The 144,179-nt window shown below is 40.9% G+C and overlaps 3 protein-coding genes across 7 annotated transcripts in view; 2 read left to right on the top strand and 1 right to left on the bottom strand.

Moving 5' to 3' along the window:
- snta1.L (syntrophin, alpha 1 L homeolog) overlaps positions 1-17,073 on the top strand; it is a 24,574-nt gene extending 7,501 nt beyond the window's left edge. The window contains 6 exon segments of the mRNA NM_001095378.1: positions 4,790-4,973; positions 6,824-7,010; positions 7,147-7,277; positions 8,788-8,984; positions 15,120-15,307; positions 16,202-17,073. Of these exon segments, the coding sequence (NP_001088847.1) occupies positions 4,790-4,973; positions 6,824-7,010; positions 7,147-7,277; positions 8,788-8,984; positions 15,120-15,307; positions 16,202-16,294 (980 nt within the window). The 3' untranslated portion in view covers positions 16,295-17,073.
- Positions 17,074-20,318: 3,245 nt separating this feature from the next.
- Positions 20,319-26,810, top strand: LOC108701081 (tigger transposable element-derived protein 4-like). Of its 3 annotated transcripts, none has more exons than XM_018235268.2 (2): positions 20,319-20,691; positions 22,430-26,810. In XM_018235268.2, the coding sequence occupies exons 1-2, from the start codon at positions 20,658-20,660 to the stop codon at positions 24,202-24,204; spliced, it is 1,809 nt and encodes a 602-aa protein (XP_018090757.1). In that variant the 5' UTR covers positions 20,319-20,657; the 3' UTR covers positions 24,205-26,810. The 3 variants fall into 3 exon arrangements, with proteins under 3 accessions (XP_018090757.1, XP_018090759.1, XP_018090758.1); XM_018235270.2 differs by lacking the exon at positions 20,319-20,691 and adding an exon at positions 20,746-20,973 and having other exon boundaries at positions 22,433-26,810; XM_018235269.2 differs by lacking the exon at positions 20,319-20,691 and adding an exon at positions 20,747-20,973.
- A 14,569-nt stretch (positions 26,811-41,379) lies between these two features.
- On the bottom strand, positions 41,380-115,312 carry tox2.L (TOX high mobility group box family member 2 L homeolog). 3 transcript variants are annotated; one of them, XM_018234410.2, is made up of 9 exons: positions 114,766-115,312; positions 90,383-90,448; positions 69,042-69,287; positions 46,058-46,297; positions 45,605-45,832; positions 45,338-45,418; positions 43,934-44,329; positions 43,269-43,369; positions 41,380-42,404 (listed from the first exon to the last, which is right to left on the bottom strand). In XM_018234410.2, the coding sequence occupies exons 1-9, from the start codon at positions 114,862-114,864 to the stop codon at positions 42,368-42,370; spliced, it is 1,494 nt and encodes a 497-aa protein (XP_018089899.1). In that variant the 5' UTR covers positions 114,865-115,312; the 3' UTR covers positions 41,380-42,367.
- Between the last annotated feature and the right edge of the window lie 28,867 nt (positions 115,313-144,179).

Genomic DNA, 144,179 nt, shown 5'->3' with positions numbered 1-144,179 from the left:
GGTTTACCTCATGGTTACAATACAATTGCAGAGCTGCTGGCAAACCACTTTTCCTATAAATTATGTATTTTGTGTTCAGCCTCTTTTTAACAGCCCTTCATTTTACTTCACAGTGACAGTGGCTCCATTTTGTTACCCAGAATGCTGTGCTGCTCTGTGAGGCAGCCATCATTAGGGATTCAGGGCTGGTGGAACGAAGAGCGAGTAAAAGTGGGTGAGAGGGAAATGGCAGGGATTGGACTGAGAGAAGTAATATCACCTCAAGGCAGGGAAGGAGCTGGGACACAAAATGGGCCGGAATGTGAAACTGGACCTGTGACTTCATAGAACGAAGCAGGAAGTGTGGGCGGAGAAGGGAATCCCTTTGGTGAAATGAGCTCCTGGCCGTGTTACAGCAGTTGGGTCCTGTCCCAGATGCAGACTCAAAGGGCTGGGACGGTATGTTCTTTGTAAGCATACAGAGCAGGGGTATTATTGTTTCCATGGGCCCTGTGAATAGCAATACTTAAACTATAGCGTTACACTGACTCACATACTCGCTGCTGAGCTGGGGGCATGGCTGTGTTTTCCTATATCTTTAACCCTGTTATGAGCTAAGTGACCCTGATCCATATAGGAAAGCTTAGCAAAGGAAACAATACCACAGCAATATTAAATCGATCTGTTTCTGCAAACAGATATATAAATAGCAACAGAAAAATGGCAGGCACTAATTACAATACATTGATTTATATTGATATTAAAAAGGGAAATATTGGGGTGATAAAAGTTCAGACCAATGGGACGCATGGCATACTGATCTGTAGACTCAATGACAGATACACAGGTGCATGAACATACAGAGGGGGTACACAGGTTCCATACAGAACCCCCAGGGAACCAGACACACACACACACCCTCTCAGCGTGACTTTATAGTAATGGATCATTGCCAGCCTGTAGCTGGTGGTCTCTTGTATCCCCCTTGCAGGGCGGAACTAAAGGAACCACTGACAGCTGAGGGGCAGGATCTGACCGGCTGCTAGACCTGCTCACACCCAGCTAGTCAGTGGTAAAATATACCCTATTTATAAATAGGATTTATCTTACGTTTATTTCTCCTTACTTAGTAAAGCATGAGGAGACAGCTAAGCATGGGCCCACAACATTCCTTCTCTGTGTATCTGATTTTGTGTGTGAAAAGGAGCTGCCATACTGCTTACCCATCTGGTATAATTGCACTGGGCATGTCTGGCAACAGCTGTAGTTGCCATTGCAGATTATTTTGCTGTTACTATCTATGGAGAATGTATCTGACAAAAGATGAAATAAGACATATCCTCATCTGTATAAATGCAAATATACATACTTTTTCACATTCTCAGCTCTATATACAATTTTCTGTGGTGTGCTCACATTTGCCTTTCCGTGACCTTGCCTTTCAATTTTTTCAGGATACCATAAATAAATCATAAATATATCCATATGGTACCTGTTATCCAGAATTCTCGGGACCTGGGGTTTTCCAGATGATGGATCTTTCCGTAATTTGGATAATCATACTTTAAAGGTCAGGGCACACATGCAGATTAGGGGAGATTAGTCGCCCGGCGACAAATCTCTTCTTCGGGACGACTAATCTCCCAATAGGATTGTTTTGCTTCCAATAAGGATTAACTATATTTTTTCAGGATACCATAAATAAATCATAAATATATCCATATGGTACCTGTTATCCAGAATTCTCGGGACCTGGGGTTTTCCAGATGATGGATCTTTCCGTAATTTGGATAATCATACTTTAAAGGTCAGGGCACACATGCAGATTAGGGGAGATTAGTCGCCCGGCGACAAATCTCTTCTTCGGGACGACTAATCTCCCAATAGGATTGTTTTGCTTCCAATAAGGATTAACTATATTTTAGTTCAGATCAAGTAGAAGATACTGTTTTATTATAACAGAAAAAAAGGAAATCATTTTTTAAAATTCGGATAATTTGGATAAAATGGAGTCTATGGAAGACAGCCTTTTTGTAATTTAGAGCTTTCTGGATAACGGGTTTCTGGAAAATCGATCCCATACTTGTACTTTAAATAAAAAATAATGCATATTCTAAGAGTACAAAGTGCTGCACTTTGCCCCATCTTTCTTAAATGAGGCTGTACAGGCAAGGAATCCATTACCTGGAAACCTGTTATCCAGATTTTTTATTTATTTTTTTATTATTTGCTTTTTCTCTGTAATAATGAAACAGTACCTTGTACTTGATCCAGAGTAAGCTATAATTAATCCTTATTGGAGGCAAAAACAGTCTATTGGGTTTATTTAATGTTTACATGATTTTCTAGTAGACATAAGGTATGAAGATCCAAATTAGGTAAAGATCCCTTATCTGCAAAACCACAGGTCCCGAGCATTCTGGATAACAGGTCCCATACCTGAAGCATACAGCAGACCCCATAGTCTCTGAAATTACAAGACAACTGCACCTGCCATAAGTCACTGCAAAGATTTTGGGAGCTCTGCTAGGCACAAGCTGTTCAAGTTTGCACTGGCATCATTATCGCCTTCAAACGGGCAGGACATAGGCATAACTTTCATGCCCCTCAGTACAGGTATGGGATCTGTTATCCGGAAACCCTTTATCCAGAAAGCTCCAAATTACGGGATGGTTTCTTTTTTCTCTGTAATAATAAAACAGTACCAAATACTTGATCCGTATTGGAAACAAATCCAGCTTATTGGGTTTATTTAATGTTTACATGATTTTCTAGTAGACTTAAGGTATGAAGATCCAAATTACAGAAAGATCCGCTATCCAAAATACCCCAGGTCCCGAGTGTTATGCATAACAGGTCCCATACTTGTAGCACCCGATGCTTCAGGTTGTTGTTCTGTAATGTATCTGGAGACCCCTGCTTTTAAGATCATAGTCCCTAGCAGCAGAGCATCACATATTGCGTCATGCATTAAAGATGCCTATATGCAGCAACACATTTCCCAAATTACCCATGAAACCTAGTCTGTTGGCTCAGAAATAAGATAGGAATTTTTACAGGTTTGGCGCTTCCCAGAGAGAAGGCATGCCAGAAATCATCAGTCATGTAGAATCTAATGCTTTGGCCTAGATGCACAAGGCTCGGAGAGATTCTTCACTCGGCAGCAGTGAATACTGGAGAGCATTCCTCTCCCCCTGATTTAAATAGGCCATAGTGTTCAGGTATGAGGAGCAGTGATACCTGAGTTGTATAGACAGGACTAATTGTTGTGTTGTTGCTATTTGTGTTTTATAGGTAACATATACCCTGTTTCTGTGTAGGGTTCTTTTTTGTTAAGATGCGGGGTCCAGTATGCTAGTTAAGCCACTGTAATGTAAGGGTAAGGACACATGGGCAGATTCGGGGAAATTAGTTGCCCCAGCAACAAATTGCCTCTTCTTCGGGGCGACAGTCTCCCAGAAATGCCTTCCCCAACCTTCTCGCTGGCTATAATGAAAAATCGGCAGCGGGATGGCACTTGCGGCACTTCGTTTTCCGAAGCCTCCCGAAGTTGCCTCACAAGGAAACTTCGGGCAACTTATCTCCCCAAATCTGCCGTGTGTCCTTACCCCAAGACAGGAACCCATGACTGTTAGGCTGTTGGTTCCTCTGATGGTTCTTCTGTACTAACAATACTCATTTCTCATTGTGAATATAATCTGTAAGCAGCCATTGCAGTACTGCCTTTACACTAAATGTATTCTGTTTCTCCAGCTGTTGCTGTTTTTCTTGGAAATTCCCACACTGTAGGTTTATTCCTGTTCCTGGAGAATTTCAGAATTTTTTCCCAATGCTACTGCTCCACACCATTCAGCCCTGTATAGTTACATAGTAAGCTGGAACCAATAAACAAAGGCAATCAAGATTAATCTAATTGGAACAAACCCCATAGTTTGGAACCACAGCTCTACAAGCTGAACCAGGAAAGCAAATAATTCCCAGATAAGACCCAAAGTGTACTAATGACAGTGACATGTTTAAGGCTCAGTCCCTCCTAGGCCCAAAGTGTACTAATGACAGTGATGTGTTTAAGGCTCAGTCCCTCCTAGGCCCAAAGTGTACTAATGACAGTGACATGTTTAAGGCTCAGTCCATCCTAGGCCCAAAGTGTACTAATGACAGTGACATGTTTAAGGTTCAGTCCCTCCTAGACCCAAAGTGTACTAATGACAGTGACATGTTTAAGGTTCAGTCCATCCTAGGCCCAAAGTGTACTAATGACAGTGACATGTTTAAGGCTCAGTCCATCCTAGACCAAAAGTGTACTAATGACAGTGACATGTTTAAGGTTCAGTCCCTCCTAGGCCCAAAGTGTACTAATGACAGTGACATGTTTAAGGTTCAGTCCATCCTAGGCCCAAAGTGTACTAATGTCAGTGACATGTTTAAGGTTCAGTCCCTCCTAGACCCAAAGTGTACTAATGGCAGTGATATATTTCAAGAACACACACAGACAGTGCAGGGGTTAACCTTTTTCTCCCTACCCTTTTTGGAATGTATTTCCCTGTAGCCTCAGCCCCAGAGCTAATCCTGAGCAGGGAAGCACTTCTGCCTATTGAGCTGTGAATGGTTTAATGATCTGACTACACTTCACTGGGCTGACAGAATTGTTTTACCGTAAAACACCATGAGGGACAGTACCCTTTAAAATAATGCAGTGCTTTTCATGGTACATGTTTTGCCCTAGAATTATTGAGCCTACTCAGCTCTCTGACCTACTTAGAGCAGGTATCGGCAGCCTAATTAATTATACCCCTCTTTGTGTTTTTAGTAAAGTACATGAAGGAAATATCACCGTATTTTAAGGGCTCTCCTCCAAGTGGCTCACCTTCTGCCCCTTTACAGAAGACAGGCTCCCCCGCTCTCCCGCCCCGGGAATATAAAGATGGAAAGAGCATTCCGCTGAGGATGTGCTATGTATCCCGTAGATTTTTACCAACAGATGCGGAGCCCAGGTGAGAAATGGGGGGGGGGAGTTGTCATTATAAACTCTGCAAAAAGGGTGGGATTTTGCAATAAAGGAGACACTACGGCTAATCGCAAGAAATGTGTAAGTAGGTGTTTTCACGTGACTACCCAGGATTGCACCAATTCTAATGGTTCCTGATGGCAAGGCACTTTCAGGAATTTGTTGCCTGCAGGTAGAGCAAATTTACTGCGGGCGAGAAATCTCCTTCTTCATTGCCCTAAAGCAGTGCTCTGATTATGCTTGCCATGGGAGGGACAAACAAAATAGAGATAAGCGATTATGCTATTCAGCCTTATTCCAATAGGGAAGTAGGGCATAAGGGGACACACCAGTGTTTCAAAGGTAAAGGTAGAGCATAGAATATGAAACGGAGAGCAAGAGGAAAGATAAAAAGATGAAAGAGAATAGCAGAATGTTAATGGTTAAATATAAGATGGGAGAAAAGAAATGAAGAGAAAAAAGTAGAGATCATTTGGGAGAGAAAGGGGGATTACAATAGGATAGGAAGCATCGTTCCAGCACTGTGTCACTGTGGTAGGGCTCCATTCATTTAAGGCACCATGGGTTAATGCAGTGCAGTGATATTACTGACATATCTGGAGTTTATGGAGTTCTCCAAATTAATTTTCCGCAATGGCGTGTTTGGGGTTAATGCAATTCCCTTTATCAGTTTTCTGCAGTGATCTTACTGGTATGTCAGTGGTTAATGCATCGCTCTGACATGGTTTTCTGCAGAAATGTAACTGGCATGTGTGGGTTAATGCAATGCTGTGAATCTGTCCTCTGTAGTGATCTTTCTGGCATGTCTGGGGTTAATGCAGTGCACCTGTCCACTGCATAAATCATACTGGCATGTCTGGTGTTAATGTAGTGCTCTGAATGTGTTTCTGTTGTGATCTTACTCACTTGTCTGGGGTTAATGCAATTCTAATTCTTCCTTTTTATGCAGTGATATCAGTGATGTTACTGGCATGTCTGGAGTTTATTGAGTTCTCTGAATCTGTATTCTGCAGTGATCTTCCTGGCATGCATGAGGTTGATGCAATCCTCTGAGTCTTCTGCAGTAATCTTACTGGCATATCTGGGGTTAAAGAAAGGCTCAGGGTGGCTGAAACGCTGCGAAAACTAACAATTTGAACTTTATCTTGTTCAAATCAGCATCAGTAGCGGAACTACTGGGGGAGCAGGTGGTGCGAGCGGACCAGGGCCCGCACCCATACCTCCCAACTGTCCCTTTTTCGGAGGGACAGTCCCTCTTTTGACAGCTCAACCCGCAGTCCCTCATTTGTACTGAAAAGTCCCTCTTTTCTATGCACTGAACAGCCAGAAAAAGAAACAAATTTTCTCACTTAATTGGCTTTTAGCAGAGAGCCCAGAACAGCTAACAGGTGCAAATAAGGTACTTTGTAACAATTTTGAGACACAAAAACACAGTTTAGATAAGGAGAAATATTTTCAAACTTTCATAACCTGACAAATTTTGTAAAACAAACATGGTAATTAGGGGGTGTGGCACAGAAAGGGGTGTGGTCAAAAAAATTGCTGCGCTACGTGCGGGAATTTTTTTTTTATCCCTCTTTTTACTTCCAAAATGTTGGGAGGTATGCGGCCTGCACCCCTTCAGGGCCCCCCGGCAGCCCGCTCACCACTGAAATCCGGCGTGTGCGGAGGGGGGCGTCACGCACCAGGGCCCGCCCCCCTCTAGTTACGGCCCTGCCCAGCATGAGTGTGACAAAAGGAAATATCAGAGATAGGTTACAATATAAGGCAAAGGCAGTAAGTACTAGGTGTGTTTGACAGGGGGCATCATTTGATGCTATGTGGCTTTCTCTGTAGGTACCTTGAGATTTGCTCAGCAGACGGAAGGGACGTTCTGTTCTTTCGGGCAAAGGATGAAGGTACAGCCCAGTCCTGGTTTAATGCCATCCACACCAATGCCAGTGCTCTGACACCCCGCGTGCGTGAGGATGTGAAGCAGCTATTAGGCAAAGACATCAGACAGATGGGCTGGCTTACTGAGCAGGTATGAGGCTATGCCAGGGGTGGGCAGAGTGTGTGCCATCTATTATACAGCTGACATCTGCTTAAAGGGACAGCCTGAGTCCTGTGAATGGACACATATTGCTAACATTGTAACGCTATACTCTATTAACCCTCAGCTCACCCAGGATGGAAAGCGAAATCTGCTGGCCATTCTCACAGAGAAGGATCTCTTGCTGTACAACAGCCTCCCGCACTCCAGAGAGGGGTTTAGCAAACCTGCATTCTGCCACCCACTCATTGCCACTAGGTAAGAGTTAGTCAGGGATACAAGGGTTAAGTATGCCTAAGAGTGGACTTTTGGTATTGTGTTCATGTACTACACACAGCTGGCATGGCCACACCACAAGGGGAATCAATGTAAGTCTCAATAATATGGACACTTTTAGGTAACTTTTAGTATATTATAAAATGGCAAATTCCAAGCAACTTTTCAATTGGTCTTCTTTATTTATTTGTTATAGTTTTATAACTATTTGCCTCTTTCTTCTGACTCTTTGCAGCTTTCAAATGGGCGTCACTGACCCCTTCTAAAAAAACAAATGCTCTGTAAGGCTACACATGTATTGTTATTGTTACTTTTTAGTACTCCTCTTTCTATTCAGGCCCTCTCCTATTCATATTCCCGTCTCTTATTCCAATCAATGTATGGTTGCTAGGGTAATTTGGACCCTAGCAACCAGATTGCTGAAATTGCAAATTGAAGAGCTGCTGCTGAATAAAAAGCTAAACAACTCAAAAACCTTAATAAAAAATGAAAACCAATTGGAAATTGTGTCAGAATATCACTCTCTATATCATACTAAAAGTTATTTCAAAGGTGAACAACCCCTTTAAGACTTTAATCAATTATTCGGTAGTGAAAGAATACATTTATGTCTCTGTTCCCCTGTATTAAGCGAAATTCAGCAGGAACAGTCCCCAGTTTTTATGTGGCATTAGGGGTTTGTTTGCTCACATTGTATACTAGTATCTTAAATACAGGTAAATAATATATAAAAAAAACTATATATGCCTTGAGCTAGTCTATCAATCCACCCAATGTCAATACAACTTTCTGCTGGATTACACCTGTCCCCAGTTAGTTTAACTAGTCAGTTATTGCAGCAAAACAAATAAGAGACCGGTTAGAATAAGTGATCTGAGTCACTGAATAAGAACTGCACCTTCGAGCGACTGCGTCATTCTTGGGCTGGTCAAGGAAAGGCTGCAAATTCCTTTGCTCATCAGAAATACAGATTTTGCTTTCGAGGACTTATACTGTCATCTAGTGGTACAATCCAAGAACAGCAATAGTAGATTCTAATAGTAATCTTTTCAGCTTTGTGAAAACCACTGAGCAACTGTGCTGCCCCACAGCAGCTGCAGAACTTTGGGACTGGTCCCACTGCAACACATTCAGTTACATTGGGCATGAGAAACAACAGCCTGCCAGAAAGCAGCTGCATCCTAAAGTGCTGGTTCTTTCTGAAAGCACATGACCAGGCAAATTGACCTGAGATGGCTGCCTACATACCATTATTACAACTAAAATAAATACAATTGCTGGTCCAGGAATTACATTTTTTTATTGAAGAGTGAATTATTTGCAGTGTAAACAGTGTAATTTAGAAATAAAAACTACATCATAAAAATCATGACAGAATCCCTTTAAAAATCAGTTATTTGTACTTTTCGCCATGGGATAGCTTTGACTAGAACTCTTTGTGTTATTTATTATATAAACATTTATACATGACACCCCCCCCTCTCTCCTTCAGACTGGTACACTCTGGGCCCTCAAAAAGCTCCCCTCTCTATGACACTGAGCTGGCATTTGCTTTGCGTTCTGGTACCCAGAAAGGGGTGGAGACACACCTGTTCAGCGTGGAGACGCAGAGGGAGCTGGCAACCTGGACTCGGGCGCTGGTGGACGGCTGTCATAGTGCGGCTGAACTCATAAAGGAGGTGTCCACAGGTGAGAGTAAAGGGACTGGTAAGGAATGTACAAAGACGTGGGTAGATGCAATAGCAGTTGCACCAGGTATACTTGCCCATATTGACCAATCTCCTTGTTTGCATTTACTGGTTAAAGCTGGCCATAGACGCAACGATCCTATCGTACGAATCGTGGATTCGTGCGATTTTCGGACCATGTGTGGAGAGTCCGGCTACTTTATTTGATCGGAATGGTAAGACTTCGATCTGAATGGTTAGCGGCAGGTCGGGAGATGGGAAAGTACGATTGTACGTTGATTCATACGATCGGATCTTTGCGTCTATGGCCAGCTTAACTGTACGAAAGCAATTGTCTGATTGGTGGCTAAGGGTTATTGACCCACTGGAAAATGTAAGGCTGAAATATTAGGCTCATATTAAATCCACTTGCTGAATGTCTAATAAACAGTTAATGAAGATACATGCTGAAGACTGATGTTTATGCATCCCTGCAACATATGTCAGGCTTACCGGTATGATCCAGGCGGAGAAGGAGCTGGAGCTGAAGATCTTGAACTCACAAGCGCCTCACACAACCACTACCCACCTGGAGTGGAACAGGGAGCAGGGTTGTGGAGAGTAGCCAATGAGACTATCAAACGCGGTACAGAGGATGAGACAAGGCCGTAGTCAAGAAGTCCGAGGTCAGGGCAGGCAGCGAGGTTCGTAACGATAAGACAGGCAGAAGAGTCGAGGCAGGCAGCAGAAATCGTAGTCCAGGTTCAGGCAGGGTCACAACAGGCAATTCAAGAAGTAAGAGATGCTAGGGTTTCAGTAATAAACCTAATAACCAGGCAATGCATGTCAGTCTGGATCTGGTTTAAATGCATATCTTTTGGCGCCAAACTAGCGTCCTCACGCTGACGTCGCGGAACTGACGTCAGCGCGTCCGTCACAGGCGTTTCCGCCTACGTTCCTGCGCCCGCGACCGTCGCCTCCGCGACCGTTGCCGGCGTCCGCGTCACACGCCGGCGCGCATTACCGCGCCCGCGCCTGCGCCGAACGGAACGCATGCGTGTGTTCTTACATTGCCCCCCATCAAGGAGCGGCCTCAGGACGCGACAACCAGCAGGCTTACCAGGATATGTTCCATGAAATCTGTCCAACAACTCAGGAGCGTGGATGTTGGATGCCGGTTCCCAAGAATTTTCTTCCGGACCATAACCCTTCCACCTCACCAGGTACTGGAGCCGTTTGCCTCTTAATCTGGAATCCAGGATCTCTTCCACCTCGAATTCCTCTTGACCGTCAACGATCACAGGAAGAGGTGGGGGAGCTGAACGCCCAGGAAATCGGAACATCGAGACCGGTTTTAAAAGAGCAGCATGAAATACAGGATGTATTTTCCAGGACGCTGGAAGTTTAAGCTGGAAGGCCACAGGATTGACCACACACGGTCACCCACCTTGAACTCTGGGTCGCCTCTCCGCCTCCGATCAGCGTAAGTCTTGAAATTTTGTTGCGCCTTCCTCATATTTTCTTGGAGCCTTTGGAAATTATTCGATAGAAAAGTTAATCTGTCCTTGACAGCAGGAACTAAAATATCAAAAACAATGGCAGAGGGAAAAGTTACTGGGTGAAGACCATAATTTGCGAAAAAAGGGGACTGATTAATTGATGAGTGATGGGAATTATTATAAGCAAACTCCGCCAAAGGAAGAAGATTGACCCAATCGTCTTGGAGGTAAGAAGAATAACATCTCAGGTATTGCTCGAGAGTTTGATTCGTTCGCTCGGTCTGGCCATTGGACTGAGGATGGAACGCAGAAGAAAGAGACACCGAAATCTTGAGTGCTTTGCATAATGATTTCCAGAACTGTGATGTAAATTGTGGTCCCCGATCCGACACTACTTCATCTGGAAGGCCATGGAGTCTTACTACTTCTTTAATGAAGGTATCGGCAGTCTCGGAGGCGGAGGGAAGTTTTGGTAGAGATTTAAAATGTGCCATCTTGGTTAACCGATCAACAAAAACAACAATGGTGGAACAATCAGAGGACAATGGTAAATCGGAAATGAAGTCCATAGAAACTGATCCCCATGGACAGGAAGGCACTGGCAGAGGTTGAAGAAGACCAATAGGCCTAGAGTGAGAGTCCTTAGATCTGGAACATATTTCACATGAAGCAACAAATTTAAAACAGTCCTTAGCCATCCCAGGCCACCAGAATACTCTCTTAGCCAAGACAATAGTTTTCTTTATACCTGGATGACCTGCCAATTTAGAATCATGACTATTTTTAAGAACCTCCAGACGCATTGATTCTGGGACAAAAATTTTGCCTTGATGGAAAAGAAGACCTTCCTTAGGCAGTAACGATGGTTCAGAAATGTTTAAAGAAGCGTCCTTAATTCTATCCACCAGGGTTAGTTGAAGCAGAAGAAAGTTATTAGAATTTAGAATTGTCTCAGGGGCCAAGGAAACCTCGTTTTCAGAAGAAAACATTCGAGATAAAGCATCTGCTTTGACATTTTTTGATCCGGGTTGGTAAGTAAGATGAAAATTGAATCTCATAAAAAATAACGCCCATCTTGCTTGTCTGGGTCTAAGTCGTTTAGCTGAACGTAAATATTCCAGATTCCTGTGATCAGTAAAAATGAGAATCGGATGTTTAGACCCTTCGAGAAGGTACCTCCATTCTTCAAGTGCCAGCTTGATAGCGAGTAATTCACGGTCAGCCACATCGTAATTACACTCACTCTTGGCCAACTTACGAGAAAAGAAGGCAACAGGATGAAGATCCTCTTGAAACCCAGTTCTCTGAGACAACACAGCACCCACCGCAAGTTCCGAAGCATCTACCTCCAAAATGAAAGGAAGGGAAACGTCAGGATGGTGAAGAATTGGACCTGAAGTGAAGAGTGTTTTCAATTTCTCAAAAGCCTCCTGAGCCTGAGTAGACCAAACAAACTTTTGATTATTGCGCGTCAGTTCAGTGATTGGAAGAATGACTTGAGAAATTTTTTTTATAAATTTTCTATAGAAATTTGCAAAGCCAATAAAACGTTGAACGGCCTTCTTAGAAGATGGAATCGGCCAATTAAGAATTGCAGAAATCTTCTTCGAGTCCATCTGAATGCCCTGAGGAGAAATACAGAACCCCAAAAAATCTACAGATGATTGTTCGAACACACATTTCTCAACTTTGGCATATAACTGATGAGTGCGTAGACGGGCCAGAACCTTCTTCACATGAACTCTGTGTTCTTCCAAAGAATTAGAAAAAACAAGAATATCATCTAAATAAATGATGACAAATATATCGAGGAAGTCCCTGAAGACGTCATTAACAAAATGTTGAAAAGTTGCAGGAGCGTTGCAGAGGGCAAAGGGCATGACCAGGTATTCAAAATGCCCGTAACGAGTACGAAAGGCTGTCTTCCACTCATCGCCTTCTCTTATTCGGACCAAATTGTAAGCGCCCCGGAGATCCAATTTAGAAAAGATCTTAGCCTCCGCCAATCGTTGAAATAATTCAGGAATGAGAGGAAGTGGGTAACGATTCTTGACTGTGATCTTGTTCAAATCCCGGTAGTCTATACACGGCCTTAATGAATGGTCTTTCTTCTCGACAAAGAAAATCCCAGCTCCTGCTGGAGAAGAAGATTGTCTAATAAACCCTTTAGCCAAATTTTCATCTAAATAAGAACGAAGTTCCACAAGTTCTGACTCGGATAAAGGGTAAACTCGACCAAACGGAATCTGGGCCCCAGGAAGAAGATTAATAGGGCAATCATAAATGCGATGAGGGGGTAACTTGTCAGCCCCTTTCTTATTGAAAACGTCCAAAAACTCCCAATAAGCTTGAGGAAGAAGTTCATGAATTTCCGAAGTAGGGGATAAAAAACAGACCTTTTTTGAAGAAGAAATACAACGAGAAGAGCAGAAATTAGAAAGAAATTTTACTTCACCGGTAGCCCAATTGATGGATGGGTTGTGCTTCTGTAACCAAGGTAATCCCAGAATAACGGGGAACAAAGGAGAAGACACCACATCAAAGTTCATCATTTCAGCGTGCCCTTTATTCAACAAAACAAAAAGAAGGACGGTCTCTTGCACCACAGGGCCTGAGGTAATCAGAGACCCGACAGCCACCCGGAGAGCTACAGGATTCTTCTTGGCTTGGAGCGGAATCTGGAACCGTAGTGCTACTCTATTGTCCTGAAAGCATCCGCTGGCCCCAGAGTCAAGGATTGCTTGGAGTTCTACCCGTTGGTCTCCCCACTGTATAGACAAAGAGACTGTCAGGAGAGGCACAGGAACATGGCAGGAGGTAAAGTCTTTTTCAAGCAACTTCTTACCCGCTGGGCGGACTGGGCAACCCCGAAGCAGATGGCCTGCTTGACCACAGTAAAGACAGAGATTCAGTCTGCGGCGTCTGATGCGTTCCTCCGGAGATAAAGCAGACTTAATAGCACCGATCTGCATAGGCTCTGGGGCTGTACTGAAGACAGGCGGAGGCATGGCTGGAGAAAAGGTGGACGGCATCCGAACCGGAGGAGGAGCAGATGGTAACATCCAGGTCTGAGATGAAAGACCCGCTTTTTCCGCCTTTTCTTCCTCTCTACGCTCTCGGAGTCTCTGATCAAGTTGGATAGCGAGAAGGATAAGGTCTTCCAAACTGTCCGGAATGCCAGTACGGGCCAATTCGTTCTTCAACTCAGAAGAAAGTCCGAAGCGGTATTGGTTTTTTAGTGCGGCAGGGTTCCATTCTGTGTGATCTGCCCACTGCCGGAACTCCAACGTATAATCCTCAGCAGGACGGACCCCTTGCTTCAGGGCACGTAAGGCAGCCTCAGCAGTAGCGACTCTGTGGGGATCATCGAAAATGACCGCCATCGCGTCAAAAAAGGAATCCACCGAAGCCAAGACTGGACTGTGGCGGTCCATGAGACGAAAGGCCCAGGTCTGTGGTTCTCCCATGAGAAAAGAGATAATAACCCCAACCCGGGTTTGCTCAGTAGGATAAGTGTGAGGCTTTAAGGAGAACAGCAGCTTGCAGTTACTCCTGAAATTCCGAAATAGCTTCCGGTCTCCGGCAAACTTCTCTGGAAAAGCCACCTTGGGTTCAGAGATCTCCGACGTGATAACTTGAACCTCTGTTGGCGCAGGAGGAGTGGCAGCAGAAGTGGAAGGGAGAGCCGCTGGCGGATGAGATCTGATATGCTCCTGTAGCTGAGCATATCCGCTTTGCAGCTCCCGGACCGCTTGCGTCAGAGAGGACAGCTGCTGGGTTAGGACAGCAAACGGAGAGGCCCCTTCAGCTGGATCCATTTTTCGGCCTGGTTATACTGTCAGGCTTACCGGTATGATCCAGGCGGAGAAGGAGCTGGAGCTGAAGATCTTGAACTCACAAGCGCCTCACACAACCACTACCCACCTGGAGTCGAACAGGGAGCAGGGTTGTGGAGAGTAGCCAATGAGACTATCAAACGTGGTACAGAGGATGAGACAAGGCCGTAGTCAAGAAGTCCGAGGTCAGGGCAGGCAGCGAGGTTCGTAACGATAAGACAGGCAGAAGAGTCGAGGCAGGCAGCAGAAATCGTAGTCCAGGTTCAGGCAGGGTCACAACAGGCAATTCAAGAAGTAAGAGATGCTAGGGTTTCAGTAATAAACCTAATAACCAGGCAATGCATGTCAGTCTGGATCTGGTTTAAATGCATATCTTTTGGCGCCAAACTAGCGTCCTCACGCTGACGTCGCGGAACTGACGTCAGCGCGTCCGTCACAGGCGTTTCCGCCTACGTCCCTGCGCCCGCGACCGTCGCCGTCGCGTCCGCAACCGTCGCCCGCGTCACGCGCCGGCGCGCATTACCGCGCACGCGCCGAACGGAACGCATGCGTGTGTTCTTACAACATAGGTTCACTAAACAACAATTTATCAGTAGTGCACACAAAACATTTAGTGGTTACAAATATTTACATTTGAGGAGATGAGCTCCTCTGATGAAACACCTAAGGGTGGAGCAGGATGTATCTCTGGTAGTTTGGTATGGTATGCACTTTTTGTTACATAGAGCTATTCATCTATATAATATTTAACTACTGTATTTATTTATTATATGAAGGAGAAGTTATTTCCTGTCTAAACACATTTCTGTTTCCTCCACGCAGCATGTACATGGGGTGGGAATGAGTGTGCCCTCTCTATACACATTGATCAAGGTATCACCCTCTTTACCGAGGAACCCGGCCTTAACAAGGTGATACACTTCCACCAGCCATTTGAGAAGCTCCGTATGTCTTCTGATGATGGTGTCAGAATGCTGTATCTGGAATTCGGCAACCCAGAGGCAGAACTTGTAAGTACTAAATGGTCAAAATGGTCCTAAATATGGAAATGTGACTCTACCACCAACTGTCACCCGTCCACATTCATTTGAGGACTAGCCTTATTAATTGCGGGACCTAGTTTGGCTTTCACAACTTAAACTGACACTGTTATAGATTAATTACCTGCAGGGTGCTGGGGTACCCTGCCCCAACCCCTGCATGCAGCTCATCCTGTCAGTTGCCACAGACAGATAATTTCCATGTAGTTTAGCTTAAAGGACCCCTATCATAGTAAAATTGTTTCCCACACTAGAGGTAAAGGCTAATAGAATGACTAGAGTGCTGGGACTTATTATGTGCATGTGTGATGTTATATCATGACTGAGCCGGATGACATTATGGGCGTCCCCAAACATGGCTGGGTGCTTATTACGAACATTTTTTGGCCATAATAGTATTGTTTCCACCAACTGGAGCGTGGGCACTATTGACCCGGGATGCAATTTTCCTGTAATATAGTATATGCCCATTAACAGTGATGCCCCTAGATGCCCTTTAACTGCCTGGCTGGGTTGCCTGCCAGTAACAGTTGCTGCCCGCCAATGCTTGGAGGGAGAGCTGCAGTGGGGCAATGGGATCCTACAAAGGGAGTGGCCGTAGACCTGTGACAGATTAACGTGTAAGTCTGAATGTTGTAAGCCAAAAATTCACCAAATTCCCATTAAGGGCCCAGTAGGTAACATCGGCTTAAGGACTGCACTCGTCTATTAGCCAGCTTTGAAGTGGGCAGGGCTAGATCTTACCCTGCAGTTCACAATAAAATATCAACTGCCAGCCCAATATGAAAGGTGGCTTAATGTATGAGAGTGCCTCAATAAGTACGGTGGTAAATTTACTAACCGAGACTTCTACTTTTTTTCTAGCAACTCGATCTGCACTCCTGTCCAAAAACCATTGTCTTCATCATTCACTCCTTCCTGTCGGCCAAAGTGTCCCGCCTTGGCCTTTTCACCTAGAATACGGCAACTGGTGGCAATCTTGGAAAACTCCCTCGTGTCCATGGGCTAACCAAAATCAACCCCTAGGAGGTGCTGGAGATTTAGTCCAAAGTGAATAGCTCTCTGAAATGAAAATTAAAGTCACACACATGATATTTGTACTAGGTAAATGGCCATGGTAACCACTTCTTTTTAACTATGTCTGGATAAGGTTATTGCCAAGCAAATGTGAAACCTTTTGTCTTTATTTGGTTATGTTTGCAAATTTTTTTGTGAGCCAGGGTTCCACTAACCATGAATTATAGTGCCTTATATATTTTTAAATATACATATTTCTTTTTTAAAGGTTTAATGCCATGGCTTCAGGGAGAATCCAGGTCAGTCTCTCTGTAATACAGTGGGTTTTTGGGGGAAAATAAAAGTACTGTGCCTTTAAATGACCAATATCTGCTACACATAATATACAGCAGCACAAAATGCTCTCCAATCAATTAACAGTCTGCTTTCATTGTTCCCCATTATGAGCACAGGTTAGGGTGTTTGTAATAAAGATATTAATATATATTCATAAATGAGTAGAGGCAGAACTATATCTAGTTTTATTATTTAATATTAAATGAGTTATCCGACATGACTTTATAAGCTGCATTAGAACAAGGGCATTTGGGGTTTATTCTGGATTAATGTGTGAGGATATTTCAGTTTCGTGATCCTGAAAGGATTTGGAAAGGAACGGAAGAATTTACTTGCCCTTTGGAGTTGTACAATAAACAATAAAGTGTCTGAGCAAAAGGAAACCATGTTATATGATTTGTGCAACAATAAATATTCATATGGGATGAATCACAGTGATACATTTTGTTATAAATTTATATAAAATCTAATTTAACTGTGGGCAGTGCCAGGCCAGCACTATTGGCACCTAAGGCAATACTAATTTGACTGGCACCCTGCATGATCACCTGCTTCCCCCCACCATTTCAGCGCTCTCCCCTATGCAGACCTTCTCCATCTATCCCCCCTTGGTCCACATGGTTCTCTTCCTCCCTCACCATTCCCTTTTGTCCAATTGCACCCATTCCTCTTGCACCCAAGGCCCACACCTCTTTTGCCTACTCCTAGTTCCAGCCTTGGGGGCAAGTGTCCAGTATGGGCTGGAGGGCGCTGAAGAAAAGCACAGATTTTTTTTCTATATGAAACTACTGTGCATGCATGTGAGGACCACTAGTTGAAACTGCAGCTATGACTAGGCATATGACTAGGACAACAGCTTCAGGGGGCAAACTCTGTCACCTATATACTGGGTCACCATCAGGGGAAGGGAGGGGGACTGTTGAACCCCCCATATCCATAAATTTCAATCTTTTGTCCTAGCAAAACCTACTTTCCTGATAGTCGATAGCTGAAACCAGGAGCATGGCCAAACATATTGGTATTATGTGCTTGTGTTCATGAGGGGAGTCTAGACGAATAACTTGTTCTGGGCCCCAAAGTTTCTGATGGTTGCCCTGTCTATATAGAAAAAAGCCCACTTTTTTAACCCCAGCCCACCACTGGACACTTGCATCTAAATCCAGCAGCAGAGATTAACGGCATATGGGTAGCCCTCTCCTACCTGAATGGCGTATGTACTCTGACTGTAACAATGTCGGACTGGGGGCCATAAGGCCCACCAGGGCTGCTGCTTCATGGGCCCCCACCCCATTTGCAAAGCCCCATTCTGAGCCCCAGCCGCAATTCGCCTCCAACGCCCCAAGTGTACTTTTTTTCTTTATAGCAGTGACTTGGGCCGGGAGGGAGGTCGGTGGCTGTGGAATCTGTTTGAAGCAGGGAGCAGGTCTGGTTTTCTCTCCCGGTGTCCCGCCAGCCCAGTCCGACCCTGGACTGTAATGTGCATGCTCTAGGGGGGGAAGCAAGGACAAAACTATGGGGAGGTACCATAGGCATGTGCCTAGAGTGCAGCTTTTTACATGATACCCTCTGCTGCCACTGCACTGGGCCTGCCTGCTCCAATCCAACTAATTGTCTTATTTTTTGCTCCTGAAATGGAAAGAGGCAGATGGGCAACTGATGTCCTTTCCATCAGAGGCATAACTACAGAGGAAGCAGACCCTGCAGTTGCAGGATCATAGAGGGCCCCACAAAGGCCCTAAATCACAAGCAATTTCAATAATTTGCTTTGGGCCTAGAAACATCTAGTTACATCACTGCTTTCTGTACTTCTGGGACCTGCTCTGGGTGGATAAGGGTGTGCCCTCTGTAACTGTCTCTGATTTGTCATCAAAAACTATGACAATTACAGAAGCAATTAACAACCCCCCACCCATGTAATTGCTGCCATCAGCAGAGCTTTTACCTGCATTTGTCCCATTACAACTGTGTGAGTCAACTCTTAAGCATCCACACAGGGTTGGCCAGTTATTGTGCTGGTAATAGGCTGCCATCAGTCAGACCTGAAACTTGCACCCTGACTTGCTTTGGTAATGTTCAGCTCCCTCCATGTGTTCTGTAGGCATGATACATGGAGTTAGCACTGTATTTATCAGTGAGATGTATGACATTGGCAATATATTATATATATATATATATATATATATATATATATATATATATATATATATATCCTGCAAGGTGATTATTCATGAAATTGCCAATGCATTGGTCTTGGGGCACTATGAAAGAATCCGTTTAGAAAACGTCTTTTGTTACCTCCCCCGTCCTCCAAAAAAAATCTCCGCCATAAAACTGGGAAGATTAGCTATAAACATTGCTTGCTCGAACATTTACACACACTGAGCAGGTGATAATTATTTTCGGGTAATTCGGTTTAGGCTCTTCCTAAATGGAGTTTGCGACACAGAGACAGTTGGGTTAATATGTGTATTGAAGTAGCCCTTGCTCTATAGTGCCAGACCGGAAGAAGGAAAAAAGTCAGTATACAATTCAGAAACCATGGCAACATTAGCTACATGCAATTGGCCATTGTTATAATGGGTGTAGTATCTGCTAGTGACCTTTCCATAGGAGTCTTCACAGCACATTCTACTGTACATGGGGTACACAGGGCAAGAATCGTGTTACACGATCAGTTAACACATCAAATCCTCCAATAACATTCCTGCATGACAAAGAACCACATCAGATATAGTAGCCAAGTAGTACTTGCAAATTGGCCAGATTTTGGGGAGAGCCTGGTTTCCTAACCATGTAGGCAGTCCCATGGCAAGAATCCAGCTGATGGACACAGTGTAACCCTCATTGTGTAATGAAGAATAATGATAGGACTAGCAATGCATTCAGTCTTGCACTTGTACATGTATGTCTCTGTGGGTGTGCAGAAATATGTGTTTTTGTATGTCTGGGTAACGTTAACAGTAGGGAATAACAGGGTGCATGTGTCTGTCTCTATGTGTGTGTTTTTTCCTGTTAAAGTCTGTGTATAAGTTTGTGCATGTATAAGATGGTTGTGTGTGTCTGTGTGTAAGTCTATGTGTGTATAAGACAGTGTGTGTGTGTGTAAGTCTGTGTGTTCGTCTATGTGTAAGTCTATGTGTGTGTAAGACTGTGTGTGTGTAAGTCTATGTGAGTATAAGACTATGTGTAAGTCTATATGTGTGTAAGGCTATGTGTTTATAAGACAGTGTGTGTGTGTGTGTGTAAGTCTATGTTTGTATAAGACAGTGTGTGTGTGTAAGTCTATGTGTGTGTAAGACAGTACTCATTTATTAACACAGGGCAAATTTGCCCATCGGTAGTTACCTATAGCAACCAATCGGTGATTAGCTTTTTAAAGCCAACTGTAAGTAGAACAATGAATGCAGCAATTTGATTGGTTGCCATGGGTAACTGCCCATGGGCAAATTTGCCCAGTGTTGATAAATGACCCCAATGTGTCTATGTGTAAGTCTATGTGTTTATAAGACAGTGTGTATGTAAGTGTATGTGTGTGTAAGACAGTGTGTATGTAAGTGTATGTGTGTGTAAGACAGTGTGTATGTAAGTGTATGTGTGTGTAAGACTGTGTTTGTGTGTGTAAGTCTATGTGTGTGTGTGTGCAAGTGTATGTATATTGGTGTGCCAGCCAGGCCTAAAAGACTGTGTGTGGCAGTCCAATAGAAATGAATGGGATCAGATTACCAGACTGTAGGCAGAGAGAGGCGGATGGGGGTAACTTTAGGGGGTTCTCTGATTCCTATCTGAGCTCTATAACAGAGAGAATACAATGTGTAGGCGAATAGACTCCCTGTAGCTACAAACGCGCACCCCTTCGTATAGTTGCTTTTAGCTTCTCTAGTCGTTTCCCATGTGATGTTGGACAGCGCACCGTCCCGGCCGGGATATACCAACTATACCGCTCTTAAACGGGAGGGGGGGTGAATAAATGCCTCACGCCATGGACTGGCCGATTTCTGGGGGTACGTGATCATAAAATTGCGGGCCCGCCGCAGGAATAGTAGGTGGAAATTATTTTGGGATGAGGTGGGTTAAATTTCCCATGAGCCCCCAGCGATGATTCCCTTCCGGATCGTTGTTTGCAAAGGAAGGTTCATTCAACTCCTCGCCAAAAACAGGGGGAACAGCCCAGGGATGGGATTGTGAGCCGGGTGGGGGGCAGTACTATAGAAACAAGGGAGTCCCTGTGTATTTATGGTGTGCCCGGGGGAGAAGAGCAGGAAGCATGTCCAAGACTCAGACAGGTATGTGACTGCCGGGAGAGGGGCTGCCCTGGCCGGGTACAAACAATGGATCATCCCGTGGCGCCTATATAATGCACTGCTGCCTCATGGGACTCCTATGTAATGCACTGCTGCCTCATGGGACTCCTATTTAATGCACTGCTGCCTCATGGGACTCCTATTTAATGCACTGCTGCCTCATGGGACTCCCCACGCGTCATGTGAAGTGCAGTGAGGCCTCTGTGTTGTAAAGGAGCCATGTGCTCAATGCTCACTCAGCAGCTGTGTCTGTGCTGATACTCCCGTCTTTCTACACCTCCACCCGTGCATGTTTCCAGCCACAGACAGACGCCAAGATTTGGCTACAAATTGTCTCTTCTTCGGGCGACTGATCTCCCCGAACTGCCTTTCCACTGGCTACAATCTAAATTGCCGGCGGGATGGCAGTTGGATCGCTTTGTTTTCTTAAGTTGCGTCTCAAGGAAGCTTCGGGCGACTTCAGAAAGCCACAAGCGATACGACTGCCGTCCCGTCGGTGATTTAGATTGTAGCAGGTGGGAAGGCAGTTCGGGGAGACTAGTCACCCAAAGAAGAAGCAATTTATCGCTGGGTGACTACTCTCCTGAAATAGCATGCTAGATATGCTGAGTGGCACCATGCTTTGGGGCTGAGAAGTATCCAAAAATATTTTTTGGACTAATTTCCAAGTATGAGAGGCATTGTACAGAAAGCCATTATCCAGAAGCCTTATTATCCCTGGATTATTGCTTGGATGATTTTAAGTCATGTGATTTTTTTGGTTCAGCCAGGGACTTGTATTCGGCTGAACCTTGGCCAATTCCCGAGCCAAATCCTGGATTCGGTGCATCCCTATCTTTTATAATCACAGACCTTGTTCCCCTTTGGCCATCCTTGCTGAAAAATGCACTGGCTTGGGTATACTCCTCATGAGTAGTGTAGGTGCCTGGGATCATGGGCAGTATAGAAAGAATAAAATATTTTACCATAATCCCAGATTGCAGAAAAGGGCCATTGGGAAGCGTCCATAGATGGTGGTGTGCTGGGTTTGTTTCAGCGAAGCCGAGCACCGGGTCAGAAACTTTAATGAGGTGCCTGACAAATAGGCACCAATGAGTGATTTTGAACTTTAGACTTTAAGACTGCAGATATTTCAGACAGACCCTGTTAACAGTAAGCACAATGATGTTATTTATCATTTGGTTGTAACGTAAGTATAGATGTATAGAAATTTGAGGAAATTATAATCACTTTCTGGCCTGCAGTCCTGTCCTGCTTTATGGCTGAGATTCTAGCTATCTTTATAACAGAGCATTTTGTCACAGTGGCACAGATCCTATCCGATACCCATTTTAAGCAGCAGTCCTGCTCTGCTTTATGGCTCGTTGTCTAGCAGAACATTCAGGCCAATATGTTGTGATTAGGGCAGAATTTATATTTATCTTTGTATTTCTTTCAGAAGGAAATCCCAGTGCTTCCCAGCAGCCATTTAAAAAGAGAAGAGACTCAACACTTGCGGAAAAGGTTAAAATCTTGGAACTTCTTCAACAACCCAAGGCTTCCCAGTCATCTGTTGCAAGGAACTTGGGCCTGTCGCAATCAACGATCAGCCGGGTGATGAAAAACAGGGAAGAAATTTTGGAACGGTGGAACCAAAATGAAAACCCGGCTCGTAAACGGAACAGGCCTTTCAAACACGCCAAGGTGGACGAGGCTTTGCTGGAATGGCTTCTTTTCGCTAAAGCTAATAAACTTCCTATTTCAGGGCCTATACTCATGAGGCGAGCAGAGGCTATAGCCAAGGAGATTGGGTGTCCTCAGTTTAAGCCATCCAATGGGTGGCTGTGGAGGTGGAAAGAGCGATACCGACTGTTCTATAGAACAGAAGTCCTACCTTGTCAAAGAAGTGGAATGATGCAAGGGCAAGATGTACAGGGATCTAAAATAGATTATGACAAAGTGAAAGGAAAGGGCTATTGCCTCAGTGCAGATGAAAGGAGTGAGGTCCTCGCCCGATCAGAGTTCCATGAACGATCATCTCAAGGATGTCCTAGGAACAGGTCTCTGACCCTTGCCCAAGTGGCTAAGGAATACCATTCGCAAGACATATTCTGTGGCATTGAATCAGCCTTTCATTTTAGAGCTATGGCGGGTCAGGGTTTCATGTCCGAACACAAGAAGGAATCTCTCTGCATCTGGTTTTGTTGCAACATGAATGGAACAGAGAAACTCAAACTCTTGGTGACTCACAATCTCCCTGCCAAGTCAGTTGGGGCCCACTCATTAGCTCCAGTGTTCCTAAAGCTCAGTCACAATGGGGATCTGACAGAAGGCCTGTTCATTGAGTGGCTTCTGACCTGGGACTCAAAACTTGCCAGGCAAGATAGGAAGGTCCTCTTGTTTTTGACAGCGCACAGCACCATGCCAAAAGTTAAACTCCGGAATATCTCCCTTTGTCTCTTTCCTAAGAACAACACAACTATGCCTTCCTCCCACCAATTTGGGCAAGAACTGGTCAGTGAATTCAATGTGGTCTACAAAAAACTGCTGCTGGAAAGGTTCCAGGAGGACACCAATGTCAGCATAGTGTCTGGAGTGTCCTTCTTTAAGCAACTGTCTCATATGACACTTGTAGAGGCAAGTTATACAATGAACAAAGCTTGGTTAAGGATATCTTCCTGCACTATTAAAAATTGTTTCCAGAAGATATTAAGCACCCAGTCGTTTTGCTCTGCAAGACCACAGCCGACTAGCCTTCTGCCAAATAAAGACATTCCGGCCCTAATGCTGCAGGGGGCCACAGAGAATTTACACAATTATGGACCATTTACAGCAGGACTGGGAACATACCGGAAAGTAACCGTCAAGGAAGAGTGTATAGTTGAGCAGGAAGACGACGATGAGTTTGAAACTTCAAGCTCCTACTTATCATACCCCATACAGAAGGTGAAGGTGGGGGACAATAAGGACATGCCACATGGAGGCTGCGTTTTCAAATCTGAACGTGACGACTTCCATCCATGTGTAACAACCAAAGATAATGATATTACTTCTGCAGTTGGAATAAAGTCAGAGGTCCTTGAAGACTCCAGCAGTGTCCAAGAACTCAAAGGGGCTTGTGGTGTTATCCAACGGTTCCTATCTAGCCAGGGCCAAGATATGAGTATTTTCTGTGCGCTGCAGGGTCAGATAGAGAGATGCTTAGACAATCAGTGTAGGAAGAAACATGTTTAACCTGCAACACATACACATTTTAGTGCATTGTCACACACACACATTACAGTAAATGGCATTGTCTCTAGTCTTCTTTCTTAGCTGGAGAAGTAGGTCGTACATATGAAGTCCTAAACAGTCGAGGCACTTAATAACTGGCAAATTCTGACTAGTAGAGGAACAGACTAGGTGTGAACAGATCAGGTTAGACATTATACTGAAACAAACACAAGAACTGTGCAGATCAAGAGCTTTGTTGGCTCCGTTCAGTCTATAACCCTTGCTCCTTTAGTGATGGTCTCCTCATCATGCCCAACATTTGAAGGCACTTTCTAAAAATGCAAATGAGGAATTATGCAGCTCTGTAAAAGACTAGCCTGTAAAACCTCAAGCTATCCGCGCCTTCTACCTGGAGGAATGTTGGGAAAATCTTTCAATGGGCACCGCATATTCTGGACAAGACAGCATCAGTGCACTTCCTGCATTAGAACCCTGGAAAATAATGGCAGTAGGCCTCTGTTAGAGACCAATGGACCCATTGCTTCACTAGGTGCAGGTTTCTTAGGGAGTAACCACAGTTATGTGTGTTTCAGGGTGGCTTCCACTCTCCTTTCTGTAACGACAACAAGGTGCTACACAAAGATTCATCATTTGACCAGTGACAACCAAGTGATAATGTTGCCTTAAGGTCCCCATAGACGCAAAGATTTTTCTTTGCAGAACGACTGATTTTAGCGAAATGTGACCAATCCATCAAATTATCGTGAAGTTAGTGGTATTCGAACGATCGCACATCTTACGATTTTTCATCTGTCAGAAAATTGATCGGCCAGGTTAAAAAATCTTTATCGGTCCCTGTACATTCTGTCTATGTTTGCCGAGCCAAGCAGGCAGCTACCCTTCAGATTTGCTGGCAATATCGGCTGAAATGGTCTTTTTAGTTGATGGACACCGTACATGTAAACAATCGTGTTGAGATAATCGTGGTCTCACTTTAATGAATAATGGCCAGCTTTATTTTATACCATGGTCCATTGTCTAATCCACTTCTTGCATATACAGTATGGGAAGCTCCAGTCTATGAGATTATGAGCCCGGTGAATAATCAAGCTCTTTATCATGGTAGCAGTCTCCCCAGTGACTCCTTCCTTAAGGATTTAAATTAGTAACTCCATTTTACGTCATTCTGTATAAGCCTGATCATCTAACAAATGATTGCACACACAGTTTCTGCCTGCTCACCGCCCAAAACCAATCAATTTGGTACTGTTCCTTCCAGGCTGCTCATTAATTGGCATTAGAGATGTTTCCAGTGTAGCTGGACATCAAGGGAGCCCAGTTTAGGGCTTTCAGACAATACTGAGGAGTAAGTTGATTATACATAATATTGTGAGAATCATTTAGTGTACTGACCCTAGTTGCTGAACTGCACCGATGCAGCTACATATAGCAACCAATCAGCAGTCCTGGCTTATATTGTCACAGAACTACCCAGTGACTTCTAATATCCTTATATTTTACAGTGGGGTACATTATCCCTTATAAATCATTAATTACCTGTATAACTTGGCTTGTATCCTTGTGCCTTTCTTTATATGGTCACAGAACTAAGTGACTTCTAATATCCTTATAATTTACAGTAGGGGGGTACCTAATCCCTGTCTTGTATAACTGAAGACTGCAGTCTTGTGTGACAGTATAATGTTAGATGGCAGGTATGAACGGGTAGTGGCATGGCAACTTACCCCAGCCAATCATGGTGCAGTCATGCAAGTAGACAATATGTAATATAATACTTTACAGCAAATCTAAACCCAAGGAATGTATATTGGTCCACATTAAACACTGGATAAACTACACAGCACTTATTTTTTGATTTTGACGGCATTTCAATAAATACAATGAAAAAATGCATTTGGAAGGAATCTGTGCCCCAGTTAAACAGAAAGGGGTTCATCTTCCACTGCCAGGCACTAAAATGGGTGCACAATTGCATCCGATAAACTGCCACACGCAATGCTTCTACTCTATCTCTGTGCTTAGAAACAGGTGTTAAATACAGGGCAATTTACTAACCAAAAGGAATGCTGGGAAGGAATGTTGCATTTTGGACATTTTTTGCACTTTATAAATTGCACTTCTTTCGAAAGCGAGCCCTAAATTCTTCAGCATCAGTGCTAAAGTGAAAATATATGCCCCTTTTTTGCTCATTCAGTTGGCTTATGTAGAAAGATGCATAAACATTAGGGGGCATTTACTAAACCACACCTTTTTCAAGTCGGGCTTTGTTTCACCAAAAACCTGAAAAAAGCGCATTTTCGTGACACCGTGAGCCTAAAGGAGGTGGGGAGCTTGTTTGTCAGATAATCATGGTTTCCTTTAAATCTATGGAATGAGGTAGGTCAGTGTAAAAAGAAACACACTTGTATTTAATATAGGAAGATACCTTTTCTACATTAACCCCCAAATGAATGAGCTCATGTCAAAAGGCGGTGTGTATTTGCCTTTAAGAAGTAGGTGAGTGCAAGCTGCCCTGATCCTTCTGTGGGTAAATATGCAAGTGTTTGTGTCAGAATTTTCTCATTGTACCCTGTGAATAAACCATTAAAGATCTCTTGCTATTATTAGCTGAATTCTCTTCATTGCAGTCACTCTGGGTATCAGTGCCAGGCTGGTGGTCTCCGTCTTGAGAGGGGATTGGTTTGGTCTAATCTCTTGCCTCATTCTGCTTTTTATGGGAACAGAAGCAGGTGGGCACCAGTGTTGGGATAGCTGTTTGTATGTCTGTTTAGCTTGTTGCTGTCTCTCATGTGGCTGTTGATCTCATATAATGGATGTCACAATGGTCCCTAGCAGCACATGGTGAGCCCACAGTCACCTAGGCCAGTTTACTCTGCTTTGCTTACTGCTCCCACTACTATGGGTACTCTGGGGCTGGATCTTTCTTATGCCATTAACATACCTTGGCCACTAGGTACCTTGGCCACTAGGTCCAGATTTAATGGAGATAAAGAAGGGAGAGCCATTCAGTCAAACGCCAAGGCAGAAGTTTATTCAGGTTAATCCTGGCCCTCTCTCCCAGTTATTCACATTATTGGCAACGAACCATGCCGTTTCCTAGAGGTACCGGTTTTTCTTATTAAAGAAGAAGGGAAGCCTGGTTTGGTTATCCATAGCACTGATCTGTTGGCCCCAATGAGTGGATCAGAACTGAAGTGACGGAGAGTTGAGGACCTTCTTGCTTCCAGATTCCTCATCCACATACCAAGCAAAGATGTCAGCATTGATGGCATTCTCAGCATGTAATCCCAGAGGTACCCAGATGAGCAGACAGTCATCAGTCCAGAGACACCAGATGCATCACAAGCGGTTTTGAATTACTAACCCTGACACCTGGGTGCAGATCCAAAATAGTTCAGGTGACTTTTCAAAGGGTTGATTGAAAACCTATCTATGATAGCGACCCAAAGTTAAAATACTCTTCATTCCCTTCTGCTACTTTCATGGAAAATCAGTTGAGGGGCCTCTAAACCCCCTGCAACAAAATGCAGTTAGAATTGCGTATCTAGAAAAGATTATGGCGTTCAGAGATCCACAGAAATAGAAGGAACCAAACATGAAAGGCCGTTTTAGTGGGGAGATGCCCTGCCCATTTATTTAGTCACTTGTAACCAACACCGGGCATTCACTGTTTGGAGAGAACTGGGGAAATAGGAAGCCTTGCTTGTTCAGAGATGCACCACATGAGCCAGGACTGGATACGTCTGTATGAAAGTTTATTAGGAACCTTATTTGCTTTAGGCTCTTGATTTACCAATTACTTTACCCACAATGCAGTGTTCTTAGCTAGCATTCCAGTGGTACTTTGCCTTGAGTATTATTTACCAACTGTCAAATTGGCACCAGTATAAAGGAGTACATTCTGGAACAAGCAATTCTTATCTGATGGGCAGAGTTTTTTCGCCTTTCTTTAGCATTTACTGATTCTAAATAAGCCCTAATGTCCCAAAAATAAAGCTGGCCATAGACGCAAAGATCCGATCATTTGAATCCTCGAACGATCGGACTTCCCCATCTCCTGACCTGCCACTAACCTTCAGTTTAAATAAAGTAGTAACAGAACAGATCAGTCGATGTTCTGCCCCTAACAGCAATCGTACGAAAGTTATGTCCGACAAAGCTGGTAACAGTCTCCCATTGGAAATCGTCCGATCGGCAACACATGCAGAAATATTATCGGCAGCCGACAGAAATCTTCTAACCTGGCCGATCGTCCAAACGACTGATCTCCCTGGTATGAAAAATGTCGGGACTCTCCACACACGGTCTGAAAATCGCACGAATCGAGGATTCGTACGATCGGATTTTTGCGTCTATGGCCAGCTTAAGCCTTTCACTGGAATTGCAGTATCACAAGCAGACACCAGATGGCACCAGAACACCATAGCAAGATTGTTCAGCCTGTAACTTGCTTTTTAAGGGACAGGATAACTAATAGAGTTAATAATGGGGTTCACTAAGGTAAAATAAAAATTCAGAGTATCCTACCAAAAGCCTTAGGGAAGTTGCAGTTTAACAACAGCTGAAAAACCAGATGTCGCCCATTTCCCTGAGTCGTGGGCTAGTACCTAGCAGCATATTAATGTACAGGAGCGTGTGATGCTCTGCACTACAGATCCCCAAGCACAGGCAATTCTCTTTGATCTCCAATTGAAGGCCATAGCCGCAAGGACAGAAGGTGTCCCCCAGGATCAATAAGCCTCAGTAAATGCAGCCGGATCATTGAAAGCACCAGTTAAGGTGACAGAACAGATATAAATGTCACGTCGTTATCCATTTGATCTGGAAGAGATCATTTTTCCAAGTCTTTTGTCTGTTTCGCTGTAGGAAAATGCTGCGTTGGGAGTCAATCCACTTAGTTAACTGCCAGGTGTAATTACTGGGTCAGAATCCAGGGGGATGCGCAAGGGTGCCCAGAGCTTTTTGTTGTACAATGGCCATTTGCTTGGGAATGGGAAACTAGAGAAATCATACAAATGATTCTGTTTAATCAGCAAACTTGTGCCTCACAGGGGATGCCGGGAGTTCAATAACAAATAGTGGATCTCCTTGATAAAGAGCTGGAATTTATGGCAATATTTAATGTATTTGGAAAATAGTAACAAGCTGGCAAGCTGGGGGGGAGGCTGAATAAATGTTGGACCACAAAGGGGACTTATATACATATATTTTTTTATATGGGCATACATGATTTGGAGTTTGTGGTGTCTGACAAATTGTACTACACTCACACTACACAGGGTGCTGTAGTTAAATGGCATTCATTTAATGAACATGTAATACATACATGACCTGGACATTTTTATTAGTTACCCCCCACCCACCAGTTCACCTGCACTAACAGCCCAGTCTACTTGTAATTTGCACCCAAGTTAATTATTACCCTGCCACTGAACAGCATTAAAAAATACCCTAAAATCCACTGAGCAGAGAGTGTAGTCAGGGGGTGAGACCAAAATGCACCCACTATATGTAATGGGTTAGTGACTCGTCTGTGCACCCTTGGTGGGGGGAGAGTGCTTGGTGGGGAGAGCGGGGGAGTTGGGTGAGGCCAGGGTCAGAACAGGGTGCACACGCTCAGTGGCGTAACTAGATGTTAATGGGCCCCACAGCAAATAATTTTTCAGGCCCCCAAAATGTCTAGAGGTTGACATGTTTTATGAATATTTATTTAACTTCTATATGAATTATGGCCTCATGGGGCCCCTATACCTCCTTACCCCCTTCAGCTTAACTTCTATATTAATTAGGGCCTCATGTTGCCCCAATACCTCCTTACCCCCTTCAGCTTAACTTCTATATCAATTAGGGCCTCATGGCCCCCCTGCAGCCATAGGATCGGCTTCCTCTGTAGTTACCCCCCTTCAAACGCTACAGTGGAAGCAATAATAGACACAATTCTGCTGCTGTATCATCTCATTTATACTCAAATTCAGTGAGTGGGCCCTGGATGTCAAGCTAAATGATGGGCTCTGACACTAGGGGGCACTGTATATCAGGGCATTGGGTATATGGCTCTTTTTCAGCCCTGCTGATATTGACCAACAAAATATTATTCATAAAGAATTATTTCCAAAATATTTAAGGGTGATGACCAACCCTGAAATCCATGAAGCCTTATTATAGATCTTCAGTGGCTCTGTTAATAAGAAATTAATGTTATCAGTATTTATATTATTAGCAATTAGCCCATGAGACAATTTTGTGCATTATTCTATTTCTGCCGGGGAAAGGGTTAAACTCCCGAAGCCTTTTATATCCCCGTACCTTTCTACCGAGCCTCCCTCCCTCCCTTCTCTCCCCCCCATCACTCTATTCTGGTTTCCATGACAATGTTATTTTCCATTCTCTGTATAAAACAAAAGATAATATTTTTTCCAGACCTCGATCTTAATAGGGAAATAATAAGCAGATTTACTGCTCGGTCTGGCCAGGCTGGGGCCCCGCACAGGATGAGACATAGAGTTGGTGGGTGCTGCAATAATAACAAAGAGTGCATTAGGCGCAATAGCTACAGATGTTTATTGATAAACTCTTTCCAGCCCCAGAATGACCCTTTCTCATGGAATCACCCACTCCTGGTATGAATATTTTTTAAAGGGAAAATAAACTGTATAGGACTTGGCAACCTTTCAGACTAGCTATTTGTAGCTATAAGCTTGGCCAGAGCTGCTATCGCAATACTGGTACCAACTGCATTAGTGCCCAGTACTATTGTAACCTCTGGTACTTCTCATGGCTTCCCTGATCTTGGCATGGAACTGCCATATTGCTTATTCTGACATATGTAATACTCCGTACAAGGACCCTCTTAGGGAAAAAACTGGGCCCATTAGGAATATAGTGTAAGTGAGTTTAAAGGAATTCTGTCGTGATTTTTATGATGTAGTTTTTATTTCTAAATTACACTGTTTACACTGCAAATAATCCCTCTACAATATAAAATTTCATTCCTGAACCAGCAAGTGTATTTTTTTTTGTTGTTGTAATATTGGTGTGTAGGAGTAATCTCAGGTCATTTTGCCTCGTCATTAGCGATGGGTCATAACGCTTTGTCGAAAAATTTGCAAATTTCTTTGGAAATTCACAAAATGGCGAAAAATTTGCGAAGTGCGACAATTCCAATGCCGGCGACAATTAGTCGCGCATTAAAGTCAATGGGCACGTTTAATTTTAGCCGGCGTCAAAATTAACGCCAGTGTCAGTTTTCTGTAATTTATTCCCCGACGGCAAAATGTGGAAATTCGCCATCACTACTGGTCATGTGCTTTCAGAAAGAGCCAGTACTTTAGGATTGAACTTTCTGGCAAGCTGTTGTTTCTCTTACTCTCTTATGTAACTGAATGTGTTGCAGTGGGACCTGGATTTACTATTGAGTGCTGTTCTTAGATCTACCAGGCAGCTGTTATCTTGTGTTGTGTCTTGTGTTAGGGACAGGGGCGATTCTTGCCATTATGCCGCCTGAGGCAGCCTTCTTTTGCCGCCCCCACCCCTACCCACGGCACTAACCTTTACAGCGCCGGAGAGGGCAATTGCGCTCTCTGCACTAGAAGAGCCGAATTTCCGGGTTGAAAACCGGAAATTTGGCTCTTAGTTACCAGGAGCGGCATTTTTGCCGCCCCTGGCATCCAGGGGGGGCGCTGCTGCCTGAGGCGAGTGTCTCAACTCGCCTCATTGGTGGAGCACCCCTGGTTAGGGAGCTGCTATCTGGTTACCTTCCCATTGTTCTGTTGTTAGGCTGCTGGGGGGGGGGGGGAAGGGAGGGGTGATATCACTCCAACTTGCAGTACAGCAGTAATGAGTGACTGAAGTTTATCAGAGCACAAGGCACATAACTGGGGGCAGTTGGGAAACTGACAATATGTCTAGCCCCATGTCAGATTTCAAAGTTAAATATAAAAAAATCTGTTTGCTCGTTTGAGAAATGGATTTTAGTGCAGAATTCTGCTGGAGCAGCACTATGAACTGATGCATTTTGAAAAAAACATTTTTTCCCATGACAGTAACTTCCTACCAACATACAGTACAAAGCTCTGATTCTGTGTAGTCTCAGCTCCTGGCCTCATCTGCTACATTTTGTCATGAGTCAGTGCCAGCAGTGCAGAGAATATAATCAGCAAGGCCAATACTGCTTTTCATGTCACTTAACATTTAGAAATAATAGTATTTCCTGTGGTTTTACAGTTTTACAGTAAATGTCATTGCTATAGTCTGTCAATGTTTGTCTGTCACTTTCTGGTTCTGACTTTTGAATCAAGTCTGTTCTTTTCCAGGTCTGTCTACACTCTTTCAGGCGTCTGCACTGCAGAGAACATAAACAACCATACAGATGCTGCGTACAATGAATGTACATTAGAAAGTTGCTTAGAGTTACTTCTTTTTTCCGTTAGGCAAAAACAGCTTTTGGGTGAAGTTGAAGATGTTTCTATTAATGGATTCGTTAATATTCTAATCAGGGTTTCTTCACTAAATATGCCATATTGAAGAATGATATCCTACATGATCCTCCCCCCCCTATGTTCCCTTTATAATCGTAATTTCCATCTTCATTGTGTGTGTGTGTGACGTTGTCATAGTAACTCCTTGTTACGCCAAATTGTACAGATGTTGTGACTTCACGGAACATGGTAGTGAATGTGACTAATCTGGCGAGGAAATGGTTACTTTATCATTTCTTTATTTTAATGGTGGTGCTTCCATCTGATTAAATTCCCTGACCCTTGTTTCTGTCTCTATATATTAAGTACCTATCTAGTGCTGCCAGTTCCTATTTTCCGTAGGGAAATGAGAGCAGAGCAGGCAGTAACCCTTCCAACACTTCCCCTTGTCTCTGTCTCTATAAAATTAGTACCTATATAGTGCTACTTAATCCTTATTTTCTGTAGGGAAAATGAGAACAGAGAAGGCAGTAACCCTTCCAACACTTCCCCTTGTCTCTGTCTCTATATATTAGGTACCTATATAGTGCTACCAACCATAAGATAATATGACTAGGAATAACAGTTTGTTGTATGGTTGTTTATGTAATTTATACACTGTATTTTGCTTTATCCCCCTTTTTTATGTATGTTCTCTTTGTCATTTCTTCTTTTTTTTCTGTTTGTATGTAAACAGAGCAGGCAGTAACCCTTCCAACATTTCCCCTTACCAGCGCCGATTCAGACCTAAGCGCCGCCTGAGGCGGCTCCTGCAATGCCGCCCCCCCTCGCTGACTTACTTGTCGGGAGGGGAGGCAGGAACACTAATGCGGAGAGCGCAATTGCGCTCTCTCGCATTAGTAAAGCCGAATTTCCGGTTTAAAAACCGGAAATTCGGCTCTTAAAGGTGCAGGAGCGGCTTTTTGCCGCCCCTGGAAACCGCTTCGGCGTTGCCGCCTGAGGCGATCGTCTCAGCTCGCCTCATTGGCGGCGCGCCCCTGCCCCTTACCTCTGTTCATATATATTAGGCACCTATCTAGTACAACCAACCCCTATTGCAGCCTTTCAACAGGTGCTAATAATTCTTTCCACAGCCCGGTTCCTAGTTCGATACTGACAAAGGGCCTGGGATTCTCAGTTGCAGCAGTAGGGGGAGATGTGGGTCCGTGGCTCTGCTTAGTTCATTTGCAGTATTTTTCATATCTCCTGTTTATTTTTTTTATTTTTTTTTATATTGTACATTGAATTGTTTCTGCAGACTCAGAAATCCTTTCCATCAGTAGAAAACAAAAATGTAAAATGAGATGAATATAACTGTATTTCTGCGCCATGTTCCTCGCTGCACTTTAGCCACTCGGGGGGGGGAAAAAAAGCCAAACACAGAAGATAAGGGAAAGGCAAAAATATTTGTGGCTAATACATATTGAATATGGTGTGTGTATGTATGTATGTATATATATATATATATATATATATATATATATATATATATAGTTATTATATTATGATTAAATATATATATTTATATATACACACACTGCAGGCAACATAAGTGCACAGACCACGCCTTGCTCAATTCAACCCCCTTGCAACTGATTGCAATCTTGCTGTGGAGCCCTATGAGTAGTATAGCTCCATATTAACCACATCTCTAGATGGATACATACATAGGTAATAGAAACCACTAAGTTTGTCCAGGTTCAGTAACCCATAGTTAGTTTCTATACGTGACTATAAATTGTAAGCTCTTTTGAGCAATGCCCTGTTCACCTCTTAAACTGGTTATTACTTATTACTATATTTCTGTATGGTCAGAGTATGTATCCATTCATTGTACAACACTGCAGAATATGTTGGTGCTTTATACATATCTGTTAAAATATTATTAATTGACCTGTAAATGTTGTACCTTGTAGTTAGTAAATAATATTATGTGTAACTGGATTGGGGGGCACATGCTCATTTCATTTCATATAAAGAGATGATCCCTTACTTGTAACGGTCCACTGAGTCGCCCAGTGAGTAACCTACTTATTAACCTCACACCATTTCCTTCCTCTGCTTGTGCAGCATACAGTCGCCTCATGTGTCCTGGAAATGCTCATATCTGATCCCCATTGTAAGCAGCAGTCCTGTCCTGCTTTATGGCTGAGATTCTAGCTATCTTTATAACAGAGCATTCTGTCACAGTGACACAGTTCCTATATGATCCCCATTGTAAGCAGCAGTCCTGTCCTGCTTTATGGCTGAGATTGTAGCTATCTTTATAACAGAACATTCTGTCACAGTGGCACAGATCCTATCTGATACCCATTGTAAGCAGCAGTTCCGCCCGGCTTTATGGCTTAAAAAAGTCATAAATCTGCTGTGTAATGTTAATATGGATTTATTATTATTATTATTATTATTATTATTGTTATTATTAAAATAATAAAACTCATTAGTAACACTGGGACAAGGGGAATGTTTAAAACAAAGGGCTACAACAGGGCAACACAAGTTTCCAAATGACCCTGTCATTATCTATTAAGGGAAATTATTTCTAATTAACTTGCTAATTAAAATATCTCTATTTAACATATATACAAATGACTCTGCATTCCTTCCTTCCTTGAACTGTATATGGACGAATAGGAGCTTCCATACTGCTGTTCTGCAAACTGTGAAGTAATGTCATTATTGGGTCAGGGCTGGTAGTATTTGAAGCTGTTAATATAGTAGTATTTGAAGTTGTTAATATAGTACACAATCTATTATCCAGAATGCTCAGTATGTGTGGTTTTCCAGATGAGGGATATTTATATTAATTGGATGACCAACCATACCTTGTCTGGGCTAGGGGCTTTAACAACTTGTAATTCTGAGCTTTCTGAATAACAGGTTTCCGGATAAGGGATTCCATACCTGTACATCAATTAATCCTATCATGTTGTGACTTTGGATTCAGAACGTTCTTTTTCCCTTTCAGTGTAAATTAGAGACAAATAGAATCAAGTAGACGTTAGACAGGATTTATGAGAGATATGATTTGTACTTGACGGATGTGCCTTTTTTTAGTTTAATCAAATATGTGCACCCCCCCCCGATATACAGTGATATTTTATCTTTAACCCTTATAATTCCTCAGATTGCACAGATCATAGATGACACAAGAAGTTTGGGTGATGCACTTGTGCTCCACCCCTCCAAAGAATAAAAGTGGATATCAGAAGGCCCGCACTGGAAACTGAAGTCTGGAATCTCCATAAAACTATATACTTACATAGTTACATAGTTAAATTGGGTTGAAAAAAGACAAAGTCCATCAAGTCCAACCCCTCCAAATGAAACCCAGCATCCATACACACACCCCTCTCTAGTTTTAATTAAATTCTATATACCCATATCTATACTAACTATAGAGCTTAGTATCACAATAGCCTTTGATATTATGTCTGTCCAAGAAATCATCCAAGCCATTCTTAAAGGCATTAACTGAATCAGCCATCACAACATCACCCGGCAGTGCATTCCACAACCTCACTGTCCTGACTGTGAAGAACCCCCTACGTTGCTTCTAATGAAAGTTCTTTTCTTCTAGTCTAAAGGGGTGGCCTCTGGTACGGTGATCCACTTTATGGGTAAAAAGGTCCCCTGCTATTTGTCTATAATGTCCTCTAATGTACTTGTAAAGTGTAATCATGTCCCCTCACAAGAGCCTTTTTTGCCGGGAAAACAACCCCAACCTTGACAGTCTACCCTCATAATTTAAGTCTTTCATCCCTCTAACCAGTTTAGTTGCAGTCTCTGCACTCTCTCCAGCTCATTTATATCCCTCTTAAGGACTGGAGTCCAAAACTGCACTGCATACTCCAGATGAGGCCTTACCAGGGACCTATAAAGAGGCATAATTATGTTTTCATCCCTTGAGTTAAGGCCCTTTTTTATGCAAGACAGAACTTTATTTGCTTTAGTAGCCACAGAATGACACTGCCCAGAATTAGACAATGTGTTATCTACAAAAAACACAAAAGGGGGGTTGTGGGAGCATTACTAAGGCTAAGTAAAAAATATATTAAAGTATAATGGAAGTGCTGCTGACTTGGCCAAATTAATCAGTGCACATTCCCTGGGCCCCCGTAATTCAGTATATATGCAAGATTGCAAGTGCATGTGTTCACAAAGACAGGGGTTTTTAAGTTACAAAGTTATGTTCATAAAGTTGATAAGCCACCATACCACGTCAAGGTAAACCCCACACGGTGGTCCCATGCTGACACAAACTCATAGTATTATGATTTTCTATGAAGTCCAGTATCTTATCCTTTATTAACCCTTCAAAAGCATTCCTACCACTGACGTCAGACTAACTGGCCTATAGTTTTGAGGCTGAGAACGGGATCCCTTTTTGAATAGAGGCACCACATTAGCATTTTGCCAGTCTCTCTGCACTATGCCAAACCTCAATGAATCCTGAAAAATTAAGTAAAGAGGTTTGGCAGTCACAGATCTAAGCTCACTAAGTACCCTGGGATGAATACCATCTGGCCCCAGACCTTTTTTTATCTTAACATGTTCTAGTCTCTTTTGAATTTCTTCATGTGTGAACCATGTATCATTAGTTGCATTACTAGAATTGGAACTATTAAGAAGGAAACCTTCATTGACTGGTTCCTCATTTGTGTAGACAGACGAAAATCAGTTCAGAATCTCTGCTTTTTTGTTCTTATCAACCAGCTGACCCACCTCTGATATCAAAGGTCCCACCCCTTCCTGCTTCATTTTTTTACTATTAACATATTTAAAAAATAATTTTGGATTTGTTTTGCTGCCTGTACAATATCCTTTTCCATATCGATTTTAGCTTTTTTGCATGATTTCTTGGCCTCCTTGTACCTTATAAATTATTCGGCTGTCCCAGATAACTTGAAAGCCATAAAAGCATGTATTACCCACCTGACATGTATATTTATGTGATTCCATCACCCTGGTGGAATATGGGGCTTTCAAAATTGGTTGTAGTTATACACATCTACATAATACCATGGTGTACTCATTAGGCTTGATAAAGGGCCCGGTGGGGTCCGAAACGTTGCCTTGCTTGTGAAATGCATATGGGCTTTTTTCACGCAGCAATTGTTTTTTGGTGTGCTTCTGGATTTTGTCTATACTGACTTTCATCCCTGTGCAAGAAAGGGGATTTCTGGTCAAGTACCCACAACTTTCAACAAGTGGAATTCTTACAGGTTGAGCACTCCATTATCGTGCAACAATCTACATATAGCTTATGACAAAATTTGTTGTATTTTATTTAGTTACATATTTAAAGACATTTGTCTTGTTTCACAAAATGAATTGACTAAAAAAATCCAGGCAGATTTAGCAAGTTCATGTTGCCTTGGGGAACACAGAATATATTCTTTTCTAAGGAAAAGTGAAACTTCCCCCAGGAGATGCCTCTGGGGGGACAAAATAGTGACAGATCTACTGGCATTTATGAAAATGAGGGGTTAATGTATAAACATGGAAGGGTTTATTTCTTTTATATGGCAGTTGCAGTATTCTGCATTCGTCCCTAGCCCCCATCCTGTGGTTAATGACAGTTTCCACAGCCAACAAGACAAATGTATTTGCCGCCCTCTTAGTGCTCAAACCTCATCACTCAGGAGAATCTGACGAGTTCAATAATTATCCTGAGATTCAGTAGTTACTCAAGTGACAAATTGCTGGTGTAAATGGCACCTTGTTGTTCTAAGGTTAATATCAGCTGGAGTGTTAATCTACTGTTCCTTCCATCTTGGTATGTGAGAGAAGCTTGCGTTGATCTGTATAAAGCCCTTTAATAAGGGCCAAGTTTTGCTACTCTGCCTGCTTCCTATGAGGGAACATATTCCTATGGACAGGTTTCACTCTCTATGAGCCATGAATAGAGAGTCTGACTTGGCCCTACCAGGGCCAACAGACAACCTGACATTCAGGGCCCACTCTCTATGCAATCCGATGCAATTCTGGACTACCACCAACTCCATAATTGTAGCAGTTCCCCAGCGTCAATAGGAGAAATCGCACACCAGTCATCAGTCTAGGAAGGTTGGACTCAACAAGTACCTGAATGAGTTGCATTCATTTTAGAGCACACACACACTTGTAGGTTTGTTTGTAAACATATGTGATGGAGGCATCACCACCTAGGATGCTGCATTGGCCAGTTGAACATTATTAACTATTTAAAAAATATACCAAAACAAATGTTCGAAGTCAGTGAGGTCCTGATCACAACCATATTTAGTCACCTGTACAAGAAGCTCAATTCTGCAGGAGCAGCAGATAGTAACTGATAATAGGAATGATCTGATGATCCTGGTCTTAAGATACCCCTTGAATTATGGGCAGTTTGGAGAGATTAATCAACATCAGGGATAGTTGTGCAATTTCCTAAAGTAAATGTGAATAATGGAAGCTCCAACACAGGGGGTGGCAATGTACAAATGTATCAATATTATAGCACAACTGATCCAACTTCAGTATATCTTCATTTACAAATGGCACACACAAGTGCTCCCACAGCATTCCTTCTCAGAAGCCTCCAGTACCCCTGGTCTATGGATGAACAATACCAGAGTGCAATTAGGCATCCAGGGACCCTTCTTCTCTTACTTTCTAGACTTCCCCTTCTCTGTCATGTCCACATACCGTGTACAAGCATCACTGGCTGTCTCACTACAACTGTAGGTCCTCGCTAATTATATACTGAACGCTCAATTCCTACCTGGTGCAAAATCGGCCCAGGGTCCTAACCCCAATCATAACCTCCTCATCAGGGACAAAGGCTGTCCTTGCTACCTATAGCCATCTGACCACCTCTGAGATGATTCTCACACCAACCTCATACTCTCCCTAATCGTAGACCAAGTGCAGCTCCCTTTTACTTTGGACTGGCCCAGTCTTGTGTGCTATTTACACTGCAATATAAAATATATTTCACCTCCTTACATACTCACTGTCACGTGATCTAATAGGTCCTGCTCTTAAACTACATTTCCCAGTGGGTAATTAGAGGAGAAAGTGGGAAAAGTGGCAGCTCTTGCAGCATTTTCATTAAAGGGACTAAAACCTTCTCGTTTCATTTATTGTAATAAAACCAGAACAGCGCATTCACGTGATAACTGATAGACCTTCTTTGTAAAATCAACCCATTGATTTAGATGTCAGTGTCACTTTAAGCTGCCATCTGATTGGCGTCATCTCCCGTGAGGAGCCTTTGATGACAATGAATTCATTAGTAAAGTTTAATTACAGACCAGCTCAGAAGGGAAACACTGACTGATAAACAAATCATTATATAAGTCAACGGTCCCCAACCTTTTTTGCCCCAGGGACCGGTTTCAAGCAACCATTTCTCTGAGCACTTGTGAAGTGATGGATTCTGGAATTTGAAGTCCTTCTATTTTCCAGTCAATCTGTGACCCCTCTGCTATGGAAAGCAGAGGAATTTGAAGTCCCAGAATCCACCACTTCACAATGGAACACAACGGGGGCCCATTCACTAAGTTCGAGTGAAGGAATAGAGGACAACATTTTTTCGAATTTCAAAGTGTTTTTTGGGCTACTTCGACCATCGAATGGGCTACTTCGACCTTCGACTATGACTTCGAAACGAACGATTCGAACTAAAAATCGTTCTACTATTCGACCATTCAATAGTCGAAGTACTGTCTCTTTAAGAAAAAACTTCGACCCCCTAGTTCGCCACCTAAAAGCTACCGAAGTCAATGTTAGCCTATGGGGAAGGTCCCCATAGGCTTTCCAAGTTTTTTCTGATCGAAGGATAATCCTTTGATCGATGGATTAAAATCCTTCAAATCGTTCGATTCGAAGAATTTAATCGTTTGATCGAACGATTATTCCTTTGGTTGTTCGATCGAAAGAATTGCGCAAAATCCTTCGACTTCGATATTCGAAGTCGAAGGATTTTAATTCGCCAGTCGAATATCGAGGGTTAATTAACCCTCGATATTCGACCCTTAATACATCTGCCCCAACATGTTTGGGTTGTTTTAGCCATCAATTATTCTGCAGACAAATATGCGAATTCCCTCTGGCAACACATCTCCTATTTGAGGTTTTAATTTTTTGTATTTCGAGAGAGAGAGAGAGAGAGAGAGAGAGAGAGAGAGAGAGAGAGAGAGAGAGAGAGAGAGAGAGCGAGAGAGAGAGATCATCTAAATCCTGTTCATTTTCCTGTGTAAGAACCACAAATGATTGTTTTCTGGAGAGCTTATCTGTTGTGCCCTATAGCCCTTTTCAATTTAAATGACTGTCCCTATGGCTACAAAGCAGCTTATTTATATAAACTATAGTAGTGTTTCTGAACTAAAAATATAAATTGTTGACCCTCATCCAACGCTAACCCGCCACTTAAAATCCGCACCTGACCCGGCCCATGGGCCACTTTGATTTATATATCAGAGCCTGACGCTCCCATCTCTGATTGTGCTTTTCCATCTTGGGGCACCACTATGCCTCTTGATGGCAGCCCTGCATAGAAAACTTTTTTTTACCTTTTGGTGTTACTGGTCCTTTAAAAGAAACATTACATAAATAACAGAATAAAATATATTCTCTTATTCCCAAGAAGCAGTTACCTTCCAGGCAAACTGAGCGTTCCTGAGCAACATGGCACCTTGGTACAGTCTATAGTAAATCTAATACCGATGGGAAGAAACGACACATCTGGAAGTGTTTTTAATGCTTTTATTAAAAAGAAAAGTCAAATAAGCAGTTGTGAAACAAAATTAATATCCCAGCCTGGAGGCGACGGCGGCTGGCCACAAACAATTAAAAATTTTCATGAAATCAGAAATCTGTCTTTTTTTTTTCTCTCATAAATTAAATCATTGTCGACAATTTAGAATAAGGTGAGATTATATATGACTGAAAAATAAAATAAAATAGCTCCGTCCCTGCACGGAGAAAAAAAAAAATGCTTTTCTTGCGGAAAAAAAAATAATTACAAATAAAACCAGAAAATTTGGCAGTATTTTTTTTTTTTTACACATCCTATGTATAACTAAAAAAATGTGCTACAATTAATATAAAATGCTGTACTAGAAAGTAAGCTACTCGGTTCATTTCTATACACAAAAGGAAAAAAAATTGGAAAGATGTTTTTTTTTTCGCACAGTCCTAAACCACATGATAAATCTACTTACAACTATTCAACAAATTATATTTGTCATAATTTTATTTTTTTCACATTTTATTTTTCTGTGATTTTTTTTTGTATATTTGCACATTTTTATTTAAGTATTTTTTTTTATCTCCCACTTTTTTCTGTTATTATCCCCATTTTTTTTTAATGAGGATGAGGGGTGTTTTCAAATATACAGTATTAACAGACCTCTTTACATATTATATGTGCCTGGATGAACGTCAAAAGGCTAAAGCCCCCTCACTCAGTCAAAGTTCATCTTCAAGCTTCCGTGGCCAATATGGTGGCAAGAAGAGGCGTTACTTTTGTTCTTATAAAAAGGTTAAGGGGGGTGTGGCTTCTTATGTCTTCAAAGATGCTTTCTCAAGCAGAATTGGTTCTCTGAAGCTTCTCGGGAGCCAACAGCTGAAGCCTGTGTGTCTTGTGACCGTGCTTTTTCTTGGTCTTGGTATCCAGTGCTTTAGACTTTCTGAAATGTCCATTCGTTCAGCCTTCATTAGCAAATACATCTGTGGTTCTAGGTGAGGTAGAGAGACTTGTCCCTTTGGAGAGAACTGGATGGAAGGAAGAGAAGGAAACATTTTAGACATCCAGGCTATTTTGCAAAGGGAACTTTTAAAGTGTTTTCATATGTAAATTATATTCTATGGATCTTCAAAGTCTACAACTATTGTAATTCACCTGAATCCTGAAATAACCTCCAAGTCAAACTATTTTAATGCCTTCCCCTTTACAATTTGTAATTCATATGGGACATGGGGTAAAGTTGGGCACCTTGCGTCCTGTTTTCTTTAGTGCGCCCACTGAAACCATAGACTTTGCATGTCAATCATCTGCAAGTGATTTGGGGTGCCTCATTCTTGAGCTACTTAAAAACAAGGAGGGGAAAGTAAACGGTGTCATTGGTCTTACAGGGGGGGGGGGGCTCAGTTATAATCATAAGGGCTAATGTCACGAGCCACAGAAATCTGTGTACACCAAGACACAATGACCCACCACCACTTACATTGGAGTAAAAAAAGACTTAAAGGACTTGTATTAAACTTTTTGAGTTCTGGCTGGGTTAAGTCATGTGGCCCGTGGTTGACTAACAGCCTTATCAATTACAGTAGGGGGTACATTATAATACATGAGTGATACTCAGAGTTCCCTTTATAACTTAGCCTGCAGTCTTGTGCCTTTATATGGTCACAGAACCCCTATGTAACTTCTAATATCCTTAAAATTTACATTATCTCTTATAATACATAAGTGATGCTCAGAGTTCCCTGTATAACACAGCCTGCAGCCTTGTGTCTTTATATGGCCATAGACCCCCCCCCCCCCCAGTGACTTCTAATATCCTTATGATTTAGAGGAGGGGTGCATTAGTTAATTTGGTTATAATTATTGTTCTACAAAAAAAGATGGAGACTTACTTGCAGGGATTGATCCCACACTCTCTGTTGGGAAATTCATTCTCCCACTCCGGGTTCCCAGGTGGGTTAGAGGATGTTGGGGATCGAGGGCCTACGCTGCTCTGAAATTCAGATGGGAGATGGGAAAAATCCTGTGGGTCAATGAGAAAACTATTTGAGTCTGGAGAAAAACAAAAAAAAAAGGGAGAGAGGCTGGAAGGAAGGACTGAGGAAAAGGATGAAGCGAAAGGGCATTGTGTGGGATGACTTGTAAGGCATAGACCAAGGAATCCTGTATACATTGTCTAATTCTACTGGATATATGGTGCTTGTATTCACATACACTACAGAAGATATAAACTGGACACTTTACCAGAAATTCCCAACAGCCAAGTGGATTAAACCATTAACTGCCTCGTTTAAACAGGACAGGATAATGTGGCATTGTTTTTTATTCTTCCATTCTTCTTACACAGTCAAAGCAATTAGCTCTGCCATGTGTAATACTCACACAGAGTTCTAGCCCTTTCTTTTAACCATGTTTCTACCTATTGGTGTCAGGAGTACAGGTCTGTAGTTGCCTGAGCTTTATATTGGGGAGAATGGATGGAAGAGGGCTTATGTTTTATGGAAAGAAATAACAGACAGGGTTACAGGAGGAAAGGTCAGAAGACGGCAGCACTTACCTGTTGGCCTGTGGGAGAGGAGCTCATGGGCGAATGCAATGCCATGGAAGGTGACATGATGGGAGGTTGGGATACTTGCTGCATGTTGAGGGATTGGTTGAGAAGAGAGCTTGAAGGGTGACGCAGATGCTGGTGGAGGGGAGGGCTAATTTGGAAAGGGGGTGGTGGGGAGGCACTGATGCTGGGCAACATGGATTTGGCATTGAGAGTCCGGGAGAGACCAGAATGGGGGTGCGCACGGTAGCTCTGAAGGTCTTGGGGTGACAAGAATGAGGCAAGACCAGGGTAGGGGGAAGAGGACTGTGGGGGAAGATTGTACATGGATTGCTTTGGGAGAATCATTTTGGAGGCCTGGTTGGGCTGTGAGTTCTTTGTCTCTCCTTGTTCGCTGTAGCTCTGATCAAAGAAATAATATTATAAATGTGAGTGGTCTCTACACTACAGTATGAGCTCACTATAAATATATACACACATATACATATACAAAATAATTGGTGCTGATAATAGTTAACAGACATCTTCCTGCAGATATTCTGTTGCAGGATTTCTTGTTAGTAATGTGTGGACCAACCCACAAGCCGCAGATTGGGTGGGTTCAAGTGGGAAAAACAGATGTTTAGTAGGTCAGAGGTAGAAGGCGGGCTGAGCTCTGTCTTCTGATTAATAATAATTAATAGTAATGGCTTGCTGCATCGGTCTAAGTTAGGTGAGGGCGAGTTAGGGTCACTACTACGTGTAGCATTTATAAAGGTATAACTACACTTTTGTGTTTTAACGTGCCCCCTTTAATCAAAACTTCAACCTTTCTTCAATAACTCTTCTTACCATCTTCTCGTCTAAAACCCTCTTTAAAACACTGTTACAAAATGTAATATTAACCCAATGTTTATCCATAAATGTCTGGATTAATGGCTCTAAATGATCTTGGTTTATAATTTTTGCTTGGTATATCTATTAGTAGTAAGGCTAAATCAGCTGTATATATTAAGACCTGGATGGGTGGAAGCCTTCATTCCTACTAACAGAAAAATATTGTAATTTGTAAGTGCCTGTATATTCTACAATGAGCTTGGCCACTGTAATTAATGCAGGAACATCTGCATAGGATTCACCAAGGCAGGGGCCCCAATAATTGTATCTCTTCCCAGCACTCACTTTTATCGTACTCTGCGATTACTACCTTTCCTATCCTGTATGCTACTATATTAACCAATAGAAATTAGGATATACATGTCTTGTTTCTTTTCTTCTAAGCAGTCAGCAAAGAAAGAGGCAGACAGTCCTGTTTCTGGTTCTTTCCAATGTTCTGATAGAATGAGAGTTGTACCATGCCCTATAACATGCTGCTATTTACCAGTTTCTATCCCACGGGGAGGGCATGGATATGATTTTGGAATTAGTTACCTTGGAAACTAGGCTGGCTCTGTATGCTGCCAGGGCCTTCAGATATTCCTTCTTGGCTGCCTCAGTCTTCCTCTTATAGGCCTAAAGTAGACATGGAGGTATGGTCAGGTTGAGTATATTCTCAGTATACCAAGCAGACTTGAGTGTATGGTTGTATATGACAAATAGTAGAAAGGATATAGAGATTATAAACCCATATTAAATACAATTCAGCTGAATACAACCAGTGGCAACACAAATGGACACATAACAAAGATGGCTGCCCACCTGCTTCTGTTCTTCGCCTAGGCTATCCCACATGGACGCCACGATTTTGGAAACATCGCCAAACGTAGCATTTGGATTCTGTCCTTTAATGGCGGCCTGGGTGTCTCTAAAAAACAAGGCGTAGGCAGAAACAGGTTTCTGGGGCTCATTGGGGTCTTTCTTCTTCTTTTTCTTCTGATTTTTGGGTTTTTTACCTAGATCATTTGAAGGTCGTTTCTCTCCTGCACCCTGGAGGCAAAAATAACTTTTTTAAGGGAAGAATAGACACGGCTGTGTACATACTTATATATACTGATTCTGTTGATCCACTTAATTGGGCGTCCTGTAAAACTGAACACAATAATAGCCCAGAAGTAAATGATTAAATTGAATAATCAGAAAAGAGAACATACAGTTTAAGAGACTTAATACAGTATATTTATTTATCCCCAGTATTAGGCTCTGTGTACCTACCTTATAATGAGACTCTGTCTCCTCCTCCTGGGTGGAACTAGAAGGAGAGGGAGTAGCTGATTTGCTGCCCGGTGGAGAAGGGGATCCATGAGTGATTGCGCTCCTCATTCCCATTTGTGATACCAGCTGTGATTGGCTGAGGGCACTCATATGACTGGGCAACATTCCAGAGCGGTTTATCAGAGAAACCTGATGATTATGATCATATGATGATCCTTCTGAGTGCACCAGCTCCTGTATCTGAAAGGAGAAAATGCTGTGCATGAGATTTAGGGCATAGAGGTCGAAAAACATCAATATAACAGGTATATGTGTCCATCAAACCCAACCACTGCCTTTTGCATTCATGATGGAGCAAGTTTATATTCCCATTGTACCTTTACACCTTGTGTATGGAGGATGTATATAAAAGTCAATATAATCACTATAGGGCAGTAAACTACAAACTAGGGGGAGGGGGGTCTGAATCATTGGCATGGGCTGAAGCCTTAGGACCAGTGTGGGTGAGATTTCTGGAGAACACCTATTAGCTCTCTTAGATACACATGGAAGCCTATCTTTAAAGTAAATCATTACTTGAGGTGCGCTGCCCTATATGTGCTTGGCGCTATGGCTAAATTACTGCTACGCCAATGTTTTGCTATATCTGAAACCTAGTTTTAAACTAAGGAGGTCCCTGACCAAAGGTTGGAACTGCAAGGGAGGTTTGAACTGAAAGAAAGACTGACAACCACTACTATAGGGAGGTGTAATAATGTAATATAGAAGGCAGAAACCAGTGAAAGTTCAGTTCATCCCAACATTGCATTGGCCTGCAAAGTCATTCTATGGTTCTACCTCATCAGCTAAAGCCTAGATCAGAGGCCCATTTTACTGGAGCTCAACACATGTCAAAACCCTCTTCTGCAAGTCTCTCCCTTAAGCACCACATCCAAACCACTCCAGCATGGTCTTATGAGACCAAATCTTTTAGTCTGCCTTTTACTCAGTAGAGGAAAAACATTCGTGGCATCAAAAATGAATTGTGAAGCCCAGTATAAACATTAAATATCTTTTGGGGAAGGCCTAAAGTATAAGAAATTTGTATTCAAAAAACAAAATGTAAGCTCCCCCCTGTCAGGTTTACCGGTAGCTGAACATAATATATATATGCATTTTAGAATTCAGGCTTATTCCTATTTATTAATAAATATCGGAGCTGCTATATTGGTTTTTAAGGCCAGGGATGGTGGTCTATGGTGCATTTTCAAGGTTGACAAGCATCTGACAAAACTGACCCACTGGCCAAAAGTCTCACCTCTTCTTACCCCCCCCCCCCGAGACCAGGGCTACATACACACAAAGCTGGGACCTTTATTGGGCTTGTATTATAAGTTTAAACTATTATATTCATTTACTAAACTGATTTTGCTGTAGATGCTGTGTCTATTTCTCTATAAAACCAAGTGCTTTAATTAGCAATTAATGGCTCATTAGCAGCCTGACTGAACCAAGAAATGAGGTGATGTGACAGAAAGCAAGTGGCACATGCTTGATTAGAATCATTAATAGCAAGGGGTCCTGCAATATTATTGATTATTAAGCCTTGTAGATGGAGCTATGGGAGTGGGGTCCAACAGCAATAATGATGCAGGAGAAGTAATTATTATGGAGCAGGGATAATGGTCCTCTGGATAGTCTGCCTGAGGAAAGGCTTCAGGCCAACCAATCACAGCCAGTGATACTACAGTATTTTTATGTTAATGTTAGGCCTATAGAACATCAAACGCTTGCATAAACAGAAATATAAACAGATTTCTGGCAATTTGACCCCATTGTTTTCTCCATCTGGAGACAGTGGGGGTCAGAATGTCCCATATGCCATTAGATATAGTACTAGACAATGATAATTCCACAATAAGAATACCGTTGCCTATACTGTATACAGACACATCTGCCTGTTCAAACTAATATCTAATGAACAGACCCTTTGTCAGACTTGGTACACTTGCTGGTAGCCATATTGTTCAATACAGGGCCTGATCCAAGTGGTTGGTCCAAATTATTACATTTTGAATTTAAATTGTATACAGGGCTGGATTTAGAGAAGGGAGAATGGTTCAGTCAATAGCAGATGTCTGGAGTGAAAGACAGCAATGCACAAATCCCGGGGTGATCAAATCTACAACTCCCACTCCCTTCCATTCAACTTGTTTCATTTACCCTTGTGCTTATGGTTTTTGCTGTTCCTTTCCTCTTTTGTATTGGCATTATTTATCCTCTTGTTCTCCTGCTTCTCCAACCAGAGAGATCTTCCCATGCCTGAGGCTGATTTTATGAGGCTGATGTTACTTTAGGTTATGGAAGGTCCATAGGCTGGACATATTATTGACTCATGCCCAACCCTAACCCACTCCCTCAAACCTGGGTTCAACCCTGGCCCAACCTGTGCCACCATGAATTATAAACCTGCGCCATCTCTTACATCACCGTAGGGAGTGGGTTTCTTGCTTATAAATTGTAGACTGACAGCAGAGAGGGTTTGGATATGGGGATGAAGGCCAGAGAGGCCGGGGTGGGGGGTGTTAGGCCACCCACTTGCGACCCTCTGGAGGAATTTGGACAGGCCTGGCAACGTGCAGATTAGAATGGGGCCCAAGCCATAAAGCATCCCCTGGCGCAGAGATTCTTTTGCTTGGAATGGATGTGTCTCTCTCCGAGCAGAGTAATAGCTTCTCACACACAGGTGCCCAGCTGCTATTGTTAAACCAGCAAGAATTTAATTGAAACAAACGACCATAATAATGGTACATTATCTCCGTAGGCTGGAAGCCATAACAGTTTTAATTATTGAGTTAAGAGTCAAACTAATTTATTCGTTAAAATAACAGACGCAGCTTTAGTTGCTCTGATCGGCTTATTAGGAAAAGAAATATCAGGGGAACTGCGGGGCACGACTGCAAGACTTACTGATGTGGTGTTTGCTTTAGCTTGAAGTGCCGGTGTTTTAGGGTGGATTGTTTGCAGCATGGGGTAGGGTTATAGTGAGAACAAGACCACCAAGGGCTTTCTTAGTCACACGGTAGAAGTTATAGGGAGGGTTATATGGAGCAATAGAAGGAATTATAGGGAGGGTTATATGGAGCAATAGGAGGAGTTATAGGGAGGGTTATATGGAGCAATAGGAGGAGTTATAGGGAGGGTTATATGGAGCAATAGGAGAAGTTACAGGGAGGGTTATATGGAGCAGTAGTAGGAGTTTTAGGGAGTGTTATATGGAGCCATAGGAGGAGATATAGGGAGGGTTATATGGAGCAATAGGAGGAGTTACAGGGTGGGTTATATGGGGCCATAGGAGGAGATATAGGAAGGGTTACATAAACACAAAGCTGGAAACTTATTGGGCTTTTATTATAAGTTTATATAGATTATAGAGATCGGTGAGAAGAGTTGTTGAGGAATGAGAGGATGTAATGGAATGAGACATAGCTATGGGGAACATTGAGCAAAAACATTAACAATTTAAATGCTTGCATCTTATAGAAAAAAAAGTGATTTTAAAAGTGTTTAGAATGGAGTGAAGATTAAACGCACAAATACAAAATACTGTTAAAAAGTGCAAGTGACTGAAGGCTGTCTACAAACCATAGACAAGTAAATAAGGGGCTAAAGAGAGAACAGACAGGCTGACTTATATAGATATATAGAGAATGATATAGAGCTAGATGGAGACAGATAAATAGTTTACAGATAGAAAGTAAGATAGACAAATGCCTTGCCACAGACACCCCGTCTTACTGTCATACAGTAGCATTGGACAAAGGATATACAAACAGCCGGCCTAAAGTCACAGACAGCTCACAGGGTAATCCCAATGGCCAAGCCTTTGGTCAGGGTATTTATCAACTGCGTTACTCCAATTGTCAGTGATTAAAGTGAAGGAATTGCACCAGTGAAGAGCAGAGAAGGATCCCAAAGGACCTTATTAATTACAGTGACATCCCAACTTCTAGCGTGGAAATCAACAATGAATTTGCCAGTAACGATTGCTGCCAACTTTCCACTGGACAAACTGCAAATAAGAGGATTCTCTGACTGTGATGTGGAACTGTGCATGCTCAAAAGCTTCACACTAACAGGGCCTATTTGCTAAAATTCATATTTACTATTTTTTCAAAAATCGTATTTTTGGGTTTTTAAAAATTTCTCTAAAACTGTAAAAATGCAAGTGTAAAAACCACGAAAAACTCTAATACAGAACTTCTAAAAATAAAAGCATTCAAGCTCCCATAGAAGTCAGTGGGAGGTGCACAGATCTTATTGGACTTTTTTCTCAGCCATTCAGAATTTTAGAGGTTTTTTGATTTTTCTTTCGCTAGTAATTATCCAAAAAACTTTAATCTTTCGAGATTTTAGAGATATGAAGAAGATTGGCAAGCACTGCGGAAAACTCTCTTGTGGTAAAATTCAGCTTTTATTTCAACAAGTTAAAACCATTACATCCTGACGCGTTTCGTATCTAAGCGATACGTAATCATAGGCCTATGATTACGTATCGCTTAGATACGAAACGCGTCAGGATGTGCTTGCCGAAACGCGTCTGTGCAGCTTTAATTGTTTGTTATATTTAAGAGATATTCAAATTTTCTCTGTACTTTTTTCCATTCATACATTTTATATTCGGATCTTTTAATAACTTTCAGGGCATTCAGAATTTTAAAGAAATAGAGTTAAATTGTGGTTGTAAAACGTTCTAATACCACTAAGATTAGACCTTTAATAAAAAAAATATATATATTTATATATTTTAAGGACATATAAATTCCAAAAAAATAATGAGTGCCTGCTCATTTTTGCTGAAACGGTTTAATCTATTGCCTCCGGCAGCAGGTTTATGTCATGGCACGCAAACCCAATGCTTCTACCCTATGGGGTCTTTCTACACACACATATATATATACATATAAACTAAAGGCAATGGGCCGATACAAACCAATTAATTCAACACTATTCCATTGTTACAATTCCTCTTCTCCAATAGGCAGGAACAACGTGCCTTGGGATGAAGAAGAGTAACTTGCAATAAAAGCCAATCAGTGAATTTTTGTTTTGTGGTAATTGTGTCAAACTTTCGTTATACAAGCAATAAGGTACGCTAAGTAATAATGACACCCCACAGATAGAAGCCAGTGCCATCACCATTAGATTTAAACACAGCATTAGAGCTTGGGTTTTGGCTACTCATATGGTGTCAACTTGTGAGGCTTCACCTGATAAAGGTCAAGATAGAGGGTGTGATTAACAATTGCTGTATAAATGTACACATGTAATGGAAGGGGATATACATTGAATATTTACAAAAATACAACCAATAACCATTAGAACGGGTAAAGAGAGTCATGCTCAGTAGAGTTTTTTACTTGCCAGGGGGCATCTACCATGGCAAGTTGGCATAGGATACAGTAATCAGAGCTAAACCAAATTTAAGGGTGTCCAAGGCAAGAACTGGGCATAATCCGTTCCCTGCTCTCCACCCTCTCCTTTCTCACCACATCCCATTCACTTGCTTACTGATCCTGATGTGCAGGGCTGGAGTTAGAGAAGCAGCATAGCTATGTGCATAGGGTTTAAGCCAGTCTCCAAATGGGGAAACAGGGCCCACCAGAAGACCACAGGCCCACTCTTCAAACTTTTTTTTTTCACTCTCCACTAATTGCAATGATGATGAAAAGACCTGAAGGAATGTACTAGTCAAAAAGTAAGCAATACCCCTTAAATTGTACAGTTTAGAAGGGTCAGACAGGGCTGGTGGTTGGACTGGGCCCTGCCATCCCAAGGCCACAATAAGCTGGGGATTCGGTGTTCAAGATGGGACTGGGGGCCTCTGTGGCTTGGATTGTGGGACCTCGAGGTGGTGGACCCCTGACACCTTAGTCTGACACATTTACCATCAGCACAATAAGGCAAGCACCATTTGTCATTTTCATCTGGATTTTCTTGTCTTGTAACTTTAATTCTCAACTCTCAAGAAATATACAGTGGCGTAACTACCGGGGGAGCAGGGGGTGCAACTGGGCCAGGGCTCACACCCCCGCAGGGCCCCCCCAGCAGATCATGCACATTTTTCATAGCAATGCCATTCCTGTGCTATATGTAACTCTGTGCTGCTCTATGAATTTTGGATACATTTTTCCATGGATATTTCATGTCCTCCTGGCACCTGAGCTTGTACTTGTATTGTGTTCACTGCTACTCCACATTGAGGCCAGATTTCTGAAAGCTTAGCTTAAGTTGCTTTGCTAATTAAAATTTGCCTCGGCTTTACTCTTTACTATTGCTATCAGCAGTAGAACGGGATGAAACCGGATTTTGAAGGTTCCCAATTATTTATAGAAAGTAAAATTAAATTAGATGGTTTTGTCAGAATAGCATTGTCTCTTTATGAAGGAGCAAGAATTGTTCTGCCTGTATTGATGGAAATGAAATAAGACGTTGACATTGGAAAGGAAATTAAATGAAAACAGTTTAATGATGTTAAAATCCAGTTTTGTTCATTCTATTTCAATACCCTTTTCCCATTTGTACACGTAACTGGTGCTTATTGATAAGTTGTTTGCTCTTTGCCAAATATAAGCTTCTACTTAGCAACAGGCAGACTTTCCTATTGCCTATGGAGGTTATATATGTAGAGATATTGTCAATGAATACAGGTATGGGATCCGTTATCTGGAAACCTTTTCTTTTTCTCTGTAATAATAAAACAGTAGCTTGTACTTGTTCCAAACTAAGATATAATTAATCCTTATTGGAAGCAAAACCAGCCTATTGTGGTTATTTAATATTTACATGATTTTCCAATAGACCCTAATTGCGGAAAGATCCTTGACCTGGAAAACGGTTCTGATGCAGGCAGCTGTACTAATAAGGACCAACATTTTGGAATGTTGGATTCAAATTTTATTCCAATAATCAATAAAAATCTTCCAAACGAAGTTGAGGAAAAGAATGTTTTCCCTGTCGGTATGTGGCCTCTCAGACTGGCTGTTGTTATTATGTCCTTGATTGACAGTTTGTCCAGTGGACATATGGACCAACACACCGAGTGGACTGATTACAAGAGGGACTGTCAATCTTGAGATGCATTTTACAGCAACGACTGCTTGCATACATAACCAGAGCTGGGATTTTGACAGGAATGCATAATTTGATGGATTACTCTCCCCAGCATACATGTATATATGTTTAGAAGAAACAGAACCCGACCTGCATTAGTCATTGCACTTCTGTTGTTAAATTTCACAAAAACCAATGTAGTGGCAGCAACGTTTTCTTTGGGTGAATGTACAGGGTAAAAAAAAGTCCCGTCCTCTCCCTTCTCCAATTCTGCCTCTGTGATGTTCAGGTTTTGAAGAGAGAACAATTTGTATTCTCCGTAGGAAAGGTTTCAGCCTAATTACCTGACTCTGTAACAACTACAAATTTGGCAGCCTTTCAAACACACGCCAAGTGATATTTTAATTACCCTATTAATATATACACATACTGTTCTGTACAGTCAACCTCTCCACTGGCATTAGACAAATGCCTTATTTAATGAACTGACACGTGTGAGAAGGAAGCCACAATTGTTTTTACCCCGCTCTGGAATTCCGTGTGTCTCCAGGGCTCCACGTGGAGCATTTCAACGCCCTCGGCTTGCGAGGCCTCATGTTTATTTAGTAAGTGTAAGAACACAACATTAGCATGTGCCGTCTGAGTATTCTTGGTGTTTGTCGGAGCTCATTCAATTAATTAAGAACGAGAAGTCAATTGATTTGTAGTGTGTATGAGATATACAGATGTCAGTGTGGTCTGTGCAGAAAAGATGGCCACCAATTATGGGGCGCTTACAGGGTGTTTTTTTGCCCTGGGATTTGTTGTGTCACTGCACTCAAAAATGTATTCCATACACCATGGTGCAATTTATAAACAGGCAACTATTACTTGAAAATGTGGACTAGTACATTTTCAATTAACAATTGCCTGTCAAGGAAATGCGCCAACACTGCCATTCCAAGTGAACTGGGGTAATTTTTAGCCTTTTGTCATTGGCTCAAGGAGCTACAACACTCTAGCAGATAGCTAGATTAATAAATACATAGGGGCAGTGTTGGACTGGGATGCCAGGGGCCCACCAGAAAACCTTAGACCGCTGGCCCACTGGAAAACCTTAGACAGTGGGCCCACTTTCCAAACTATTATTCCTCCTCTCCTCTCTCAACCTCTTTATTCTTCTAGTCTTTTATATCTACTTACTATATTTTTTCCATTATTAAGCATTTTTCCCCATAAAGGAAAAGGTAAGGATCATGAAATATGAGGGCCCACTGAAACCTGGGCCCACCGGGAGTTTTCCTGGTATCCCGGTGGGCCAGTCCGACACTGAATAGGGGTTGCCTATTGGTCCCATAATGGCTGCTCTTAATTCACTAGAAAATCAGTGCACTTGGGCTGTTACCAACAAATTACCATTGGGATCCCTTGGCTTGACCCTTAAACCTATAACATCCTTAGACTTGTCAACTGTATCATCCATAGCCATAGGGCCATAGTGTAGATATAAAGAAAACGAACCACACATATAGACAAACACAAAGGCTAGAAGGCACAGAGAGAAACTATAAATATATGTTCTGGGCATGTCCATAACTATGTGGCCCTTTGCCTTGTTTAGCTTAGATCACAATGTTTATGTATAGCCAAAACACATACTAGTGAGTACAACATTGAGGAATATGATCAACAACTACTAGTTGAACTATCATAGTCACCTTAGGAAAAAGATCCAAGGCCGAATGGTAGGAAACAAGACTATTCATTGGGTGGTTTGGGAAGTTCCAAAACCAGCCAGACATGGGAAACTGTTACTTTGAATTTAGCCTATTCAGTCTAGATAGTTAATAAGTCATTTGCTGCATTACAAACTATGGGAGTCTCAGGTAATTTAGAGAAGGTTGTCCATATAGAAAATTGATGGCCTACTTTTAGCTCTTTCTTCACCAAATATTGATTATTTGGTGCCTGTGATTGTCATATTTGCAACAGTAATAAGTTCTTCTAGTTCTTCCAGTTTGCATAACCATTGTTTTTATGAAGAGGAGGTACCCTTAAATAATGACAGAAATCCCTTTTTATCTGGGATTCTACCAGAACATCCACCCTTTCAGCTATAAATATGTGTCTTGATATGGCACAGCAAGGGTTAAGCTTGTGGCATGTGAAACCTGTCACTGAGTAGAGAAGGAGGTTATAAATGACCCTCAGTGGAGAGGCTTGCTCATGCAAATCCAAACAAATGCAAATTCTCTCTGTAATGAAACATATTGTATAAATATTGTAATAGGATTCCTGCGCAAAATGCAAAATTTATGACAGAAATGTGATCCTCTCTGAGCAGAGTTAGTTCTGAGGCCTCCAGAGGAATCAACTCTCGTTTAACTCTCACGCTACTGGAAGGGAAATGAGAAGAGGAAGGCGAAGCATTGAGAAATTGCCCAATGGGAAGATGAATGAGAAGGAAGAAGAGAGAGATAGAATTGGTTAGAAGACATAGATGAATGGACAACATTGGCTGGATGAAATTATAAGATTGGATGGTTGGTTAGACAGATGGGGGATGCACGCAGGGACAAACAGGACTGGTTGGTTAGTAGGTTGGTTGGTTCCATGGATGAACAAAATTGGGTGATAAATTGATCGGATTGGATGGAATGTATGGATAAATTAAATTTAAAAGATGGACAAACTGAATGGATACATGGACAGTATTGGTTGGAAGAAGGGGCATGTCTGGTTGGTTAGGTTGTTTGCACAGTAAGAATTTGAATGAAAAGGAATGAGGGATGGCTCAATGTATGAGATTTAATATATATATATATATATATATATATATATATATATATATATATATATATATATATATATATATATATATATATATATATATATGGAAGGATAAACATGATTAGAAAAAATGTGGCAAAAGCAGATCTCTACAGAGCTTCTGCTGTTGAAAAAAACCCTTGGTCACAAGGTTCTGGAAGGAGTTGTTGGTAACAAGTCTTGATTTGTCTAGTGTTTATTACCCTCCATATGAGGGAAGCAGTCCTCTTATAGGGGCAAATTCACTAAGCGCCGAAGCGCCGAACGCTAGCGTTAATTCGCTAGCGTTTGGTATTTTCGTTACTGCGCAAATTCACTAACGAACGCTGGCGTAGTTTCGCTAGTGTTACTTCGCACCCTTATGCCAGGCGAATTTTCGCTAGCGATGTAACTACGCAAATTCACTAACTTGCGCAGTGTACTGAACGCTACCTTTTACGCTAGACTTCCTTCGCCACCTCAGACCTGGCGAAGCGCAATAGAGTAGATAGGGATTGTTTCAAAAAAAGTCAAAATTTTTTCTAAGTCCCAAAAAACGCTGGCGTGTTTTCTACATTATGGGTGATAGGCTGAAAAAGATCGAAATTTTTTTTGGGGCTCCCCTCCTTCCCCCTACATTTCCTGACTCATGGCAACTTACCTAGACAGTGGGCACATGTGTAGGGCAAAATAAAAATTTTTTTTGATTATTTGAAGGTTTTCTTGGCATTTGTAGTGCTGATACGTATTCCTCCATTGAAATTTGAATTTGGCGCCGTATGCAAATTAGCCTTCGCTAGCGTAACTTCGCTTAACATAGCGAATCAACGCTAGCGCAACTTCGCAACCTTACGCTACCCCTGAGCGCAACTTCGGATTTTAGTGAATTTGCGGAGCGCTGGCGAAACTACGCCTGGCGAAGTGCGGCGAAGTGCGGCCCCATAATGTTGTATACTGACTAAGTCTATCTATGTATATAATGCCAATTGTACAGTGCTATGCTATCTGCCTTGCACATTTAATTAAACCAGAACTGAAACTGGAAACCCAGGTTCAATCCCCACCACAACCTCATTTCTACTTTGGACATGCCACTAAATAGCACTGCATCCCAGTATACTTAACAGAAAGGAAGAGGGCTGCCATGACTGTTGTACAAAAAAATATGCTCTTGGCACTGCACCAGAGAACGGAGCTTTATAAATCTCTTATCGTGGAAGACATATAGAGTCACTGCATTTCCACTGAGTAATTTTAAGGTAAAAAGAAATAGGTTAAAATGTGTTGGGTACATTGATACATGATAGATACTTGAGGTAGATGGATAGGTACTGTATATAGATGACAGGTAGATAGATTCATATAGTATGACGAAAATATCACAAAAGCTTGTCAGTCACTAGGAGGAAATTGCCAGTTAAGTCAATGTCAAATATAGAATCTTTTTCAGCCATCAGTCAGCTACAGGTCTGCCCAAATATATGCAAAGAAAATCTGTCCATCACAGGAGAATGCAAAAAGTCAAGAAAATCTTCTGCTGCCTTACAGCATTGGGAACCCTGGTTCGATAACAGCTGGGGGGAACTATCTGCATGAGTTGTATGCTCTCCCTGTGGCTTCATTGGCTTCTTCCAGGTCTCCCACATTCCAAGAACATAAAGGAAGGTTAATTGGCTCCAGATTAAACTGACCATAATGTGATAAGGTCCTTAGATTGCAAGATCCACTGGGGCAGGGACTGATGGGAATGATGTATAATTTCTGGGAAGAGCTGCAGAATATGTGGGTGCGGCATAAAGACTTAAGCTCCCCATAGACGCGACGATTCTTCTTGCCGAATGACCAATTTTAGGGAAGCCCGACCGATCTTTAGAAATTATCGTGCGGTTAGTGGGATTCGAACGATCTTACATCTTACAATTTTTCGGCCGACATCTGTCAGGAAATTGATCGGGCAGGTCAAAAAATCTTTGTCGGTCCCAGTGCAATCTATCTATGTTTGCAGGGCCAGGCAGCTCCCCTTTGTTTTCCTGGCAAATTGGTCTTTTTAGTTGATGGTAAATTTGTACGATCATACGATCGCTCTGAGAAGATCGTGGTCTCACAATCAGGATCTGATCTTTTAAAAATCTCAACATCTATGGCCAGCTTAATACTGAGGTGGCTGTCTTGTGCTAAATATCTAAAGAGTGAATTTGTGGTGATTTTAATAAGCATTCCCACAGTTGCCCTGCCTATTCTGTGAGGCTAATTATGTATGGGGCCCAGATCAGTTGCCTGTGCTTGGGGCCAACATAGAGAGCTCTGAATAAAATATATATGTATATATATTTATATTTAATATATTTACTACTACACAGACCAGCGTATACCTCCATTCTAAAATGATTGCACATATAAAATACCCTGTAAATAAACATTAACAAAAAAACATAAATATCTATGTTTTTCTTCTCTCCTCGTGGCCACCCCCTCATTCATCATCATGTATATGTGAAACCTCTTTTCCCCAGAGATGATAAAAGAATTGAATTTTTTTTCACCCCCCCTCTTATCGGTCATCTATTTTCTGAGCTCAACCTATTACTCTCTCCCCCCGCCGTTGCCGAGCAACAAGAAATATTAATAGTTGCCTTTATTAGCTTAGCTGCAGCGGCCCCGGCTCCGGGACAAGAAAATTGGAAGCATAAACGTGTTACATAAATCTCTCAACCTTTCAGGCTGCGCGTTAGTCTCTGTTTTCATAATGATTTATGGAAGCGATGGTTCATTTATGAGAAAAAGAAGTGTGAAATAAGAAAATGGAACATTACCCCCAAAAGACTGTTTGGAAATAAATAACGTTGGGGTTGGGAAACAGAAGATGAGGAGGAACATTCCCAGTGTGTTTTTTCTTTTTTACATTTTGAAATTTTCAGAAAACTGGAACAGCCATATTTCTTTTGGGATATTAGCTATAAAAGTTTAAAAGGTCACCCCTTTGAGGAAACAAAATGGCCTCCCGGCACTGCAATATTTTCAGAACTAAAAGGGGAAGCCTGACATTGATGCGTGTAATGGGTTAAAACGTCAGTGCTGTTTAAAAGCAATCCACTGGCAGTTAGGCTTTTACTGAGTTAAAAAGTCAGTTCCATGATGGAATAAAATGACCTAAAGCATAGACTGGATAATTTTAATGGGGAGGCTGCTCAATGCCATTAAAAGGAACTAAACCTCCGAACACTATAGGTCTCTATAAAAATGAATCACATAAAACAGCTCATACAGTATGTAAAAAAGAAATTGTGAAAAATATACTTTTCTAGTAGTACTTAACAATCCCATATAGAAACATTGCCATTTTCAGAACTAAAGGGCACATATATAAGCATCAGCCAATGAATGGAAAGAGATGTATTTTTACTCCCACAGTTCTTCCTGTTACACTTAGGGACAGATTTATCAAGGGTCGAATTTCGAAGTGGAAAATACTTCGAAATTCGACCATCGAATTGGATTACTTCGACTTTGAATGTCGAAGTCGAATTTGGCCATTTTCGGTCGAAGTCAAATCGTTCGATCGTATGATGAAATCCTTCGATATCCTTCGAATTTCATCGATCGATCGAACAATTTTACTTTGACTTCTAAAAACGTAGCCAAATGTTGGCTATGGGTTCTAGGAGGTCCCCATAGGCTAACTCGGCAGTTTTAAGATGGCGAAGTGTCGAAGTCGAAGTTTTTTAAAGAGACAGTACTTCGATTATCGAATGATCGAATATTCTAAGTATTTTCAATTCGAGTCGAAGTCGAATTTAGGCCTATTCGATGGTCGAAGTACCCAAAAAATAGTTCGAAATTCTACAGTTTTAACTTCGAAAATTCACTTCAACCCTTAGTAAATCTGCCCCTTAGAATCTGCATTATTTCCTGTCAGGTGATCGTGAAGGAGCATCACAAAATAGTTGCTTAAAGTACATGATGTAAAATGGCAATATTTACTCATATGTATATGCCAATTTCGCGAGGTTCTTGAATTAGTCACTTATTAGGATGGGAATTATCTATTGGTATTTTCTCTGACAGTAGAGTTTTCCTTTAAGTAATAAAGTAGACTACTGACCATAGAACTGTTAAATGGCTAGATGAATATGGATGTGTTCTGAATGGCTGTACAGCAACCAGTGCAGTCTTCGACATGCATCTGAATTAAATGCAAATTAGTCATGCAGGAAGGGAGATTAGGGGGCAGATTTATTTAATGTCGAGTTGTTTTTTCCAAGAAAAATCCAGTTTTCCAGGATATTTTCAATTTTTCAGGTTAAAAAAACTTGCATTTTTTAAATTTTTATTCCCCGAAGCAGGAAATAGCTTGAATCTGAAAATTCTCCAGCTAAAACCTGTTGAAGTCATGTAGAAGTAATTGATTAATTTGAATTTTCAGCCAAATTCACTGATTAAAGTTGTTTCCATTGAAGTTTTTTCTTAAGTCGGAAAATATTCAACCTTTGATAAAGTGTGAGGTGCTTACCCTACTCTCAGTGCCAATTAATAAACACTCTAATAAATGATCAGCCATAATGTATATGGTATATATAGCTGTGTCTAAGGTGTGGGTAAACAGACAGAAGGCATTGGGTTACTAAATGGTTAATGTCGGATGACCCTGCTACTGGGACAGATTCCTTCGACCCAACCTAGTGAACAGATTGATTTTTTGAATTATATCAGCAGGAGTTTTTATTGATTAAGGTAAATGCAACAAGACAATACTAGTAGTATTTCCTTATCCATATGTTTTTTGGACTACAAACCCTACAAAAAGCCTAGTAACATTATTATATCAGTTTTGTGCCAACAGAATAATTCTGTCACTCCATTATATTTGCCTTCCATTTGTTATTATTTCTAACTCAAGCAGCGGAAGGACCAGAAAATGGACTCTAATTAAATATTGATTGTTATTAGTTAATAAATATGCTTGCTTTTTAATAGGGATGCACCGAATCCACTATTTTGGATTCGGACGAAACCCGAATCCTTAGTGAAAGATCCGGCCGAATACCAAACCAAATCCAAATCCTAATTTGCATATGCAAATTAGGGGTGGGAAGGGGAAAACATTTTTACTTCCTTGTTTTGTGACAAAAAGTCACACGATTTCCCTCCCTGCCCCTAACTGCATATGCAAATTAGGATTCGGATTCGGTTCGGCCAGGCAGAAGGATTAAGCCGAATCTGAATCCTGCTGAAAAAGGTCGAATCCCAAACCGAATCCTGGATTTGGTGCATCCCTACTTTTTAATGGTTCTGTCATTTTACATATTTTTTTACAGAATTGATTTTGTAGAAATGAAAACACTAGTTTTGTAGAACTAAGGGGCCAATTCATTAACTTTGAGTGAAGGAATAGAAGAAAAAATACTTAGAATTTCGAAGTGTTTTTTTGGCTACTTCGACCATCGAATGGGCTACTTCGACCTTCGACTACGACTTCGACTTCGAATCTAAGGATTCGAACTAAAAATCTTTGACTATTCGACCATTCGATAGTCGAAGTACTGTCTCTTTAAGAAAAGACTTCAACCCCCTAGTTCCCCACCTAAAAGCTACCGAACCCAATGTTAGCCTATGGGGAAGGTCCCCATAGGCTTGGCTAAATTTTTTTGGTCGAAGGATAATCCTTTGATTGTTGGATTAAAATCCTTTGAATCGTTCGATTCGAAGGATTTAATCGTTCGTTCGAATGATTATTCCTTCGATCGTTCGATCAAAGTATTTGTGCAAAATCCTTCGACTTCGATATTCGAAGTTGAAGGATTTTCATTCCCAGTTAATTAACCCTCGATATTCGACCCTTGATGAATTTGCCCCTAAGTGTTACTTTTGTTGACATAACAGATTCTGTGAAATCGAATCTGCCTTCTGTGACAAGCATCTAATTTATCATTTAAATCTAGAAAAAGTTAGATATCAATTGTTCTTTTACACCATTATATAATCTGTTCAAGTTTTTCTTTTCCAGAACTCATACTATAAGTAATATTACATACCTCTGGTTCTGCCACATAAATTGTGTACATTTGAAAGACAAAATAGATTTTAAAATATATTCTCTTCAAATTGAAAAAGAAAAGCCACAGCACTAATAAATCAGGCACACTAATACACTGTACCAGTTTATCTTACAGCAATCTGTATCTCCCACTTTATTACCTACACAACAAATATCATACAAAACATTGTTAAAATTATGGGGAGCATCCTCATCATAACAACATCTACAATAAGTAAACAAAGGACAGACTGGTTAACTGGTTAACTGCACACGCAGCCACAAATCATATATTCTTTGAAACACCACTTATTATTAGCCAATACTAGCAATTTAAATATAATGAATTCAGCAGGATTTTGTCCAATTGTTCAATAATTATTATCAAGAGCAATGTAGACCCTTGTGCCTGATACATTCCTATTGTGATTTTTCTTTTTGAATTGGAATATAATAACTTTTCTGGGATCAGTGCACCTCCTGTATAAATCAGGAACCTATTACCGGTGCAAACTGTTTGAAAATTTACAGAATTTGTGCACAAAGTTGATTGTTGACTAGAAATATATCTGTTGTATATTTTTTACAACTGTTTATGACCACAATTACATATGTACCCAATGAGAAATTAATTTTGTGTACTGGGTATATTCTTGCATACATAATCTTTTTTTTTGTAGACAAAATGTACTTGGGACAAATGTCCCAGGTAAGACAAGACAAGGCCTGGCATACTGAACAATAAAAATACTATAGTTAGTATAGGTATGGGTATATATATATAATTTATGTGAAAGTAGGGAGGGGTGTGTGTATGGATGCTGTGTTTTCATTTGGAGGGGTTGAACTTGATGGACGTTGTCTTTTTTCAACCCAATTTAACTATGTAACTATGTAACTATGCATATGGCTGCTGCATATGGAAGGCTGTGTAGTAGCTCCATGCATTGAAACAGAGATATATTTAAAATAAATTGTTCTTATGCCTTTATTCCCCTTTGGGGATTTGGAATTGGGCAGCTTCAATGTAAGACTAATACTGTAACATATTTTATTTACATTGACAGCATAAATACACAGATTAAGTGAGACTTTTGCAAACTGATAGAGACAATATTGTGAGGGCACCATATGGTACACTTGTACTTGCTATTAATCCTAATCTGTTTTTTTACTTTCTGTGAGTACAACTATCAGCCCTGTCCAGGGACCAGCATTTTACAGCGTTTGTCTATCGCCCCAGAAAGTGTGCACCGGGTCTAGTAATCCATGGCAATCAGTGTCACCTGTTTTAAAGCAAACATCTGATTGGTTCATATGGGTTACTAGACCTGATGTATGCAGTTCAGGGATGTAACTATAGAGAAAGCAGAGCCTGAAACTGCTGGGGAGCCTGTATGGGGGTAAGGGGTACAGACTGGGCCAAATGTATTCATGTATGTATGTATCTAGACCCAGTGTTAAGGTGGCCATAGACGAACAGATAATATCGTACGAAACAAATTTTCGAACAATATTCAGTGCGTGTATGGTGGGAAACAAGCTGAGCTTGGATAGACTTGGATATCATCGGCTCGTCGATCGGGCTGGACGGAAAATTTTGAACAGGTGCCCAAACATCGGCCACTGTTAGTGCTGAATCATCAGATACAGGTGGAATTCTATTGTTTCTATTGTGTATATCTGACGATTCAGCTCTACACGTGTACTCAAACAAACAATCTTTCTTGGAAAGATCTTTCCAAGAAAGATTGTAATTGTTACGTCTATGGCCACCTTTAGTGTGTTGCCTCCTTCTCTCCCCTACTTGCACCTCTGGCCCCTCTTCTTGTACCAACTCTCTCCCTGTGCATTTAGAGCAGCTCTGGGAAATTATGGAGCCCCCAAAATATTGCTACCCTAGACCAGGACCTTTGTGCACTTCACACAGACCCAGGCCTGGGTATAGGGCTAGTCAGTGGGGCACGGACTTATAAGCAGTTTCAATATATGTTCAGATTCCATAAGTTTATGGGGATCCCAAAATAACTTTGCTGTGGGGTGCAGTAATTTCTAGTTGTATCACTGAATTGTATGCTCTTTGTTTGGTTAATCAGCTGTGGGGGATTTTGGCAGTTGTTTTACAGCAGCAAAGTGGCTGTAGGTCACTTTTACGGTAATGTGGGCAGTATGTTTCTCTTGATGTGTGATAAATCTTGGCTCTATAGGAGGCTTGAATATCCTATAAAGTAAAGTGATTTTTATCCATTTTTTTTTGTTTATTCCTTTAACACTATTAAAGTTATTTGGCAACCTAAAGGTTAAATAGGAGGGCTCTGATTTTCTTTAAGTTGTGTCAAATCTATTTTCAGATACTCATCCTGAGGGTAAATATGTATGGGGGGAATAATAATTTTAGGATCAATTTCCAATGCAGATAAGAAACATTAAAAGTGCATTTCCTTACATTAAAGGAGAGAGAGAATGTGAAATTTAATTTTCCTTTCTGATAGGATGGGGTTTGATGTGAAACTAAGCGCTCTCATCCCCGCTAACTCTGATTTATAGTGGCCCAAGCTTCATTTGTAAACCCCAATCATAAAACAGAAAAATAGAACATTTTCCAAGGACTGCACAAAAAATAAATTATTTCCCAGTCCTAGAAACTGCTTAATAAATCCCAATCTCTCTCTCATTTCCCCCAACCTCCTCCCCTACTTCCAACTATTTAGTATTTTACAGACTGATTTATATATGTAATATCCTGGCTGGAGAATGAGGAGAGTAAATGATCATAATCTGAAAATAGGGTCAAATGCAGTAGTATCAGGCGGGGAATGACTTTAATGTGAAGCCCTAACAAGGATCCCACTGGCATATATATATATATAGTCTCTAACAGCAATGCACATAATAAACATTCACTAGAATCACTGCACGGAGGCAATACAACAACTGGATGTTATATGGAGCAATAGGAGCAGTTATAGATAAGATTAAATGGAACAATAGGAGGAGTTATAGGGAAGGTTAAATGGAGCAATGGGAGGAGTTATAGGGAGGGTTATATGGAGCAATGGGAGGAGTTATAGGGAGGGTTATAAGGAGTTATAGGAGGAGTTATGGGGAGGGTTATATGGAGCAATAGGAGGAGTTATAGGGAGGGTCATATGGAGCAATAGGAGGAGTTATAGGGAGGTTTAATGGAGCAATAGGAGGAATTATAGGGAGGGTTATATGGAGCTATAGGAGGAGTTAGAGGGAGAGTTATATGGAGCAATAGGAGGAGTTAGAGGGAGGGTTATATGGAGCTATAGGAGGAGTTAGAGGGAGGGTTATATGGAGCAATAGGAGGAGTTATAGGGAGGGTTATATAGAGAAATAGGAGGAGTTATATGAGGGTTATATGGAGCAATAGGAGAAGTTATAGGGAGGGTTATATGGAGCAATAGGAGGAGTTATAGGGAGGGTTATATGGAGCAATAAGAGGAGTTATAGGGAGGGTTATATGGAGCAATAGGAGGAGTTATATGGAGCAATAGGAGGAGTAATAGGGAGGGTTATATGGAGCAATAGGAGGAGTTATAGGGAGGGTTATATGGAGCAATAGGAGGAGTAATAGGGAGGGTTATATGGAGCAATAGGAGGCAGGGCTGGATTTACATAGTGGGCGCCCCTAGGCCCACTGCCGTTCGTCGCCCCTCTCCCCTCCAGGGGGACAGGAGCAATGGGGATTGGCGCATGGGAAATTTAAAAAATGGTTGTATCTCCAGTGCATCCCCAGTGTTTTTGAACCAATGTGGGTGTGGTTGGGCAGCATGCTGCCCCCCTAAAATCCTGCCACCCTAGGCCCGGGCCTAGGTGGCCTTTCCACAAATCCGGGCCTGATAGGAGGAGTTATAGGGGAGGGTTATATGGAGCAATAGGAGGCATTACAGGGAGGGTTATATAGAGCAATAGGAGTTTTAGAATGGTTATTAGCAATATAAGAAGGGTTTATAGCAATAAATGAACAATATCAATGCAGTTAGTATATAGATATATTTATATCAACACCTGTATAAATGAAAGACTTAAGGTGGCATAGACATGTATGATTTAACTTCCTATCGCACGAACAATGGTTTGGTGCCATCTCCCAACCTGCCACTAACCTTTCAGATCAAATAAAGTAGGTTGAGGAAGTAAAGCATATGGAATATTTATCCGCTTTGAGTAACAGAACAATGCTGAAATATGAGGAGGTCTGGGGTAATTGGATCCACTGCTTCCCCACAGGTTGACAGGGAAAACCAGCTGCCCAAGGCATACAATAGGGTATAGGCCATTTGAGTACCCAGATGAACATACATATAAAAAGCTTATTGTAGAACCCAATTCTGATCTACAGTGTTATGTTGTTATGTTTTTATGTTCTTTTTATTTCTGTCTCTTGACATGCAGTGTATGCATCAGTTGTTGCACATTATCAATACCAAATGTAATAACTGCATGTAATATATGTGTGAAAAATACAGAAAAATAAAAACAAAACAGATCAGATGTTCTGCCCCTGACAGCAATCGTATAACAGTTGTGTCTGAAAAAAGCTAGCGACAGTCTCCCACTGAAATTGTCAGCTCGGCAATACATGCAGAGATATTATCGGCAGCCGACAGAAATTTTCTAACCTGTCCGATCTTTATAGGCATATGTATGGGGCCTGCCAAACCAATATCAATGCAGGTTAAAATAAATTCCATTGAATGAGGGCCAGATTGGTTTATTGATGTGGTTCTCTTCTGACAGGTCTGTGTAGACTAGCATTATGCTCTCATCATTGACCCAGATGCCAGATTATCAGATAAGCAAGTGAGTAACCAAATATTGCAAAAATCCATTCATTTGACCATCCTGCTTAACGAGTGCTACTGGATCAGGAGATGTTATATGGTGTAGTGTATTTACTAAGTTATATAGCAACGCATTATGAATCTTGCATTATGATTGTCTAAGTGGATTCTCAGCCCTGCAGCTTTTCACAGCTAAATCATACATCCCTATCTAGTAAGAGAAGTAATTATAATATACAGTAACTCAGCCAATACATATAGAAATCTGATTGCTTTTGGAATTATTATAACCCACCTGAACGCAATACAACTGGGCATTGCTCCCATTATTACTTTTTGTCACTGTGCTCAAAAATACAAATCTGTGTATGCAGAGAGGTGGGTGGGTCTGTATAAGAGTCCAAATATGTGTATTCTCTGTGCCACAGCTTATCAAAGTAAAATGAAGAAATATTTAATTTGGGTTTTTGCTAGACATTGGATTTTTGAGAAACTGTACACAGATTTTGCGCAAATTTCTGTTTTTCCTTCTTACGTTTTCACTGAAAAATAAATCTATTTTTATCAAACAACCAATATTTATATTTTTTAATGTTACTGTAACATTCAAATACGCGAATGAGACCCTGATTCATCAAAATCCCCACTCCCATCATACTAGCTACTCTCAATATGATTGGTCCCCCGGCTCAGACCCAGCACCCGCCTGTATTATTTTTTTTCAATAATGGCAACCCTATAACCAAGTGGCCCTCCAGCACTAGCTCTTAACAAGGAATATGAATTCATTAATTGGTGGGCTTTGGATGATGAGATTCTTAATTTGGGGAAAAACTCAATCATGGAAAAAATGTGGTTGCAGGAAAAAACAACAGCAGAATAAAAAAAAAATCACAGCTGCAAAATAAAAAATATTATGATTGCGCCAAACCATGACAAAATGTGAAGTGAAAACAAATAAACCTACCCTTTAACAATACTACATTTTACTTTGATGAATTGAGTTATAAAATTACTTTGGGGGGGAGGGGTTGATTTTGGCCTTATTAGCTGCCCAAGAGATATTATCACTAATGGGTTATTATCTAACAAGAACCCAGTTTGATGCATCTAAAGGCACAGTAAGTGATGCCCCATACGTATCTGTGTCAGTATTGTATAGAAAAACATATGGCATTGTGCATATAAATTCATCCAGAAGGCCAGTGTGCAAATATCCAAGACATTGACATTGACTCCAGTGCTGAGATCTCCTGATACTCTGATATTTTGAAGAGCGTCTGAATCCAATTAAGCCAACGAGGGAAAAAAAATAAAATAAACATGCGCTTTCTAAATGGAAGCTTGAAATTCAAAAAGGCACTGGGAGAATCATGCAAATTCATAACATGCGTTCTGTCCTCCTAGGATTGATTTGTCAAACATGCCCCATCAGACATTAGGTCCATTCTCTCCTTCAATCACCAATCAGCAGAGAATGCTCATACATATTCATTGGCAGCAATTACTCTGGCTAAGGACACGGCAACGCATTGTAGCTCTGTTTTCCCTGTTCAGCATTCACTTTTGTTTTTCCTTTATTTGATTGTCTGCTTTTTCTTTTTACATCTTTTTAAAACTTCTACGTTTATTGGCATCATTTATTGATGCCTTGGTACAGTAAAGGTACAACCAATATCTCAGAAGCCTGAACCATAACATGTCATTGACGTTTCAGGGGTTATGTTTTATAGAAAAATAACTTAAAACCTTTTTGGAATAAAGGTTTGGTGATTATTACTTGCCATACCACTTCTTTCCAGAAAGCTATCCTCCATATTAATTTGCATCAGGGGTTGAGGATTCAGAGGGGTGTTAGAGCTCAGCTCTGAACTCTAACACCCCACAGAAGTGATTGCTGTTCAGTTGCTCAAAGCAAACACATTTATCAATTTGTTCAATGGGTTCTTAAAAAAATGTTAAAGTAAATGACGGTCGTAACTAGGGTTAGGCAGAAGAGGCACAGGCCTCTGCACAATTAGAGGGGGTGCGAGCAAATCCAGAAGTGTGGAGTTTTGGAGCACAATTGAAGGGCAAGTGGGAAGAGATACGCACTAGGGAGTGAGTGACAAGGAAGAGTTGTAAGCAAGCCAGTGGGGTTTACATGCAGGGCCAAGTATTATTGCCCAGGGTACTGATACTACTTGGCCAGGCACTCACTCAGTTGGCTACTACCTGGTTCAAGTTCCTCATATTCTTATGAAGGAAACAGTAAACTTACTGTTGGGAGCTGTGACGAGAGTAGATGTCCATCTTGGCTCAGCATGCTGGAGACCATTACTGCGGGAAAGTCCATGTTTTGGTAAGAGTATGCCGGAATCAGGCTGTTTGGAGGGAGGCTGTGACACAGTGAGTGGTATCCAGACTCATGGTCCACCAAGTGCAGTAAAGAAGGATCTGGCATGTTGGGTGGCGTTATAGGGGGGATCTCATAGTCTTCATTACTCTCACTTTGTCCATTGTATGTCTGAAAAATACAGGAAACAAAGGCTTTACATTTACCAGAACTAGTTAGGTGAATATAATAAGAACTGGCACTAAAACACTGCATCGTACGGAGCTTTTGCCCCTTTGGCTCAATTGAGACATTGGCACTGAGAAGCCGCCATTCTATCAATACAAATATCCCTTAACCCAATAAATACAACATATTATCTTCATTCTTATTATCTTATGATCTGCATCATCTTTGTCTTTGACTTTGGCAGCCCCCTCTCTTGTGTGCAGCCAAACTGTGTTATACTTATGGTGCCACTTTAATACGTGTCATTATTGCAGCCCGTATGTAGGGAAATGACTATTTCCTTAATGCATTATTCTATATTCAGGGAGTGAACAAGAACATTATTGCAGAGTATTGTAGGGATGCTCCTGCATTCATCCCCACAATAGAAATGCAAATAAGCTGTTATCAGCCAGACGTATGTGTTGTTGGAGGAACTCTGCATCACTATAGAAAAGGGAGGGGGTACTAATAATGTGGCTATTGTGTTGCTGGAACATTTATTCTTGGGAATAATTATCTTTGGGAAATCCCAGGACTTTCTGGTTTTCTTTATTTGTGTTAAAAAAAGACGTCCATGCTTTGGAGAATGCATTTTTTAATAGGCATGTAGCAATAAATCTATATATAAATGTGTGTGTGTGTGTATATAAAACAGTAAAGTACCCCTAAAATGATACTATGGACACTACTAAGAATGGGTTGAGTTCTAGAGGTCAGGGAACCCTGAGTACCCAAATGACTAAGGTATAATGTACCCCCTACTGTAAATTATAAGGATATTAGAAGTCACTGAGGAGTTCTGTGACCATATAAAGACACAAGGCTGCAGGCTGAGTTATACAGGGAACTCTGATTATCACTCAGGGATAATGTATTTTCCTTAAAATTATTATGGGCATATTAGAAACAGAGATTCACTAAATCCATAGGGTATTTTTTCGTTTCTACAGAATATTTGCCAAAATACCAAATGGAATCTGAACCTCCGTTTGCATCTGTGTACAAAAATAGTCACATTGAGATGTCTAGAGATTTGAAGTCACATGACATTAAGGGGGGGTTCATCTTTAAGTTAACTTTTAGTATGACTCTTCATTTGACCTTAATTTTGTATATTGTATAGTTTTTTCATTATTTGCCTTCTTCTTCTGACTCTTTCCAGTTTTCAAATGGGGGTCACTGATCCCATTTAAAAACAAATGCTCTGTAAGGCTACAAATGTATTGTTATTGCTACTTTTTATTACTCATCTTTCTATTCAGGCCTCTCCTATTCATATTCCAGTCTCTTATTCAAATCAGTGCATGGTTGCTAGGGTAAATTGGAACCTAGGAACCAGATTGGTGAAACTGCAAACAGGAAATCTGCAGAATAAAAAGCTAAATAACTCAAAAACCACAAATACTACAAAATCAAAATCAATTGCAAATGATCTCATAATATTGTTCTCTACGTCATACTGAAAGTTAATGAAAACAGGAACAACTGCTTCAAGTGTTCAGCCAAGCCAATTCTGAACCCTAGGGATTAGTCCAAATCCTACAATGGGTGAATTCCTAGTATAAATAAGTGGTTGGGTGGTCCGGTGACCATATAAGTGACTGAGGTGGCACTAAGGACATTATGTAGCGTGTTGGACAGGAAAGAATATTCTGTTAAAATGTGAGTCACTTGGTTATGGAACCTCTCATATACTGATAATTCTACTGGACTTCATTAAGAAATGCTTATTCCTGTATGTGCTTATTTGTCATGTCTTTTGTCTCAGTAAATGTATATATAAATGTTAAAAAGATGAACTGATACACTTAGGGGCAAATTTACTTATGGTCGAATATCGAGGGTTAATTAACCCTCGATATTCGACTGTCGAAGTTAAATCCTTCGACTTCGAATATCGAAGTCGAAGGATTTAGCGCTATTCGTTCAATCAAATGAAAAATCTTTCGATTGAGCGATTAAATCTTTCGAATCGTTCGATTCGAAGGATTTTAATCCATCGATTGAATGATTTTTGTTCGACCAAAAAAAGATAGCTAAGCCTATGGGGACCTTCCCCGTAGGCTAACATTGACTTCGGTAGCTTTTAGTTGACGAACTAGGGGGTCGAAGTTTTTTTTTAAAGAGACAGTACTTCGACTATCGAATGGTCGAATAGTCAAACGATTTTTAGTTCGAATCGAACGATTCGAAGTTAAGGTCGTAGTCGAAGGTCGAAGTAGCCCATTCGATGGTCGAAGTAGCCAAAAAAAAACATTCGAAAATCGAAGTTTTTTTTCCTCTATTCCTTCACTCGAGCTAAGTAAATGGGCCCCTCAATATATATATGAAATCAAAACCTACAATGTAATAAAATATGACTTTTGAGAATGGTTTGGTTTACAGCAACTTTGGCATGCAATATGGCAGCTCTTGCTAACATATATAACTATGTAGATAAGGACTGCTGTAATGTTGTTACGCCACTGCTCCTGATCCACATCTAACTCTACCCAAACCCCAGTATTGGGCAATGTTCTGGCCATCACAAATATTAGATGGGCATTAGTGGGGACAGACATGACACCTGCCAGGGGAACAGCCATAGCAGGGGACTAAATGCTGCCAAATGGGCTGGGCTTCCTGCCAAAGTGGTGGGCTTTAGATGGGAAAAGTTGAACAGATTAAGCATAACTATTCCCTACATTTTTGTTACTGTATATATGTTTGTCTATATCACTGTTGGTTCCTGCTGTCTGTACTGCTTATGTTTTCTACAAAGGTACAGTACAGTTATCACAAGTTGTGCTGTATATAAAGCTATCCATGCGTTCATCCCAAGATATGAAATAAGGCAGAGGAAGAGGATGGGAAACATACGTTAGCATTGATTTCAAATCTAGAATGTTCCAATAGAGCCCTGGCACAGTGCCTCCGTCTCATTCAACTGATAATTGCCTTTTATATTGTTGCCACACACCTGTTCTCAAAAAACCTAAAAATTAGATTGAAAAAATAATTGCCCTCCTCCTCCTCTTCCTCTGGATGAGCAGCCGCATCACGCACAAGTAAAATCACACCACACAATATCCAATCAACATAATGACGGCAGTGCAGTGAATTATGTAACCCGCCAGTGTAAGGAAGGAGCTGGGCGATTAGCCCAAATGTGGCTTGCTATATAACTGTTCAGTGCCCTAAATACATTGGGGAAGATTCACTAAAATTCGAAGTGGCTAACGCTAGTGACATTTCGGCAGAAATCCCATCTGCAGGGACATCGCCAATTTACAAGTGTAGGCGACAATTCGCTAGCGAACGGGACCATCACTAGCGTTTGTTCGCACTCTACCACCAGGCTACTAAGTGCTTCGCAAAATTACTAAGATGCGAATTTTACAAAACGTTACCTCTTTCATCAGAGTTTCCTTCGCCGCCTCAGACCAGGCGAACTAATAAAACAAAGCTACATCTTCCTCAATCTTATGTCAGTGACATCATATCCTGTATGCCGGAAATGCATTAAAGTTGTAAAAACGCTGGCGACTTGTCCTTTTTTAAGCGGGATTGCTTGCAAAAGTCCGAACTATTAAACTTTTTTGTGTTAACATTTTTCCCCAGACATTTGAGGGGCATGGAACATTCCTTTCATGTGTAGGGCATTAGATGATCTCTTTTGTCTTTATTCAGGTTCCTTGGACATTTGTAATAAAAAGTGGACACTTCAAGCATTTGCACCGACATCTCTAATAAAGACGTCCATACGACTTTAATGTACCCGCCCTATTCAAATTGACCTAAGCGTAAGAGGACTAACGAAGGTTCAATAGGCAGTAGTGTTCGCACTGCTGAAGTAACGGTAACGAAAAGTCACCAGCGTTTGGTTCCCAATACGCAACTTTGCATTTTAGTGAATTAGCGTAGTGGTAACAAATTTTCGCCTGGTGAAGTGGCACGACGTGTGGCGAAGCATTCGCTGGCAACAATTCGCCCTTTAGTAAATTTGGCCCATTGGCTCTGCTGGGAAAGTAGTAATGTCTGTTGGATTCTTGCTAAAATGATGATAATAAACTGCCCAGAACCCAGAAGAGAGAACCATTACATGGGCCCCTGCGATATTTACATATACTGAGATTTATTAATGACCGATCATTCAGCAGATACGCCTTCCTCCCTGAGGTCTTTGCCATTACATGTCGAGGAGTCTATTTGCCATTGTGAGCCAATACATCAGTTTTGGCACTTCTTTCATTAATCTACTGTGCTGCTGATTTATTGCAATGGACTACATGTATGATTCACTCTAGGCAGTTTGGGACAGGCAGTTAGCACCTGGTACAAGCAAAAAGGTTTTCTCTGTATTCAGCACGCTGTACTTGATACAAACTATATACCAGTGACTGATGGGCTCTCACTCGGGGCAACATAGATTGTAGAATAAGGGTGGACAGGGTATGATTGGTAGCAATTTATGGTTAAAATACAATTGTGGAACAGTTTCTGCCTGCTTTAATTTTCCTATAGAAACAAGGACTCATAGCATCAGATAAATGTCCAAAATATAGGGACAGATATAAGGGGACAGTGTTGGAAGGGTTACTGCCTGCTCTGCTCTCATATCCCCATAGAAATTGGGTATAGGATCTTGAGACCCGTTATATAGAAAGCTCCGAATTACAGAAAGGCCAACTCCCATAGACTCCATTTTATTCAAATATTACACATTTTTAAAAATGATTTCCTATTTCTCTGTAATAATAAAACAGTAGCTAGTACTTGATCCAAACGACGATATAATTAATCCTTAGTGGAAGCAAAACCAGCCTATTGGGTTTATTTAATGTTTAAATTATTTTATAGAAAGACTTAAGGTATAAAGATAAAATTATGGAAAAACCCCAGGTCCTGAGCATTCTGGATAACAGGTCCCATACATGTATAGAGGGACAGAGACAAGGGCAGTGTCGGACTGGCCCGGCGGGATACCGGGAAAAAACCCGGTGAGCCCGACCCTCGTGGGCCCCCGCCGGGCCAGTCCCCCTCTCCCAAAATTAAATTTTTTTTAAAAAAAAAAAGTTTTCGGCGCTTCGCCGCTCAAGCATGCGCACAAAGGAACACCACTCGCGCATGCGCACAAAGAAACACCACTCGCGCATGTGCACAGAGAAACGCCGCTCGCGTTCTTGCGTGCACACAGAGCGGCACACCGAGCGGCACACAGAGCGGCGGGGGGCCCTGGACCAGCTGTCCCGGTGGGCCCCGGGCCCCCCAGTCCGACCCTGGACAAGGGGGAAAATATTGGAAGGGTTACTGTCTGTTCTGTTCCCATTTCTCTCCAGAAATAGAGATTGGTAGCACTAGATAGGTGTTTTCTCTTCTTCTTTAAAGTTTCTGGGCTTCCGTAATGCTATATAAAGAGGGGTCTATTTTAGAATTTAATTGTATTCCTATTATCAGTTGAGTTTAACATGGTTGAACCATGATAAGGATTTATTTATATAATAGCTATATCTATAAAGTCAATTAATCCATCTGACTATATAAAAATATGGATGAAAGGTTATAATTCGTATGAACACACACATATAAATAATGTAGATCTAGAGAGAGAGGGGCAGCTCTGTTATACTGCCGATGCCAGGGAAAGGGTTAAGGCGGCTGGTGAATGTGGAATGTAATAGAACAGAAAGGAACCTGAAAGCTTTTTCTAATGGAAGTCACTAATGGAACGGCCTGTAATCCCGGGCACATTTACTATTCAGAAAATGCATCACTGTGACTGAATATTTTATACACTGTCTCTCATATTCCATACGCCAGTGGAAGGGGGGGGGAGAGTGGGGGGCTGAGTGGTTCCAAATGGCATTTAATGCAGTTTTATGTTTGTGCCAGAATATAAATACACGGCACCATTCCTTTCCAGGCCAGACATACTTAGGGCTTATTATGCACATGTGTGCAAAGTTTGAGATGCACTTTTAATGATTTCTTTTTTTTTATGCTTTATGCGTAAAAAAATGGTGCAATGCAAAATAAATTAGCTCAGTATTCACGGGTGTTTATTCAAGCGATTTAAACAATATTATCAGCCATCTGACGCCTGCGCTAATCGAACTGTGCAATACTGCAAAATGCATAGGGACAGATCATACCATCCCATTATGTAGCATTTTGTTCACGCTTCGCATGTCTGTAGCACTGGCTAAATGTGACTCATGTACCCCTCTGTACTGCTGCATAGAAATCATCGGCTGCACATATATGTCCTGTTAACCCTTGCTTTCAGGTATATATACAATGGCATACACATAATATCGGCGGATGTTCTTGAATTCCTGCGATAAAGACACTATGGTGAAGTCATAGTATCATAGATTTTGTATATAATATGAGTACAGGATCCCTTATCTGGAAACCCGTTATACAGCTCCAAATTACAGAAAGGCTGTCTCCCATTTTATCCAAATAATCCAAAAATGACCGCCCTTTTCTCATAAAACAGTATCTTGTACTTGATCCAAACTAAGATACAATTAATCCTTATTGGAAGTAAAACCAGCCTATTGGGTTTATTTAATGTTTACATGATTTTCTAATAGTCTTAGGGCATGAAGATGACTAAGTGTCCTTGGTAGACACCAAACGCATCAGACCTTGGTTCTTAATTATAGAAAATAAAATGTACAGTAAGTCTTTTTAACCCTTTTACAATCGGACTCAGGCTTTACTACTTCGTGGGTCCAGACTTGTGCCAGGCTCTTTTGAAGTTTTCTGGTGTTTGCTCCCCTTGCTGAACGTCTAGGGTGTGTGCACCCGGGCCCACCGTATACAGCGGTAAGCTCAAACAAACGCATCTAAACTTAGTATATACTGGTTACATAATTGTACCCATACCTCTGTGTAGTACAGTTTCCCACCTCTGTGTATTATGGCAGCTCCAACCTCTGTGTATAAATTGAGAATAAAAAGGATGGCATATCATGGCCACAGATATATAAGTTATATACCCTTATACTGTATTGCCTATTGAAAGGAAACAGAAAGAAGAGAATCCCTGCCTCACAAAGGTTACACACTTCCTTTTATTCCTTTCCTTCTTCCTTTGCTCTTTCTTTCTTTCTTTCTTTCTTTCTTTCTTTCTTTCTTTCTTTCTTTCTTTCTTTCTTTCTTTCTTTCTTTCTTTCTTTCTTTCTTTCTTTCTCTTGTTCTGTTATACACAACCCTTGCTCTCCTGCATATTTCTCCCCCTCCCCCATTCACTCTCCTTTTCCTCCTCCCTCTACTCCCCGCTCCCCCCTGTTCTATTCATTCCGCTTTCCCAAATCCACTCCTCTCTTGTCTCTTATCCTTTTCCTGTACAAGGTCCCTGGCACATAAGAACATGCCTAACTCTGGCCTGTTCGGGCCACAGGGATGCAAGGTTGCCCTTGGCACTTCCAAGGAGTTATCAGTTGGGGAGTTAAAAAAGTTTGGCTGGTGGAATGTGCACCTGCATCCACACATTGGCTGTACTGTTACCTCCCCTCCCATCAACACCTCCACTGATGTCTCCCCCTACATGTACAGAGTTCATGGAGATGTTGGCAATGCCATAGAATACTGGGCCCGCATCACATTCTTTGGGATTTGAAGTAACAATATGTACATGACTATAGTTATATATATGTACAGTATATAAATGAGTCATGCAAAGCTTACATAGCAGATAAGTACTGTTGAATATAATGGTGTTCTCCAGAGCTTATCCTTTATCTGCTATGTAACCTGGGCCATTTAGCCCTATTTCAATTGCCTCTGTTGCTGCACAGCAGTTTATTTATACAGTAGAACCCCTATTTTACGTTTTTCAGGGGACCAAATTGTAAAATCAGAGAAATGTGTTAAAGTAACATTTTCTTCAAGTACTGAAAGCATATAAGCACAGGAGTCTGTTTTACTTTGAGATACAATATCAACTGGGTTTATAACAAGGATTAAGTATTGCAGCTAAGCGGAGTGGATCAACGCTGTGACTTCATCCAACATGTCTATCTCTTACCTTATTTCAGCCACATGCGATTTGTCGCAGCGCGTCGGATCGCAACGAAAACATCCCTACCCTTGGGGGCAGACTTATTGGAATTGACCATTTACAGGCAAAACCATGGCAAAATATCCATCTGGTTAGTATTTTAAACCTCTTTATTTCTAAAATAATAGCATCCATTCAATTTTGGGAACATCAGGACAAATTTTGACGTAAAATCCAGCAAAACATTACTTTAAATCAGGGAAATGCACCCATTGAAATGCATGATAAATTGGTGGGACCACAAATAAAAAATGTAAAATGTGGGAAAACTTAGGGGACTTAAAAGCAAAGTTTGACTGTATATAAAAAACAGCAAGTGTTTCAGAAGCAAACTGATCAATTTTACCAGTGTAGGGGAAACAGTACATTAAAAACCAACAAACGTTAAAATACTTTTATTTTTGTTGGTGTTACTGTTCCTTTAAAATAACTTTTAGTATGATGTAGAGAGTGATATTCTGAGACAATTTGCAATTGGTTTCTTTTTTTTATTATTTGTGGTTTTTGAGTTATTTAGCTTTTTGTTCAGCAGCTCTCCGGTTTGCAATTTCAGCAATCTGGTTGCTAGGGTCCAAATAACCCAGCAACCATGCATTGATTTGAATGAGACTGGAATATGAATTGGAGAGGGCTTGGATCCCTGTACATCATAGTCAACCGTTGGCACCTGCCTGGCATTTTACCTGCCTTCTAGGGGTGGAACTAGAGGCGCCATCTTTGCTGGTTGCAAAAGCTAGACAAAGTGAGTGGGGCAATATTATTGGACAGAGGGCTGGTGACATTGCAGATGGGATTGTGACATCAGGGGGCAGGCCAGTGACATTTAGTGGTGGTCCTTGCGGTTGGTTAATAGGTTGGTCAGAGGTGCTGGGTAAAAATCATAGGCTGGTCAATTCCTCTGCACAGAGAATTTTTTTTTTAATTCACCCCCCTCCAGCCCAAATAAAAATGTAATTTGAAAATAATATTGCCTTGTTGACCTTTTCAGCAATAAAAGCGCTCATAAGCCCAGCGACCTTCTTCCATAGTTTAACATATCAAAATCTTAATATTAGAAATCCATGGAAATATGTAGGATCCGGGAGAATATATCCATAATAACGACTTGTCACCGCTGCAGTAAAATATTGCTGCATTTGCAAAAAAAAAAAGGGAAAAAAAATCTCCATACACGAGCAGTGCAATCATTTTTATGGGATGCTTTATCGGAGGAATGGTTATTGCATTTGGAAGAGAGAGAGAGAGAGAGAAATGTGCAGAACAATTTGATCAAAATAAGGAGAGACAGATTGGGCCAAGTAAAAGAGAGAGAAATAAGATTTCTATAGCAACGGATTTTATTAAGGGAAATCATTTCTGCAGCGGCATTATACAGCGACTGGTGAATTTTTTTGAAGATGTAAAATGGATTTAATCTGCAGCGAGGAGCCTATAAAATGGAACAGTCTCTATGAAGCTTCTATAGATCTTGCTGTTATTTGGACTGATTCTGAGAACAATTGGTTAATATCTTGTGTGAAGTGGGAGACACAGCTAAGATCGCAAAACCTCTGCTAATGTATCCTGTGATGATGTAAACATTAGGTTTCAGACAAGTTCTGGTCTGAATACGGTTAAAAGATAGCTAGGATATCAGCCATAAAGCAGGGAAGGACTGTTGCTTACAATGGGTATCAGATAGGATCTGTGTCACTGTGACAGAATGCTCTGTTATAAAGATAGCTAGGATATCAGCCATAAAGCAGGGAAGGACTGCTGCTTACAATGGGGATAAGATAGGATCTGTGTCACTGTGACAGAATGTTCTGTTATAAAGATAGCTAGAATCTCAGCCATAAAGCAGAACAGGACTGCTGCTTACAATGGGTATCAGATAGGATCTGTGCCACTGTGACAGAATGCTGTGTTATAAAGATAGCTAGAATCTCAGCCATAAAGCAGGACAGGACTGCTGCTTACAATGGGTATAGGAGGGGATCTGTGTCACTGTGACAGAATGCTCTGTTATAAAGATAGCTAGAATCTCAGCCATAAAGCAGGACAGGACTGCTGCTTACAGTGGGTATCAGATAGGATCTGTGTCACTGTGACAGAATGCTCTGTTATAAAGCTAGCTAGAATCTCAGCCATAAAGCAGGACAGGACTGTTGCTTACAATGGGTATTAGATAGGATATGTGTCACTGTGACAGAATGCTCTGTTATTACCACTGCCTGATTCATAACTCAACCTGATGGATATTTTTGGAACACACAGAAGCAATAAAAAAACAAAAAAAAACAAATAAAGATCAGTTTCCAATTACGCTATACACAGTCTCAAAACTATAATGCCCGGAGCAGATTTCAGTATTTTCATCATCAGAATTGGGGGACCAGGGGCATACGTTGGTCTCCCAGTTCTCCCCAGTTTTTGTCAGTGGAATAATAGAAGAAGGATGGCCAACCCAATATTAACATAGGGGCTCAATGGGCAATGCATATCCGCTATACACAAATGAAGATTTCATAAGAATGCTGGAGGTATGGGAATATAAACCCAGAACACTCCCAGACCAAACCATTTTGTATTGTGTAGTATGGTAACGCCTCCCCACCAATGCACAGAGCAATTTGCTACAGTACATGGCTGTGTAATAGGGCGTGAAGGCTGTATTAGTGCTGCACAACAGCAACTCTCTGATAATAACACTGATTCCCTCCACCTACAAAATGGGATTAACAATATCTAGTATGGGAAAGCATTTCCTAGGGACCACCCTATATTATCAGTTTGGATACAACGTGATCTTTCTTTGCTTTTCACAGCTGCGACATTGTAAATTTTTTTTAAAGGGCCAGCTGACCTTTGAATTCATTTTCAGTATGAGACATTGGGGCAAATTCACTAAGATTCGTAGTTGCGCCAGCGTCCGCTTCGATGCACTTTGCCAGGCGTATTTTCTCCAGCGCTACGCAAATTCACTAAAATCCAAAGTTGCGCTCAGGGGAAGTTTAAGGTTGCGAAGTTGCGCTCGTGTTAATTCACCAAGCAAAGCGAAGTTACGCTAGCGATGCTTAATTTGCATACGGCGCCAAATTGAAGGTACAATGGAGGTATATGTAGCATCACTACACAAGCCTGGGAAACCTTCAAAACAGCAAATAAAATTTTTATTTTGCCCTACACATGTGCCCACTGTATAGTTAAGGTGCCATGAGTTAGGAAATGTAGGGGGGGAAGGAGGGGAGCCCCCTTAAAAATTTCGATCTTTTTCAGCCTATCACCAATAAAAAAAGAAAAAACGCCAGCGTTTTTTGGGACTTAGAAAATGTTTTAACTTTTTTTGAAGCAATCCCTATCTACCCTATTGCACTTCGCCTGGTCTGAGGTGGCGAAGGAAGTCTGGCGTAAAAGGTAGCGTTCAGAAAAATGCGCGCGTCAGTGAATTTGCATAGTTACGTCCGTTGCGTACATTCGCCAGGCGTAAGGGTGCGAAGTAACACTAGTGAATTTACGCCAGTGTCCGTTAGTGAATCGGCGAATTAACGAAAATGCGCTACGCTAGCGAATTAACGCTAGTGTTAGGCGCTTCGTCCTTTAGTGAATTTGCCCCATTGTGAGTTAGTCTTCGCTGTTTTATCATTTGCAACTTTAGATCTGATTGTTGGGGTTACTAACCCTGGAAACAGCGGAATTCTGAATTTACAGTATTGCATTGTCGATAATACCTTAAAGGAGAACTAAACCCTAAAAATAAATATGGTTAAAAATGCCATATTTTATATACAGAACTTATTGCACCAGCCTAAAGTTTCAGCTTGTCAACAGCCGCAATGATCCAGGACTTGAAACTTGTCACAGGGGGTCACCATCTTGGAAAGTGTCTGTGACACTCACATGCTCAGTGGGCTCTGAGCAGCTGTTGAGAAGCTAAGCTTAGGGGTCGTCACTAATTATCCAGCAGAAAATGAGGTTGGTCTGTAATATAAGCTGATGCTACAGGGCTGATTATTAAATTCTGATGCTAGCTGCACTGGTTTATGTGCTGTCATGTAGTAATTATCTGTATTAATTACTAATCAGCCTTATATTGTGACATTTATATTCTATATGTACTGTATATTGTGAGTGGGTCCCTAAGCTCAGTAAGTGACAGCAGCACAGAGCATGTGCAGTGAATCAGCAGGAAAGAAGATGGCCATTAACCCCCTAGCCATGCCCAGTTACACCCTTGTCCTGCCCCAGCTCCTCCCAAGCGACTGTATGGTGACTTCCTTGGAAATCCAGGAGGGTTGACTTTGCATACTATAAAAAATTTTTTCAAGATTAACTGCCTCTTAATCGATACTGAACCAGATTGCAGAGATTAAATATTGGTATTTGGGTTTGGCATACTCCGCTTCCAGTTAGAATAGTATGAATGTGCTGAGTTTTCTGTGAAAATGAATTCTGTATGTCAGCAGAAATCTGCCCCCCCCCCCCGATGGCTGAAAACCATCACACACACTGTTTCATACAGTCAAAAATCTGGTGAAAAGTATTTCAAGCTGCACTGTAAGGTCACTTACTACTGTACAGTTATATATCACCATCACTGTTCCTCTCTGAGTGAGAAATTCTGTTTCTCTCGAACCACTTTGCCTTGTTAGGTACTGTGCCAAGTTGCTATTTTATTATAGAACACATCCCCTTCCTGTAATTAGCGGTCAAAAGTCATTTCCTCCGATAATAATCTTGTATTATAATCTCCTATAGTTTTATTTGTATTATTCTTTATTTATATAGCAAAGACTCTTTTCTGCAGTGCTATACAGCGACAATAGAGAGATGACAGGTAGATCGATTTCGCCTTGATAAAGGCTTTCACGCCGAAACGTCGGGGTGATTCTCATTCTCTGACAAGGGTGTCTGTTTGCATGTAGGCTTGCTTTTCATGTTGCAGAGTGGTGGTGTGTAATAATTAAGCATTGTATACTTGGGGGCCCATTTACTTAGCTCGAGTGAAGGAATAGAGGAAAAAAAACATTGAATTTCGAATGTTTTTTTTGGCTACTTCGACCATCGAATGGGCTACTTCGACCTTCAACTACGACTTTGAATCGAACGATTTGTCCCCATAGGCTTAGCTATCTTTTTTTGGTCGAACAAAAATCGTTCGATCAATGGACTAAAGTCCTTCGAGACGAACGATCGAACGAATAGCGCTAAATCCTTCTACTTCGATATTCGAAGTCGAAGGATTTAACTTCGACAGTCGAATATCGAGGGTTAATTAACCCTCGATATTCTACCATAAGTAAATTGCCCCTTGATGTTACATGTTTTTGACTTACCTTAATTGTAGAGAAAACTGTTTCTTTATATATATATATATATATATATATATATATATATATATATATATATACCACTGTGTGAATACTAGTATTAATTGTGGAGTATGCAGGTCCAAGATATTAACAAAATTGTATGTTTGACCACTTTATGGGAGTGGTTGTGGATTTATTATTGCACCTCCTTAACCCTTTGAACCTTAACCTGATTGTTGTGCCCTCCATTCATTTGTTTTCCTGATAGATAGGTTGATGACAGATAAAAGGATAGATAGATAGATAGATAGATAGATAGATAGATAGATAGATAGAAGATACGTAGATGATACATAGATAGATAGATAGATAGATGGATAGATAGATAGATAGTTACAAGATACGTAGATGATACATAGATAGCTAGATAGATGATAGATGATAGGTAGATAGATACACAGATAGATAGATATATTGATGACAGATAAATGGATAGATAGAGAGATGATAGGTAGATAATTAGACACATAGATAGATTGATAGATAAATGGGCAGATGGATAGATAGATTGATGACAGATAAATGGGTAGATGGATAGATAGAGAGATGATAGGTAGCTAGACAGAGGTTGATGACAGATATATGGGATGGATAGATAGAGAGATTATAGGTAGATAGACAGACAGATAGGTTGATGACAGATATAGGTAGATGGATAGATGGCTAGATGGATGGTTAGATGGATAGATGGTGAAAGTGGTAGACAGAGAGAGACAGAGTGAAAGAGATAAAGAGCGAGACAAAGAAAAAGAGGGAGAACAACCAAAATACTAGACAGAAGAGTGACTTAAAATTCTTCAGGCATGGAAGGCGTCACCTTTTTTTTTTTGTTGTTTTTTTTGTTCGTATGTTGAAAGTTTTAATTTTCCTGTAAACTGATACATTTCTTATCGTTGGTGCTGCTGAGCTGAATCCCTGTTAGAATTGATACAATAGTTGCTAAGATTCCACTTGCTGAGAAATGTATCAACTAAATGTAGCAAATTGTAACCGTTCAGAATCTGCACCTGAATTAATGAGCTGCATCAATTTTTGAAATATGGAAAGCAATTGAGAAAATGTCTTTATTTCTGGTGAACAACAACAACTAACAATTAATCTGAAACAAGTGATTGCAAGTTGAACAAACCTTTTAAATTTCCCAGGGCCCCCCTGCAAAACTATTTCTGGGCCCCTGGTCTTGACCTGCAATTTACCCACAACCCAACTTGCTTGTAAATCCCTTAACATAGGTCCAGGGGGGAAACCCCCCCCCCCAATATATATATATATAATACACAAAAGCCATGAATATCCTGTAAATTATATCCTTATAAACGGTGAGTAGTGATGTCATCAGTTATAAACGGTGAGTAGTGATGTCATTTCTGTCACATGACTCACTAAAATTTGTGTATTATAATAAATAAAGTACCCCCAGTTGTAAAATATGAGGATATTAGAAGTTACCTCGGAGTTCCATGACCTGTATAAAAACACTCGGCCTTCGGCCTCGTGTTTTTATATGGTCATGAAACTCCTCGGTAACTAATAATATCCTTATATTTTACAAGAGGGGGTACTTTATTCACTATATATATTCCCCACAATCACAGCACTCAGGTTTAAAGATTTCTTCCTAGCCTAGGTGCGTGTATCCAGTGTAATCTGTACTCTTCCAAAGCAGAGACCGCACTCACAGGGTTTATGAAAATATATAAGTATTTTATTCTAGAAAACTAACGTTTCCAGCCTTTGTCAAAGTCACAAATACAAGTATAAACCACCATTGTATACAAAGTAAAAAGGCGCGAAATTACAACTCCATGTCGCATAGTGACGTAACCCGATCCTATTGGACCCCCCCACATCCTTAATCTGCATGAATTCACTGTTCCTTTGTATTCTAAAGAATATTTTTCTACCATCGCAAATCAGGTTTTATGTCCAGTTCAGTATCCACTTATACTGCTGGCCGTGCCGAGGTACCCCAGTCCTTTCACTGGCGTGCATGCGTATTTCCAATATTGTGCAACTATAACTCACCTCACCTGCTGTTTTTACTTTCTTTTCTCTCTAGGGCGCAGTGTGCCGCGATCTCCGTCTGGAAGTGCAAACCGTCACCATGTCTATTTCCAATATTGTGCAACTGTAACTCACCTCCCCTGCTGTTTTTACTTTCTTTTCTCTCTAGGGCGCAGTGTGCCGCGATCTCCGTCTGGATGTGCAAACCGTCACCATGTAACAACCACGTGAATCCGGCCCATACTAAGTATCAATGTGTAACAGTCTCCGCTGACATGCCATACATCTTTCGCTGTGCCTCCATAGCGTGCTGTAGCTACAGTAGTGGTTCCAGACTGCTCGCCAGGTTCTACATTCGCATCCGGTGTGTCCGGACTTTGTATTCGTGAATCAATGTACCACTGTGTGTGTACCTGTGTAGTTCCGTGGGTTGGTGTGTATTAATCCATAATAAACCTGCTCGTTGTACTGTGCTTATGTTAAACTGTCACATTATATGTTAAAACGTGCTGAATAAATAAATGAAAAAACAGAGTGATACTTTATGTAGTTTGGTGAAACCTATCACCCAAAATACATTTATTCTGACCACTATCAGTCAGAACTTCTCCTCGCACATCAACCACCTCATCCATCAGTGTGTTAACACCGTGTACTATACCTTAACCAGTGTCACTTAACCGCCACTGCCGTGTCTCAGAAGTGTCCAACACCGTATTCTATTGAGGAAGTGCCAATCCAGGTTCCCGCTTGCATATATATATATATATAAATGCCCAATGTTGTAATAATTGATCTACCCTTGTCCTTGCTAGTCCCCCCCTCCGACTCCAGAGGGTGTGCATTCTCTATTGCTACAGTACTGGCAATAGAGACTCTACAGCTGAAAAATAATTTACAAAAAAATATAAATATTTGATTTCACTGAAGGGACCTTATTATAACAAGTGTATTGTTCCAAATTAGTAAATAAACCCATCATTTGTATAAAAAAGCGCTTAAGCAGGCACCTCTTTGGTGGTTTGATAATAAGCAATAAGATGTTGAATATATTTCATTATGATCCATTTCTGCAGAATATGGGACAGGTCTAAGCTCCCATTAGCCTTGGATCAGCACAAACTCACTGTACTTCATATAGGTATAAATCCTATTTTGCTATGTTTGCATCTCGAATAATTATGCTGCTGCTGCTTAGTGTACGATGTGCCCCTGGTGACACCATTTCATTCCATGTTTACATGGAGATCGCATAATAATGGATGGGCAATGTGCCATAAATTATTTGCCATTAGTTTATTGTAATAAACCTGATTAACCCTTTTGCTTGCTGCCTCCTGGTAAATTAATGTGTATAGGAAGACTAGCACTTTCATTATTTATAAAGCTGTTTTATTTTTTTGGCGGGGAGGGGGTTGGCTGAAAAACTACAAATATATCACTATATTTCCCAGCAGGATTAGATGATGGAGGAGGAGTGGAGAGAGAAGCAAGGGTAGATAGAAAGAGATAAAATAATATAGATAGAGAGAGAGATAATAGGAAACTAAAGATGTGTAGATATATGGACAGGTGGGTGGATAGATCAATAGATAGATAATAAATTGATAAGTAATAAAGGAAAGACAATACTTAGATAAAATATATTAATATTAATATAACACAGGGATAGATTTCATAGATGTGATATGAATATAAGGTATAATATAGGCAAATTATGGCATTTCCTTCTCCCTAAGTCTCCCCCTTCCCCCACTTTAAATCAGCTAAGTTCACTGGTTACAGTATTTTCAGCCTTCTATAAATTCTTCTTTATTGTTCAACTAGAGAAAGCAACATTTCCTGAGATTCAAACTCTTGGAGAATTGTTGGAAGGAAGCAGATTTGTCCGCTATAAACACAACAGCATTGCATGTGTAAGTGTGTGTGTGTATGTATAAGCGTTGCGTCCTGCTGATAAAAAGCAGGTCAGGGGACATGATTTCAGATCAGATTTGGTTTTATGTATCTGCTACATTATTTGTCTAATTTGTTAAGGATGTGCAGAATATAGACGCAGCCATGAAACAAAAGAGGGATCAACACAGACATAAACACTGAATAAGACAGTGTCCCTGCACAAATACAGAATGGAACACAAGAGCGTTCTATGGAGACATAGGACTCAAGGTTTTCCACAATGACATTAAACACAAAAGGGATCCAAGTAGATAGGATACTTTCATATAGACATGCGATACAAGCGGGTTTCATGTCAACATTGAACACAAAAGGGACATGGAATACAACAGTGTTTCAGGTAAAGATGGGACACAAGAGGGTTCCAGGGAGACAGGAGACACAAGTGGGTTCCAAGTAGACATGAGACACAAGAGGGTCTCAGGTAAACATTGGAAACAAGAGGGTTCCAGGTAGACATGAGACAAAAGAGGGTTCCAGGTAGACATGAGACACAAGAAGGTTCCAGGTAGACATGTGACACAAGAAGGTTTCAGGTAGACATGGGACACAAGAGGGTTCCAGGTAGATATAGGACACAAGAGGGTTCCAGGTAGACATGAGACACAAGAGGGTTCCAGGTAGACATGAGACACAACAGGGTTTGAGGTAGACATGAAACACATCAGGGTTCTAGGAAGACATGAGACTCAATAGGGTTACAGGTAGACATGAGACCCAAGAGGGTTCCAGGTTGACATGAGACACAAGAGGGTTCCAGGTTGAGGATACACTCAAGTATTTGTAGAATAGCTGTATGTTTAAGAGCAGAGAGCTTAAAGGGCAGAAGAGAATTGGTAGAACAGTGATTTTAGAAGAGCTGGGATATAGGATATGGAGGGCAGTGGAGTCTTTGTAGAACAACAGAAGGTATGTAGAAAGCTGAGGGGTTCTAGGTCAGCACAGGGTGTGCAGTATAGCAGAGGGTACATTATGTAAAGCTGCTGAGGGGTTGTACTGCAGCAGAGAAGTACAACATTGTAGAACAAAAATGAGGTACATGGAACAGGTGAGAGAAGGGTTGGTAATAAACTCAACAACCAACTGGCACCTAAACTCTCATATAAAGAAGTTTATAAAAATCAAACAGTAGTGAATTTGCAGAATTTACTACTTGCAAATATATATATGTTCAAAGAAATGGGGTCACTCTTAGGTCCTAATGATACAACTCTAATTCAACTTCTACATGTTGGACATTTTTAGTTCAATTCTCTCATGGAGGTCCCACCTTTGGCCAGGGCCCCACATAGCTTATGACAAAGTTATAGATATTGATGTATTAACCATTCAGTTCAATAATATCTAGGCTAGCAAATAGGTTTTCAACCCAAATCTTACCCTAACTGACCTTCAAGCTGGGCTTTCACACAAAATGACATGCTACTGCTCCAAGCCCCGCAGTTTGAGAAACACTGTTCTATACATTGTGGTGACTTACACGATCGTGTACTCTGGGGCCTTAATTAATTAACTTTTTAAATCAACCTCCTATGACTTGATAGTGATTGTTAAATGTTCCAAATAATATGAGTGCTCTATGAATATAGTGAGTGTATTTAACAAAATCAGCTCATGAAGTTTATGGTGATATACCTTGGAAAGTATTGTTTTGTTGTTGTCATTTTTTTTAACACTATACCACTAATGTAGGTTAGTTAACCCCCCCATAAACATATCCCAGCATGCCCTCTTTTGTGGCCCACAAAACACCTTCCCCCATATCCCCACGCAGATTTTCTGCTTTGTCATTAGGATTCCACCAATGGCATCGTACCCAAAATGACACAATTGTTTGTACACTCCATTCATCCTTTAGAGAAAGGGCTTTCTTTGTACTGGCCAAACAATAGCAGGCTTCCTATACAATCCCAGTCACACACAAATTACATCCCCCCCCCTACCGTCCCCCTCTCTCCTCTCTGTCAGGTCAGCAGGTCACTGCTGAATAACTGGATGTCATATCTCATTAATGTCCATGTCTGTTTGGGAGAGAAAATCTAGTTCTACGTTGCGGTCAGGAGTGTCACAGTGATTTGATTTAAATAGGTGGAATTACATAATTTGTATTTCTCCCGAGGGCACAGACAGACCTAAAAGCAGCCGTAATGTGTTCTAGAAAGCGGTGGAGGTTGTAGGGGGGGGGAGAGGACTATTTCTGTAACTAATATGAATGAGGCCAACAAGATGGGTGCATGTACTGTAATTTAGCGGCTGTGACAGGAACTACGAAGGGTTCATAATGACTTTAATAATATTTTATAGCTTTCTGTTTTATTAGGTAATTCATTCCCTGGCAAAGTATACCCCGCTGGCCAGATTATATTGCATAATATAGGCCACCGTTTTTATCCTGATTGAAAAGACATGTGAGCGACAGATCGTGGCTTCCTAATCAGACAATGACGTTATATCATCAGAAGGTGGCACATAACAGTGACCTAGGCAGGTGCTGGAAAACTGGGGCCTAAATCGGAGGATGAAAATGTCCAATTTATGACCTTCCAGCTGTTTAGGGGCTAAAATTATTTTACCACCATCTTTGAAAGCCTCCCACTTTTGAGAAGTCCTGTGATCTGTATAAAATGGAGGGTGGAAAGTTGACCATCCCTGACATATAATGTCCCTTGTGTTACTGGGGACATGTTTGCCCAACTCTAAAGAGTAACCCTGCCTCTAAATAAGGTAGACTAGGCACAGAGTAGATTTCTGTTGTAGATTTCTCTATCAGTTCACCAATCATAGCTTCAAGAATCTCAAGTAATATTAGCTACAAATCTGATCCTAACTGACCTTCAAGCTGGGATTTTTATATGTACAGTATCTAGGAGATCCAATGGCCATTCTCCACAATTCTTAACCTAACTGTGGTCTCAAGGCCAAGTCCCGTCCCCCTACCACTGAAGCCGCCCACCTTCTGACTACTGCGTCCACTAACAGAATTACTGTCTTTCTAAAGTTGGTTGCTAATCAGTGGACATCTGTAAAACCGAATTGAGCAGCCAACTCGTTCAAACATTGTACACTTTTGTCCAGAAAATTTGCAGTGATGCTACTGGTCAGCCCTTGAGTCAATCAGTTGCTATACAGAAATGTGGGCCTATGCAACTTTGGGATGGTGGATAACCTTAACAAAATTATGTGGGGCTTGGTTTTGGTCAATCAGTAAGGTACAATTGCACCAAAGGTTGACTAGCCAATTTGCCTGTTATGTAGCCTGATGCACAGAATAAGTTATATGACAACTATGAACAACAATGAGAAATTTGGTCCATCTGTGTCCAGCTTTTCTGAATTCTATTTTTTCTTAATTCACAAAGAACACAGTAGAGGACTGATGTGGACTACACATTATGATCTAGAAATAAACTCAGACTAAAGTCAAACACTGTTCCTCAAGATAAAAGTATAACATATTGGTGTTTAAAATGTTAATAAGATTATTATTCTACTTAACCATCATTCACAAACTCTGCTTGCAGGTAAGATATCTACCACCCAGTAGACAACCCTCAGTGATTGTACACAATACAAAGTTCTTCCAGTTCAATAACCAAGACTTTGGTCTATAAGAAGAGCCAGAACTTGTTGGTGCAAAGAATTATTTAACCACTTATACCACATAAGTGGAAATGAAGCAGAACGGAACTTACCTGATTTGCCGAAAGGAAGTCCTGGTTGGTTTCATTCATGCTCATGTACATGTTCTCCCCATCAAACTGTAAGAGAAGAAGAAGAAGGAGGGATATCATACTGAGACAGGGCTGGTAATAAAGGAGAAAGAAACCAAAAGCCTTGTTTTGCTCTGTGATCTATTGTTGTACCTTTTATCCCTCTACTCAAGTGTAAACAAGAGCATACTGGTACCCACTACCATCCATTTTATTTTCACTTAATTTCTGTTTTTCCCCGGGACATGTGGTATAGCAACACTACTTTGGGTTTTAGGTGGCTCTCCGAGGAATCCTCTGGTAGCTGTCCCAACTGCCCCTAGCTATAAAGGTTGCTCAATTATTTTACTGTTCCAGTTAACCCGAAGAACAGCTAGGACAGAAGAACTACCTGACCAGTTCTATTACACCATGACACAGTCTCAAATGGGTCTATGCAATACCTAATTGCTCTATAGTATGGAGGCAACATGCCTCATGGCTCTTGCTTTGCTCTTCAGCCAATGTTAAGAAGCTAGAAAGACTGTTGAATGGAGTAACAGCATAGCAGCAACTGTGGTGAGACATGAACCGCACCCAGTGTATCATAACAGTGAGTGTGTGAGATGCAGAAAGGGCACATTGTAATGTGACCATTGTCTCAAGCCTTGACAATGCCTGGGCTGGTCAAACTATATTTGAAAGCCATGGAAACAAACATATTTATTCTGTGGAGTCATGTCACTTCTCAGACTTCTGCTGACAGTCCCATCTCTTATTTCCCCCTCAATATTAATGTAGTGTAGAAAAATTAATACTGGTTTTCCCATACTCCGTGCCAGTAGCATGACCACCAAACAGAAGGGTACCTCTATTATGCCCACATTCAACATCCCACGCCAACTTTCCCAGGCGTCCAAGGTTAGATCCTGCTCTTGGCCCTTGGTGAATAGAGGCCGTTATTAGGATCTTCTTGGAACAGGAGAGGAGGGAACGTATTACACAACTGAATACTTTGTGTCAAGCTCTCCAATACAGCAAAATACATTCTTTAGATTCCTAAAGTCATGAACAACAAAAAGTCAAGGCTGCAAGTTCCTCAGACAGGATGATTTGAAGAATATGATGCAAGGATGGAGTAAAGCTAGTCTCCAGTTAACAGACTGAATCTGAATATCTATGTATATATCTATATCTTTATATATATATATATATATATATATATATATATATATATATATATATATATATATATATATATATATATATATAGTGTTTTAAATACTACTCTATAGTGAACAGTGGTCTACTGCTTTCTCAGTAAAGCCAGTGCTTCTTGTGTCTCATTATTAAATTGCATTATGATTATTGCTAGTTGTGATGCCAGTGAAAAGTGAAACTGAAATCCTGCAAAACTCTTGATGCTTTAGATCAGAGAATCTGGATGCAGAGTGGGTCTAAAAAGCTCCCATGGTCAGCTTACACAGGAAGGCAGAGAAGAGACAATGGGCTGTTCATAGGATACAGAAATTAAAACTGCAATAAAGATCATCTACAGGCTGAGTTATGCAGGGATATGTGAGTATGACTTATGTATTATAAGAGATAATGTACCACTACTGTAAATAAGGATATTAGAAGTCACTGAGGGGTTCTGTGACCATATAAAGGCACAAGGCTACAGACTAAGTTATACAGGGAACTCTGAGTATCACTCATGTATTATAAGGGATAATGTACCCCCTACTGTAAATGATAAGGATATTAGAAGTCACTGAGGGGTTCTGTGACCATATAAAGACACAAGACTGCAGACTGAGTTATACAGGGAACTCTGAGCATCACTTGTGTATTATAAGGGATAATGAACAAGGCCAAGTGAGATCACACTGATTATATAGGATATTTTCTATGGTTATTCGTATTCTTGTATAATACTGTATATACATACTTATCATGCATATAAAATCTTATAGAGGAGAAATATATATATATATATATATATATATATATATATATATATATATATAGTGAATAAAGTACCCCCTCTTGTAAAATATAAGGATATTATAAGTTACCGAGGAGTTTCATGACCATATAAAACACGAGGCCGAAACTCAGGTCATGAAACTCCGAGGTAACTTCTAATATCCTCATATTTTGCAACTGGGGGTACTTTATTTATTATAATACACAAGTTTCAGTGAGTCATGTGACAGAAATGACATCAGAACTCACCGTTTATAACTGATGACATCAGAACTCACCGTTTATAAGGATATCATTTACAAGATATTCATGGCTTTTGTGTATTATATATATATATATATATATATATATATATATATATATATATATATATATATATATATAATCTACAGTCTGGTCATTTCCCTATGGGACCAGACTGTAAATTATATCCTTATAAACGGTGCGTTCTGACGTCAGAATGCCGAATTTGCCGCAGATCGTCCGAATTTGATGCCGCGCCTCCAAATTTGGCGCCAACACGTTTAAATTGAACGCTGGCGGCCACAATTTGGACGCGGGCGACCAGAATAGGATGCCGACCCCTACACCCCCCTCCCGACATTTCACACAAAATGTAGATTATAATGCATAATGTACCCCCTACTGAAATTTATAAAGATATTAGAAGTCACCTCGGAGCTATGTGACCTGTATAAAAGTGCTTTTATATGGTCACATAACTCCTCGGTGACATAATATCTTTATAAATTACAGTAGGGGGTACATTATCCACTATATATACTGTATGTATTTATATATGTATACAAACAAATACAGCTGGATATTTACACAGGTGTACAGTATATTTTCTTGATTACCACAGAGATATTATAAGGGTATATATATATATATATATATATATATATATATATATATATATATATATATATCACGATGTATATTCTCATTTATCTGCCTATTCTAAGATACAAGTGAGAGGGTTAAACCAGCAAATGATATACTCCTTTCTCCGTACGTTTTTCTACATGTTATAAACCATTATAAATTTAATTGCACGTTTAACAGGGGGGAATAAAATCCCGCGCGCACAATGGCTCATTAAGGACTAATTATGCACATGTTGTTATCCACAAACATTCTTGTTTGGAAGCTGTTCCCAGTAATTGCTCAGCCTCATTAAATGGTACAGGAAAAAAAAAAACTCCTTTCAATTTGGGGACACGTGTTGTGAGCGTACCAGCGTAAAGTGAGAGGGAAAAAGCCAAACGGAGGGTTCTGATTGGCCTGTAGGTTCTTTAACAACATAACAGGTGCTTTGTGTGCTAAACTTGGGGCTTTACGATTGGCTCTGGGTGTTACCATGGATACAGCGACCTTTATTTTTTTCCCCCTATTAAAAAGAGCATACCACCTACTATAGCACAGAGGGGGAGACAATGTGCTTGAAACACTGTCAATTCTAGGACTTCTCAGAATGAACTTGCCATACCTAAGAAGCTCTCTGCATTTCTCTCCCCCACACCAGTTTCTCATTTTGCCTTGTTCTTGCTTTGTCTCTTGTAAGACCTGCGTTCTTTGTTTATGCAATTGTGGTATCGTCCTTTATTTTGTACAGTTAAAGGCACAGCACCCCATATGAAAATATTCTTTGCATAGCACTGATATATTCCACAGCACTTTACAATGATTATTCATAGTTCAAATCTGCCTCTGCTCCAGCAGAGCTTTCAATCACATTCATACATGCTAGGGTCAGTTGTATCACAAGCCTGTATGTATGAGTATAGGAGGAGCCTGGAGTAACCCACAGGGAACCCACACTCCTTCAATTTAGTGCCCAGGCTGGATTCTATGACCCACAGCAATACCATACTCTTTATTAAAATGCATGAGTTTTTATTGTTTAATGGGCCTGGTAAAAGTCATATTGGTTCTTAAGCACCATTAATGGTTTCTTCTAATATCCAATCAGACGTGGGAGTAGGGCTGCCATATTGCTTGCTATAGTGAAGCCATTCATTCACTTTAAAAAGAATAGTGCAACCTGTTTATAGTCACCAGGGGGTACAAATAACATCAGTGAAAAACTGCCCCATCCAAATCAGTTCATGCACTAGCTCCCAACTAAATGTATGACTACAAATATACAGATAAGGCAAGTTCTGTGCCCTCACATGAATCCTCCCACTTTTATATATATATCAATGCAAATAAAGGGAAAGGGATGTCCAATGCATATGGTTTGCCGCATCCCAAGGGCAGCTCCCACCGATATATATAAAGCCTTAATTTACTTTAGGAAAGCTAAGGGCAGTTGAATAGAGAAATATTATTAGTGACATTTCAATTACTAATTCATGGAGTAAAAATGATATAATTAACTCTTATTGTTGCCACTTGCTCATACCTGAAGTGGCTGGTGTTAGATGTAGCCAATCAGAAGGCACGTTCATGTATCTAGATCAATTTGTAGCCTATCAGAGTATTATAACTTTCGAATGGCTAGTCCGAACTGCAGTCTATCATATGCACTGGAAATTTGACATGGCTAGGGCAACTGGTAGCAAATCCCAGGACTAAACTTAAAAAAGTATTTTATTTTTGCATTTTAAAACATAACAATAGTACAAGAGTACAAAAGGAAGAAGCAAATAAGGAAAACAATAATTACATAAATAAAAGAAAAACAAGGAGATTACATTCAGCACGTATTACAGTATCTTAAGGTACCCAGGACTAAACATTCACATGGAACAACCTGAAGTGAATCCAGTTATGGGCCCTCCAGAAAGCCTGGGCCAAGGACCCATGACCCCTTCTGCCTCCAGCCGACTGCCACACACAACACAAACAGTAGAGAAACAAGCCCTGTATTATCATATACCATCCCAATTGGGTGCCACCTGACCCTAGAGTTGCCACCTAGTTGCTAATTTACTGGCAGCTAAAATTGCGTGATGCCAGTGTTAATAATAGGGAAAATGAAGACAATAGATTTTTTTCAGAAAAGGTGGCTACCCTACCTGACCCCCTTACTCTTGGGACTCACAGTCACTGCAAAGTCTTAGTGCAATATGGAAGCTCCCACTTGTGCAAACAAAAACACTGGTACAAATATAATTGTATGTTTAGCTTAAAAGGCCACTCTGCATCTGAATGTTTATCTGGGTACTTAGGTAAATAAATGCTGCTACAGTCATCCTGATGTGGAACTGGAGATGACACCCGTAATGAGTTTATTGAGTCGGGGAACGGATGCAGCGATCAAACCAATATAACTGAATGTGCTAAACACAGATGCACTGATAAGAGCAGGGGGCTGAGTACAAATACCTGCATTTCCTCCCCCCCCCACCGCATCATCTGATAACAGCCATGGCAAACATACTTCTGGTTTCCTCCAGCACATAGTGACTTATCTTCCTCCATCTTTACTTCCGGGAGAGAGCATGCGTTACTACACACAGAGCAGGACGTGAAACGTGAATAGTGAAACGTCATTCACAAATAAGACTGCTGCCTTTGTTATGTCGTGGTGTGGGGTCATGAGATGTTCACATTGTGATTAACTTTTGTTATGATGTTTGAATTAAAGGAGAAGTAAACTCATAGGCACAGGCCCCCTTTTCCTATCCCCAAAGGCATCAAAAAGACACACCAAAACAGCCCTGCTCCCCTGTATTTGAAAAGAAGAGGTGCTTAAGTCGCCGGCTGATTGGCCAGTCCTGATGGCCTACCGGAATTCTATTGGGCCAATCCTACTGGATGAGGACTGCATTGGTGTGTTGAGTCTCTTGATATGGCTGCAGTATGATATGATTGATGGTCATCATACACCACAATTGTCTTAACACAAGTGGCCACTCATTTAGGAACCCCGCCATTGGCCACTACACACCTTAAGTGCAGAGCTGTGTGTGTTTTTGTGATGAGTATTATGAGAAAGAAAATGTTGGCAGTGTCGGACTGGCCAACCGGGATACCAGGAAAACTCCCGGTGGACCACGGTGTCAGTGGGCCCTCTTGCTTCTAACAATTTGGCCTATTTCATAGTTATTCCCTATTTCTATATGCTAAAAAAAGGCTTAATAAAGTATAGTAAGTAGATATAAAAGACTAGCAGAATAAAGAGGTTGACTGAGTAGAGGAGGAATAATAGTTTGGAAAGTGGGCCCACCGTCTAAGGTTTTCTGGTGGGCCCCTGGCATCCCAGTCCGACACTGAATGTTGGTCAGTGTGTTCTAGTCAGCATAGGGCCCCTAGTGATCTCCTAAAGCTGCTGTCTGAAGGTGGGGAGTGGAGGCTAGGTTTATTAGGTGGGGGTAGGGTCCTTGTGCACCAAAATGTTAAGAGACTGTGCTGAGGTTATTAGGGAGAACAGGGATGCATCAAATCCAGGATTCAGGTGGGGGTTCAGCCAAATCTTAGCTTTTCTCAGCAGGATTTGGATTTGGCCAAATCCAAAATCTTGTATGAAGTGAATCTGAGCACTTAGTGATTTCCATCCACGTATTGGCATTTACCACCTGGGATGAGGGTTCAGATTTGGTTCAATCAAAGAGTTTGGTGCATCCCATACCGAGAAGGCAGGGCAAGAGAATAATAATGTACCAAAAGATGAAACCCACTTTAGTGAAACATTATATACAGCAGAACACCAGTGTGTGTGTATTGGGACAAGTGACTCTAAGGGCAGAAGATTCGGGGAGATTTAATCGCAATTCAGACGACTTCGGAAATCGAAGCGCCGCGAGTGCATTGGCGCTGGCGTTTTCTCATTATAGCAGGTGGAAGGCAGTTTGGGGAGATTGTCGCCCCGCAGAAGAGGCGATTAGTCGCCAGGCGACTAAATCTCCCCTAATCTGCCTGTGTGCTTAAACCCTGAAGGTATGAAGACCCAAATTATGGTAAACCAACCTGTATTATATCATTTATTCAGTGTTTTAAGAATTCATTTGATTTTTAAGTTTTTATTTAGGTTCTAAGTACAAAATTATCTCTGCATCTTCCTACCCCCTTTCTATATATGTATATATGTGCATAAATATATATATGTATATATGTGCATAAATATATATATATATATCTATAATACACAAAAGCCATGAATGTCCTGTAAATTACGTATATCCTTATAAACGGTGAGTTCTGATGTCATCAGTTATAAACGGTGAGTTCTGATGTCATTTCTGTCACATGACTTGCTGAACTGTGTGTATTATAATAAATAAAGTACCCCCAGTTGTAAAATATGAGGATATTAGAAGTTACCTCAGAGTTTCATGACCTGTATAAAAACATATATGGTCATGAAACTCCTCGGTAACTTATAATATCCTTATATTTTACAAAAGGGGGTACTTTATTCACTATATATATATATGTGTGTTTTTTCAGTATATAAGTGTCAGTACATGTGAATACACCTTTCAGAGACCTGCAGCAGGAAGTGTGGCTTTGTGGCAGGCCTGTATATCTCACTTTATCTGTGACAGTTAAATCCGCAACCATTGCTAAACATTTAACACTCAGTGCTATAAGAGGGGAAGTGGGGGGGAGGTACAAAGGGCAAATTCAGTGAGCGGAGGACTGAGTTTATAAACCCTGTGACTTATTTTTCTGTAGTGAGATTTCCCATAGAAGAGGCAATAAAGCCTGGAATGAATGTTGCTTAGGATCCTGATTAAAAACAACAAACATTGAAAATGCAAAATGATTAAATACAAGTCGGCAAACACAGAATCAACGGAAGTAAAAAAAAAAAAAAATTGGCATTATAGCTCACAGATATAGTAGCTATACCAACCTTCATTTAGTTACAAGAAAAAGCCTGTTGTCTGATTGGTCATGAAAGCATTCCAGTTTCTGAGCTTTTGGTGTTTATTGGGTCTGGCTGAAAATGAAAGTTGAAATGTGACTATATACAACCAAAGTCTTAAGGGGATAATGTAATTTACAAAGCAGCGATGTACAAAGAAGAGACGCGGCTCTTGGGGTTTTTTAAAGCCTATGGTGAACCTACAACCTCTGACACCAGAGGATATTAGCAGTAATGTCACCAGATGGTGCTGAAATGACAACAGTGACCAGGGTATAGGCTAAAAAGACAAGAGTAGAGTAAGGTCCTGATAAAAGCTTGGACCCAACACCTACCCAATGTAAACCCACAGGTGATGGGAGTCTTTGGCATTTGTTCAATTGACTTCTATAAACCGTGGCCGCCAGTGTTGAAATATTTAATACAAATGATTTTTGTCATGACTTGGCAACCAAACATCTCTCTCTTAGATGTTGGAACAACTCTCGTTTCCTCATCAGTAATGACTGAAACCCTGATCTTTGCCACAGAGTTGATGCTGCCATAGCCAACAGGGCCTAGAAGTTTGCTCTTTAGAGATGAAGAGCTGGTTGAGGTGACGGTGGTGAAAGAATATACTCTACAGATCAGAGGTGGAGGTTCTGTGCCATGTCTGACCACATGAAGAAGCTCATACTCAATATACAGTAGGGATGTTTCTAAATCCTTTCCTTGTGATATATATATATATACAGTATATATATACAGCAGATGTTGAGTGAAGAGTTATGGTCGACGTTAAACTTTCGGAAGAAGGGTTACGCTGATGAAAAACATAATGGTGGCATTGTCTAGCAGAGCAGGAACATCTCAAGGACTTTTTCTGTAGGAAACTGAACCGGGCCTTTCTCAGTTCCATAGGGCCGGTGTGAGACTTTAAGTTGGACAATATTCTTTATGTGAGTTAATGTGGTGGTAATTGGCTTTGATGACAAATTCAGTATTCTGCAGTCACCCCAACACAGCAGATTCTTTTTAGAAGTTTCATGTAGGCCTCATTTCTTCAACCCCCAAATATTTACAGGTTGACCTTTAACACATACACAGTTTGGGGTTCATAAACAGGATATCTCTAAATGGAGAAACTGACGTATAAAATGAAACCCTACAATAAACTCATTGGTACCTCATTCAAAAATAGACAAGGACACTGCACGTTTCACCTCCGTTCAGTGGTCCAGCTCGGTGCCGTGGGTACAGGCACAGTAGAAATGAATGGACTCTGTTAACTAGTGTTCCTGTTCAGTAGAACACACACAAAAAGTCACCACATGGGGATACATGTAGGTTTCCTTTTGGCTCCATATGTCTATTTTTATCTCATTTTGTTCTACTTCATTCTTTGCAGCCCCTGACTGTGTTTCCTGCTGGTTAAACTTGTTGTTCCCTTGTTATTTCTGCTGTTAGATCCCCTCATCAGAACAGTTTAAGCATGTCCTATGCAGAACATAAGCCCACCCTGTCCATATTAGACTTCATTATCCTGCCCTGAAGTGTTTTAGCTTTAATTACCAATTGAATTGAATATAATTGTTGCTAGGCTGCCACTGACTCTAGAAACCAGACAGGGGCTTCAAATACTCACATTAAGGGTCAGGGCACACAGGCAGATTCAGGGAGATTAGTCGCCTGGTGACAAATCTCCTCTTCTCGTGAGGAAACTTCGGGCGACTTCGGAAAACTAATCGCGCCGAGTGCCATCCCGCTGGCGATTTACATTTTAGCCGGCGGGAAGGCAGGGGAGGCAGTTTAGTCGCCCCGAAGAAGAGGAGATATATCACCTGGCGACTAATCTCCTTGAATCTGCCTGTGTGCCCTGACACTTAAAATAATTGATTGTTTATCTCTAAAGATTAGGATTTGTAGCCATCTCCATGAAAATGCACATACATTGAGGAGGAGCTGTCAATTGTCACCGGAATAAACCACAATGTCCCACCCCATTTTCCCAATATGGCTGTCACTAAGGCTGGTTCCTCTATTGTCTTCTCCTAGTTCCATGTCTAGTAAACACAGATGTTACTTAGTTATGTTTTATAATATTCTGATATTTCCTAGAACAGGGCTTTTCAAACTTTATCTGGCCCCTCATAGTTTTTCAAAGCCCCTTCGACTTCAGAATCTCCATTAACCTTTTTGAATGACATTAGTATTGTATTATTATTGGCCAAAGAAGCATGGAGCATAGAGAATACCTGAGCAGTAACTTGTTGTAATACTCAGTCTCAGTATCAAACCCACTGTCTCAGTGTCACCTGTATGAGTGAGACCTTCGTATCACAATATTGATCAGTCACATGGAAATGAGCGCGATAATTGGCTAAGTGTTAAAGTAGTGTTCCCACTGTAGGAAATGGCACGGCAAAACTCAACAGTGCTGAAGGGAATTCTAATTTCCAGCTTAATTGTCCTCCTCAAATTATCTTCTTAGCGAGTTAAACATGCAATTTGTAATGTCTCACAATAACAGGCACGCCTTAAACATAGCACCTTCCAGCTCAGTAAATAAATAAACCCTTAAATAACTGCAGGGCTATCGCCTCTATATAAAAAAAAAAGTTTAAAGGGGAAGGTAAAAATACAATCGTTGTAAGCAAATACCCTAATATTTTTATAATTATTTAAGTTTTTTCTTCTGCATCTCTCAGGCTTAGCTACTCGGGGTTCATTATTGTAACAATAGGGAGATGAGGTCAGTGATCCAGACAACTACACAGCATTTTCTAATGTAGACTGGAAAGAGCAAGAATAGAAAAAGGATAAACTTCCCTGTTAAAGTTGTTTGGAATTGCAGCTGAAATGATATCATTGTCAGTACACCAATCACTGTGCATTTACTGATCACGACAGATGTTATAGTTCTTCATGCAGACCACTGGAATTTAAACCCAAAAAGTAAATGAATGTAACCTTCCAGTGTTCCTCTAAAGCACTTTTGCAATTTACATGGATTTTCTATATTTTGTGGTTTTGTAGATGTGAGCAGTTTTAGACTGGTGACACCAGGCTTCCAACTAAATAGGTCACTGTCTGAGCCAGAGATCCAGCAACTCTAACCAACCATGCATGACCTGTGTGATCAATTAACCCTAGGGTTGCTGACTTTCGAATAGAGCTATTGTGATGAAAGTCTGGTATTATAAGTGTATAACTGCGTTTTTTTTTTTAAATCACAAAAAGTAGAAGATTCATGTAAACGGCAGAAGTGCTCAGAGTAGAACCGTGAGTATGGTATTTTTGGGTGAAGGGGCCCGTTAAATGTAAATAATTCTATACAACAGCTTGCAAAGGACAGTAAACTTCCACATTATGAATTTAGAAAGCCACATAAAGCTTTTCCTACCAGCATATTACCACATCTAAGAGAGAGACTTCATTTAAAGCCATTGCCCCATTAAAGGGGTGGTTCACCTTTGAGGTAATTCCTAGCAACTTTGCAATTGGTCTTCGTTATTTATATTTTATAATTTCTGAGTTATTTGCCCTGCTCTTTTGCCATCAAATAGCTTTTAAACGGGAGTCACTGACCCCGTCTAAAAACAAATGCTCTGTAAGGCTACAGATTTATTATTATTGCTACTTTTTATTACTCATCTTTCAATTCAGAACCATCCCTAATTATATTTCAGTCTCTCGTTCAAATCAGTACATGGTTGCTAGGGTAATTGGAACCCTAGCAACCAGATTGCTGAAACCGCAAAGCGGAGAGAGCTGCTGAATAAAAAGCTAAATAACTAAATTGCAAATTGTCTCAGAATATCACTCTCTACATTATACTAAAAGTTAATTTAAAGGTGAACAACCCCTTTAAAGCCAACAAGCATATGTATTTGGCCAGTTGTATGCAGTGCTCCTTTAAGGCCGCTGTGTCCCCCACATCTCTGCACTTTCACCTGCTCACTTTATATCATTTGGGATGCTCTCTGCAAAACATTTGCAAAACAAAGAGGCTCCATCAAACTTCCTGCCCTGGTTAGTTATTCAGAATTGATATTTATAGGTATTGGTCACTTGCTTTGCTTTGTGGTCTCCCACTGCAGGTTTCCTCTTTCTCCCTTTTGCTGTAGAAGCTGCCGCTGTCCTAAATAGCCCCCTTAAATATCACCTTTTGTCAGCCTGTCACGGAACTTCCTGAGTTGTCTCATGCACAACGCTTGGCTATAATTTATGGGCTACAGTGGCATGTGGTTTAGGCTTCCTTTGTAGACACCATGGAGGGTTTTAGCAGGACCCACCTCTTGAAGGAACCACTTCTTCCAGAGATGGAGGGATAAGTGCAAGTGGGGTCATGCTACAATGGATGCATGTTGTTGTGCGTATATCCATTAAAGATACTTGTGTCCAAAAACACTACTTGCACTTCTCTAGATTTGCACTGGCACCAGTTCTGTTCCCCTGTTGGATTGAGCACTGGGGAACCCAGGCGTTACTGGCACTTTGAACACAGGCCCCTTGGAAAATGATTCTGGGTTGGGTGGCTGGGAGCTCCCTGCCCACCAGACTGCATCAGCTTCTGGAACTTGGGGGCATGTGGTGTATTTGGGGCCCCCCAGAATAGGCCCTACTCATTCCAATGAGGATGCTTGAGCAGGACAGTAATCCAGAGTTTGCTCAAGTATCAATAACAGCAGTAGACTTGCACTCAAAGAATTGTATACTAACGACATTTAAACAGAAAAAGCTGGAAGTGGTACCATCCCCACTATGAACATCCCCAACAAAATGCAAGCGCAATTCCTTTCCCTTCAGAAGCAACTCCCATTCAGCCGCAATCAGGGTCGGACTGGTCAGTGGGACACCGGAAAAATACCAGGTGGGCCCCTGCCGACCCAGACTCTCCTGAAGACTTGTGTTGCCCTCTGACAACCAGCCTCAATTGTGGCCATGTGAAGAGGAAGGTATGCACTTGGGTGGGGGGTCCGGAGAGGGGTGTTGGGGCCCCTGAAGCAGCAGCCCAAGTGGGCCCTGGACCCTGTAGACCGACACAATGATGCTGCAATTGTGAGGGGGGAAAGCCTGCATGGAAATTTGGTCAAAATAGCACTTGGCACATTGTGCCTGCACCATAAGTTACCCTTAATTATACAGAATTTAACAAGGATGCAGTTGGGACCATAAAAGTCATGAAGTTAGTGCAGTTGATGGGAAATTTGGGGCTACAGAAGTCAATGGGCCTTTCGAACAACTGGACATCCCTGCTGTTGCATGTGTGAAAACTGACCCTTGCAGCACGTGTATTGTGTCTACTATATCTTTAGTTAAAATAAGGATATGAGTGCCTGTTAGCATTTATATACATATAAACATATATACTATACATTCTGAGACAGACAGACAGGCAGACAGATGGCCCTACAAGCTTATGGAGGCCTGGCAACACTACTAGCATTGTCTGATTGGACATAGTCTTCTATCACTAGAATAAAGTGAGAAAAAGAAAGAGAGACTGAAAACTGGCAAGTATTTGTAGCACTCTCAGTTATAGAGAACTATTGATGTTATATGGGTGCATGGTACAGACCACTGGAGCAAGCAGAAGGTATTGATCCTGAAGATAAATATTGCTCCTTTGAATGCTTAATCAGGTAGTTAGACCTGACTTGCTCATATGTCAGTGGCTGTTTCCTGCGGTGTGAAATAACAGTATTGCATCAGGGTTTCCTCCGTACATACTGGTAAGTATTGTGTTAGTCAAGGCTACATTATCACGCCGGGAAAGAGAAAGTATTGCTTAGTTATAAATCTATCATTGTGTAATATGGACTGTTGAGTGATGACTTGAGTGCAAACGTGCAGAAAGAGCGTGCTAAGATGATGCTTGCATGGGTAGGTATGCTTAAAGGGGATGTTCATCATTGGCTTAACCTTTGGATGACATAGAGAGTGATATTCTGAGATAATTTGCAATTGGTTATCATTTTTTTTTAATCATTTGGGGTTTTTGAGTTATTTGGCTTTTTATTCAGCAGCTCTCCAGTTTGTCATTTTAGCAATCTGGTTGCTTGGGTCCATATTACCCTAGCAACCATGCATTGATTTGAATAAGAGACTGGAATATGGATAGGGGGGGGACCTGACAAGAAAGATGGGTAATTGAAAGTAGCAAGAACAATAAATGGTAGCATTTGTTTTTTTTAGATGGGGTCAGTGGCCCCCCATTTGAAAGCTGAACATATTAGACATACTAAAAAGATACAGAAATTAAACCTTTTTTTTACATCTATCATCATATTGTCGTTGCGTGCTATTTATAATTTTGCCATAAAAAGTATTTACAGATGCTTTTACATTACACGTCTAATGCCCCATGTTCCCCTATGCCATATTCGAGCTTCAGTAGTCTGTTAGCATTGGAAATTCTAACTGGCATGTTGAGAAGAGACAGTCAGGTTGGCAAAACTGTCAGGTTTAGGAACTTCAAGTAACAATTACTTGCAAAAACAGCCCTATCAATGAAAAATGATCAACATGTGCGATAGGTAACTTTTGATGTATATTAATATTTTGAATAATCATTTTTTTGTGTCAGTATCACTTTAAATATGAACCACTTTAAGGGTGGTCTAGTGGTGGAGAAGTAAATAGGACTATTTGATTCCTCTTCAGATGTCAACATGATGTGTTGGTCTCTCCGCGGTACTTGGGATGGCCGAATTTGACTTTGCCTAAAATTTGCAAAATGGTAGGATTTTTCCAAAAAAGAAAAACGATTTGATGTCAATGGGCATTTTTTCGCATATCATTCTATGAGTGTATGTTCACTGTGAAATGTGGCAATATATTTCGCTCATGAGTTGACTCCCCTCATATGGCCATGGGGCACATAGGTGCCTACTCTCCTGCCCCCTACTTGCAATAGTAACTAACAGATACAGGAACAAGATATGGAACAATAGGAAATAGTAAAAACCAAAGAAGAGAAGAATGAAGAAGAGGAAAGAGAAGAGTGAAGGTAAAGAGGTCTCAGGGGCCCTATGGGCAAGCAAGAGGTAGAAGAAAAAAAGCCATAGGCAAAAGATGCCTGAAAAAAGGAATGGAAGTGAAAGAGTGAAGGGGGAAAGAAAATGTTGAGCGTGTGTACCGAGTAACTCTGGTTCCTCCTGTGACCGCTAAACTTGTGGCTTATTTCTCCCAAAGTATCTTTCCTATGGTTTTGTTTGTCCCCGGTGAGATATTTCTACCTTGTAAACTGTACTTGCGAGCTTGTAAACCGCCAAGAATTGGGGATTTTATATCCGGCAGAGAAAGAAAGGAGATTAATGAGAAGTTATTGCAGCTTTTTCTTTCAAGTGAGAGCTTTATTTAGCCGTGATTACTCCTGTGGTCCAGTGAGGCGTCACAATCAATGGGAGATTTTCTGATCATAACAATATGGTTGCACTGCTGCACTCTATATACATTGGCCCAAATAAGCGCTAGTAATGGTGATGTTATTAGGGAGGCATGGGTGCAAAACAGCTAAATTGGCTTAGTAAATGCATAAATTAGACATAGTATTGAATTAAAAGGTTCAAAGTCTGCTTGGGTCTAGTAACCCATGCTAACAGTTGAGGTTGCTATGGCTTACTAGACAGTAAAAAGCCAATGCTTATATATCATTTAATAGCACTCATATATATTTAATTTAATGCTTCTCTATAGTTAAAGGGGAAGGGTTACTATTCCATAAAGGCAGGACCTAACCATGCGTTGTCTCCGTGCACAGTGGCAACTCTGCATATAATAAATAATGCATTATTTTGTTAGCGTGTGTATGAATCATTAGTGGTTGGGGAGGTGGTCATCTTTGTAGAGATTCGACTGACCTAGATTCTGTATTACGTGTGCGGGTAACTAGTATTGTGTTGCTGTGTTCCTATGTGATTGTGAAATATTTTCACTAACTTTATGCTATTTATTATTTGCTTTAACGTTAGTAGTCATTTTAATTTGATTTTTTTTTTTAAAGGTAACTTTTATTTTATTGATTTTAGAAACAAACATTCAGCCAAGACCATTACAGTTGAGGGTGTATAATAGATGGAATCAGCAGTGAGTGATACATCAGTAGCATATAAGCAATATTTCAATACAGTAGGAATTGATATACAAAATTAGAGTGAATTTTAGTTTAGATCCGCTTCACACCACGCGTCCCTCGGCTTCATACGTCACTTTAATTAGGGGGGATAGTGTTGTGAACCAATTGTTTCCATGTCTTGACCGTTGGGGGTCGGGGACCCATCCAGTGCATGGCTATGTTTTTCCTTGCACAGAATAGTAGTGAGCGGTATCTATTTCTAGCATATTTGGACAATACAATATCATCCAGAACTCCCAGGAGGCATATAAGGGGAGAGCCAATTGTTGGGAAATCAAACTGTTCTATTAGTACCCTGAGAATTTTAGTCCAATATCTTGTTATTGGGGGGCAAGACCACATCATGTGGTAGAAGGTTGCTGGGGAGGTATTGCACTGGGGACAAGAGGGGTCAGGTTACCTTCCCATGGCATGCAACTTGCCTGGGGAGCCATAACTAGGGTGCCCAGCCTGAAGCACATTTTCTGTCCGAGCTACTTCTGCAAGCCTATCTTGACAATCAGTTAGGGCAAGATTTGTTGTGAACACATATTTCAGGCTCTAGGTATTTATGTGTATTTGTCTGATACAGCAGTATTTTCGTGTAACTGTCTGGCTTGGCCAAAAAAGTCAGTAGAAAACCACTGATATAGATGGTAAAAGGTAAATATTAGGCTATAGAGGCATTCTCTCACAATCCTTGTTTAGTAGGGTCGGGACAGAGAATTAACAACAGCTTATATAATACTATACTATAAAACAGCACTTATCCAGAGTGCACTAAGAATACAGATATAATAATGAAGCCTTATACTCATGTTAATCACTCATCATCGTCATCATCATTATATCTAGAATGCACAATTTAATTTCCAAATATGTCTACCTTCAATTTGTAGGGCTTTCTGCTCCCAAATGCATAGTTATGTATAATCCAAATTTCCACTGCACCCATTAGCCCATGTGGGGCTGTGTTTGGTAACAGTGAGAACTTGGCTGAAAAGAGTGGAGCTGGAAGCCAACAAACTGTTCTCAAAACAGGACTTCATAGGAGACATAATAAGTACAAGACACAAGTAACAAGTGAGTCAACTTGAGCTAATGATTTTCATTGGTTATTTGAAGAAATGGTTCCCAAACATTGGGACTATGCCCACTAGGGGACCCAGGCAGAAAACCACCTAAGATAAGTTTTATGGAGAAGGTCTTTTTGCCCCACTAGATAGGCAGCTCTACATGAATTAGGGGGGCATCTGAAAGGAACACTTATAACATGACAGGCTGAGCTAGTGACACTTTTATCTGTCTGTAACCAGGGCTATATTTTAAATATAGGGCAGTTGGGGGGGTCCATGCCTAGGTCAACATCAGAAGTAAATTCAGCACTGTCTGTAACCAAAGTGGGGCCCTGACCAAATGTTGAAATGGAGGGCTTGAATCACAAATGTCTAAAGGCTTACATGGGATATGGAAATACACAGCTATATACAGGGAAATGCATGTAACTGAACTGGAGTTTAATCCTTTATTTTATATAACCTTAGTCCCCAGCATCTCTTTAATAATGAATCTCACATACAGGTGAAATACGCAATGGAACATTATAGTAATCAGCACGTTGCTTTATATCCTTGTAATACATTTGTCTATCCACTATCCAGTCTCCCCTCTCTGCATATAAAATCCCAACTGAGCATCCTTAATTTGTCTCTTTTAAATCTCTCCACATAATCATATCTAAAGTAAGTTTTAGGTGTTATTAATTGGTACTGTGTCTTTGAGGGACCCCTAAACCACTCTCACTAGGGTAAAATATTGCCCATACTAGTATTGTGACTGTAGGATAGCAGGTATTATAGGGAGAGATGGTGCCTATAGTAACAGTGGGATAATAGTCTCTGGGAATGGACTGTGACTGTAGGATAGCAGGTATTATAGGGAGAGATGGTGCCTATAGTAACAGTGGGATAATAGTCTCTGGGAAGGGACTGTGGGATAGTAGGTATAGTAGGGAGAGATGGTGTCTATAGTAACAGTGGGATAATAGTCTCTGGGAAGGGACTGTGACTGTGGGATAGCAGGTATAGTAGGGAGAGATGGTGCCTATAGTAACAGTGGGATAATAGTCTCTGGGAAGGGACTGTGACTGTGGGATAGCAGGTATAGTAGGGAGAGATGGTGCCTATAGTAGCAGTGGGATAATAGTCTCTGGGAAGGGAGTGTGACTGTGGGATAGCAGGTATAGTAGGGAGAGATGGTGCCTATAGTAACAGTGGATAATAGTCTCTGGGAAGGGACTGTGGCTGTGGGATAGCAGGTATAGTAGGGAGAGATGGTGTCTATAGTAACAGTGGGATAATAGTCTCTGGGAAGGGACTGTAGCTGTGGGATAGGAGGTATAGTAGGGAGAGATGGTGCCTATAGTAACAGTGGGATAATAGTCTCTGGGAAGGGACTGTGACTGTGGGATAGCAGGTATAGTAGGAAGAGATGGTGCCTATAGTAACAGTGGGATAATAGTCTCTGGGAAGGGAATGTGACTGTTGGATAGCAGGTATAGTAGGGAGAGATGGCGCCTATAGTAACAGTGGGATAATAGTCTCTGGGAAGGGACTGTGACTGTGGGATAGCAGGTATAGTAGGGAGAGATGGTGCCTATAGTAACAGTGGGATAATAGTCTCTGGGAAGGGACTGTGACTGTGGGATAGCAGGTATAGTAGGGAGAGATGGTGCCTATAGTAGCAGTGGGATAATAGTCTCTGGGAAGGGAGTGTGACTGTGGGATAGCAGGTATAGTAGGGAGAGATGGTGCCTATAGTAACAGTGTGATAATAGTCTCTGGGAAGGGACTGTGGCTGTGGGATAGCAGGTATAGTAGGGAGAGATGGTGCCTATAGTAACAGTAGGGATAATAGTCTCTGGGAAGTGAATGTGGCTGTGGGATAGCAGGTATAGGAAAAGACTATCGTGGGAGCTACATCATGTAATCTTGTAGAGTATCCCTTTAGGCTGTAACACAGAACATTAACCTTTACCACAAAATGCCTCATGTAGAAACTCCTTAGAGGCCACAGGGCAATTAGATTCACTACATCCCCCTGTGCAGCTTGTGCTCCTTGTGCAACCTGTCCACTCCATTTCCTACTGTCCCCAAACAGTTCCAGGGATTCTCATCAGCAGGGAACCCGGATTAAAGCAAGATTACTAACCATAAGACTTTGTTTCCCAGTGCCTCCAATAAACACTTAATTAACCAATTATCTCATCTCAGACAGTTTGCTCTGCAACAGTTGCTTCGAAAGGACCAAACCATGTCAGTGCTCGCAGCGATCTCAGGGCGAGACATTTGATATTTTCTTGTTAAACCAGAGGGTGTGTGTGTGTGGGGGGGGGGCATGAATGCTGAATACAAGGTTTAATTTTCCCCTTTAATCCGACGCACAAACCAATTTCACTGAATCTTATCTCTGACCTACCAAAATGCTGAGTGAAGGAGGAGGGCACAGTGCCACCATGTGGTCACAGCATGTTCAGCAGTTGCAAAATATCATCTATACAATGTTTGTTTATAGGGCGAGCAGTAAGCAGTTTATAGAACTATATTACTGTGGATAATATCATATAATACCTATATGAACCATTTATTTGTATAAAGTACAGTAGCATTGCAGTGATTGTGATTTGTTTGTATTTTTACACATTTTATCCCATAATATTTTCCAAGTAATAATGAAAGTTTTTCAGTCAGTCCCCCCTATTCCACCTGAGCCCTCAGCATTTGCATGGTCGCAAAATTAGTAGTCGCTATCTTTTAAAGTTCTATTTACAGCGTTCTAGTTTATATTTCAGCCACCTCTTGTTACTTTAGACTAGAGCATTGGTCCCCAAACTTTCTAACTCGTGAGCCACAGTCAAATGTAAAAAGAGTTGGGGAGCAACACAACCATGATATCAATTCCTGGGTTGCCAAATAAGGGCTAGGATTGTCTAGGATTTGGTAGCCTCTGTGTGGACTGTCAGTCAATAAGAGGCTCTGTTTGGCAGGACATTTTGTTTTTATTCAACCAAATCATGCCACAAAACCAGAAATCTAAAAATAAGCACCTGCTTTGAGACCACTGGGAGCAACATCCATGGGGTTGGTGAGCAACATGTTGCTCCTGAGCCACTGTTTGGGGATCACTGCTTCAGAGCAAGGTTGTCCAAAGCAGTGCAGTGGCTCAACTACAACTCCCATCAGAATTTACCAAGAAGTCCTTGCTTGCGTCTGCCTCACAATAGAGAGAACCTTTTTTTTCAGTTGATTTCAGTAACACACTCTATTTCCCAGGCCTTTGTATTAGAAAATGTAATCGCTCTCCAGTGGACTCTATATCTTCCTTTTCCATAAAATATGAGATTTCTTCAACTTTCTTCTGTCAGTTCTCTGTTCTACCACCGCTTAAGCTTTTAACCCCCACTAGTCACCTTTCTATGTTTCCGACAGGGCCGGTGAACGTACAGCCATGCTCTGGAACCCCTGCATTGTTTAAAGGTTGTGCAAATGGCTTTATTCAGATTTTTCCATTTCCCTCGTCAGAGGTGAAGCACCGTACAAACGACAGGGGTGCCTGAGTTAAGTCCCTGGTGCCACCGCTCTTCTGCTGTCAAATTAATGTAGCCAGTGACTTAGCTCAAATTACTGCTGGGAAATTGTACCTTGCTGTGGGCAGGGAGCCCGTGTAACAAGCACAAGGAGAGGAACTGGGCAAATTGCAGGGTACAAGAGTAACTATCAATGTAATACCTTATACTGTATCACATATCAATGGCATATTCTTATATCAATTCTAAATTTATATTTAGATAAACAGATAGGTAGATAGATAGATAGATAGATAGATAGATAGATAGATAGATAGATAGATAGATAGATAGATAGATGGATAGATAGATGATAGATAGATAGATGATAGATAGATAGATGATAGATGATAGATAGATAGATAGATAGATAGATAGATAGATAGATAGATAGATAGATAGATAGATGGATAGATAGATGATAGATAGATAGATAGATAGATGATAGATAGATAGATAGATAGATAGATGATAGATAGATAGATAGATAGATGATAGATGATAGATAGATGATAGATATAGATAGATAGATAGATTAATAGATAGATAAATAGATAATGCAGTATCTATAGTATATTGGGTTGCTGTTTGCCATTACCTTGATGCCACTCTATGTAATGAAGCTAAAGATCATGGCTCATGTAAAAAACTATTTCTGCCTCCTGATTAGGGGTACTCCTAAGTCCTAACGATAATGCTATAAACCAATGGCCTGATGACTTACTGTATACATGTAGGTATTTGGAATCCGGGTTTGTTTATGTGGAATACACAAACTCCAGAATTCCCGGGACCTAGGGTTTTCTGGATAACAGATCTTTCCGTAATTTGAAACTTAAACCTAACCTAAAGTCTACTAGAAAATCATGTAAACATTAAATAAACCCACTAGGCTGGTTTTGCTTTCAATTAGGATTGATTATATCTTATTTGGGATCAATTACAAGGTACGGTTTTATTAATACAGAGACAAAGGAAATGTTTTTTTTTTAAATTTGGATTATTTGGATAAAATGAGTCTATGGGAGACAGCCTTTCTGTACTTTGGAGCTTTCTGGATAACTGAATTCCGGATAACGGATCCTATACCTGTATGTATATATATATATATATATATATATATATATATATATATATATATATATATATATATATATATATATATACACACACACACACACACACACACACACAGTGGAAATGATAAACTCCTCCTCTATATGTATATAAAAGTCTATACAAGCCTGCAGAGATGATTTGATTATAGTCAAGGAGACATAACCCAGCACACACATACATATACATATAAACCATCATTATCTATATTATTATATCTATATGAGCTCTATTCTTAGAAAAAAACAGACTAAACACTGAGAGCTTTCTGCCCCTATCCTCCTTGTATCTAAATAATGTTATAATTTTATAACATGTCCCGGGGCACATCTTAATGACCCCTTTATCAATTCATATCAAAGCAGGAGATGTGCAACACATAGTTTCTCATAGGCAGGAATGGTGGCAGGTAATCACAGGCCTGTGTGACTCAATTTAAGTCCTTTATCAATAAAAAGACATTTACTCAACTAGCCCTGCTCTAAATTGTCTTGGGGTCCACATTGGGTCTTATTTCATCCCTATAGAAAGTGGGATAGACAGACAAACCTAAGTAAGACTGCTCACACATAATAACAAAGTACCACAAGTGATTCTGAGATCCTCATCAGCCTCAGAGGAATACAAAGCTCTCACTCACGTGGGCCGACTTGTGCGCCATAAACATTGAACACCTTACTCCTAAATATTCCAGTGTCTAGGCTCTACCTTGAATAGTAACAATGGCATAATTGGTGATTAACAAAGGCTCGACAGCAATACCTTCTATCTAATTACTAGCATTACCTGAAAGCACTCTCTACTCCCAGAAGGCAAGGGATCACCACCAAGAGCTGTGCATTTTGTAGGTATTATTATCATCAATAATAATAACACATATAAAACAATGTATGCATCAAACATACGTGCAAATACTGACAGATACAAGGCCTTGCACAATAGAGTTTACAATCTAAACGTGATAAAAGTAAGCACATATATGCTCTGTTCCAGTACAACTAAAGATGCTTGTTAAAGTGTCTATCTATCTCCTTCCCAAACTTTTCCTATCAAACCATATAGGAAAAGAAATTGTCGCCAACAAATTTTAAAAAATTACAGAAATTGTTGTCCCCCCCACCCCTGTCGGCATTAAAAAAATGGAAACCATTACCATGTAAAAATATTGTGATATCTCCGAGCACCCCATAAACTCCGGCTTTATATTCCATAAGTACGTTTCTATTAACTTGTTCAGAACCTTATGCTGCTTTGGGTCCCCCATTACCGTTCCTTTTTTCCGACAAAATGTTAATACTGTGTTTTACCTGTTACAGGGGACACTGTAAAAACCTAAAGCCGTGCAATGATAATGCGTTGCATAGTCAGGAACATTAGTAGGTCACTTACTCCGTGCTGCCATGGGGCAATAAGACACTGTGCAGCCCACGAGCATGCATAAATCAGTAGGGTGCAATTACAACACTATCCAGCACCAGGTACCCAGTCAGCAGATTATTAAACCCTCGTTTAGTCATGTATTGCTCCCGCTACAATGGACTCTAACACCAGATACCGTGTTTTCTCTCTTTGTGCACAAAAAGGTTTCTTTACAAATCACAAAACACAAACTAAAAAGGTAACTACTCACCCTAAGATACTTCTCTAATATCCGGAACATGGTTTGGTCTGAAGCCCCCCAATTACTTCTCCGATCTGTAAGCTCCAGTGCCACACACACACGTCTTGCCAGGGGACAGTGCAACTTTAAACTAAGAACCCAGCACTGCAAATGGCTGGTGGTGTTTTCCTATTCGCTTTGCAAAAATTCATATTTGCTGGATTGGAATTTTTCTTTTAAAAAAAGTTGAAATAAAAAAAACCTTTAACACTAAATCCGTTATTATCACAGCTGTCAGGGATGCTTTTTTTTTGGCTAAACTGGGATGAGAGGAGTTAATAAAAAAAGCTTCATTTCCATACACATGCAAATGGAGGTGTGATCCTATAATCATTTATTTTTAATGGTCTGGAAGGAGGGGGGAGGGGAGGGTTAGTGTATCAGGGATGTTTTTTGGGGGGATGTGGAAGTGGGAAGGACAGTTTATAGACTGAAGCCAATAGAGGAGTCAATTTAGGGAGTGAGTTACAAGGTGTCTGTATCCCATAGGGACACTTGGTGCCATCCCTCATAATTAATTATGCAGGGGGTAGGGGGGTGCCATGTCATTCCAAAGAAGAAGTTTTTGTCTTTGCACCCTTGTTGTTTTTTAACCTGTTCTACGCTGAAAGAGGGAGAATGTTTCAGAGTTGTGAGGGCACCATTACGCTGCCACCTACCCACTAGGCATGTCATTGTATTGCAACTTTAAGCGCCCAGCATTGACACTCAAAAGTAGCAACTTGCCCGCCTCAAATGAGGAGTGAGTATGACAGGGTCCAACGTGGTTACTATAGCTGAGCTCCAGACTAGCAGCAAGCAGAATCCCATACAGCTGGTCCCCCCATAGTGTGCCAAAGGGGGAGTCATGTGGGCAAAGGGTTATTAATTGAAGGTTTTACAGACAGCAAACTGGTAACTTTGAAACAGCATTTCCAAACATTCTGCTCAACCCAAACTTTGCGCACCCTGCCCCCTCTAGCCCCAATTCCTCACCAAAACCAGGACTTAACCCACTCCCTCCCAAAGCCAAATGACAAGAGTCAGAGCAGTCCCAGAGCAGGACAAGTAGCAGCAGTATAGAGTGGTAAGACTGTACCTTGTTGCAGTGGTAAAAGTCCAGTGGGCTGATGCAGGTGGGGTCTGCAGATAAGGTGCCCACGCTGGTGGGGGCTGGAGGGTAAAACCTAACGTCCATCACCCGGCGGCTGGAGGGGCATGAAAACGGCTTGGTGTTTTGTTTTGTGAGTGTGTGTGTGTGTTTTTTTTAATTCTCTCCGCTTAGCTCCTGTATGAGCTGTGCTGCCTCTTGCTGAGTGTGTGTGTGTATGATAGAGGGAGGGAGACTGTGTCTATTGTTTGAAACAACAAGACAGAGAGGGAGAGAGAGGGAGAGAGAGAGGAGGGAGAGGGAAGGGGGGCTGGGCATCTTTCAGTCCCCTTCTCTCTAACATCCGTTCTGTGGTCTCTCTCTGTTTCTCTTTGCTCTCAGTTTCTCTTTCTCTCTCTCTTTGCTTTCCTCTCCTCTGTATGATTCTCTTTCCCTCCTCTTGCTCCTTCCTTACCCCTTTCTCCTAGCACCTTTCTCTTTTCTATCTCCTTCCTTCATTACCCCATCTCCCAGCATCTTCACATTCTCTCTATCCCCTTCCTCTCTAGTTCCCTCACCCCTTCTCTTGCATTGCTCCTCTCTCCTCCCATAATCCTTTTCTTTTCTATTGCCATGCTCTCCCCAACTCTCCTCATTTCCCTTTCTCAGTCTCTCACACTTCTCTCCTCTCTCCCATCATCTGTTTCTCTAGCCACCCCCTCCCCACCTCTCCCATTCCTCCCCTCTCCCAACATCCCTCTGTTCACTTCAGCTATGCTCCCCCCAGTTTCTCCTTCTTTCACACTTCTCCCCTCTCCCATATTGCTTCTGTTCTCCACAACCATACCCCTCTCCCCATCTTACATTTTTCCCATCATGCTTCTGCTCTCCATAACCATATTCCTCTATGATATCTCTCACCATATCTCTTAAACTGTCCCATCCACCATGTTTCTGTTCTCTACAACCATATCCCTCTCTGATACCCCTGTTCTAGCTCTTATATTTTTCCCATCATGCTTCTGTTCTCCATAACCATAGCCCTCTATGATATCTCTCACCACATCTCTCACACTTTTGCCTTCATACTTTTGTTCGCTGAGACCATGCCCCCTCATTTATCTCTTCTCATCATCATTTCCTATAACTCAGGACCTCTCTATGTTTGCTCTTCACAACTCTCATAGCTACATGCCTATGTAGGCATTTCCCTCCCTTTCACAAATCGCTCCTCCTTTAGTATATTATATTGTTTCTTCCTATCCTTTCATGTCACTGCCATTTAGTCATCTTCCTACTCTCACCTCTCCCCCCTACATTACTGCCCTTTCTTTCTGCACAATTACCCAGCAAATTCTTCTCTTCTCTTTATAAAATGCAGTTCTTTCTTCTTATTACTCCTTTTACCTTACTCTCTCTTCTCCATGTTTGTTCCTTTATCTCTCTCTCTGCTGTTCTATCCCCACCCCCACAGTACTCTCATCTTCCTCTCTATCCCACACAGTACTCTCTCCTATCAAATCCAATGAGTGTTATTGGCAGGACTAAATACTTTTTGCATTGCCAAAGCAGGTAGAGGGTGTAATGGATGTGGGTGGGGCTGGGGTGCAGTATAGGGTAAAGGCCTGTCTTTCACTTCTTATATTAAAGTGAAATCTCGGATCTCTGGAAGTGGGTGTTCCTCAGTGCTGAGTATTTGGGGCACTGTACTCATCCTCCACTGCCTCCAGGTCACCTCACTTGCACGGTCTGCTCTCCCTGGGCCTGTAGCTGTGTCTGTACCCTCCCAGTTGCATTTCCAAGCTGTGTACACTCAGTCTGGACTGGCTAAGGGTCTGAATACCTGGAAAGATTACAGAACACCAGTCTGTATTCCCTCCCTAGTAATATGTAGATGTTAAGTTTCTGGGAGTTAGCTATCTCATTCCACCAGTCACACACATATTGCATATAGTACACTCTTCCCTGTCTCTCTCTTTACCTCTCAACCCCGTACACAGTATTCTCTCTCTATCCCCACAGTACTCTCTCGTCTATTTGTTGTCCTTTGTACCACACAGTACTCCCACATTTCTCTCTTTTCCTCTATGTCCCACACAGTATGCTCTCTCTCTCTCTCTCTCTCTTTTCTACTCTACTCACCTTACTCTCTCCTCTTTCTGTTATCCTCTTTTCCCACACAGTACTGTCTCCTTTATTTTTTCCACTATGTATGGGACATGACCCCTCTCTTCCACTCTCTGTGGCACACAGTCAGGCCCGGATTTCAAAAACCCTGGGGATGCGCTGGAGATACAACCATTTTTTAAATTTCCCATGCCCCAATCTCCATTGCTCCTGTCCCCCTGGAGGGGAGAGGGGCGACGAACGGCAGTGGGCCTAGGGGCGCCCACTATGTAAATCCAGCCCTGCACACAGTAGTCTTGCCTGTCTCTCTCTCTGTCTTTTTCTCTCTCTTATTTCCTTTCCTATCTTCCTTTCAATGTCTTTTCCATCACACACAGTTCTCTCCTACCCTCTCTTCTCGCTCTCCTACCAATTCTTAAATAATCTCTATTGCAATCCCTTCTCCCTTTTCCCTCTCTGTCACACACAAACCCCCAGTCTCTCTGTATCAATTCTGCCATCATTTATTTGTCCAATCTGTTCCATCCACCTTCCATGTATACTTCCTCAATACTCCCCTCCTACCAATCAAGTTCTCTCTTTTCATATTGCTCTTTAACGCTTTCTCAGTCATTAATACACCTTCCATCAAGCAGGTACATTTCAGTTTAGGATACTAATGTATGTAGTAAAAAATGATGCTGATTTATTAGCTTTGTGTGTGTGTATGAAGGGTTGAAGCTGATGTATTGATGTCCATTCTGGAGCTAAATATCTGTGTGACTGATTTGTGTCATACACAATACATGCTTTCTATACTGAGCGCACGCTCTGCCTCATGCAACTAGATCACATTGAGATCAACCGTGTACAATACAAAAATAATGTGATTGTGGCAGAATGTACCATATTTCTGCCACATTAAAGAGCATTGGTGAGTTCCAGATACTGCCTGTGTCACTTTTGCTCCTGCTGCGTTCCCATCTAACCCTCTTCTGTACTTACCACCAGCAAAAAATGGTGCTATGGGGATTTGGCCATTAGTGTAGAGGCACATTTACAACCCCCCCCAAATATACACCGTAACATGGATTCACCCCTACATAAACATATGCAAACTGATACCTAAATACAGGAAAACTTATGCCCCACCTAAATAGTATACAAACAGGAACATACCAACACTTATTTGTATGTGTCTTCAGAATCTCTGATACACTGTATATAAATAAGCTACTATTTGCTCTACTGCAGTCTCAGTATAGTCATTGTATGCTTTTTATATAGCAGACAATAGATATAATATAAAGGGTTTTACCATTTAAGTGGAGATGATCGGGGTCAGATTTCACCCACAGCTCTCTGCACACCTAAAGGGTGATAGTCTTTCTCTTATTATTATATAAGATTTCTTTATATAAGATCCTTAGTTCAGCCTACACAAGGGCAGGGAGTCCCTAAATAAAGACAATTACATGATCATTCTGTAAAATCTCTTATATGAGGTTAACATATCTTTCAATCTCTAACCTATCACAGGCAATCTTGGCCACAGAACTGTTGATAAAACTCAAACAGGAGGACATAACTCGATTATGTCCTCCTGTTTCTTTATGAACAGTTCTGTGGCCAAGATTGCCCGAGATAACAGTATGGAAGCTTCCACACAAATATGCAAATGAGTGTCTTATGCTGGCATAAATACCATACAGCAAAAAAGATGGTTTCTGGGATTGTTGCTTATACTGTGGGATAGTGTGTTTAGTAAGGCAAGATGGTCTCCAGGATTGTTGTTTTTACTGTGAGATAGTGTTTAGTAAGGCAAGATTGTTGCTGTAACTGTGGGATAGTGTTTAGTAAGGCAAGATGGTGATATGTGGGTGGACTAAAAGTCAATCCAAACCCAACCCCAACCAAGCCCAGCAGAACCCACACCCGACCCTCACCCAGTTTGCTCCCTAGTTCATGTACCCACACCTGCCCTGTCACGGAGGGGAAGTAAATAAAAGGTGCACACAAAGGCAGAAGTGGGGCAGTAGAAGATTACGGGCAGAATGGATAAAGTTCTGCCTAAACTTGCCATGGCCCAAGAACAGCATGTGGAAGTCAGCCTGAACCTGCCCAACCCGCAAATCACTAGTCCTCAGCAGCCACTAAGTCACTTTCCCTCTGACAATGTAACTGCCTTGGCTTCTTTGAGCAGCCATATTCCTTCCCAATGGATATAACCAGTGTTCTTAGAAGGCATTAAAATGAAGTGCAACAGAAATAGCTGTTCTCCCAGAAGCTTCCAGTGCAGTCATTTAAATCCAGGAGCTTTCTCTAATAAGGGAAAATAATATATCTATGTAAATAGAATTGAACAAGACAGATTGCTGCTTTTAAACAGTGGCATTTGTGAAGATGAAGCGAAGATTCTCTTTCCTGGACGCCGACCAAAAATCTGCTTCTAAATGAAGGCAGGAGCCATCTGTTGTGGAAATAAAGGGAACCAGTGTTACTTGTGATTTTTAAGCAACATTAAATGCCAAAATGGTAACCTTGTTTTAGGTGCCAAATTGAATTTGCTGGGAGTTGTGACTGCTTAAAACCGCATTTGCATATATTGTGCGGCGCAAATCCCATTGAAATCCACCCAGTCAAAATACGCTTGCAAATGTGATGTTCGGGATATGAATATTGTAGTTAAACATTCGCTGGTAGATTGCATTTCCACGTATGAAAGTGGGGGGAAAATAAAGGGTGTCGGGGAATGGCACGGTGGGTTCTTAACAGATGGCGCCTTGCTTCTGTGTTTGTATTGGTACAAGAACAAATGGAATATAACTACATCCAAAAGATGCCGCTTACTAATATACTGTATATTGAGTGGCTTTCATTCTGGGAACTGGTGATTGGTTGTTTATAGGGAAATTCTGGGGGTCTCATAGGGAATAAAGGGCCCTATATCTATGGGGCAAAGAAGTAAAACACCCCACCGAAGAGTTGTAGCTCTGAGATAGGGAATAGTGAGGCTGTCGATGTCAGTGACTGTGGCACAGATGTATAGTAAAAGAAATTCCCATAATGAAATGTTTTCTCAATTCCAGCATCATTAGAAGTACATGTTATGGATGATCTACAAGGGCCCATATAAAAAAATGCAATTTGCCCACCACAGACCTTCAACCTATACTCAAACCAATAACTTGCTTCCTGGACCCGCTACATGCAGCACCACCTGCTGGAATTGCACATGGTTAAATAACATTTCTTTTCAGTTGAGTTGTTTGTCCGGTTGTTCACCAGAAGACTTTTCTTCACTTGCTTTCCATTTTTTATTTATTTTTTTCCAAAATTGAGTGGGGAGAAGATAATGGAGACACATGCATGACGTTTTATCAACAAGCCCTCAAGTGATTTATACACAGAGCAGAGGAGGGCACTTCACTACAATCAAAAAATGCCCACGGTAATGAACCCCCATTTTTGGCTGCAACTTTACCATATGTCGGATTATTCCACAATTCCCCGTGCGTAACTGACCAAATGCAGGACTTTAAATCGATGCACCTATAAAAATGCAGATTACCATCAGTTTTAGTAAATGACAAGGCAAGTTGCAGCACATGTTTTTTGGCTATTGAGGGAACCTTAGGGCAGGTTGAGGAAAAAGACTCAACAGTTGCTGGGTCAAACAAACAATTTCCAATTGTTTTTTAAACATACTCTTTGTCCCACTCCCAAAAAGGATATTTAATCAGATTATCCCTCCCAGTTAAAGCATCTCTATAATATATCTCATCGTTTATTTATAAACCTGTGACACTGGAAGCATTGAGCAGAAGGATTGGATCCATTATACAATGGTGCTTCCAGTGGTGTAGGACTTTCACACACATATTAAATAATCTACATGAGTTCCAGTAGTCTCCTGTTTTTATAACAATTTGGGGGGGGGTCAGACGGTGGATTATATTCAATTTTTACTCAGTATGGCAGCTCCCACATGTCAGAGACTGAAATATGCATACTAAATAAAAGTCTTTGTATGAAGAAGAACTATTGTTTATACGCTAGATGTTTCTCTTTAATTCTGTGCACTTTATAAGTATGTGTTAAGAAAATGTTTACAACTGTGCATAACCCGGCGGGCGTGTCCCGTTTATTATTACCCACACTCCAAGCCACAAATTCTGCCCATATATTTTGCATGCGAAAGGGCTACACCCAGCCTACCAGGGTGCTGCACGGTGCTTGGTAAGCAAGGCAACATTCCGTCCCCCCTTGATGCAGAAATGCATCACAATGGCAACTTTTGAAGCTGTGGACTTCCACCTAAAGAATCACATGCTGAAGTCATATAAGCAGCAATCACTGGAAATGAAGCAAACACCACTTTTTTTCCCTAGAATTCCACCCCACTTTTAACCCTTTCCATGCTGGGGGTCAGCCTTAGGATCTATACTGCCGTGTAAATGAACACGCAGGAAACATAACATGTATGGGAATGAGCACTTTCTGTTTTGTTTGTTTGAATGATAGATTCTACATTCTATGGCACTTGGAGGGTTAAAGAGACCTTATACTGAAGCAATATGTTTGGAACCTTTATATTCGTAAGGAAGTATTGCACCGTGTTTTAGAACAATCTGACCAACAGAGGGGACAGTTTCATTAGACTGGTTGAATGAATTTACTAGAGCAGGGGTCCCCAGCCTTTTCTACCCGTGAGCCACATTTAAATGTAAAATAAGTTGGAGAGCAAAATAATCATGCAAGAAGTTCCTAGGGGTGCGAAATATGGAATGTTATTGGCAATTGGTAGCGCCTATGTAGATTTTCAGCCTACAGGAGACTCTGTTTAACAGTACACCTGGTTTTTATGCAACCAAAATGTGTCTCCAAGCCAGCAATTCAAAAATAAGCACTAGTTTTGAGGCCACTGGGAGAAACATCCAAGGGGTCAGAGAGCAACATGTTACTCACAAGCCACTGGTTGGGGATCACTGTACTAGAGCAATGGAAGCTCAAACATATATGTATAAAGATCTCCTTGGCCAACAGTTGTTCAGTCCATGCAGTGTAATATATCTATGCAAGGGGTGGGAAGGATTTTGGCACAGCAAGATTGCTTTCCAGCTCATTCATTTGTGTTATTTATTAAATGCAACACTATGGGGCCGATTCGCTAACTTCGAGTGAAGGATTCGAAGTAAATAAACTTCGAATTTCGAAGTGTTTTTTGGGCTTCTTCGACCATCGAATGGGCTACTACGACTTTCGACTACGACTTCGAATCGAACTATTCGAACTAAAAATCGTTCGACCATTCGATAGTCGAAGTACTGTCTCTTTAAGAAAAAACTTCGACCCCCTAGTTCGCCATCTAAAAGCTACTGAACTCAATGTTAGCCTATGGGGAAGGTCCCCATAGGCTTGGCTAACTTTTTTTGATCGAAGGATATTCCTTCGATCGTTGGATTAAAATCATTCGAATCGTTCGATTCAAAGGATTTTATCGTTCGATCGAAGGAATAATCCTTCGATCGTTCAAATTAATCGTTAATTAACCCTCGATATTCGACCCTTTGTGAATCGGCCCCTATATGTTTGAAACCCCCACACTTAAAAGGGTGGTTCATCTTTAGGTTTATTTTTATTTTTTACATTATAGAATGGCCAATTCTAAGCAACTTTTCAATTGGTCTTCATTATTTATTTTTTGTTGTTTTTTAATTATTTGCCTTCCTCTTTCCAGCTTTCAAATGGGGGTCACCAACCCTGTCTACACGTTTATTGTTATTGCTATTTTTTATAACTCATCTCCTATACATATTCCAGACTCTTATTCAGCTCAGTGCCAATTGGAGAGCTGCTGAATAAAAAGCCAAATAACTCAAAATCCGCAAATAATTAAAACTAAAACCAATTGCAAATTGTCTCAGAATATCACTCTCTATATCATACTAAAAGTATTTAAGTAATTTAAAGGTGAACAGCCCCTTTAACATTCTATTCTATGGCCAGAATATAAAATGTCACAAAAAATATGGCATATTGAAAATGTAATGACTTTGAAATATTCCCATCTTTTCAAAATCAGATATGGTAGTCTGCCTACAAGAGATCATCAGCAAGGGGAGAAAAATTATTCATCGCTCCTTTCTTTATTCCAAGGGAGAAGTCAGGGGGTAGAACAGGTACTGATTATTGGAATTGGGTATAACCATGTATCCTATATTGTGTAGGACTTGGGGGGGTCTTCCCTTTTTCTTCACAACTGAGGTTCACAGATCCCCATGGGACAGCTTTGCCTCTGGTTGCAACCTCTCCAGTTTTAACTTGGACAGCCAGGTTTTCGGAAGAGTAGGCCCAGGTTTTCTGGTGGGCCCCTTGCACCCTAGTCCGACACCCTAGTGAGGACACAATGGCAGTTTCAACAAAGACAGAACCTGCAAACAAACTTAGAAATATGTTTCACAGAAGCCAAAAAAGCTTTCCACAAGGATAACTTATTACACATTCATCTCTTAGCATTTCCTTTGGACATATATAAAGTAAGAATAGATACAAGTTAAGTTGATCTTTAATACCTTTAAAGTGGGTTGATACATGCCACAAGTTTGTCCTTAATTAAGAGAAGTCCCTTATAAAATATATTCCTTTACTGAACCAGGAGTATCACAAATTCTTAAACCACAACAAATACATTTTGTGGGAAAAAAAAAATCACAGTGGCTTGAAAGCTTGGGTTCCCTACAACTTGATGGTCCAATAAAATTTATTTCACTCCCTATTCCATATATCGACTTTTATATCCTCTCTAAGAAAGGACAAGCGCACAACATTTGTTTCCTTACAGCCCAGAGGGAGATATAGAAGAGGAAATAATACAAATGCTGACACGGACTGTGTGGAGTTCAACAAAATAATAAAGGGAAGTTTATTTGACGGAGAGGAACACTAGTGTGGCTTTACAGGACTAATTAGACATCTTGCAAGGAAATCCAGAAGGACTAAATATAAAATAATTAGAACAGTATAGAATGGACATATAATATACTAATATATATATATATATATATATATATATATTATATATATATATATATATATATATATATATATATATATATATACACACACACACACGAGTCCTCTGCACTCAACCCATTATCAATATATTAAGGACATTGAAACATTTTGTGCCATAAGCTACTAAAAATGCCTTACCATTTAAACAAAACAGGGATGTTTGACCATATACTGCAATATATCGCTGGCCAACTACGTCAAAGTCATCCCATATCTGGCCAGTCCTACACTCAAATTGCATCTGATTCATTAAGAATTCCATTGCTTCATTATACATTTTACAAAGGGACTGTGTTTTACCTGCAACTTACTTGCTGCTTTCAAAGTAAAACTCCCACTTGGTTGCCCTTTTATTAGCCACCAGTGGGATCACCTGACTATAGTTGGGAAGGGTGCGAGCTACAACATGGAGCTGGTCACTGCTCCTGTATAACTATAACAAACAAGGGAAAGTTGTGCTCACCACTAATTTTTAAAACCATTAGGCGGGGGTGCAATAAGGCTGTGACCACAAAATACATATAGACAAATACAAGAGTCCTCTGCACTCAACCCATTATCAATATAATGGGTTGTTCCAGGATAATGATGCTGGAATGAAAATGAGGGCAGATGAATCCATTGCTTTTCAGTCTAGTACTTGTTATTGTTTGCCCGTCTGTTTTTCATGTGATGCCTCACACCCAATGAGTTTAGTTGCGTTTCTGTGCTCCTTTGGGGTACATAAGGAGAAATACAGGGCCCTACAACCTTATATTTTCATATTTGCCGTTCAACAGTTGCTACACCTTTGCTTTTTAATGGCAATAATTGAATGGAATTATTAATAAGAAGGGAATTTGTCATTCTTTACATATTGTACCCCTATTGCTATCTTAGCTTACAGTTTCAGTTTTTGCCAAAGCCTCCATTGTCTATTTTGACCCAAGCTCTCTTTCTTACCTTCTATTGCCTAAGCCTTATTAGAAGCATGAAAAAGGTTACAAATAACCAAGCAATCTTGCTGTCAAAGCTTTTATAGAGAGACACCATACATATAAACCAATCCAGCTTCTGCCCTTTACTGTGTTCAATTCAGCAGGAACCTCATACCCTGCACAGAGAGGAACCATACAACCTTGTCACCAGTGTACTCCCTGTACTGTACTGAGCAATATTCAGCAGGAACAAAATCTGCACAAAGAGAAGAAACTTAAAACAATGCCATTTCAGGTGTTCCTCTGTACTAAACAGAATATTTAGGGCAGCGCCAATCCATAGATCATGATCAACATATTGCTGTGAAAGCCCTCAAAGCAGGTTTTTCAATTTCAGGCTTTGAAGCATGTTTTAATTGCATAAAATCTAGATGTATTAGTTGAGCCTAGGCTCAGCTTGACTAGGTGTCATGTAGAGCCTACTGTAGGCAGCCACTGCACAAAAGGGCTACCCAATAGCCAATCACAGCCCTTGTTTGGCATTCCAAGGACATTTTTCATACTTGTATTGCTTCCCAACACTTTTTACATTTGAATGTGACTCACAGGGAAAACAGGTTGACGACCCTTTCTTTAGGATATGTGGAACCCTATAAATATGCCCATCATATCCCTAGCCTCATGTAAATGCCATGAAATCTTTAGGCCGCAAACTTCCTTACAAAAAGTGTGCAACTTAAGCTCCATATTGGGCCAGCTAGAGCATCACAACGTATGACATTATACATTTCCCCCTCCTATGATACTGTAGGTGGAAAGGAGGCTGCAATTGAGAAGGAGCAATCTACGCTCCCAGCAACATTAATTGGAGTAGACACATGAAGGAAATGATAGTGTTTGCTTTCCCCTCGCTGTTCGTCATGTTCCCCTCTGTATTTCTCCTTTACTAGATCAATGTTTTGACAGATATCTGTCAGTGCGGAATTACAACTTGTCTCCCAATCATGCATGCTATTTAGTCAAACAATTTAATTTGGCTTAATTATGGCAGCGTGTGGGCAAGAGGGGGTGGTGAGGGAAAACGAAAAGAAACACATGGGAAAGAGTGAGGCAAGGGGGAAAACTGAGAACTAATGGGGTTAAAGAAAGGGTGGGGAAGGGGGAGAGGAGAAATCTATCGCTGAAATTATCTACGGGATAATATGTGATGATAAATACATCTGTGCTTTGTACTCTAAGGGCATTACAAAGCAAATTCCTGATATTCAATCAGTGATTGGCTTTTAAAAGCCAGCTGCAGGTAGAACAATGAATGCAACGCCATGTTTTACTGCCCATGGGCAAATTAGCCTAGTGTCGATAAATGACCCCAACTAGTGTAATTGTTCCCACAGAATCACAAATGTGGCTGCTGGGGGGTTGTGCTTGGCACTTGGGGGGATTTTTGAAATATTTACCCTGTACATGTTTTGTTCTCTACACTTATGACTTAGAATTTAAACTGGTAATTAAGCCCTAGCAACCAGGCAGCAGTTTGGAAGTCAGATTTGAAAATGAGTAATAATAATATAAGGTGGTACTTGATGTTTATCTAATATTTGCTGATAGCATTAAATCTAACACTTCTTCTTTCCACGAATCTATCCTGCCATCCAAGAACAGTGGAAATTGCTTGTAATAACAGAATATTTTGAATGCCAGGTGACCAATGGTGTGGCAGCACGTAGAGTAAGTACATTCAATTACTGAATGAGACGGCCCCATTGCCAGTGGTGGAACACTCCGGCCACAGCAGACATACATTATCGGAACACAGAGCCCTTTGCAAGTTTCATAATAAAACGGGGGGGATGTTAGATTCCTACCAAGTCTTTCCACTGAGTTGAGATCACAAACCACAATAGTGGAACCAAAATGTCACCAGAAGAATGAAAAGCACTTTGATATTTAACCTGTACGGTGCCAGAAAGAGTGGGCAAGCAAAGTAAGATAAAACAATCAGTTATAAATGTTAAAGTGGTGGTTGAAACTTAAGTTAACTTTGAGTTATTATACAGAATTGTGAATTCTAAGCAATTTTTTTCTTTTTTTTTGTTAAAGTTTTTTATTTGCCACCTTCTGTAGATTCGTTCCATCTTTCAAATGGGGGTCACTGAACTTATCTAAAAAACAAATGCTCTGTAAGGCTACAAATGTATTTTTATTGCTGCTTTTATCTTTCTCTTCAGGCCCTCTCCTATTCATATCCCATATTCCATATTCGGAAGGGGGCGTCCGGGTACTGCTAGGATGGCCCTTGCAGTCGCAGCCCTGATGGGCCTCCGATGCTCCAGTCCGACCCTGAAACCCACTTAGATTATTTGGGAGTGACCTGGATTTATATAACCAGCATTGAACTGGACACTTTGGGCCAGTGGAAGACCTATGTTCCCAGCCCCCTGCAGCTGAATATTGCTCCCCTTCCCCAAGCCGTCACTGAGGAACACAGAAACTAATTTGATAATCATGATTCCTTGCCATTTTTAGCAGTACCAAAATGCAGCTACCCGAACATTTTATAATTAAAAAAAATATATAAACACTCTTAATTGAAAAGATTTTACTCACCGTAACCTCCCTGTTGACATTATCGGTTTAATATAATTCATGGTCCAGAAACATGGCATATTGGATAATATTTCCTGCTAGATTGTAACACTTGGTAGTGACACAGAGAAATGTCACACAGTGCCCAATATTTAAAGCATAAAAGTAGTCAAATTGGTGAAAATCTGCAGGTTTTGCAAATTCCTCCCATTTACCCTATTCCTAAACAGAACAACTTAAAGGGGTTGTTCACCTTTGAGTTAACTTTTAGTATGATGTAGAGCGTGATATTCTGAGATAATTTGCAATTGGTTTTTATTTTCTAATATTTTGTGGTTTTTGAGTTATTTAGCTTAGTCAGCAGTAGTAAGGGGCGAATAAATTCAGGAAAGGCATGAATTTGCAGCAAAGTCAAAAAATTTGTGTCGGAAAAGTCACCCGCGTCAAAACCGTCTCGCATCAACATTTTTTGGATGGCCATTGACTTTAACACAGTCGTCAAAATTCACGTTTCGTGAATTATTCTCTGTTACACGAATTTCGCAGGACATTCGTAAATTTTTCGGCAAATCGAAAAGGGACAAATTCGCCCATCACTATTCAGCAGCTCTCCAGCTCAGCAACCTGGTAATGGCCAATTGTAAACAACTTTTCAACTGGTCTTCATTATCTATTTTTTTTTTTTCGTTTTTGTTTATTTGCCTTCTTCTTCTGACTCTTTCCAGCTTTTAAATAGGGGTCACTGACCCCATCTGAAAAAAAAATGCTCCGTAAGGCTACAAATGTATTGTTATTGTTACTTTTTATCACTCATCTTTCTATTTAGGCCTCTTATTTATATTCCAGTCTCTTATTCAAATCAGTACATGTGTACTAGGGTAATTTGAACCCTATCAACCAAATTGCTGAAATAAAATCAAATAATAAAAAAAAATGAAAACCAATTGTAAATTGTCTTAGAATATCACTCTCTACATCATACTAATAGTTATTGTAACTTTAAGCGTAACGTTACTAGTGCTTTATATGCACAACCCTGCAGTAACAATCATACTAATATTATGGGCTGGTCTCTGGCCAGTGTTGCAGACGAACATATTCGGATAGAACTCTATTCACAGTTATAGTCCCGATGGGCACTTACGCTATCAGATACCTACTCTGTTGTATGCTGGGAAATTGCATTACAGAAGATGTTATTAACCCCTTTATAGAATGCTCCAGTCTCACACAGTGGCAAAGCAAGGCTGAATAGATATGTTACTGCTTCATATACAAGCTCCCAGCCACTGCCATGCTTTACATAAAAAGCACATCAAAAAATAATGAGATCTTTCCTGTTTCCAATTTGTTTTTATAGTTCTGCGTTTTGCAGGCAGCCATCTGGAACAGGAGCCAAATGACCAGGTATTGGAGAGCATGCAGGAATGGCTCTGTGATGCTTGGTTATAGATGGGAGTAGCACCTTATTTTAGTTTTATACATACTGTAGATGCAAGAAATACCAAGCCTTTGATATGTACAAATTAGTAGACAATCAGGCTGGCACTCGTGTCTTTTTGATTCATTATTATGGTTAGGGGGTTAAATGAAGAGGGAGGGGCAGCTATAGGTATAGAAAGCTCACTGGGGTCCTTAATAGTGCATACTTTAAATATAGAAATATGTGAGCAAAATAGACCAGTTTCATGAAAGGTTTCAGTTAAAGGGCAAGTCCACCCCACAATTGGTGTCCCTTTCTCTAAGCTCCAAATCCTAAACTATCTGCCTATCAAACGCTAATTCCCCCATAAAAGTGCATGTACGGGGCAGTGGCATGCCACAGTGGCCATACACTATAAGGTCGCCAAAGAAGCGGATCTTAACCCGATATGCCCACTAATCGTTGGGCGATATCGGGTGATTGTGAACATTCGGCCTTGAGGGCGAACAGTGGGATTACAATACTACGGATGGGCGCCGATGGGTTGCAGAACCGCATTAGCCTGGATTGTAGAAAAAAAATCAAACTTGACTGATCGATATCTGCCCGATTATTGGCCTCATTTGGATCAGGAGGACCCCACACATGGGCAGGTAAGATGCTGAAACGGACCGATATCGGCAGCTTTAATCTGCCCCTGTATGGCCACCTTAAAAAGTTTCAGTGCTTTTAAAGGTATTTATAAAAAACAATTGCTATTGTTTAACACCTGGTTGTCTTAGTTCCCCAGTAAAGACAAACACTGCTTTCACTCACAATACATATACAGATATGGGACCTGTTATCCAAAATGCTCGGGACCTGGGGCTTTCCAGATAACAGATCTTTGCTTCATACCTTAAGTCTACTAGAAAACCATGTAAACATTAAATAAACCCAATAGGCTGGTTTTGCTTCCAATAAGGATAAATTATATCTTAGTTGGGATCAAGTGCAAGCTACTGTTTTATTATTACAGAGAAAAGGGAAACCATTTTTAAAATTTGGATTATTTGGATAAAATGGAGCCTGTGGGAGATGGCCTTTCTGTAATTCGGATCTCTCTGGATAACACGTTTCCAGATAACGGATCCCATACCTGTACAAATAACTTAAAAGCCATAGAAAATTTGCAATGAGTGTATATTGCAAAGTTGCTCAGACGTATCTTTTCTGTTAGCAGGCACATTTTTATTTTGGGGTTGACTTGCCCTTTAAGGTTGCAAAGATTTTTTTTGTGGGGGGGGACCAGTTTGACTGCTGTTTATTATATGCTTCATATCTGTATAACAGAAGTCTCAGACAGCAAGAAGCTGGGCAGTTTAGTAATGTATCCCAAATTTACAGTTCAACAGTATAGTCAGTGCTGTGCATGGTGTTCATGTGCCCAAGACCAATCCTTGTTGTTTCTCATGGTCCTTATGTGCACAAAGTCTTATGTAGCTCAGGAATCCAGTGCATAAACACAGTCAGCTCCCAGAAGTCCATAGCAGCCACAAAAGCAAGTGCCTGTTAGCACATAACCCATGTGTAAAAGTGTTTTGTAACACCCTCTTGTGTACTGCCAACTTTATCATCTTTCAGCTGAAAAGCCTGCTAATAGTCACTGCTTCTGTATGACATATATAGATGTGTGTGTCTTGTGTTCTCAGGGGCTTTAAAAATCTTGATAAAGGTCTTTTTATACACCGACCGCCTCCCCCAATATACTATTATAAAATATTACTGCATTGATGATGTGTAGAGTGGACTAACAAAGAGCTAATATTTGTGGAACAGTGAATAAGCCACCAGCAGGTACTCAGCAGGTAGTGGATTGTTGACATAAATGACATTAGTACAGGTATGGGACCTGTTAACCAAAATGCTTGGGATCTGGGGTTTTCCGATAATGGATCTTTCCATAATTTGGATCCTACCTTAAGTCTACTAAAAGATCATGTAAACATTTAATAAACCCAATAGGCTGGTTTTGCTTCCAATAAGGATTAATTATATCTGAATTTGGATCAAGTACAAGGTACTGTTTTATTATTACAGAGAAAAAGGCAATTATTTTTAAAAATTAAAAGGATTTGAATAAAACGGAGTCTATAATGATGGCCATAATTTGTAGCTTTCTGGATAACAGATTTCCAGAAAACAGATCCCACACCTGTACATATATGTATGGATAGATCGCTAATTGCAGATCTGTATATTTTATAGTAGAGTCTTGGAGAACAAACAGGGCAATTACAAACCGGAGAATTGGACTTTAGTCTTGGAGAGGAATTCAGGAATAGATCTCCAGAGGTAAGAAGCACCAACAGCTAATGGTTTGAGGCAGGAGCTGGAAACGTATGTGAGTGGTGTGAAAAGGAGGTGGCTCTGAGAGGAGACAACCAGGAACATATAGACATACAACAGGTAAAGAGATGAGTGAAGTGCACAGAAGGACATTGAAAGTTAAAAGAAGGGGGTTTTGTATGTTATTCAGGGAATCATAATAAAGATTTTATCAGGGGAGGAGCAAGTTTTCTCTAAAGCTGGCGAGGAGCAAGTTTTCTCTAAAGCTGGCCATACACAGGCGATAAAGCTGCAGACAGACCGAGTCGGCATCTTATTGGCCCGACCGGCTTCCCTGATCGATATGTCTATCGGGCAGGGTTAAAAATCCCTTTGGATCATGGCCGCATCTGTTTGTAGATGTAGTCCCATGATTTGACCGCCCATATTGGCAGCATTATGATCCAGTCTTTGGGCCCTTGGGCACCTCAATGTGGACATATCGCCAAAACGTGTATGGATGGCCCATGTGGTGTGGGGGAGCAGTTTCACAATGGCATTGTGGATGGGGAGAGGGGGTTGATGGCGGTGGAGAGGGTTCAGGGGAGTGAGGGGAGCCGTTGAGATCATGATTTCCAGTGGACTCTAGTCTGACTCTGATTTTGGGAGAAAAAAATTATTATTATTATTATTATTATTAAAAAAGACATTGAAGGAATCAGATATTCCACCTGAGAGGGGGTTGAATTATCTGGGTTAATGAGTATGTTATCAGTAGTAAAAGGACTAGAAAGACTAGAAGGAAGGAAAACGACCAGGAAGAAAGAGAATCAGTAGAGCACACACACTTTATTCAAGTGTAGCTAAAGCCACCTAAAAAAGTGATTACAACACACAGTTAAAATGGTTGAGTAAAGCTCACAATCCCTATCCAAGGGTGTAGTCTTGCAACTTATTCATGTATTTCAAAGCCTCATAGAAGTGCACATGTGCATTTAAAATGTAAAAAATATTTTTTTTTTGGACATGAAGAACAAATACATAATGGACATTTAGTTGCCCAATACATTCTGCACTTGCTTGTAGAAGAGATATCTCTGGAGCGGCGATGAAAATGTAGGATCAATCACATACAAAGGGAGGGTTAAAAGAAGACACTATATTTGAAAGCAGCTTAAACAAGGCCATACAAGAGTAATATGGACTTTGTTAGAAGAATACCAAAGCAGGCAGTTGCTAATTGGTGGCATAGCATCTCCTCAAAGGAGTTTGACAGTTGATGTATTGATATATCTGTAGAGAGACAGATACTAAGATAGGTGCTATGGTTCTCCTTGTTGCTCTCTATGTTTCACCTTATTAAACTCATTGTAGAGCACTTGTCAGTGATTCACTATGGAATGATTCACCCAGCAATTGTTCCAGCAGCAATGCTCTCCCCATAGAGCATCCAAAGAAATAACAGATGGGTCTCTCCTGTTCATAGGGCTGCAGAATTAGAGGTGATTGGAACTAATGAGCCAACAAAGTGATCATCCAGCTGTGCTATAGGGTGAGAAAGAAGCCACTGCTCAAAATATTACACACTTCAGTCATTGACTGGCCACTGAAACTGGCCACAATTCAGACAACAGAGAAGATGGGCCCACAAAATATGGATGCTAGTTGGGTACAGGTAACAGGACTGTCTAACGCAAGGGAAAACATCTCTTCAAAGCCTTCTGTTTTGATATCCTAGAGTGACAGATATATGAAATCACATATACCATCTCCAGGAATGTCTGTTCGAAGCTGCAATGCACAGAGCTACATTAGAGATCCATTAAACCCAGAATGCAGAACACTTGTGACTTTTATGTTCCCAGCTCTACAGTACCTATGAGTGCTACCCGTGTTCCTTCCCCGCAGGTTTAATTGAAAGCCCAATTAATTACCAGTATGTTAAAAAATTGAACATCCCAACCTTCTTGCATTCTTGTGTTACCGAGCAGAGGGATAAGCCATTAGGAATAAAAGGACTGATGGAGGTATAAATGGCTGAAAGGCGGAGATGAAGACGTATAAAGTCCTTCTACTCGGATGGAGTGGAATGTGAGCGACTCTCAACACAGCTCCAAGCTATTAGGGAACTGTGCAAAGTGGAATAAGGTACTTGATAAACTTCTCCGCTGCTTCCATTTCTCTTTCCGCTATTGATCTACCAACCCCATTGTTGTTGCCTTTTGTCAAGATGCTGATGGGATGGAGGAGTTAGCAGGTTGCAAGGTGCAAATCAAATCCATACCACCTCCTCACTGTTAAAGGAACAGTACCATTATACACAGTTTGCTTTATACTGAGGATCAACTGTTTCACGTATATGCATCAGGCTGGCTACACTACTAGTGATGGGTGAATTTATTCGCCAGGCGGGAATTCACGGCGAATTCCCGCGATTTGCCGCAAGCAAATAGATTCGCAAAACCGCCACAAAAATTCACCAGCGAAAGTTCACCAGCGAAAATTCACCGGCGTCAAAAAAATAGACGCTGGCGCATTTTCGCTGGCAAATGTGTACCGGCATCCAAAAAAATGGACACCAGCATCCAAAAACGAGACGCCGGTGCCGTTTAGCAAATTTTTCACCGTTTCGCAAATTGCACTGGGAATTTGCACATTTTTTGGGGAAGCAAAACGTCCCAAATTTGCCCATCACTATACACTACCAAAGTAGGGTCAGTGCTCCATTCAAGTCAAGAGTGAGTTTATTGTCATTTCATCCATATACGTTTGTACAGTTCATAGTGAAAGGAAACAACGTTCCTCTAGGACCATGGTGCTACACACAACATAGATGTAGCGGACAACAGACAAAAAGTGCAAGTGCAAAAATATGCAACTCCTGCAAGACAGGACAGCACAGTGCAGGGACAGGACAAGACAGTGCACACTCAGCAGATGTAATATGTAAAGTAAATAATGCTAAACATCAGACATGATGGGTGTAAACTAATCAACTGTGGCTCTTCAGGTCTTAAGTGTGCCACTCCTTATGTCAATAATCTCTTGGCATATTGCAGTAGAGTAAAAATTAATCTGATTTAAAAGCTGTGTTTCAAAGATGGCTTGCCACTGTTATGACATAACATTCCTCCCCATAACCAATGAATTCTGCACAAAGCGATAAGCAGTATGTCAATCAATTCAATATAGTTATGGCGGACAGACAAGGCCACCAGTCTTTAGAAATAATAATGAAAGAGCATCTAGAATCTGCCCAGCCATACCCAAAATCTGATTTTGTGGTGACATACAAACCTGGGAATATAATCAGAGCTATATTTGGGTTTAATACTGCCCTAGGCATGGTATGTCCAACCATCCCCTCCCTGTTCAGCACACACCCAATACAAGCTGGGCAAGTACCAATTGCGAAGAAGAGGGTGGTATCCAGAGCATCACCAACACAAATGTTTACTGGGCTGGGGGAATATTTTTTTATAAAGTGTTTTATAATTATACTTTTATATTATATACATATAGACACCCAAACGGTTCCCTATAAATTTGTCATCCTAGGCACAGACACCTGGGTACCTGACTATAATTCTGATTGACCTAAAAAGTTTACTAAAAAGAGGGTATTAAAAGTATTTGTGTTTCAGATACTTCTTGTATTTCAGGATATATTCTGATGGATGCATTGACAAAATGTTGCTCATATGCCCACATTGTTTGTAGCATAACACTTCAGCTGATCATGGTAAACACCAGCCTCATATCTTTGTTAGGAAATAGATAATGTATTTTTAAATTAATGAATTATTAGATATTTATCATACCCCAAAGCTGCTCAGAATCAGAATCTGAAAATACTCCAACTCAAACCTGTCAAAGTCATGTAGAAGTCAATGGCAGATGTCCCTGAAGATGTTTCTTGACATCTTGATTTGCGCTGGATAATCCAATAAAGTCTTCATTTTCATCCGATAATGTTGAGTTTTCGGAGCGTCAATTGTATGATACAAATTGACGCTTGATTTTGACTCTCCGAGGCTGGCTACACTACTAGTGATGGGCAAATTTAATCGCCAGGCGGGAATTCACGGCGAATTCCCGCGATTTGCCGCAAGCAAATAAATTTGCAAAACCGCCACGAAAATTCACCAGCGATAGTTCACCAGCGAAAATTCACCGGCGTCAAAAAAATATTGGTGTTCTAACAGGTGTGTTGGGGGGAGGCGCATACTGCTTAAGGGTAAGTCCACACTGGGTGTTTTGGGGAGATTTGGTCGCCTCGTGACTAATCACCTCTTTTTGCAGCGACCAATCTCCCCAAATGCCTTCCCTGACTCTATGTCGGCTTAAAATGAAAAAACGCTAATTGTAGACACACAGCGGTTCGTTTTCCGAAGTCGCCCGCGAATTGCCGCGTGTGATTAGCGCCAGAGTTTTTTCATTATAAGTCGGTGCAGAGTCAGGGAAGGCGTTTGGGGAGATTGGTCGCCGCAAAAACGAGGCGATTAGTCGCCAGGCCACCAAATCTCCCCAAAAACCCCCAGTGTGGACTTACCCTAAGGGGAACATTGATCAATCAATGGACTAGTCCGATTACCGGAGTCAGGAATGTTTTTGCCCTTTCATCTGCAAGAAGCTGGGTAGGAATTATTTGAACTAATGATTGAACTTATTGGAACAGTATCTTAGACCCTAGAAATGATTTTGCTTTTGGGTCCCATAAGCGATTATGTCACTGAAATTTAAAAAGTTTACAATCTAATTTCATTCTTACCCTACTGAAATGATGAAAATGAGTGTCTGAATAAATATTATGCTTTCCAAATGCAGCCTAGTTAAGTTCACCGAACTCTTCATTTTAACAGCAACCCCCCCCCCCTACATTTCTAAATACTGATGGTTTCTGAAATGACCATGGCAAGCCCCTCCCTTCCATACCCATTAAAGAGTCTCCCCCCTCCTCCCATCTTTGGAGAATCAAAATTGTAGAGGGGATTTGCATATATAGTATTGAGATCAAGATGATAGGAGATTTAAATGCAAAATTCAAGGATCTCATGAATAATTCAGAAGCAAGAGGAATTCCCCTCCCCCTCCACCAGTAATGTTGTAAGAGAGATTGTAATCTTCCAGAGGAGAATGCTGCTACTCATGTAGGAGTAAAGTTAACCCTTATACTGCCGCAGCTCAGCAATACCGATAAAACAGGGTAGGAGGGTAGGGGGGTGCAGAATTTCTCAGAGGGGGCAAAGCCAAAGTAGGTACCTAATGGGAGAACTAGGAGACACAAGTTGCTTAAAGAACCAGCAATGCCATATAAATAAATATATTAAATTATTTATATTTTACATTTCATGTTTTTATCATCAGTTCCTACAGCACCTACAAAAGTTTTATCTATTTTATATGAGAGTTTGTTGTTCTTCAATTTATTTGTGTAATAACCACAAATGATTGTCTTCTGAAGAGCTTGTCTGTTATCTGTCGTGTAACTTATACCCTATTCAGTGGCTGCTCTCATGATTGAACAGCATAGAGTTGCCACCAGACTAATTTTGAACTGGACTGAAAATGGTCAGTCATTGCAAAGCCCCCTATCTCCCAGTCCTCAAATATCACTGGCCTCCAGGGTTACCAGGTCTAATTTTCAAAACCAGCCAATGTCAGCTACAAAACCAGCCCAAAACTAGCCAAGAGTCACTTTAAAAGTAGCCCAAAAATAGCACAATCGTGCAGTGAAAAAAATAAATAAATAAATATATGTGGGCCTTTTTCAAATTTTCACTGATTTTTCCATGAAGTAAAATGGGACAGATTCGCCCATCACCAAGGGCGTAAATATAGAGGGGCCCAGGAGGTATAGGGACCCCATGAGGCTCTAATTTATATACAATTTCAATAAATATTGGTAAAACAGGTCAACCTCTAGACATTTTGGTGGCCAGCAGATTTTTGCCCCAAAATTTCTGAATTTGAGAAAAGTCACCAGAAGACACGAGAATACTTAAGAGTGATGGGAGACTGGGATACAGAGCCCAAAATCTGGTAACTCCTGACTTCTAAACAAGTCAGTTCCTTTGCTTCCTGGTATTGTAGTCTTACATTAAACTTGGCAGTTTGCAAATAGTTAAACAAAAACTTCATTATCCAAAATGCATTGGGAGACACAGGCTTGGCACATTAGGGCAACAAAAAACTTTGACTGGTTTCCAAAGTACAAACCAGCTAAAGGCCTAAAAAGTAGCCCAAAATCCTACTTTTAAAACCCGCCTGGACTTTAAATTAGTAGCCCAATTTGGCTGGAAAGCTGGCAACCCTGCTGGCCTCCCCTGGTGTTACTGTTCCTCCCCTAATGTCATCACCCCAATATTATTGTCCTGCCCCTTTTGTCCATATTTTGCCACGGGAAAATATACATTCCAGCTAGGGTTGCCACCTTTTTTAAAATTCTCTCCCGCTGGTGGGGGGCGGGGACATAAAGGGGCGGGCGTGATGTCAAAATGGGCGGGTCGTGATGGCAAAATGGTCGGAGCCTTGCCACGGACGCTAAAAGAAGCACAAGAAAAGCTAAGTTCCAGGGGATTGAGGGCAGGCCGAGGGCTCTTTTTAATCGTATTACAAATTTACCGGCAGCTACATTGCCCCGGCCTTGGCAGGTAATTTACCGGCTAGGCTGGCAACCCTAATTCCAGCTGATTTGGATGGGCTTATGTAGAAAAGCTCAATAAACACTTGGAACTTCAAAATAAATATAAAAATGTAAAAGACTTTCCCCACTTTGGCTCATTGATCGATCCAACTCTCCCTCATCATGTGCCATTGTGAAGTGATGGATTCTGGGTTTTGAAGTCCTTTTGCTTTCCAGACAAAGTGAAGCCGTCTGGAATCAGAAGGTATTTACTTGTCTAATGCCATACACACAGCACTGCCTAGATACCAAAAATGAGAATTTTAATTCTCCCATAAGGCATCATGGGCGGAGACATGCAAATCACTCATTTGCCTTCTTTCCAGAGAATTTGTGCACTTCCCATTATGGACAGTAGAGGGACGCCAAGTCCCAGAATCCATCACTTCACAAAGGAACTAGGTAATGGAGTCAATGATTTTATTGGGACAATGATTAGATCACCTAGGAGGCACATGAGCCCTGAATGCTGCATCATGGTGCATATAGGGTTGCCACCTTTTCTGGAAAAAAATACCAGGCTAATAAAATACCAGCCAGGTGGCAACCCTAGGTGCAATATGGTCGTCAGCTGATTTTATTTTCGGCCCTGATTTATGGATATTAGGTATAAGCCCTAATCAAATAGATTGGGGAGGCCATTGTTTTCTTTGGACAGACTAAAGCTAAATATGACACTAGACATGGTAGTGATTTTGGACCCCCGTCTTCTTATTACACCTTTCAACAATGTAATAGTCAAAAAAGTCATTGTCTCATGTACAAACTGCTTCATGATTGGACAGGATACAGAAGGGTTAAAGTTGAACCTCCTGTCCAGCTATAAAGAAGTTCTGCACAACTTTTGGCAAGTACATTGCCAGCAGAACCGAGTCAATGTCTGTGCTTTTTTAGGACCCTGCCGTTTTTGGGTCCCTTGCATCAGACAGGTTTCTTGTTCACCTAATGGGGGCATATTTATCAAAAGTATGGAAAAAAACAAGTTCTGTTTTCTTTGCTATGTATTATAGGCAGATTGTAATGCTCAATTATGATCAAAGACATTGCCAATAAAGACTCTGTTTCAGCAAATATCTCTCATTCTCTGTGCATTAAGATCTTTCAATTATTGAGATTTTCAAAACTTTTACTATTTCAATCTATTTACATTCTAATCTCCAACTATGTCACTTTACTTGAGCTATAGAGCTGATGGCCGGCGGGGTGTTTCTCTGCGCTGGTGTAGCTCAGCCAGTGGAGAATCACCAAAACCAACGACAGTGCCTTCCATTTACTTGAATAGAACAGGCGTGACATCACTAGTACAGGTATGGGATCATTTCTTCGGAAACTCATTATCCAGAAAGCTCTGAATTACAGAAAGGCAGTCTTCCATAGACTCTATTTTATCCAAGCATTCCACATTTTAAAAATGATTTCCTTTTTCTCTGTAATAATAAAACAGTAGCTTGTACATTATCCAAACTCAGATATAATTAATCCTTATTCTAGGCATAACCAACCTATTGGTTTATTTAATATTTACATGATTTTCCAGTAGACTTAAGGTATGAAAATCCAAGGTCCCGAGCATTCTGGATAGCAGTTCCCATACCTGTACTGGCACTATTTGGCCTAAAAATGGCTCTATAAGAACAAAGACATCCATATTGGATTTAGGGCACTTTGCTTCTGGCAGAGGATACTCCAGATGTGCCATAGCCCTAATAAGAGCACACAAGGGCATATTGTTTAATTTCCCGGCCCCTAAAACATTATATTTCTGGGTTTCACACTGTGGCTCCCACAGTTGCAGGTTCTGCTCCCCATAATAATTATTCTTGTTCCCTAAATCAGTTCTGATTGAGTGGTTTATAAACAGGGCCCTATGCCTTAGGTAATCCACCAAGGAGTCTAGGGAGTGATTATTGGTGCTCCTCTAGACAGGGTTTTCTGTATTGATGTGCTCAGTCTTATGTTATGGTCAAAGTGAGTGTTTGTAAGGATAAACCTGCAAGCAGAGTTGATTCATTGCCACAATGTATTTTCATCAGACGCCATATTCAGTAACCTCAAGTTAAACTGCCCATTTAATGCACAATAAGTTCCCTTTCCTATTTATAAATAACAAATACACAGAGAAAGATACACTCTGTGTACATAATAAGATATACCGTGATACTGTATTAAATAAATGCTATGGCAGGTTACACTCATAGTTATACATATTGGTTTATGGAGAAGGAATGTTCTGGGCAAAATGTCGTTGTACCTTTATATTGTACTATCTAAGAAATGCAGCTCCAACCTATATGTAGAAATATACACAGAAGGAATGTTCTAGGCACAGAGTGAGCAAAATCCTCATGCTGTACTGATTTAAAGGAACAGTAACACCAAAAATTTAAAGTGTTTTAAAGGAATGACAATTTAATGTAGTGTTGTCCTGCACTGGTAAAACTGGTGTGTTTGCTTCATAAACACAAATATAGTTTATATAATCAAGCTGCTGTGTAGCCATGGGGGCAGCCATTCAAGCACATGATACACAGTCGATAACAGATAAGTTCTGAAGAATCCCATTGTGTACTACAGAGCTTATCTGTTATCTGCTGTGTATCCTGTGCCTTTTCTCCCTTTTCAGCTTTGATGTTCTGGGCATAGAGTAACCTTACCCTTATACTGTACTGTCTAAGGCAGGGGTGTCCAAACTGCGGCCCGAGGGCCACATGCGGCCCAGGATGCATATGAATGCGGCCCAGCTTGAAACTCTTGGTTCCCGAGGAAATAGGAGGAGGGGGGTCTCTGCCCATTGCCCAGTTAGTAATAATAATATAATAATACTTCTATTTATTATCTAGGTGTCCCATATTCCAGTGTATAGCTCTATCTGGTTATCCAACTGGCATTGTAGTTCTTTTCTGTGTATTTCCTTTACTTTTGCAATTAAAAGTGTATTTTATGTGTGGCCCCAGACAATTTTTCTTTTTCCAATGTGGCCCGGCAAGCCAAAAGTTTGGACACCCCTGGTCTAAGGAAAGCAATATCGCAATTCCAATCCATATTTATAAATATACAGAGAAGGAATGATCTGGGCACACAATAAGCCATACCTTCATAATATATTGTTTAGTGGAAAATAAACTTTTCAAACCCCTATTAGCCTACATACTTACTATTTACATTCCCAAAGGACTCCCTTCCTTTCTCTGGAAAAATGGACACATTTACTGTAGATATTTGCAGTCCAAATTGCAATTAATAAAAAAAAAAGCCTTAATTTGTTTCTTTTCCTTGTTTGCCCCTTGTACTTCAGGTTCGCCCATTTGTTCTATGACTCGCTCTGTTTTAGGCCACGTTCCTTCTCTGATATGAGCATGGAGATTCCCAGTGTGGAGCACAGCGGCGCTGACTGGGACCCGGATCAACTCCTAGCAGGAAAGTGAGATATCCCATGGCTGTGCTCTAACTCACTGTTTAACATTTCTCCAGAAATATTTACTCTAGGGCACAATTTGCTATTACACGGAAACCTGTGTTTAACATCCATACTTGCACATGTAAACAATCCTAGCCATGTACAGCAGTTCTCTCTCTTACTGCTCAGAACAGGGGAACTAAGAGACTTTCAACCTACTAAACAGTTATTCCTCCTTATTGTCTTCTCTAGAGTCACTAGAATAAGTCGGCGTTGGTCCAAAGGTGCTGTTAATCCAACAGTTCTATGGTTCAACCTTAATTTGTGTCCAGGACTACAGCAGGGTATTGGCTTTGCAATAAAGCGGTTGTTCACCTTTAAAGTAACTTTTATTATGTCATAGACGCCAATTCTAAGCAACTTTTCAATTGGTTTTCATAATTTTTTTTTAGTTTTATAGTTATTTGCCTTTTTTTTTATAATCCAATGATATTAAATCATTGAATCCGTTTTTTCAGGCACTTAAACAGACTCTTCTCTGAGTTTGGAGCGTATGTATATAGATATAGATATATTTGCACATATTTGCTTGTGTCTGTGTGTAAGAAAGGTCTCATTAGCAATATTTGCTGGTAAAGGAAATGAACAATGTGGTTTCTTTTACAGGAACTCTTAAGTTTTTACACCCATAAAGTTTTAGCTGTCAGAGCTTGCAGGCTCTTAGGGAACGGCTAAGAGCAGCTTCCATCCCAATTCGCCTTCAGGAATGGGCACTTCTTCTGGTGGTTTTTTGAATGATGGTGCTGCTAACACTTACATTAATGCCTTGACTTTGTTTTATACCCCAATATCCAGCCACATACTGGTCTTGGGTGGCATCTAAGTAACAATGGAGAAAAATGAATAGTCATAAATGTCCTTTGATAATGTATCCTTCATCTACAATGCAGTGTACAGTAACGGTACATTATCAAATATGTATATTGAATAAAGTACCCCCTCTTGTAAAATATAAGGATATTATAAGTTACCGAGGAGTTTCATGACCATATAAAAACACGAGGCCGAAGGCCGAGTGTTTTTATACAGGTCATGGAACTCCGAGGTAACTTCTAATATCCTCATATTTTGCAACTGGGGGTACTTTATTTATTATAATACACAAATTTCAATGAGTCATGTGACAGAAATGACATCAGAACTCACCGTTTATAACTGATGACATCAGAACTCACCGTTTATAAGGATATAATTTACAAGATATTCACAGCTTTTGTGTATTATATGTAGATACAAGTATAGGATTTATTCAGTGTCGGACTGGGATGCCAGGGGCCCACCAGAAAACCTTAGGCCGAGGGCCCACTTTCCAAACTATTATACCTCCTCTTCTCACTCAACCTCTTTATTCTCCTAGTCTCTTTTCTCTACCTACTATACTCTATTCTTCCATTACTAAGCATCTTTATTCCCACGAAGAATGACCATGAACTATGCAAAATGATTAGAAGCGAGAGACTCTGGGCCCACCGGGAGTTTTCCTGGTATCCCGGTGGGCCAGTCCGACACTGGATTTATTATCCAGAATGCTCAGGACCTGGGGGTTACTGGGGGGTATCTGTAACTTGGATCCCCATACCTTAAGTCTGTTAAAAATCATTTAAACATGAAATAAACCCAATAGGTTTTGCCACCAATATGGATTCATGCAGTTTAGCTATCATCAAGTACAAGCTATTGTTTTATTATTACAGAGAAAAAGCAAATCATTTTACAAGTTACAAGTATTTTACAAGTTACAATTATTAGATTAAACTGGGCTCTATGGGAGCTGGCCATCCCATAGTTTTTTGTATAAGGAAATCATGAGGTTTTCCCCCAAACTTTGTTCCACTCCACTAACCCTGGTTCTGCTGGCAATTGGCAAACTTCTCACTGAGATACAGAATCAATAAATCAGGTGGTGGGATTACTGTGCCAAACTGGGGGGAAATGGAGCATAACAGTTCCAAGACACAATATGCTAACTTATCCTGCACACATCATCGGGGTTGTTCACCTTTAAATCAACTTTAATATGATATAGAGAGTGATATTCTGGATATGTCAGGGGCCCTAAAATGAATTTGCTGTGGGTTACACCACTGGCAGGGCATAGTGTGAGATGCACCCTGCCTTTGCACGTCGTACACCCCTCTTGTGTTGTAGCACAAATCATTTTGTTTATCAACACACTATTGTTCTAATCCTATTTACATGTTATTCTATCAATTCTCTAAAATGCCATGTAGTGAGAATACTGACACTGAGGCTGATATTTTGTTTACTAAAATGCACATTTTTCACCCACATGCAAAATATGTTCCCCATTATTCTAGATTCTCTTTTTTGCCCAAAAGCTGCTTTTCTCCAATACAATATACTACATTTGCTTCTCTTCAGTGAGTGACCTCCTGTTCTTGTGAGAAATGCTTAGAGTTCCTATCGAATCCCCTCACCCTTCATACATAAAAACATCATATTTAATCCCTAAGGCAGCTGGGGGTGTGTGTGTAACAATAATAGAAAATGTATATATATAAAATTGGCAAGGGCACACACTGCAACAGGAGAACATGCATTAACAGAGAGCAGAGGAAAGAAATGAAATATTTGTTAGAAGCAATGGAATCGGGTGCAGAAAGTTTGCCTTTTCTCCCTACCTCTCTGCAGCGCACTGATAAAACCAACTCATTTAAAGGCTGTTTGCTGCATACAATGACTTGGAGAAATCTTGTAGTGTCTCTCTAATCCAGATGCAGCACAGTATTCTTCCAAATCCAATAAGAATGGGGTGGTTCTTGTAAAGGGGAACACTAGCGATAATTTTGTTTGCAGCCATAAAATTAACATCGGTATGACAAAAGATGCAGAATAGAATTGTGG

This window comes from Xenopus laevis, chromosome 9_10L (genome assembly GCF_017654675.1).
Source record: "Xenopus laevis strain J_2021 chromosome 9_10L, Xenopus_laevis_v10.1, whole genome shotgun sequence".
NCBI lineage: Eukaryota > Metazoa > Chordata > Amphibia > Anura > Pipidae > Xenopus > Xenopus laevis.
This window is presented reverse-complemented; position numbering and strand designations above follow the sequence as displayed.

Excerpts from the sequence above, each read along its gene's own strand:
- LOC108701081 (XM_018235268.2), top strand. The coding sequence starts at position 20,658 with ATGCCTCACGCCATGGACTGGCCGATTTCTGGGG. Across the intron at positions 20,692-22,429 it reads GGACTGGCCGATTTCTGGGG|AAGGAAATCCCAGTGCTTCC; the intron begins GTACGTGATCAT and ends TATTTCTTTCAG.
- tox2.L (XM_018234409.2), bottom strand. The coding sequence starts at position 114,864 with ATGGACGTTAGGTTTTACCCTCCAGCCCCCACCAGCGTGGGCACCTTA. Across the intron at positions 90,449-114,765 it reads ACTTTTACCACTGCAACAAG|TTTGATGGGGAGAACATGTA; the intron begins GTACAGTCTTAC and ends CTTCTCTTACAG. Across the intron at positions 42,405-43,268 it reads TGTGGGATCAATCCCTGCAA|TTCTCTCCAAAGGGACAAGT; the intron begins GTAAGTCTCCAT and ends CCTTCCATCCAG.